Source organism: Glycine soja, chromosome 5, assembly GCF_004193775.1.
Source record: "Glycine soja cultivar W05 chromosome 5, ASM419377v2, whole genome shotgun sequence".
Taxonomy (NCBI): domain Eukaryota; kingdom Viridiplantae; phylum Streptophyta; class Magnoliopsida; order Fabales; family Fabaceae; genus Glycine; species Glycine soja.
In genome coordinates this window covers 5,885,274-6,029,452 of record NC_041006.1, presented here as the reverse complement: position 1 = coordinate 6,029,452, position 144,179 = coordinate 5,885,274, and the positions used below count along the sequence as shown (strand labels likewise).

The 144,179-nt window shown below is 30.6% G+C and overlaps 6 protein-coding genes and 1 pseudogene across 9 annotated transcripts; 4 read left to right on the top strand and 3 right to left on the bottom strand.

Moving 5' to 3' along the window:
* The first annotated feature begins 9,981 nt into the window (after positions 1-9,981).
* LOC114412200 (zinc finger protein 7-like) lies at positions 9,982-11,097 on the top strand. Its single transcript, XM_028376012.1, has one exon. The coding sequence runs from the start codon at positions 10,245-10,247 to the stop codon at positions 10,842-10,844; it is 600 nt and encodes a 199-aa protein (XP_028231813.1). The 5' UTR covers positions 9,982-10,244; the 3' UTR covers positions 10,845-11,097.
* A 38,633-nt stretch (positions 11,098-49,730) lies between these two features.
* On the top strand, positions 49,731-53,620 carry LOC114412199 (nudix hydrolase 8-like). 2 transcript variants are annotated; one of them, XM_028376011.1, is made up of 10 exons: positions 49,731-49,929; positions 50,038-50,219; positions 50,636-50,916; positions 51,224-51,289; positions 51,519-51,656; positions 51,877-51,954; positions 52,102-52,152; positions 52,268-52,302; positions 52,603-52,711; positions 53,173-53,620. In XM_028376011.1, the coding sequence occupies exons 2-10, from the start codon at positions 50,081-50,083 to the stop codon at positions 53,374-53,376; spliced, it is 1,101 nt and encodes a 366-aa protein (XP_028231812.1). In that variant the 5' UTR covers positions 49,731-49,929; positions 50,038-50,080; the 3' UTR covers positions 53,377-53,620. The 2 variants fall into 2 exon arrangements, with proteins under 2 accessions (XP_028231812.1, XP_028231810.1); XM_028376009.1 differs by having other exon boundaries at positions 50,018-50,219.
* A 2,354-nt stretch (positions 53,621-55,974) lies between these two features.
* LOC114412198 (deSI-like protein At4g17486) lies at positions 55,975-62,745 on the top strand. Of its 2 annotated transcripts, none has more exons than XM_028376007.1 (5): positions 55,975-56,108; positions 56,469-56,714; positions 61,250-61,537; positions 61,854-61,934; positions 62,260-62,745. In XM_028376007.1, exons 2-5 carry the CDS (start codon positions 56,561-56,563, stop codon positions 62,406-62,408), a joined length of 672 nt encoding a protein of 223 aa, XP_028231808.1. In that variant the 5' UTR covers positions 55,975-56,108; positions 56,469-56,560; the 3' UTR covers positions 62,409-62,745. The 2 variants fall into 2 exon arrangements, with proteins under 2 accessions (XP_028231808.1, XP_028231809.1); XM_028376008.1 differs by lacking the exon at positions 55,975-56,108 and adding an exon at positions 56,171-56,292.
* Positions 62,746-63,790: 1,045 nt separating this feature from the next.
* LOC114412197 (putative dual specificity protein phosphatase DSP8) lies at positions 63,791-68,822 on the bottom strand. Its single transcript, XM_028376006.1, has 6 exons — positions 68,036-68,822; positions 66,468-66,590; positions 65,595-65,688; positions 65,269-65,351; positions 65,070-65,159; positions 63,791-64,745 (listed from the first exon to the last, which is right to left on the bottom strand). Exons 1-6 carry the CDS (start codon positions 68,228-68,230, stop codon positions 64,344-64,346), a joined length of 987 nt encoding a protein of 328 aa, XP_028231807.1. The 5' UTR covers positions 68,231-68,822; the 3' UTR covers positions 63,791-64,343.
* A 14,645-nt stretch (positions 68,823-83,467) lies between these two features.
* Positions 83,468-85,664, top strand: LOC114412196 (uncharacterized protein DDB_G0284459-like). Its single transcript, XM_028376005.1, has one exon. It carries the CDS (start codon positions 83,778-83,780, stop codon positions 85,461-85,463), a length of 1,686 nt encoding a protein of 561 aa, XP_028231806.1. The 5' UTR covers positions 83,468-83,777; the 3' UTR covers positions 85,464-85,664.
* A 7,668-nt stretch (positions 85,665-93,332) lies between these two features.
* On the bottom strand, positions 93,333-95,560 carry LOC114412195 (annotated as a pseudogene). The gene is made up of 4 exons (XR_003666603.1): positions 95,164-95,560; positions 94,501-94,817; positions 94,147-94,226; positions 93,333-94,043 (listed from the first exon to the last, which is right to left on the bottom strand). The product of XR_003666603.1 is annotated as a homeobox-leucine zipper protein HAT4-like (transcript).
* Positions 95,561-128,279: 32,719 nt separating this feature from the next.
* LOC114412194 (proline-rich receptor-like protein kinase PERK9) lies at positions 128,280-130,265 on the bottom strand. The gene is made up of 4 exons (XM_028376004.1): positions 129,495-130,265; positions 129,333-129,404; positions 129,208-129,245; positions 128,280-128,869 (listed from the first exon to the last, which is right to left on the bottom strand). The coding sequence occupies exons 1-3, from the start codon at positions 130,158-130,160 to the stop codon at positions 129,240-129,242; spliced, it is 744 nt and encodes a 247-aa protein (XP_028231805.1). The 5' UTR covers positions 130,161-130,265; the 3' UTR covers positions 128,280-128,869; positions 129,208-129,239.
* Between the last annotated feature and the right edge of the window lie 13,914 nt (positions 130,266-144,179).

The following is a 144,179-nucleotide window of genomic DNA, read 5'->3' as shown; positions in this document are numbered from 1 at the left end:
AGTTTTTTGTTTTTTTAAACAGCTAAAGATTAAATTATTGCACTGTCCCTTAAATAAATTTAAAATAACAAAAGAATTATTAGATTTTTTGTCCAAAAGTTTGTATTAGATGCTAATACATTCATACTAGGAAAAAAAAGTTTGTGAGTTACCAAACACATGTTACCACACATTACGTGAGTGCCAATAAAATATAAATGGTTTATTAGAGTCTAAAATAATAATTTATTTTAACTAATATCGATTTCAATATTTTGCATCTAATTTAATTATTTATAAATTATAAAATTATTTATTTATAAATATAGTGATAAAATAATTGAGTTATTTTATCATTTCTCATTTTAAAATTAAAAAATTATTTAAAATTAACAAATATTAAATTATTTTAAAAATTTTATTAAGAAATTTTTCATATATTTTATAAATATTTTAAATAAATATAATAAATATATGTGACACTATAATCAAATATATATTATCCGCTTGAATACTATGTTTGTTCAATAAAATATATTTGATTTTTATAAATGGGTGTATTTTAAATATATGTAAAAATAGGAAAGATATATCCGTCTAAATGTGTACCTTGCTAGTTGATGGATAAAATCATCGAATCGTATCTCATTGTGTTTAGGGGTTGTTTAGTTGAAAAGAAAAAATTATTATTCAAGATTTTTTTTAAAAAAAATAAGCGTGAGTTTCATATTTTATTTATTTATTTATTTTAATTTAAATATTACTTCTTAATTATTTTTTTCTCTTCTACACAACCAATCAACCCCTTGAGAAAAAAAAATTACACATTTTAACCGATATAATATAGATAGTGGCACAGACATGCTGCCCTCACATAAAAACATAAACAATCAAATCAACGCTTTATTTAACCGTTACAAGCAAAACTGGTTGTCAAAAGACTCGAAGCACCCTGAAATCTTCATCTTCATTATATGAAAATAAAGATATTTGCAAGCCTTGGGGAGAAAAATCTGGACCCAAATTTATGCACCAAAAAAAAAGGAGGATCACATATGATAAGAATTTCATTCACCATCTTAGGTGTAGTGCAAATTAAGACAGTTGGGGCCACAATAGCTATCATCATTTCAATATATATAAATTATATCTCAAATTGAATTTAATGATATAAAATAATTTAATAAAAATTAACAAACTTACTATACATAATAAATTGTGATTAAACAATAATATAAAATTATTTTACACTATCAACACATAACTTATTTTCTCTTATAAATTTAACTACAAATCAAAAGTGCGTGAAATTTCACTCGTGCATTCAAAATTAACATTAACTGTTAAGAAGGAAAGAAATAGGATGGATAGAAATAAATAAAAAAGTAAAAAAAAAAAAAACAGAAAAAATGAGAAAGAGGATAAAAATGAAATTGAGTAGATTTTTGGATTATTTAGTTTGAGATAAATAAAGTTGAAATGGAGGAGAAATAATATTGAAATTTCTTTTAAACTTGTTTAGTTTACTATGAAAAGAGAATAAAGCAATAATATTAGATATAATAAAACTATATTATCCTTGATAGGCAAACTCACTTACTCACATAATCAACATTTTCAACTACGAAAATCGATTTTTAGCTGACGAAAATCGACTCTTACTCACGGATAAAAATGAAAAATGATTATAAAAAAAGAAGATGAAATAGGAATAATTTTATATCTATTAGACAGTTGGTTCATGATTCTTTTACACTATTAGATAATCCATTATATTTAAAATGGATTATAAGAAAATCAATTTCCATATTATATAAAGATGAGTAGATGACAATGTATCATAAAAAAATTGATTTGCTAAAATAAAATAAAAAGAATCAATTATCACGGGGAAAAAATCGATTATCATAGGTTTGCCAGGCACAATATAAAGTATTGCAGCACTCAGATAAAGTCTTTCAAATTCTATGCCATTCCTCTCTGTCCAACGATGAATTAATTATTTTTTTTTACATCAAACCCACAACTTTTTTTCCTTTGATATTTTGTTAGTATCAAACAACGTGAATTTTAACCATTCATTATTTGTTGATCACTCTCTCCCTTTTAGAAAATTAAAATAAAATAAAATAATACAGAAAAGAACATGTAAAACCTTAACCTAAATAATAATAGCAAAATAACTTCAGAAGACACAACATTAATCAATAATGCAATAGCGTGCAAACATTATTCTTAGAGAAAAAATATTCCACTTTACTTGTACAAAATTCTGATTGCATTGGTTTGATTGTTTACGTTTTTATCTCAGGGCACCATGTCTGTGCCACTATCTCTATCATATCGGTTAAAATGTGTAATTTTTTTTTCCTCAAGGGGTTGATTGGTTGTGTTAGAACACCAATGTTCTTACTCTCAGGAAGAAGATATTTTTTATAAGAAAGAAAGAGAAAAAAAAATTTAAAAAAAGAAAGCAAATTATTTTTTCTGCTTGTGTGTTTTTTGCCAAAGGAGGAGAGATATATATAAGCATAGACTCCGTTATACAACAAAAAAAAATCTTAAAGTAAAACTTTTAAAATTTTAAAATATTTTTAAGAAAATATAATTTCTATAGAAACGTAAAAGAAAGAGCATGTGATATTGTATTTTAGTATAAAGAACCTTTCAGGTTTGAACCTTATACCTAGTGTTTATAAACTTACACCCGAAAAAAATGTAGTGACTTAATTGTCTTGAACTACACTTTCTTTAACCGAACTTTAGTACACAACCCCTGTAATATTGGTGTTCATTTAAGTTCTAATCAGTGGTAGCGCGTTACACAGCATTGCGCATGTATCCTGTTTCGTGAGTGTCACTTAGAGATTAATTCATATCTCACAATGACGGCTCCACCACCACACTCACTAGGTGAATCATCAAAGTGGATTGTGATCTCACCCCTACAATAATTATCATCGGATTCATTAAGAAGTATTTTTTTACCAAAAAATATACATATATAAATACCTCAACTTTAATATTGTCAGCATTTATAATACACCTCGTCAAAGGAATGAGAAATAGAACAACTCCACAAAATTTTATTTTGGTGCACTTTAGTCAACAAGCAATTTTGTTGTTGTCCATTGAACTTCATTCATGGGATCACCAATCACACGGAGACGGGTGTCCATTATTGTAACTAAATAATGGGCTCTAGTCTCATTCCCCTCGACGAATCAAGTACTTGTTAATGTGTCAACCCTTTTGTAAGTGGATCCGCAATATTATTTTCTGACTTGACAAAGTCAAGAGAAATGATACCATGAGAAATCGAATTTCTGATAGACTTGTGTCTCACTCTTAAGTGTCTTCTTTTTTCATTAATTTTTTTGCTAGTAACTTTAGATATAGCAACTTGATTATCACAATGCATTGGAATTAGAGGTATAGGCTATTCAACAAAGACAAATCACATAACAAATTTTTAAGAAACTCAGTCTCACTAGTAATACTTTCATGATAGGTAAAGTAATAATTTCTACTTCCATGGTAGAACATGAAATAATAGTTTGTTTAGCAAATTTTCATGATATTGTACCACCAACTAAAGTAAAGACATAACCACTTATCGATTTTGTTTCATGAGAATCAGAAATCCAATTTGCATCACTAAACACCTCAATTACTACAGGAAAACATGTATAATGAATGTCATAATTAGTGATTCCTTTTAAGTATCTACAAACTCTTTCTATTGCAATCCAGTGAGAATGATGAGAATTATTAGTGTACCTTCCTAATCTACCAATTGCATATGCAATGTCAAGCCTAGAGAAGTTTGTCAAATGCAACAAAGAACCAATAATTTGAGAATATTTATGTGAAGAAATTCCTTTACTCAAATATTTCTTTAACTTAATGGATGAGTCATAAGGAGTTGAAACATGTTTCACATCAAAATAATTAAACTTCTTCAATAGCTTTTCAACATAATGTGATTGGGCTAAAACCATGTCATCATTTTTCTTTATCAACTTAATACCCAAAATCACATCTACAGGACCAAGGTCCTTCATATCAAAATTACTAGATAAGAAAGACTTCACATCATTTATGAAATGCATATTACTACCAAATATCAATATGTCATCCACATATAAACATAAAATGATAGATCCACATCAAATTGTTTCACATACACACATTTATCACTATTATTGATTTGAAAATCATACGAAAGAATAACTTGATCAAACTTTTCGTGTCATTACTTTGGAACTTGTTTCAAACCATATAAAGATTTAACAAGTTTGCAAACTTTCTTTTCCTTACCCGATTCTACAAAGCCTTTAGGTTGGCTCATATAAATTTCTTCTTCTAATTCAACATTTAAAAAAGTATTTTTTACATCCATTTGATGAATTTCTAAATTACAAACATAAGAAAGTGCAATTAAAACTCTGATAGTAGTAACTTTAGAAAGAAGATAATATGTATGAATGAAATCTACACCTTTTATTTGTTTACAACCAATCACAACAAGTCTTGCCTTAAATTTTTCTATAGATCCATCAATTCTTAATTTCTTTCGAAAAATTCACTTACAACCTATACTTTTACAACCAAGGGGAAGATCAGTAAGAAACCAAGTTTTATTAGTTTTAAGAGAACTCATTTCATCATTAATAGTTTCTTTCCAAAAAGGTACATCAATAGACCTCATGGCCTCACCATAAGTCTTAGGATCATCTTCAAGTAGAAAATAGCAAAATTCAGAACCAAAATCCTTAACTTTTTTAAATCTTTTACTCCTCCTAGGTTAAAAAACAATGTCCTTATTAGCATAGCATTACTACAAGATGATAAATTAGAACAAGAAGTATCACAAATAGATTTAGACAATTTATTTTTTTAAAGGAAAAACATTTTCAAAAGAAAGTGGCATCTCTAAATTCTATAAGAAATTTCTGACACTTCTAAATTAACAACCAAGAATCTATAAGTAGTACTATACAAAAAGTATTCAACAAAAACACAATCAATAGTTTTTGGTCCAATTTTCCTTTTCTTATTAATAGTGATGCTAACCTTTGCTAGACACCCCACACTTTAGGATATTTCAAATTCGGTTCTCTTTTTCTTCATAGCTTATAAGGGGGTTTTTTCAAAATTTTTATAAGGTACCATATCAAGACTATGACATGTAAAATATAAAGGTTCACTCAAGTGTTCATTTTATTGATTTGTGTGTTGTATTTTCACATGTTATTTTTTCTAATAAGGAGCTACATATATAGAGGCAACAACCAGTCACGTAACAACAAAATACTTGCAACAATAAAGGATCCCGAATCTTTTTAACATCAATGTTTTTATCTTCAAAAAGATAATTTTTATAAGAAAGGAAAATAAAAAAAAAATTAGAGGAGAAAAAAAAAAGCAAATTGTTTTTTTCGCTTGAGTGTTTTTTTGGCAAAGGAGAAGAGAGATGTGTACATAGGCACAGACCCCTCATACAAAAAAAAAAAAAATCTTAAAATAAGACTACATGAGTGTTGGAAACCACTATATAGAACAAAACAAATTTAACAAACTACATTGGTCCACTAAAAACAAAATCTTTAAAAAATAGGAATTCTAATTTTACATAACAGATTTTAAAACAAATATTTTATTATAAAAATAGAATTAATATGAGTAATATATTTTTATAAATTTTAAACTTTTTTATTTCCACGGCATTTTGGCTCTACTAACCATGTAAAAGACAAGGCAAAAAAGAGGTACAGTGAAGCAGCATGCGAAAGGTGCTAATAACCTTGATGGAAGTATTCCTCGTTTTGACGTGAATAAAAGGCAGAGTCAAAAGTTCTGCATCAAACAAATCTGAGAAATCGGAAAGAAAAGGATGGTGTAGAGAAAATATTACCTCTCTTTCTCTTTTTCTTCTGGTTCCATAGGCATACAATTTTTTCCCTTAATTATTAAAAATAGATAATTAATAATTTTATTTAACTTTTATGATTGTTGATGTTGTTATTATTGAAATTAGTATTTGATGATAGCTTAAGCATGCGCTTGGTGCATGTAAAAGAGAGAAGAATGGATGAAAAGGGAAAGAAAACCCTACCATCTTTACGTTTTTCCTAGCTTGGAATGACAATATTGAAAAAGTAAGAGGAACAAATATATGTGCCCTGCAACGAGTGACAGGAGCTTCAACCAAAAATTTGAAGGAGTCAAAATATGACTAAAGTAAAATTTTGGTCACTTATTTATTTATATTTTAGATTTTAGTTTAATCTCTTTTATTTAAAAAATCTTAGCATAGAATTCACATGTAACTTGGCTAAGTCTCATCCCTTTGATTAAATAAAAAGTTTCATCGTTAGATATAACAAGAAGAGAATCTTCGTAGGCAAAATTAGTCATTTCACTAATTTTTGACACATTGTGAAAAATGTCACGTAACACGAACTTAACACAGTTACCCGAAAACAAAGAGAAGTATTAATTTGGTCTAATATAAATACTATAAGGACTAAAGTAAAAAAATATAAATTTAAGAGAATAAATTGAAATCTAAAATGTAAATAAGAGAAGAAAAAAAATATTTTAACCAATAAATTTTAATACATAGATTTAATATTGATGAATACCACTGAAATTGAGATAACTTTTCAGGAACACATTCCAAACAATTCTTAAGTTTATAGGAACTTTGAAAAAATGTTTCTCATTTCCTTATATCATTGTGTACTCAAGACAATTTTTGGGTACAAATGATGTAGAACTCTTAATTTTGTTTATCCTTTTCACAAGTTTTTCTCTTAAAAAAAGAATAATTTTGTTTACTCTTAAATCAAGTATTATTTTTTATATAGATTTATCAATTACATAGAAAAAAGAAAAAAATCATTTACATAATTATCTTAAATTAAAATAAATATAATCTATAAATGTTTAGTTGAACATGTATGTAAAATCTTTTAACAAAAAGTTTAATAAAATCAGTGCATAAATACACACACACACACATATATATATATATATAATAAATATGAGACTCCTCCTGATCCCTGCCACAATGAAGAGACTCGCTGCTGCCCACAGCTGAGATTCTTCCTTTCAAAATTAGATAGGAAAATAGAGATACGAGTTTTTTTTTTTTTTTTACATTACAAAATTATCTTTTATCTTTTTTATTTATTTAGGATATTTAATTTTTTTTCCTTATAATCACTTTCTACACAACCAAGCGAAAGAAAATATTATTTTTAACTTTCTTTTTTTCTATCAAACTAACAACCTAAAAATCATTTTATTTTCTACTTTTTTCTTATACTTTTATTTCTTTCATTTTCTCTCCTAAATCATATATATCCTTTAAGAAAAAAAAAGGAAAGAGAAGAAAAAATATATATAAAAATTATTTAATTTATTTTTATTTCTAAACACAATTGACTCTAAATATACTTCTAATTTATATATATATATATATATATATATATATATATATATATATATATATATATAACTCACTGCATCTAGATTTTAGACTCAATACATCAAACACGAAAAACTGATTTAAAAACTCAATATAACACTTTTTGCCCTTAACTTTTTCTCACCATTATTGACAGCTAGTGCGGACCCCTTTAACTTCGAGACAATTGGAGTATTACATTATTATCAATAATAAAAATAAAGATTGTGCACATCCACTGACAACTCGATCCACTATCTTTGTGCATTTGGTCTTTTCTAAAATTGTCAATAGGCCATAGCTAGCATACATAGATTTTGCTTTTCCTTTTACTGAAAATGTGCCCCTCTTGGCTCTTTCTATATATATATTGTTACCTACCCATCCGTTATTTGCCGTGCCTTCTTTGAGTAACAACAAAATGAAATCCGTTTTTATATGTCTTGGATGGACCATGCAGTGAACAATCCCACATTTACTGTACCAGTATATATGCCTATGTCTCTGTGTGCACGTAACTTGTGGCGTATACAAACTACATATTTCCCATATGAATGTGCCTCCTAAAACACCAAAATCCAAGATCAATTAATCTAGCACTGCTCCATAGTTTGCAGGATCCAGGGTGTTTAAAATGGAACCAAATTGTGTAAAGTTGTAAAATTGCCTTACAAAATTAAAAATTGAAAAAACAACATATTCTATTGTGATTTGGTTCAATTTTCAGTTCCCATTGTGTGAAAATAAATCAAATCACACATTATACTTATATTATTTTTTTCTTTTATATCCTTACTATAAAATTCCATTATCCTACGACCACAACTAAGTTTTGATAATGATAGTATGTGATTTCATATGTATTGGATATTTTTTTAGTAAGTTATATTATAAGTTTATGGCATTGATTGTGCATGACTAATTAACCATGAATTATCTGTAATGTATTTCATTTTTATAAAAGGTTTGTAATGTATTTATTATCATGTGTAATTTTTTGTTATTCTATTATTTTTAAGGGTTGACCATGATTCAATTCGTTATTATACTCTACTTGGTGCCAATTTGTTTTATTAGTTACCAAATTAAAAAATGAAAATTATATAATTTTTTTTAATAAACTGTTAAAATCATTAAAGATTGATTTAGTTTAATTTTGATTTGATATTACATTTAAATCATACCAAAACACACTCCATATTATTATGATGCTTAGTTTGAATAGTTTTTTTTTTCAAAAATAGAAAGAAATTGAATTGTAGTTTTAGAAACTGGACTGATCCGACTGATCAAATTGGGAACCGGTGGGATCACTGTTGTTTGCTCATTTCAATGAAAATACTGAGAGAAAAAAAGAAAAAAACCATCCTAACAAGAATTGAGCCCATGACTAGCACTGGGAAAAACCACACATTTAACACTGGAAGCTCTCTGTTGGTACATCATTAACAAATATAATATTTATATTATATATACATATCTAATCGCGTAAAACTATAAATAGAAAAAAAAAACACCAAGATTCAAACCCCTGACCAGAACTTGGAAAAATTATTTAACAAATGTAATATTTATAATATATATACATACTATATAAATTATATATAATTAATTATAACAATCTAATATTGTAACATGTGATTTGATTTAATTAGTGACTCATTAGTTTAATAGTTAATTATGTCATCCAATATCGATCGGATATCATCAATTCGATATTTAAAATTATACCATCAACACCCTCATAATGAGTAAAAAGCCTTTTTTTCTCGATTGGAAACATGGACCAAGAACTACAAAGTGTAATAATGATTTTTATAACTGAAGTATTTTCTTTGCCATAATCGGAGAGTTATAGATTATAAAATTAAAAAAATCTTACTTTGGAACTCATTTGATTGAGATTGATCGATTTGATGTGTTTTAGGTTAAGCTAGTTCAAGTCAACAGTGTATGTATCCTAATACAAATAATTTATTGAATTTTAAGCACCTATAACATAAGTTCTTATGATAAATATTTATTTATTTATTTTAAATAAGCTGCTTTTCTAAGCGTGCCCTTATAATAACTCCTAAATAAAATAATTTTATTTTAGACCCAAAACCTTATATCTCGTTTATGTTAGTCATTTTTCATCACATACTCGTTAACATATATTACTTTCTTTCTCTTTTTTTTTTTAAAATTCTTTATTCTCTTAGAAGGTGCATATATTTCGATGCGAAAAAAGCTATTTTTCCACAGTGGAATTCGAATTACTTATTTCATTTATTAGTCTCTTTTTGGTGTGGTTTCAATTAAAAAAATAATAATATTTTTGGTAAAAAAAAGTCTTGCAAATAGTAACACTCTCTTTTAGTTATTAATTCTGTTGTCAATTTTTTAATAATTGAAGGAATAAAAAAATAGAACATACAATTACATAACACTTTTAATAATCAAGGCTCCTTTCAAAATTTCCACCACCTAACACCTATGTATATATAAAGATAGATAGATGCAATAGGTAGTGTAAATCTCAAGAAAGTATGAAGCCATAATAAAATGCCCACACCAACATATTATATTAGCATTGTCCGAATTCTCCCCTCTAAAGTGTATGCAAAACTGGGTGGGAACATAGGACATGGCTTAGTACTGTGATCGACCTTAAAAGATCACACTACACCAAATAGTATCCATCTCCCACTTCCTATCCGTTGCACTCCTCCCCTTAATTTCTTTGTCCTTATTTAAGAGCAAGCTAGCACTTAATTATCCCTCTACCACAACAAAACTATTCTTTACTATGAGCACCAGGGAGGATAAAGTTTATGTCAATGATAATCATGTGGATGGTGGATCACAAGAAAATGCTGCCAAGTCTGAAATTGTGACCCCTGAAGGTGATAACTTAGGAGAATGGTTGAGTCTAGGCATCAAAGGAGACAATATCCCTCTGGAAGCAGCTGAACAAAACCCTGCAGATTCCCAATCAAGACCTCTCCACAATAAGGTATTCTCATGCATATACTGCACGAGAAAGTTTTACAGTTCACAAGCCTTTGGGGGTCACCAGAATGCACACAAGAGGGAAAAACAAGCAGCTAAACGAAGTTACCGATCTCATATGATGTTGACAACAACATCAATGGGCCTTGCTTACTCTTCTTTGGCATCTAGGTCACTGGGAATACAACCTCACTCGCTTGTGCACGAGCCAAGCAGAGAAAGGTCTGCTATGGCGGCTAGCTTCAGTGATGCCGGTTATTGGAATGGAATGGCGTCATGGACACCACCCTCTATGCTTGAACAAGCCGGGCATTTCTCATGGCCAGGTAGCCTTCAGTTGGAGTTGCCCAAGCAAGAATCAGATGTTAGTAAGATTGACTTAGATCTTCGGCTCTGATACATTTTGTCCAACTTCAGAGTCCTGATTTACACTACTGCTGCTTTCTTCTTGATTTCCCTATGCTATATGATGTCACTTGTGCTAATAATTGTTGGGAAATGGTGTATAGATATCAATGAGCTAGCTGGTTGATATATAGAGAAAGAAAAATATATATGAATGGAAATAATATGATGTGACATGATAGGTCAAGATATAAAAATGATAAGTGTTAATAAAATGGTTGTGATGTTAAAGTATCTACGTACAATTATTCTCCATTTGTTTTTTTAGAATGGAAACAAACGTGTTTATGTATATTACACGTCTACAATAATAATTTTATGATTAATTTTTGTCATTGTTAGTGAGATTATTTTCTCTAAATTATATTTATTTTATTAACAAAATTTGAAATGAATGATATTGAATCTAATATTATTCAAACCAATAATTTATTAAAAAATTATGATTTAATTAAACATTTACCATCTAATTAACATCATTTTATATATTTTACGGCATTTTGTTTGTTGACATGACAATTTACATGACGTATTTACTTAATAAATTAATCATACAAAATAATAATAAATTATATGATTATCAAACTCTCAATTTAATTCGTTAATTTTTACAAGTTTACGAGTTTACCAACTCTCTATAAGTTGACTTGTGTATAAATTCTCTCTTTAATAGACTCTGGGTAGACTTGATAAACTCTAAGTAAACTTGGTAGATTCTTGAGTTTACCATCGAATTAACAAGTAAGTCAGTTAAAAAAATTAGACCAAAATATAAGTCATTTTGAGTTGTTTTATGTTTGTTTACTATTTAACACACCTCCATTTGGTATGTTGTTCCTGAATCGAAAAATCCTCACCTTTTATAACATCAAAGTCTTGTTCTCTAATAACATCAAATCCTCGATTTAAATATTGTGAAATTTATTATTTATTATTTTGTTTCATTATGTTGTTAAAATGTTTAATTAATATGTTATTTATAGATATTTTATTATTATTTTTATATGAAATAAACTTTTATGAATTTACGAGTTGAGTCCATAAATTGAGTTTATAAAACTTTCACTATGTAAACTATCGTGTTTAATTGATAACCTTGATAAATATGAGAAAGCAACATACTTAATTTTAAAGTATGCCACTTGTGTTGTGGTTCACTCCATATATAGCCATCCATGTTCCAGCAAAGATGGGTCACACAACTAACAATAAGAGCATGCATTGATAGTTTCCTCATTTTAGAGGCAAAATGACGTAGGAGGGTTCTTTTTACAAACATTTTCCTTAAACGGGTCTGTTTTGAAAGAAATTCTGTGGGGGGGTCTGTTTTTCAGGGTGTTTCGCCAACACCAATGACGAAACACGCTATATCGCCAATACCAGTAGTGGCACAGGAGCATTCCGCCAGTACCACCAGCGACACATAGGTTCCTTCTCCACCCATGCATGCATGGCATGCATCCACATAGGTTCCGCTGGGGCTACTGGCGAAACGTGTTGCCATGGGTTCCGCTGGCGAAACACGTGCCATAGCCCAGTGGTGTAGCATATATAGCCTTGTGCAATGGTACCAGTCAAGCATAGGTTGTAGTGTTGGAGACGTAGCCTTTTCAGAAGTTCAGAAGGTGTAAGTTAGCATGTGGGAGGGAGGACAAAAATTTAAATTTCTTCCCTCACCCACTATCCCCTCCCCTATATGACCCTTGTATTTGCAATTCGAGATACACAAAGTTAAAAAAAAAACTTATTTGGTGGAGAAAAGCTTCAATCATCAGGTAATATAAGTTAAAATTTGATATTATTGCTACTCAACAATAATTTATTTAATAGTAAAATTTATATTTAATTTTTATATTAGGTAAAAGTTTCTTTTAAGTTAAAAGCAGTTACATAGTTATTTTAGTTACTAATTCTATGTGTTTAATTTTTTTATAGTTATTTTAGTTAGTAATTCTATTTAAAATAAAATATAATTGAATTCAGCAGTTAAATCATAGATAGTATATTAGGTAGGTGTGTTTAATTTTTCGTAGTTATTTGTAGTGTAAAAATAAACTAATGTTATTTGTTATAAAAAAATTATAGATAATATTAGTTAGGTATGTTTAAAAAATACGCTTAGAAATTATTAATTATAAATAGTTAAAAGTAGATTGAAATATTTTCTGATGTTATAATTTTTTACATTTTTTAATATTAATACTAATTTTAATTGAGGTGTTGAAATTGTAATCCTGTAAGAGTGCATTCCCACAAGCCTTAGGACGGGTTGATACTAATTGAGTGTTTTAATATTAATACTAATTTTCTTACTACAACATGTTTTCTTGTGTTGCTTTTTAATTAAAAGTGAAATTTGATTTCCAAAATTAATGTTTATATTTAATATAAAATTATTATGTTAATTAATGAGATAAAACATTTAATTAAGAGTTTAATTCTCACATAAATTATCTTATTTATTATAAATGATCAAACTAACTATACAAAATTTATATTTCAAAAAAGCTGAAAACCAGCTTCTGAAAATGGAAGGGACACCCATGGTGGAAATGGAAGGGGCATGCAACGTGTCTGGCATGCATGCATGGACGCGTGGAAAAAAATAAGGAGAAAAGGGAAGGGGGGCACCCATGGTGCATGCATGTATGGAAATGGAAGGAGTATGTTTCGCCAATGGTACTGGTGAAACATACTGAATGCGTGAACCTGACACAGCTACAACTATGTCACTGGTGGTTCTGGCAGAACCCCTCGATGCCGCTGCTGGACCTGGCGAAATAGGGTGTTTCGCCAGTGTCAATGGCGAAACACCCTTAAAAACAGATCCCCCCCCCCCCCCAAGAATTTCTTTACAAATAGACCCGTTTAGGGAAAAAGTTTGTAAAAGTAGCGCTCATATGTCATTTTGTCCATGACAGCTGCTACAATACTCCCTTAAATTATCTGAGCATGGATGACTATAATTTATTTAATTATAAATTTATACAACTTAACAAATAATTTGTATAATTTATAAATTTGTTTAATTAAGAAAAAAAATATTACTAAATAAATTTATCTTCATAACTTTTTAAAAAAATTCATACAATAAATACAGGGCTCTTTTGTTTGTGCTTAAAAGAGTGATTTTTAAAAAATGATTTATTTTTAAGAGGAATAAACATTGTAATTTCATTTTTTTAAAAAGTATATTATTTTAAATTATTTTTATAAGTGATTTATTTTCTTAACCAAATATATTATAAATTCATAAAAAGGTTCATATTTTGGGATATCAAATATGCAATTAACAGTTGTAACAATAGTATATATAAGATTAAATTGATATGCGAGTCTCCATATTTTTACTAAACTTTTAGTTAAATTTTTTATTTTGCCTTTTAATTGGGTTTCTAAATGTTGGAGGTGACAACAGAGATCATGACCACAATTATAGTGATGGTTATGGTGATGATTCTCACGTAGATTTGATTTGATTTTTTATTTGGTAAATCTTATAAAGATTTTATGGTTAAATGTAGTTTTAATTTTGAATTTAAAATATTTTAATTTTGATCTTTCATTTTAATCTAACAGTTGAGATTAATCATTTTTATTCTCCTATAAGATGATGATTCTCACGTCATACATATAATATAATATATGACATATCAAGTTAAAACAATCATTTTATGTGAGAAATAGATATACAAGGGTACCTAAGGATCTACAAAACACAACAGTTTGACACTATAGGCATAAGTAATAATAACCAACAATAAATGGTTGAAATCCAAGGCTCACAACCCATTCCAAAAGGGGAATTATTATTGGCCTCGACCTCATTGCTATTCGTCCCACCAATATTTTCAATTTCCAAAAATATCCTTTCCACATTGTATTGCGGAATCATATTTCCATTAGTGGGGATGAAAAAAAAATTACATAACGGAAGTATGATTCTGTTGTATAAAGGGTTGCAAAAAAAAAAAAAAACAAAACACAATTTTGTTATGTATTTGTCAATGAAATTATGTTTTTGTTGAGTTCAATGGGGGTAAAAAAAATATATACAACAAAAACATGATTCGTGTTTTTGTTGTATATATTTTGTACAATGGAATCATGCTTCTGTTGTATCTATTTTTTTCACCCTTGCTTAATTCAATGGAAATACAATTCTGTGTGACCAAATATCCATGCAAAAATGTTATTTTGTTATGGTAGAGGAGTGCACAACAACACAATAATGGTGGAGAGGAGTTGCACGCAAGAAGCCTTGAAGGTGGAGGTCATACACATGTAAGGGCTCTACACGATGATGCCAGTGATAATTGGGACTGGTGGCGGTACACGATGTGGAGGAGATGAAATAAGGTGGTGGTGCAACACAAAGATGGCTTATGGTGATGATGGTTGCACGATGGTGGTAGGGGGGAGGGTGGAGTCGTGGTTCTAGTTCTAGCCAAGAATTGGGTGAACAAAAATGTGGGGGGGCATGGAGATTGGGTAAGAAGATGAGGAAAAAGGAAGAGAAAAAGGAAGAGGGAAGGACAAAATAAATATTTTTGCAGGGAGGTTAGGGCCAATAGTAAAGTGGGGTGGGACCAATAGCAGCTTCCTTCCAAAAGTCTCTAAGACTCGCTACCATGCAAATACAAACCATGACAACCACCAAAAAACAAAGCCAACAATAAAACTAGTGTCTAAACTACTTTGGTCTCCCCAACACATTTGTCACATGAAAAAAAAATATACTATTTCTATCCTCTAAATCAAATATTCTCTTTGTCCCTAAGGATAAGATATAATAGACTAATTTACGTTTATTATGAAAGTTAATTAACTTAAATATTAGCATTAAATTTATAATACTTTTTTAAATTTATCCTTAATTTTCTTGAGAATACTTATTCATCTTCTTCAATCTTCATAAAAAAAAAATAATTCAAAATATTTTAGTCTAAAAAAAATAATGCACAAAAGAGATAAAATGAAATCTTATAATAAAAGGTAAAAAAATTTATTGATTATGCCTTATAAATAAATAAAAAAAGAAGGTAATACACCATAAGTAATAACCCTACGCCATTATGTGTCAACATCCCCAATCCCCCACATATTTATTCTCTTCCCCATATTTCCCAGCCTGAAATAAATGTCATGTTCCATAATACACCTCCCGAAAATCCACACCCAGTTCCATATATAGAGAAAAACTAGTTCGATCCCAGTGCTGCTTCGCGAATTCAGTCCACCACTCACATGAAACCCAAACCTCTATATAAAATAAACCCAGAACTCCATCTTGATGAAAATGAGAACCATTTACTGTTCGAGAAGACAAACACCAGGGTTTGCTAGCCACTGACCATAGGAAACGCTTAAATTATTGATATAAGCTCTCAGCCAACACCACAATGTGTAGATATACATAATTTAATACAATTCAATAATGAGTTCCCGTCAAAGATAGCACCTCTTAAAACACAATGATTGCGTTGTTTCCAAGTGCACCAAGTAATAGCACTCCAAATTAACAATCCTCCATCTATCAATGTGAGTACATAGTCGAGCCCCCAGGAATCTGATGTGCATAGCCACTGAAACTGGTAAAACAGTCAAAATGTTGAACCAATTACAACATTGTTTCCATATCCCCATCTACCTGAGAACAATTGAAGATGTGATGTATTGTTTCCTCATGTAAACCGCAAAAAGGGCAAATATCACTATTAACAGCCGTGCCGGGATATTCTTAATCTTCAAAAACTTAATATAAGATTCTCGCGGCTGGCTCATGTGAGAACTTTATTATGGATAATATGTAAGTATTTCTATAAGTGTTTTTTGAACCTTAAGGTATCCTAGGTATCCTAGTGAGTCTCTTGAATCTAACTCATCTAAACTTTTTTGAAAAAAAAAAACTTAATCTAAGAAATTTAATTAAGTTACAAGATGATAAGAAGTTGATTAATTACTAGCACACTTAAGGTTCAAAGTTGAAATTAGAAAAAATAAAGGTGTGATTACTCTGATTAGTTGTAACAATTTTTTCTTTTAGTTTTTATAATTTAACATCTCATTTTCGTCTCTATAATTACATTTTTTCATACTTTTGGTCATCATCAAGTTTCGACTAACCTTATTTGAAATGAATTTCTATTTCCCTATACAGGTTTTGTGTATTTCTAATTGTTTTTCGTGTATCCAAAAAATGTCTGCAATGAGAGAAAGTGGTTGCTTAATGAAAATTCAATGTTAGTTGTTATGCGTTATATGCGATGGTTTAAATTAGGAGGGAAAGCAATTTTTAGGACTCTTTATAAATATAAATTTAAGATATGTTTGATTATTTTACATATACGAATTTAGACTTTGCTTTCAGGTGTGAATAAAGGGATTTGTAAATATTGTTAAATTAAATATTAAGAGAAAGAAACCAAAGAAAATATCTAGAAGAAGAGAGAAGCTCTTAGAAAAATCAATTATATAAAACTCAGAAAGATAAAAACTGAATTGCATCTTAGTCCTATTTATAAGGTACATCATAATTTAGCAAAAGTTAAGTTAGTTACACGGTTCTAACAAAAAGGAGACCTATGAACTATTTAACAACTGTTACAAATCTTAACAGAACTATCAACTAACAAAGAATAAAAGAGAATCTTTTATTCTTAGTCTTTTATTCTCATACTCCTAATATTCCCTCCTCAAACTCAAGGTGGTTGATTGGCACGATCTACTACATTGAGTTTGTCACATAAACTTAGGAATCTGCTGCTTGAGAGAGGCTTGGTCATGATATCTACAACCTGCTCCTAAGAAGGAATATGAGAGACAACAAGATCCTTGCTGAGAACTTTTTCTCTAACGAAGAAAATGTCAAGTTCCATGTGCTTAGTAGGAGCATGAAGAACAGGATTGTGAGCTAAAGCTACTGAACTCTGATTGTCACAGAAAATTAGAGGAGTATCAAAAGGAATGTGAAACTCCTTGAGAAGAGATTCAAGCCAGAGAATTTCAGAAGTAACTTGAGTCAAACTTCGATATTCTGCCTCAGTTGTTGATTTAGCAACCAAAACTTGCTTTTTAGCCCACCATGAGACCAAATTAGGCCCAAGAAAAACGCAAGCTCCTGAAGTGGATCTACGATCATCCTGATCTACAGCCCAATCAGCATCATAGAACCCAAAAATCTTGATAGAAGGAGTGGTCTTGGCAGGTTTGATTAGCAAACCATGCGTTATAATTCCTTTAAGGTACCTAAGTATGCGTTTGACAACTCTCCAATGCTCTTCCATGGGTTTGGACATGTACTGGCAGACTTTGTTTACTGAGAAGCTAATTTCTGGTTGTGTGATTGTTGCTTACTGCAAAGCACCAACCACAGATCTGTACAGCGTAGGGTTCTCAAAGCATGTAGTTTCTTGCTTTGACAATTTGAGATTGCTAACCATAGGGGTGGAAATTCCTTTAGCTTTTTCCATATTTACTCTTTCAAGCAAATCTGAGATGTATTTGGTTTGAGAAAGCATGACAGAACCTGCGGAATTATAGTTGACTTCAATCCCAAGGAAGTAGTCCAACTTGCCAAGATGTTTAAGAGAGAAAATAGAGTTTAGCTATGAAATAAGTTGCTGAATTAGAACACTATTATTTCTAGTGCGGATTATGTCATCCACATAGACAAGCGCATAAGTTGTGTTTCCACATGACATACAAATAAGGAAGGGTCACACTTGCTAGCCTTGAACCCAAGAGAGATGAGAGTTGCTGAAAGCTTTTCAAACCATGCACAAGGTGCTTGCTTCAGCCCATAGAGAGCCTTGTTCAGTTTACAAACAAGGTTACTGTCATGTTCGAAACCTGGGGGCTGCTGCATGTAGACAGTTTCTTCAAGCTTGCCATTTAAAAAGGCATTGTTAATATCAATTTGCTTAAGATCCTAATGAAAGGAAGTGGCTAAAGTCAGAATAGTTTGATTGTTATAGGTTTCATAACTGGGAAAAATGTTTCTTTGAAATTAAAATCAGGCTATTGATGGAAGCCTTATGCTACAAGACGTGCCTTGTACTTACTGACAGACCCATCTGAATTATGCTTGACTCTAAAAACCCACTTGCAACCAATTGGTTGCCTAATAGGAGGTTTAGGAACCAGTTCCCATGTATTGTTTTTGCGTAGTGCAGCCATTTCTTCATCCATAGCATCTTTCCACTTAGGATCTTTAAGTAATTCTTCATCCATAGCATCTTTCCACTTAGGATCTTTAAGTGTTGTTTTGACAGTTTTAGACACAACATGAGTTAGAAGCAAGGTTGGTTGGAGTCTAGGCTTGACAATTCCATTTTTTGATCTAGTTGTCATAGGATGAATGTTATGAGGTATGACTGGATTGGTAGAGGAAACTGGTGCAGTATTTGTGGAATTAAACTGATTGGTTGATGAAGGATTTTGACTAGGTGAGGGAAGAGAGAAATTTTCTATGGATGAGGAGGAAGCAATAGGTATAGGAGGATTGGAAGGTGGTAAGATAAAGGATTGTGCATTAGTGAAGGGTACAAGAATGAAATTGCTGCTAGTGTTGGGAGATTTTGGAGAGAAGAGACTGGGAAAGGGGAAGTGAGTTTCATTGAATATCACATCTTTAGAGATGTATATTTTTCCTTGTTTGCTCAAACAGTTGTAGCCCTTGTGATTTTCAGAATAGCCCAAAAATAGACATTCTTCAGACCTTGGCTGTAACTTTGACTGATTATATGGTCTCAGACACGAAAAGCAAGCACAACCAAAAACTCTAACTGCCTTGTAATCAGGAACTCTTTTAAAAAGAGTGTAGTAAGGGGTTTCAAAATTAAGTGATGATGATGGAAGAAGATTAATGAGATAGGTGGCAGTGAGGAAGGCATGATCCCATTATTCCAAAGGCATGGATGCTTGATTTAACATAGCAAGACCCAACTCAACAATCTGCCTGTGCTTTCTTTCTACAGACCCATTTTGATGATGGGTATAAGGACAAGTTAACATGTGAATGATTCCCTGCTGCTGAAGTAAAGGTGTCAGTGGTTTAAATTCTGTTCCTCCATCAGTTTGAATAGATTTAAGCGGTGTTTGAAACTGTTTTTCTGCCATAGCTTTAAAAAGCTGAAACTTGTTAGAAACGTCAGATTTATGATTAAGCAGATAAATCCAGGTGAATTTGGAATAGGCATCAACACAAGTTAGGAAATACAAGAATCCACAAGATGACTCTACTAAAGAGGGCCCCCAAACATCAAAGAATACTAATTCAAGAGGTGCAGTATAAACAGTAGAAGAGGGAGAAGAGGGTAGTTTGTGAGATTTGGCTATAGAGCAAGAATTACAAAAATCACTGCTAGTTTTATTGATAAAGGGTATATTACATTTATTTAGTACAATTGCTAGTGCATCCTTGTTAGGATGGCCTAGTCTTTGATGCCAAAGTTTAGAAGAACTAGATACAACAGTATTATGAATTTCTTTTGGACTAAGGAGATTGTTGTGGACACTAGCAGAAGAGTGTGTGCTGTTGTTATGAGAAGTGGTTCTTGCAAGTGAAGGGTAAAGCTTGTATAAGCCATCTTCTCCAAGAGCTCTTTGAAGAAGAACTTTATGTGAATCCTGAGATTTAACATAGCAATAGGAAGGATGAAACTCAAAGAAACAGTTATTATTGTGAGTGAATTTACTAACACTAAGTAAATTTTTGGTAAGGGAGGGAACTAGCAGTAAATTTTTAAGGGAAAGAGTAGTGTTTGGAAAATAGGGGAACCTAAACAGATTTGAGCCTATGGAAGAGATTCTTGTACCTGTGCCATTAGCCATTAGGATATGTTCATTTCCTGCAGCTTGACTGCTCTAAAGGAGATTATGTGGATCATTGGTTGCATGGTGTGAAGCACCTGAATCTGGAAACCAAGCCTAGGAAATGTTAGCAGTAGGTGGAATTTGTTGTTGCTGAAGGGTGGTGCCATTATTGGGTGGGATAGGGGGTTGATAACCAAAAGGAGGTGCTGGGTTCTGAAAATGTGGACCAGGTAAATATGGCATCCAGGGAGTGGGAGTGGTGCCATTAGCAAAGTGTGGTTGCTGCATATTGCCAAAAACTTGCAGAGCACCAAAGTTGGGTGGTGCAAAACTGTGTTGAAGCTGAAAGCCGTACGAACCAATCTGAGAGAAGGATGGCCCAGAGAAGGATGGTCCAAAGAAAGAGTATGGGGATCCGAAGTTTCCAAACGGAGCCACAGCGGACCTGTGGTAACACGTTGAGGCTTCGTGGCCACGTTTCTTGTAGATCTGACACTGGACTTGGCCGCCGCAACCTTGTGCGCCACGGCCGCAATTCTGTCCACGACCATAGCCATCGCTGTTCACCGGAAAGTTCCCTTGAGAGGAGTACTGGTTTTGATTCAAGGAGAACAGCGTAGAATTTGCAGTAGCAGCTCCTTGAGTAGAAACATAGTTCGCAACTACGTGATTTTCTGGCATGTTGGCTGGAACAGAACATGGCGCTAAAGTAGATTCAGCAAGATTCAATGTTAGAGACTCCTGTAGAGCAGTTTGCTTGGGTTGCTCAAGACGCGCTTCGTACGCAAGAATCATGGTTTCGATATCAAGAATAGTGTCTGTTTGTTCACGATTGGAGATTGCATCACCAGTTGTTGTTAAAGTATCGCACAATTGTTGAATTCTTTGCAGATACTCACTGCAAGATTTGTTGCCATTCTTGATGATTCGCAGTTCTAAGCGTAATTGCGTAGTTCTTGCACACGTAAGACCATGAAAATGGGAGCAAATGGCGTTCCAGACTTGGAATGAATGACAACAAGTCACAACACGACTGAGAATTGAATCAAAAAGCGTAGAAAGAAGCCAAGACATTATTAGAGCATGTTGACAATCCCAATTCATAAATTTTGGATTGATTATCCCTGCTGCACAATCTTCTTCAGAGAGGTTCTTGAGAGGAACAACGGGATTGACGACATATTTTTCTAATTGATGAGCTTGAAGGACAACATTAAATTACTGGTGCCAATTCATGTAATTTTTCTCATCAAGCTTACAAGCTATTGTTTGGGAAAAAGTTGTGGAAGGTGACGCCATTTTCTCACTGGGGAAGGAAAAAGGCTCTATGATACCATATTAAGAGAAAGAAACCAAAGAAAATATCTAGAAGAAGAGAGAAACTCTTAAGAAAATCAATTGTATAAAACTGAGAAAGATAAAAACTGAATTACATAGAGAGATCTTAGTCCTATTTATAAGGTGCAGCATAACTTAGTAAAGGCTAAGTTAGTTACACAGTTCTAACAGAAAGGAGACCTATGAGCTGTTTAACAACTGTTATAAATTTTAACAAAAAATATCAACTAACAAAGAATAAAAGAGAGTTTTTTATTCTCAGTCTTTTATTCTCATACTCCTAATAAAATTAAACTTTATTAACAAAGAAATTAACATATCTCGTTGAAATAAGTTTAAGAGATTAGTATTTGGTATTTTTTTAAACTATCACGTTAAATCATTATTCAGTCTAAAAGTGCTGTTAATATTTAAATTATGTAATTGAAATATTTAGTATATGGAATAAAAAAATTTAATAGATTTCTATATTTAATATAAACGGATGAAGTTAATTAAAAATCATTCATTTGAACAATTGAATTAATATATTTTAAAAAATCAATTTTATTTGAGATTTTATAAGGATAAAAATTAAACTATTTAGTTTTATGATGTATATAAGTCTTCTTTTAAAATATACATAATTTTTTATTTTTTATAGTTAGGTTTTATTTGTGGCAGACTTTTTTGTGTAATATTTATAATATTTTTTTTATTTTTAAAGTTATATGAATAAAGTATTTATTAAGAAATTTTAATATTAATATTATTATTTACAACTAAACAAAATAAAAAATATATAAGAAAAACTCTATTATTATTAGATAATGGAAAAAAAAATACGTATATCTAAAGTATAGCAAGAAATATTTTACTACTACTAAAATGAAGAATATATTAAACAGTTGATATGTTTAATATATTAATGAAGAAAATGTAAGAATATATTGTTTTAATTTATATATTTCACACATGTAAAATAATTACAGAATAGATATATGAAGTAGTTAGGAAATAAAATTTTATTAATATTAAATGTGAATTCATACATGAAATAAAATATTCAAAAAATATCAAAACCTTATTTTTTTTAAAAGAAAATTTAAAATTTTGATTGAAACAATGAACTTTTAAAGTATTATCTTTTAAATATTAATATAATTTATTCTTTGGTTTAATTATTATTTTGTTCTTCAAATTTTTTTTTGGATTTAATTTAGTCCTCTTATTTTTAAAAGATTCAATTTAATCCCTTAATTTATTTATTAAATTCAATTAGTTCCTTTATTTTTTAAAACTTCATTGTTTACTTTTATCTTGATTGGATCATTATTATTATTATGAAAGACAAAATAACTTTATTTACATAAAAGATTCATGTAACAATCACATTTTCACCCAAAAAAGAAATATTGTAACAATCGTATTTAAAAAGTTGCTTTCATTTTAAAGGTTGATTAATACTCATATTCAAGTTGTAACAAAGCTGCTACAAATCTGAAACACATCTTTAAATTATGAACCTAATTTATGAAACACTTAGACAAAGCCTAATTTATACTCATCAATGTCAATTAAGATGTAACAACAAATTGCTTTAAATTTAAGTAATTCAATTTTTTTCTTAACATGAATACAAATGTCATTATGTTATTTAATTTTCCGGATGAATGCTACTATATATTATTGTTTTCATTCTCCATTTCTTCTCACAATATACTTTAACATGAACCTAAGAGATGGCATGGGAGATGGCATGTTATAGTTGATACTTTAACATGTGTAATTATCATTTTTTTTCTATATTTTATAAATAAATATTCAACTCTTATTATATTTTGCAATTTCAAATTTCATTTTTTTAAAAAAATAAAACAATATAACCCACCCACACATAATTTGCCCGTGCATCATATTAGTGCTAATAAAACATTTTAAAAGCACAATAGAATCAATAGCACCAGCAACCTAGTCCGTTCAAGATCACCTAGTTTCAGCATGATGTTATGTTATGCATGCCAAAGCAATTAGCATTTGTCAAGAGTTATCAGCAATTATAGCTCCAAATGTCCCAAGAAACATTAATATCATCACTTATGCATGATTCTAAGACTTAAATGAAGCAACGCAATTACACAATATATTCAACATCACATTTTCCTATAAAACTAACAATTAGGGATGCAAGAAATTGCATTCTGAACATCAAAAAAAAAAAAAAAAAAAAACTACAAAACATGATCATCTCATTTACATTATACATGCAACATCATATCTGACCAACAAGCTATTACAGAAAATGGGATAGTAACCATGCGTACAATCTTTGATATCATAGTGTTGGAGCAAGTCGAAGAAGCTTCAATCCTAAAAGGACTATCCTGAAATAGAAGTTTGTTTGAATTTCGCTCCCAATCAATTTATCAAAGGTAGATGAATTGAAATCTCACATGTGCCCCGCATGTCAATTTAGTGGGACAACATAGATATTGAAAAATTGATTCTAAATAAAACTAGTTTTATAAAATTGATTTGAAAGTTATTTGATTTATATTTGAATATTATATAATCAACTCAATAATAAAATTCAACATAATTTTTTTATCCAATAGAAAAGTTACTTATGATTGTTTTACTTCAAAATTCATTATAGATGCAAAATTAATTTTTTAATTAGGAACTATAGAATCAATTATATGAAAAATTACTTGAATTACATTAACTAATTAATATTTCAATGTGATTTTAGAGATCTATTGTGAAATCAAACATACACTTAATTCATGTTTATCATGACTTTAGACGCAAAGGACTAAAAAATAAAATATTACAATTATAAGAATCAAGATGTTTTAAACTATAAAAAAAATTATTACAACTATAAGCTTAGATGTACAAAAACAACGAAATTACATGATGAATTGAAAGTTAAAAATTTGAAATGAAATTTAGTAAGTTAAAGAAATTTGAATAAATGAAATGATAGTAACATGACATGAAAATTTGCTTCTTTAAGAAAAGCATAAATTGTTTTTTAATTGAGCAAAAATAACTTAAACAAACACACTAAAAACAAAAAATTATTTATTTTAACAAATAAATTTAAATAAATATATAGACCTTAAAATTAACTATATAAATTACTAAGAAAAAAAAACTCTAGAATGGGAGAAATTAATACATATATCATCATGGTAGTCCAAAATATTGAATAACTCACTATTCCTTCTTCTTCTCTCTGTTTAATCTTGTTTCCACCCCAAAATACGATTCTCACTCACAGCAACCTACTCCAAAAGCCTAATACCTCCATTTGACTATTATTTTCAACCATCACCTAAGTCAACATATAATATCCAACCAATGACACACATCCTGAACCAAGACCCCATCTTCAACATCTAAATCTCGAGCATAGAATCTGCCCCATCGACCAGGATCAAGCCAACCTTGCACCATGGCTCACTGATCTTGCAACAGGGCATTCACACACAGTAGCAATTCGCTGACATCAATCATAGTTCCTCGAACCATTGCACTATTCGAATCAAGTCCCTGCATCATCATGATGTAAAATTCTTAAGGGATTTCCTAGACTATCAATGATAGAAAACAACAGGATCTTGAAACCTATGATTCCCACAAACAATCACTAAACAACAATAGATAATGATGTGTACCTTTCTCCAAAGGAAGACTTGTACCTTTCTCCATTAGGAACTTCTCTCCAGTGCACTTTAATTCCTTGGAAGAGGAGAGAAATAAGATTTCACTTCCTTGGACCTTTTTTTTCTGCCTCTCTCCGTTTGTAATGGCTATGGGTGAGAGAGAACACTTTCTGGTCAGGAAGGGGACCTTATTTAACGTTAGTGGGTATTAAACCCCTTTTATAACCACTACTCCCATCAAGTAGCAGTTAGCTCTAGAAACTTTTCCTATTAAGCCCAATTATAATTTAGCCCTTAATCATTAATTATTTATTTATTAGTCCCTACTAAGTCACATGCCTCTCATATGAGACATTAATTCTAACATTCTCCCACTTGGCTCATGTGACATTAATAAACATTATGGACTAAATAAATAAATAGATTAACTAACATAATGCGCATTAAAAATTGACTAAATTGTTCTATACATTGGGTACATCATAATTTCATGATTAAGAATAGGAACCAATTCGAGTCATGGCGGTTGTACATCATCTAATCGACATAGTCCCTTCCATGTACTACAAATTAGTCTTCTCCTTAATATGACCATTAGTTAGGAGTACATAATTGGTCCAACATAATATCTTCATTCAAGACAAAACCTGTTAACATTACTCTAACACAAACATGCATGCAAACATAGAGAATAGGTAATCAGAAACATATCATAATTGAGCTCAGAGTGTCAACAAAATTACACAAGGTAAATTACACTTAATGATCATCAATAACAATAATGCCCATACTTTCAACACGTTCTATAATGTCTTGGGCAATAATCCCTTATTCAAAGGGTCAACTATCATAAGGTTTGTGCTAATATGTTCTATTGACACTCTTTGTTTCAAAACTTCTTCCTTCACGACAAAGTATCTCAATTTCATATGCTTAGCACCCTTAGAGTACTTGTCGTTCTTACAAAAAATATTGTTGCGGAGTTATCACAATACATTTTCAGCGGCCTAGCAATACTGTCGACAATTCCAAGCCCTGAAATAAAGTTCCACAGCCAATTAGCCTGAATTGTAGCCTCAAAACATACTACAAATTCAGCTCTCAGATGCAACAACAAGTGATGCATACAAAATTACTTTCATTTGTTTTCATTCCATATCATTTCTAGGACATTGTGCGAGACTAACTCTGTCTCATTTCTAAATTAGATCTTGAATCTCTCTAACACTTTATCGATATATATACTTTCTGAGATAAGCCTAACAATCCTTGTGATCTATTATGGAATATTTCTATCCCCATCACATAGCTTACCTCACCCATATCTTTCACTTCAAAGTTTCTAGAGAGAAATTTCTTAGTTTCATGAAGAAGACCAAGATCGTTAGCTGCAAGCAAGATATCATCAATATACAGAATTAGAAAATAACCTTACTCCCACTGACCTTCAGATACATACACCGATAAACAGTATTTTCCTTAAATCTAAAGGAAATAATGGTATCATTAAACCTCAAATACCATTGGCGGGAAGCTTGCTTTAAGACTGTATATTGATTTCTTTAGTTGGCACACCATGTGTTCCTTTCCTTCAACTGAGAACCCCATTGGTTGGTCCATACAAACATTCTCCTCTAAATCTCCATTCAGAAAGGCGGTTTTCACATCTATTTGATGTAGCTCCAAGTCATAATGGGCTACTAATGCCATGATAATCCTGAAAGAATCCTTTCGTGAGACCAGTAAAATGTCTCTTTATAATCAATGTCATCTTTCTGAGTAAATTCCTTAGCAACAAGTCTAGCCTTGTAACGTTCAAGGTTGCCATGAGAGTCACGTTTAGTCTTGAAGACCCACTTACAACCAACTCTCTTACAACCATTTGGTAATTCTACAAGGTCCTAAACATCATTATGTTCCATGGAATTTATCTCTTCTTTCATGGCATTTAACCACTTCTCAGAATTATCACAACTTATAGCTTGTGAAAACGAAACTGGATCATTATCATTAATGCTTAAGTTTGTTTCTGTTTCATGTAAGTATACCATATAGTCATTCAAAATAGCTGGTCTTCTTTCTCTTTGAGACCTCCTTAATGCTACTTCTTGTGGTTCTTCCATAATGGGTTCATTATGTATCATGGGCTCATCATTGTGTTGTACTTGTTCATTACTGTTTGTAGCAATAACTGAAGTAGTAATCACCTTACTGCTAGAGGAAAAAGTTAAAGGGACTTACACTCTAACTTCTTTAATTTCCACTTCTCGTGGAACTGTACTCCCACTGATTTCACTGTTTTCAATGAACCTTGCATTTCCAGTTTCGACAATTCTCATACTATGATTAGGACAATAAAACATATACCCCTTTGACTTTTCTGGATAACCAATGAAATATCCACTGATTGTTCTTGCATCCAATTTTCTTTCTTGTTGATTGTAAATTCTTATTTTTTCCGGGCAACCCCAAACATACAGGTGCATTATACTAGGTGTCTTATTTGTCCACAGTTCAAAAGATGTCTTTGGAACTACCTTACTAGGAACCCTATTCAACAAATACATGGCAGTTTTCAAGGCATACATCCACAAAGATATGGGTAAAGTCTAATTGATTAACATACTCCTAACCATATCCATTAAAGTTCTATCACGCCTTTCTGATACACCATTTTGTTGTGATGTACCGGGAATTGTGTATTGCACACAAATGCATGTTTCTGGACAAGCTTAGCAAATGGACCTGGGTGTTGCCTTGTTTCATCATATCTTCCGTAATACTCATCACCTCTATCATATCTAATAATTTTCACATTTATGTCTAATTGTCATTTTACTTCATTGTAGTAAATTTCTAAGGCATCCATTGCCTAAGAAATCTCGGACAGTAAGTAGACATAACCGTAATGTGAATAATCATCAATAATGGTGATAAAGTATCATTCCTTTCCGAAAGAACTAACATCAAAAGATCCACAAATATCAGTATGCACAATTTCAAGAAGCTGAGTGCTTCTTGTAGCTCCTTTCTTTGTATGTTTTGCTTGTTTTCCCTTAATACAACCCACACAAATATTCAGATCCGTAAAATCTAGATAAGGAAGAATTTCATTCTTTATTAATCTTTCCATCCTTTCTCTAGAAATGTGACCTAAACGTTTATGCCACAAGAAAGCAGATCGTTCATTCACTAAACTATGTTTAGTGCCAACATTATGATGTTGAGTTAAAACAGTTTCAGCATACAAACTGTTTATTTCCAATTTATATAAACCATCACAAGAATACCAGTACCAATGAGATGATTATGCTTAAATAAATTGAAACATCCATTACCAAAATTAAAAGAGTATGCATTAACATCAAGTTTAGATAATGAAACTAAATTCCTAGATAAACTAGGTACTTAAGGAGTTTCCAGTAAATCTAAACGATGCCCAGTGTTGCGTTTTAAACAATAAGTCTCAACTATTTCCACTGGAGCTTTCACTTCATTCCCCATGAAAATGAACTTCTCATTTGGGCTTATGGTTTGGATTGTAAAGAATCTCTGCATAATGTTAGAAACATGAGTCATCCATCATGTATCATGGGAAACTACAGTTAAGTTTGATTCAAAACATACATGAGCATTAAGCACACCATTCTTTTCGAACCAAGACTTACAGTTTAGGCAATCCTTTTTTGGAAATGTCTTAATTTCACAAAATTGACAATTATTGCCCTTTGATACCTTTCTTCTGGATTTGCAAAGAGTCATCATTGTTCTTTAATGACCCTTTGCCTTTATCATGCTTCTTCATAATTTTTTTTTCAAGCTCCTTGATTCCCTTGGTGGCTAACATAATGGACTAAGTGACTTCCTTGATTCTTAAGCCTCGTTTCTTCCTGAACTAACATACTGTGCAATTTATGCACATTCTATTTATCTTTCATGGTATTATAGTTCATTTAGAACAGACCAAACTCAGACGGTAATGAGTTTAGAATAAACTGAACAAGAAAGTTCTCATTCACAGCCATTATATTCCCAAGGTCTTAAGTCTTGCTACAATGTTTGTCATCTCAATGACATGTTCATACATAGTAGGTGAACCATCAAACTTCATGGTGGTCAATGTACTCATTAATGTCCCAACAACAGACTTTTCAGCTGTTTGAGAATACTCTCCCACTAATCCCATAAACTTTTTAGCACTTTCGATTTTAGGGAGAGTTGTCTTAATACTGTCTGCAACAGTCATTCTCATCAACATTAGGCTGAGTCTGTTAGATCTTTCCCAAGTTTTATTATAAACTTTCTCTTCATTGCTACTAACATCAATAATAGTAACAAACTTCTCTTCCAACATAGCAAGATCATGATCCAAAAACACTGAGGTGAAATTGGACTTGCTCATTTCAGTCAGAGAAGTTAAGCCCATTAAAATTGGTACAAATGATACATAAGAATCCAATGAATTCAAAACATGTATTACATAATAAAATTCACATAAGTGCTTTGAGACATAAAATACATGTCATGCATATGATTCATTCAGATAACGGTCAATGTATATTGATGTTCTCCTTTGGGTGATACACCAACACACAACATACAAACATAATGATGCTAATAAAATTTTAACATTATTTGGCAATTAAATATGCACCAATTAGTAGTATCTATTTCCTTTGGGCATATAAATAAAACTAATGATACACACAAATTGCCTACAATTATATTCATTAATTATAAGAACAACTAATCAACCTTTGGGCGATCCATAAATGCCTTATAACAATGAATTTCAATTATCCATAAACCAATAATCATATAATTTAGCATCCATTATTCTATGAGTAATTGAAATAATCATTAAGTTGAAATTAAATAACCTCACAAATTTGGCCACTTTGGTGACTAACAAATTCAACATACATTTAATTCCAACCAAATATTATTGAAATAATCATTAATTTGGAATTAAATAACCTTACAAATTTGGCCACTTTGGTGACTAACAAATTCAACATACATTTAATTCCAACCAAATATATATGGTCTGCACATACTTATTGCTATTAACAATTCATAGCCATTCTATTAATTTCTTTCCAGACCATAAAATAATATTTGTATTTATTTATGTTTTTGCATTCAAACACGTTCAAGCAAATATGTAGCATATACATATATTTACTGCTACCAATAATTTTAAAGCATTCACGTTAATTTAATTACAGGAAATAAACTTTCAATCCTTTAATTACGTTTAATAATAATTTCCAAAAAAAAAAGACAAGTGGGACTGAAAATAGCAAAATGGGTTGCAAATAGCAATATTCAAAATTTCTTATTCTCCCTACAAGGAAGGTACGCTCGCAACGGCTTTTCAATTGGAATTGAAAGAAAGCTAGCAGCCGCACAACTTTACAAAACCAATTCACAACATAGCGCGTCATTCTTTCTCCATAATTTAATATATAAATAACGTTAATGGAAAGACAACTTCCTCCATTATAAATAAAATTGGCAGCAGAAGTTTTCTCTTTGAAGTTTTGTATAATGTTTCTTTCATACAAATTTTCATACTTTGCAGTGGAAAAACATAATTAATGCCAAAAACATACTATCCAAACATGTATTCTAATTGAAAATACATGTAATAGAAATTAAAATTCCTAAATTTCATAATTAGGTTTGATGCATAATTTGGAGAAATTAAATTATCCCTAAATTTCATAATTAGGGTTCATGCATAATTGGGAGAAATTAAATCATTCTTGGAGAATCATAAATTTCATAACACATGCTCTGATACCATATGTAAAATTCTTAAGGGGTTTCCTAGACTATCAATGATAGAAAACAACAGGATCTTGAAACCTATGATTCTCACAAACAATCAATAAACAACAATAGATAATGATGTGTACCTTTTTTCATAGGAAGACTTGTACCTTTCTCCATTAGGAACTTCTCTCTAATGCACTTTAATTCCTTGGAAGAGGAGAGAAATAAGATTTCACTTCCTTGGGTCTTTCTTTTCTGCCTCTCTCCGTTCGTGATGGCTATGGGTGAGAGAGAACACTTTCTGGTCAGGAAGGGGACCTTATTTAACGTTAGTGGGTATTAAGCCCCTTTTATAACCACTACTCCCATCAAGTAGCAGTTAGCTCTAGAAACTTCTCCTATTAAGCTCAATTACAATTTAGCCTTTAATCGTTAATTATTTATTTATCAGTCCCTACTAAGTCACATGCCTCTCACATGAGACATTAATTCTAACACATGATTAACCGAACACAAGAACAATGATCAGTCAGACCCTCGCACACCCTTGGTAATCTAGACACGTACACCATCCAAACCACCAAGGGCAGACCAAGAACCAACCATTTAGACGCACCCCTCCATTTTGCATGTTCATGTGATTTAGGTTGTTACTTCCTACACTCAAAATATTTCACCTTGCACTCCCTTTTAATTTTATTACTATTTTCAAAATCTCCATATTACCCTCTCTCTTTTATAAGATCGTCATTTTTTCTGATTTCATAATATTACCCATCACAGAATCCGAAATGTAATAGGGTGTGAATTTACGGATTTGCGTAATTCATAACATAAAATTCATTATTCCAAATTAAGTTTTTCATAATACAATAATCATGTTCCAGTTAAAGTAAAAAAAAGACTTAAATATTTTGTATCCCTAATATATATCCGAATTTTATATTTGGTCCCTAATATATTTTTCCTTTATGATAGATCCTTAATATTTGAAAAGTTTTATGTGAGATCTCTCTTGTTAGAGGGGATATGATAAGTGCTGATGTGACTATTAACTCGATACATCGGCAAATTACTTGTGATGTCACATCAGATTAAATGTGACATGTAAGCTACCCACGTGTCGTCTAATATGTCATCATATTTTAATTAAATTAAAACGAAAAAAATAAAAGATTAGGGTTCCTTATATGAAAACCTTGTTGTTTGAAAATAGAAAGAGGCTTGTGTCTTTTGTGTCTTCTTCCCACACTGGTTATCGATCGCGATAGAGAAGAAGGATATGACGGTCTAAGATTCACAGTGGTGCACCTCTGTATAGTGTTGGGTTGGCTTCATTGAGGGGTGTTGGTGTGACAAGGTGACAATTCAACAAACATCTCAAACCAAGAAGCATCCAGACAATATATTTTAGTGATTTGCTGAGTGGAATGTAAGAAAATTTTACTTTTGACATAATTGATTTTTGGTGTGTTTTAGTTTCTATTGTGTTCTATTTTAGGATTCTTAGTGGTTGTTGTATAATGTGCAGGAAGATAGGAGGTGTAAATTTTGGGTATGGGATGGTGATCTGGCAAAACATTTAAACCAAGGTTCTCATTATAGTGATTAGGGTTTTCTAGTTTCTCTTCAAAGTTGGTTCCTTTTTCCCAAAGGGGTTTCTAAAATGCCAATGTTTGAGCCTTCTTATAAGAGGAATGGTGTCGAAGGCCAGATTCTAGATCTAGACACTGTGGTGAAAGATGGGGTTTTGGGTGGTGGTGTTGATTTTGGGGTTGTAAGAAATAAGGTTGGTGAAAAATTGGATCTTGCGAAAATGATTGAAGAGTTGGACTTGTGTGAAGTTCTCTCTGTGTTCATTTGCCCAGTTTCCCTTGAGACAATGCATAATCTTGTGACCCTTTGCACTTGCCAAACATATTTGCTAATTATTTTAAAAAAAAAAATCTATTTCCTATGTGAAATCCCAACTCAAACATAGAGTACGTGTGACATCATAAGTAGCTTTCTGACGTGTTGAGTTAACAGTCACATCACCGAAAAAAATGTGTTAGCTCTCAACACCAAATGTATTTATTAAAAAAAAATATGTTTCTCAAAATTTAATTTAAAGATATTAACATACTTTATCATTTGATTTTAAAAAAAAATTCTCCTATCTTTTTTCCACATTTTACTCCCGTTTCTCATCTGTCAATTGCAACTTCTCTCACTATGTCACTCTTCTTTTTTTTCAAGATTATCGTTAATGCATTATCATCATCACCACCTACACCATGATCGTTGTCACCTCCATCATCTTGATTGTCATCATTGCTACCACCACCATTGTCGATGGTGGTAGCGATGACAATCATGAGGATGGAGGTGACACAGTTATGGTGGTGATAATAATGAGTTAATTTAGATATTTTAATAATTGATCGTTGAGATCTCTTATTGATTTGATTTCTGTTTAGTGAATCTTTTTTATATTTGATTGTTATATTATATTTTACTTTTAAATGATAAAATATGATAATATTTTTAAATTAAATTTTGAAAAATAATAGAATTAATGAATCTTTAATTCAATTTTTTTTTGTTGAGTGTTACTGCACACCAACTAAAGTGAATATTAGCACACACGCACACACACTCAAACCAAACTATTAAAATCTAATTTAAAGATAAAAGACATATAAATTGAAAGAGATAGACAATTAAGAATTATCCTATACATAAAAATGAAAGATAGTTGAGTGAGTGAGGAAAATAATACTCTTAGATATATATTCTAATTTATAATATAAGAATGAATATATGTAAACCAATAATAAGGCTTCATAATTGTTTTGCAAATGTTTTACTAGGAAGGAACTCAATAAATGTTAAGAACCAAAGAGCTTATGTTATTTGTTGTGTAATAGGCTTACATTGATGACTTTGGGTGGTATTGTTGGAATATAGTATAGGAATGACAATGGGTAGGTCAAACACAATTAGGGGTTACCTGCAGAAAATTTGTGTCCCTTGCTTGCCCATTTACGTGTCGAGTATTTGTTTGGAAAATATTCATGGATTTTTTTATACTCGCTGGTATCCACGGATACTTCAATATTTTTTTTCTAAAAAATGTGATTTTCAACATCAAGCAAAAATAATGAATTAAAAACCAAGAGAATAAAACAAATAACACAAAAGAATTAAACATGAAATAAACATCTCTTTAAGCATAAGTAAACATAAATTCAAAGTACAAGTATGAATAAAATTATAATATCTCGAAAGCATAAGTTCAAACAAAAACATAGGTCCAAATAAATTGAGAAGGTGAGGGCCTCAGACAATATTCAATATATATATATATATATATATATATATATATATATATATATATATATATATATATATATATATATATATATAAAATAATATAATACCCACACCTTACCATTAACGAGCGGATAAAAAATTATCTACACCCATGGGTAGTGGGTATCCATCATCTATGCATGGCAGATTTTATTTCCGAGTGCGAATTTTTTTGTCATCCTAACAAGGATAGAACTAGAAAAAACTGTTTGGGGGCAAAAATTTACCATATAATAAGTACTAGAGCCCGAAAGTGTTTATATATAGGAGATACAAATTTACCTTTAAAATATTTTTTTCCAATGATCTATCTCATTCACATGCCATTTGGCTTGAAAGTGTGTTTAGTTGCAAACTCTTAAAATTTGATTGATTTAAAAAATGGTTATTTTAAATAATTGATAATTAAGGAGCATGAGTATATAAATATGAATATCAGTAACTCCATCGAACAATCAAATTTTTTATGCCATGTTCAAACTCATGCTTTGAAAAAACCCAAATATTATTGATAAGTACATGAAAAATAAAACGTGACATGTTTTATTACTATTTTGTTTACTATTTAATTATTGTTATCAAAACCATTTTGCTAATTTTATTATACTCAAATATCATTGCATTAGATCAACATATGTTTTAGACATAAGAATAATACATGATGAATACTATAAAAATATATAGACTAAATTGTAATTATGACCCCCTATAATTTCAAATCCGTGATTTTAGTTCTTTTATTTCTCCATAAAAATATTTAGTATTTTTATTTTTCAAAACAAATAATTTTAGTTCATCCGTCAATTAAATGTTAATCAAGCATTCATTGAATTTGATGTGACATATTAATGTTGACGTGATGCTTATGTGATGAGAGATTAAAAAAAGAAAAATATATATAAATTAAAAATAAAAACAATTTTAATAGAAGTTGAACTCATAATCTCTTATATTCAAAGATAAGGTAATAATAAACTATAAAGACACTTATTTTTTTAGTTAATTTTATAAACTGTTATTTTATATTCATCATTATTTAAGAGTTATTAATTTTTTTCGAATTATAAAAATTTATAAATTAAAAAATATTTAATATATAATTTTATTAATTTTATTTTATATCATTTTATATATTATTTTGAAGTTTACATATTTTTATTTTTATTTTACCAATTTATAATAAGTTTCATAAATTAATATATAAATTATTTACATAAATTATTTTGTAAATTTATTTTAATATATAAATTATTTGTATTCTAATTATATAAATTAATAAAATTTTAATATTTAATTTTTAGGAAACTTACATGTTAATATTTTCGTTTTAACTATAAAAATTATTTAGTAAATAATTTTTTTAATGCCAATTATATAAATCAAGAAAATTACATAAATTAATATGTTAATTACTTTATATAATTTATAAAATTGTGTACATTTATTTTTATATATAAATAATAGAAATTTTTATTTTAATTAATAAAGTAATAAATTTTAATTTTTTAGATTATTTTAATATTATTTTAAATTTACTAATTTGTGTAAATTACATAAAATATTTTTTAAAATCTATATATTAGTTTATGTATATTTTTAAAATTATAAAAAAATAAGAACATTTTTTGTTAATTTCTATTAAAATAAAATTTTATGATAAAATTCAATACATGTAAAATTAAATATTAAATATATTTAAATACTAATATTTTATTTTAATTTATAAATGTTAATAATTTTAAAAAAATTAATAACTCCTAACTAATGATATATGTAAAATAGTGCTTATAATGCTAATTAAACAAAGCAAATATTTTTCAAGTGTCATGTTAACAATTTACATTAGCATCACATTCATGTAATTTAAAAATAAGAAAATCAAAATTACAGATTTAAAATTATAAAAGATTAAAATTACATCTTTGCCAAATATATAATTAAGTGTTATTAAAATTTCAATAGATGTGGTAAAGTACCCTAAAAGAAGTTGTTGTCATTGGAAAAAAAATATTAAGCACTTAGAAGCGGTTCTTTAAAAGATTTCATCTGTTGCATAATATTTCTTGGTTTAAAACGTATTTAATTGTAATAACTTGAATAATGTCAAAAGGAGGAAATCATATTCAATAATCATAAATAATCTAAATAATGCTAAATCTGAATTTTACATGCTTATTTAACTAAATGACAAATCGCCATATCATTACATTCATTCGTGTAAGTAAGCAAGACTTCATAACTTGAAAAACTATTACTAAGCTCGAGGCTCGAGCTCCGATGCAAATTTATGCAGCATTGTCAGATTAAAGGGGAAAGGTACTAAACCTATTTTAATGTAAATAAATTAAGGCATGCATTTGGTAGTGTTAGTGGAGTACACCACTATCAACAAACATATATACTTTTTTATTAAAAAAATTCTAATATTTTAAGTGGAGACATTATTGTTAATTCATGAAAAGTTTAACGGATTCCAGTAGGAATGTCATGTCATATGTTTACCTGAGATTTATAGTATTTTTTTTTACTAATACATTTACACCTTGAGACTGTGAAACATGAATGAACAAGTACTCTCACCAAATTGAAAATTTTAAATTTGCAATCAAAATTTGATTTTTCACTGGATTAAAATTTAAAAGCAAAAAATTGGTGGTTTAATATTTTTAAAAGCGCATAAGGTAACCATAAATAAAAATCTGCAAATCAATATTATTAACTGAATGTGAAACCCACCTCTACCTGTTGTACAGACCAAATCTGAAATATTTTACATGGAGTAATGATTTAAAAGTCACCCCCCTATTCATATAATGAGGATGAAGACAACCAATTGGATGAACCAGTTTTTCATCTTGATGTATCGATTCAAAAAATGACAACAATGTAGAATCAGAAACAATTGTTGATATTGCAAGTATTCCATTTATAAACCTTATTTATTCTCTTTCACTATATTTACGTTCTAAGGTTTTTTTAACTTTTTTTTGTATCAATTGTATATGAATAGAACAAACGAGTGAATGGGGTTTGGAAAGCATTCAAGTAGAATCAGAAACAAGTGATGAAGGGGGCTCAGAAAATAACATCGAAGTAGAATTTGAAACAAGTGAATGGGATTCAAAATACAACACAGAAGAATCTGAAACAATTGCAAATATAGCAGGTACTTCATTTATACATCTTGTTCATTCTTCTTTACTATACTTGTTTTGTTCTGGATTTTTATTTATTTTTGTTTAACAGAGCAATTAAGCGATGCATCAACTCATGAAAATCGCAAGTAGACATGGCAATGGGACAGGGCGAGGATGGGTATTGCTTCCCCAGTTCCTGACCCTGACTTTCCAACATATACTCGTACCCGTCCCCAATACCTGACGAGTTAAAATTTATTACCCCGTCCCCGGTTTAGATTTGTAAAAAAAAATTATAAAAAAATTATATTGAAAATCTGATTTTTAAAAAAATTATAAAAAAATTATATTGAAAATCTGATTTTAAAAAAAAATTGATTATTACACATTTATTAACTACTTGTATTTACAGCACATTTGTCTACAAAAATCATCAAGAAAAGAATCTTAAATTATGTAAAAATTATAAAAAAAAATTAACAAGTAATTAATAAAATTTTAATAATTTCATCATCAGGACAAATACGAGAATGAATATGAGACGGGTAGTGACATTCTCATCCCCGACCCCGACCCTGATTTAAAAAGTCAGATAATCCCCGAACCTGAACCCGTATCTGGTCAACTCGGGTATTTCCCGTCAAAATCGGGACGAGTTTGGGTGGATACCCACGGATACGGATTTCATTGTCATGCCTAATCGCAAGTGTCGTAAGTTCCTCAACAATGAGCAACATGCATCAAGATGTCGTATTTTGTTGCAGTCCGCACATCATGGAAGATTGAAAAAAGGCACATAAAAAATGGTGGCTTCATTATACTCAATGTCAACTAGGGTAGTTCAGCAAATATGGCAACAAGTAAGGCAAGAAGGAAATGTGCTTCATAAAAAGACCAAGAATTATGGACGAAAAAGAATTCAGTTTGACCTTGCTTGCTTTCGTGAGATTCCATTATCAAAGCGGACTTGCCTTCGAATATTAGCATGTGCAATGAACATAAACAAGACATCACTTATTAGACTTAAAAAGGATGGAGCCATACGTTACCACTCAAGTATCGTTAAGCCATTTTTGAAAGAAGAAAACAAATTGGCTCGATTGAAGTTTTACTTGTCAATGCTTGAAATAGCTAGCATTCCTAACTATCCAACTTTTTAAACTATGCATAACATAGTTTATATTGATGAAAAGTAGTTCTACATATCTAAGAAATCTGTCTGGTATTACATTTTACCTGATGAGAAAGAGTCATATCGCACTTGTAAGAACAACAATTATATTACAAAGGTAATGTTTCTAACTGCTCAAGCATAACATAGTTTATATTGATGAAAAGTGGTTCTACATATCTAAGAAATCTGTCTGGTATTACATTTTACCTGATGAGAAAGAGTCATATCGCACTTGTAAGAACAACAATTATATTACAAAGGTAATGTTTCTAACTGCTCAAGCATGCCCAAGATTTGATGCCCAAGGGAATGAAATCTTTTTTGGAAAAATTAGCATATTTTCATTTGTGATTAAAGAACCGACAAAAAGAAACAACAAAAATTCGAGTTGCAGGAGCATTACGAACAAAATCTGTCACTTCAATTAACAAGAAGTTGGTTAGAGAATTTCTCATTGAAATTTTTATATCAGCCATTAAAGCAAAATGGCCAAGAGATGAGTTACAAGATGTAATTTACATTCAACAAGATAACGCAAAAACTCACAGTGATCCTAATGATGTCAAGTTTTGTCGAGTGGCTAGAGAAGATGGGTTTGACATCCGTTTGATCTGTCAACCTGGCTAACTCTCCAAATTTAAATGTGTTGGACCTTGGGTTTTTCAATGCCATTTAAGCACTGCAACACAAAGAAGCACCTAAGACTATTGATGACCTTCTTGGAGTTGTGGTTAAAGCATTCAAAGAATTTCCAACTTCTAAATGTAACAAAGTTTTCTTGACACTATAATCATGCATGGTGGAAATCATGAAGGCAAAAGGCTGCAACGATTATAAAATTCCACATATTAAAAAAGAAGTGATGCAAAGGAAAGGTATATTGCCAACTCAACTAACATGTGATCATTCATTAGTGGAAGAAGTCATTCACTATTTGAGAGATGTTCATGGCTCAAGTTCATTTTGAGTTTCATGTTATTCTCTATTTCTAGTTTATCATGGGTAAAACTTTTGTATTGACATGTCCGTTCATTTAGTTTTTCCATTCTTATGCTTTTATATGAGTAACTTTTTAAAATTGTTTGTGGTATTGTTGTAGTATGGAGGACTAATTTTTATGTTATGTTCACTGTGGGGACTATCTAGGTGTCTCAGGGAACTTTTTCGTTGAAATTTGGTATAAATGATTTTCTGTTAAACTTAATTTAGTTGAATGGCCCCAAATATTTGAGTATAAAGTTCAAGATAGGAAAAAAAATGACAACAAAACTAAATTGTTTAATTTTAAAACTTTAGAACATGTCAACATATGTAGTCTCTATGGATATATAGGATAATAACTTGGGTAACCTATTATCTAGACTTGGAGAATTTTCAACACTTCAGAGCATTTGTGTGCACTGTGACTCAGATTTTCCACTAGCTCTAGAATTAAGAATGATTCTGGATGACTTATGCAATATAAATTTTTTTGAATGGGAAACAACATACACATCACAAATTTTAGAAAAATCTATGTATATTGTTTGATTGGAATAGGAAGTTACCACCAAGTCAATAACACTAGCTTATAAGAGGTTCCTTGCAAAATAATGTTTTTCTACTCGTATCTTTACCTTGCAAAAATAATCTTTTTACTCATCAAGTATAGGAATTGAAATGTAAGGAAGGGGTTTATAATTTGAATATAATAAAAAAAAGAAGAAAAAAATCATTTTCTAGATTGGAATTAGGATCACGACTCCTATTTTGGAGTAAAATTCAATACACAACCATTGTTTAAAACAAATTTATGGTTAGACATGATCAAGTTTTTTTGTAAGTGGAGATCATATAGAGCATGTAAAAGATGGAAAGAATTGCAAAGAGTGTGTAACAGGGCATGAACTAACTTTGGAAAATGGCCATTATCTCATTACAAGTCTACAACTTTTTCTTTTGGTGAGTTTGACTACTGTGAGTGTGCAACCGTTACTTGATATGGAAATGGATTCATCTTTTAATGTCCTAATAGAGTCATTTAAAGAAGCCAAAGAAAAATATCCTCGGTCAAGCTAAGTAACGTCAGAATAGGGAAAATAATTTTTATAATAAAAAATTACATTAAAATTACTCCTTTCATGTTTTGTCAAATTATCACTATGCTTCCCAAAAAAACATCAAAACACCCTACAATAAACCAATCACTTATCAAACAAAGTCTAGTCCCAAACAAACCATGTTCCTAATAAAATTTACCAAAATAAATCTGTAACATACTCCTAAAAAATTCTTTCTTTCCTTGATCCTCATCATCATCGTCTTCAAAAGGAAAGGAAAACTTGTTGAGATCAAAATTTACAATCTTATTGTTTTCTAATACAGTTGTAGGAGCCTAAGCATTCAGATCTTTATGTTCTGCAAATTGTATTTCCTTATTTTCAATTGTAGATTTTCTTCAACACCTTCATATGCATTATCAACAACTTCTCTTTCATCATTCTCATAATTTTCATTTTCTATAGGAAACTTGTTGAGATCAAATTTTGCAATCCCTTTGTTCTTGAATACAATTGCATAAGCCTGGGCATTCAAGTCTTCATGTTTTACAGATTGTACTTCTCCATCTTTAAGATCTCTATTTGAATCATTTGTATAATTGATTCATCACCTTCACATGAATCTTCAATAACTTGATTTTTTTGAACACTTTCGTACGAATCTTCGACAACTTCAAATGAATCTTTGGCAATTATTTCCATTGATAGTGAACTGGGCAGTGTTGTAAAACATGAGTGGGATATGGCTTTTGTCAGTGAGTTGAATGACCTATAAAGGATTGTTAGTTTAATGAATAGGTGAAATATGGCTTTGTCAACGAGTGGAATGTTTGGGAGTTGAAAAGGTCCAAAAAGAACATGCATTTCATTGGAAATTTGTAAATGGCTCAACATTTTATCTCTCCTCATTAAAGAACAACCCCAAACCAAATACACTAAAAACATTTGGTAAGGGCAAATAAGTAAAAAAAAAAGTGACATGAAAAGCATAAAATGTCTTATAAAAAGGACCAACAAGGTCTTCTAGAAGGTGCCTTATAATAAGGACCAGAAGGAGTAGTATTTATATATTATAGTAGTTTAATGAGGTTCAAAGACAATAAATACCAATACTTTTATGATTTATATTATTTATTATTTTTATTGCATTTGCTTTCTCATATTTCCACAATATTGTGCATTTTATTCCTATATTTTCATAATGTTGCATATTTTGTCCCCTAATAACATGTTATTGTTGGAAAATAATTTAAATTTATAATTTCAAATCACTAGAATATTGTTTAAATTTAAGAAGATATTATCTTGTTTCTAGAATGTTGTTGAGAATTAGAAATATTACCTTTAAATTAGATATTTGTTTCCTTGTTTAAGATTAGGAATTTAGGATGCTAGGTCTATAAATAGAAAATAAATAGAAAGTTTTGAGATAAGAAAAAATACTCAGCCTAAAGAAGGGGTCAACACCCTAAGTGAGATGGGGTCACGTGGAGGGAAGTTTTACAAGTTTGTCTAACTTGTCCTAAAAAATTGTTCTGAGATTGTGGATGAGAGCCTAAATCACATTAACAAAATACACTATGTGGATGTAGAGATGAGAGCATGAACCGCATTAAACAAATTTGTATGATTTTTCCATATTTTTTTGTTATGGTATTGTCTTTTTCCCCCCTTCAATTATGTGTTTTCTCATCAATATGAATAAAGAGATGGTGTATTTTTTTTGCAATAGTCATCACATTAGTGTCATGTCATTGTTACATCATTGATTCATGCCAACACCACATTAGTATCGAAATGCCACGTTAGTCGTTAATATTGAAGCTAGCAGTCAATTGATGAATGAGCAAAAATTGTTATTTTAAAAAGTGAGAGACAAAATGTACCAAGAAAATTTTGTATTTGTGGTGGGTAGGATAATTAACCAATGTTGTATATATTTGTGATTGATTTTAGAAGATTTGATTAGGGGTAGGATAATGGATTCACTTGTGGATGAATTGGGGTGTTGAATAAATGATTTTATGAGATTTTGGAAGATTTGAAATTAGTTTATTGAAATGAAAATTTACTTTGTGGTGGGTAGGGTTGGCAAATCAATCCATTTATTTGTGATCCATCCAATCTATCTACAAGTGAATTCATTCGATCCATTCATTACACACAAAAAATGATTAACGATCCATTCATTATTTTTCAAAATCCAATTGATTTTTCAAACAATACTTAACGAATCAAACTTGATTCAAGATACTTATTTCATATTTAAATTGTTATTAAATATATTTTTAAAAAAATTGTTCAAAAAATATATTTTGACCAATCTTGGTTGGGACAGTTTTAGACCGACCTTGACCCATGCTAACTTTTTGCCAATGTCGGTCGGGGCTAATTTCAACCGACCTCAGTTGAGACTATTTTATGGCTAATCTTGGTTAAGATTGTTTATCAGCCAACATTGGTAAGGTTATTTTCAATTGACGTTTCGACCAACATCGGCCAAACAAATTTTCAATTGATCTTCAACTAGTTTTTTTTCGACCGACTCAGCCAGGATTTTTTTTTTATTGACCTCAGCCAAAGTTTCTCAACTGACGTAAGTTAGAACAATTTTCAACCAACATAGCTAATGTAAGTTAGGGCAATTTTTGACCAATATCAATCAAAACAATTTTCAAGCGACCTTGGCAAGAGTTGTTATTATTTTAAATAACAATATTATTTCTTTAAAATGTATTTTTTAAATTAAAAATAATTAATTTTTAAAATATATTATTTTTATAGATGGATTAGATGTCTATCCATAACAAAATTTGTTAATAGATGAATTGGAGGAGTTTTTACAAATAAATCAAAATGAATCAAATTTTTTAAATAAATTTTTAATGGATTAAAATAAATTATTTTAATTCAATTGATTACCATCCAAACTAAAAATTATCTAATCCATCTATTTTGTCACCCCTCGTAGTGGGGTGATTGCTGTCTTCAAGAAAGAAGAAGACTTAACGATGGCGGAAATAAAATTTGGTAAGTAGGGTGAAGGGTACTTTGTGGTGGTTAAACGTCACGAATTACAAATCTATTATTTATGTTTTCTGTCAGTCAAAAACTACCACAATTGCATCATTATTATTTTTTTTTCCGACCTTAGTCGCTGAAATCAAATGTGACACATTTTAAAAATGAAAAACAAACTTTTCAATATTCATAAACATGTTTAACCCTTCATACTTTATACCCTCCGACAATGAGAAGAAAACGGATATAATCCCATATCAAATCATGTGTCATTGAGAGTAGATGTATGAAATCACACCCAACAAAAAATTAAGTATAATGAAATCATGTGAGAATGTTGTTCCCTGTAATTTTCTTTTTTTTTTTTTTTTCTGTTGGTTTATGTCCTTCTTCAGTTTTCTTACCCATCACGCCCAGCAACTTCCCTGCCAAACGGCTAACACAAAATGCGCTCCTTTCCTTTTTTTTTTTTTTTTTTTTTTAAGTAAAAGCAAACTTCTTTCCTTCTCTATAATCACATGAAAGAAAAAAAAAATATACATTTACAATTTAAATTTTTTTACACAAATATTCAATCACATGTGTGATAAATTTAATACTTTTTAAAATAATTATCTTAAAATAATTCAAATAATAATATCTTATTAGATAATAATATAAAATTCTTTGTTCATAAACATTAAACTTAAATAGAATCATAAAAATCACATAAAAAATAATTATAGATATTTACTCACTTTTTCTTTTATATCAATCTCACCTCATTTTTCTTTGACAAAACAAAAAATTTCAACGCTCAAATAATTACCTAATAATCAATTATCTAACCAAAAGAAAAAAAATATATCAATCTGCAAGCAGAGTGCATAAGTAGTAAAAAAAAAAACGTAATTCCATTGTCGAAAATAGGTTTTATGAAATAGAGGTAATTCTGTCGAAAAAAAATTAAAGGTAATAAATTAATATAACCCTCCGACAATAAAGGACAAGAGGTAGTTCGACTAAGAATAAAAATCCTATAAGCTGAAGAATTATTATCTTGATATATTGTTTTATTTTTTTATTTTATTTCTATTCTAGTTTTTTTATCATATTATTTAAATATGCTATACACATACAACAAATTATATAATATTATTTTTTCATTCTATTGCTCTCTATTATTCTATCATCTACTACGTTTTAATTTTTTTCTTTTCTCTCTCTTGTACAAATATGAAATATCATTTCGATTTAAATATAATTTTAGTCCATCAATTTTACTCGATTCGTAATTTTAATTTCTTTATTTTAAAATTGAAACATTTCATCCTCGTATCTTTTGATTCTTATATTTTAGAAAATCTATAATTTTGATTTAATCTTTATAATACCTTAAATAAATATTTTATCTATAATTTTGATTTAATCTTTATAATACCTTAAATAAATATTTTATCTATAATACCTTAAATAAATATTTTATCTATATTTTAGAAAATCTATAATTTTGATTCTTATATTTTAGAAAATCTATAATTTTGATTTAATCTTTATCCTCGTATCTCTATAATTTTGTCTATATTTTATCTTCTATTTTTTATTTTATAATTAATTAAGTTATTTCTTTATAATACCTTAAATAAATATGCAAGATTTAGGATTCCCTTAAATCAAAAGAAAATAAATAAAATACAAACAAAATTAAAAATTTAATCAAAATTATAATTTTTCTAAAATAAAAAGACTAAATGAGTCTTTTAAAATAAAAAGACTAAAATCACGTATTTTTTAAAATAAAAGAACTTAATAAAAAAACTAAAATTATCGAACAAAATAAAAAATCCTAATTACACTTAAGATTTTTTTATTATCTCTCTATTTCCTCTCCTTACGTATATTTTTATTTTTTATTTATCTCTCTATCCTCTTAAGTACATTTTAAAATGGAGTATATACCTTTATAACAACTCTAAGTTGATTTGAATATCATATAAATGGTCCAGCTGTAACTATATCTTCAGGTTTCTTGTTGAATTGCACATTTGAAACATGCCACATTGATTTAGCATTGGCTTTTAAATTTAAAATTAATTTCGTATCAGCGGGGAATGGAATTATTTTGTGATTTTTTGTCTGATATATAAAACAACAACAAAATGCCCGACGGAATTTGGTTATTCTCATCTATTTATTCTAAAAATAATTGGAAATTCCGGGCCCATCTAAGCACCATGATCATTACACCTTTTAATCATTATTTTAAAACATAATTTTATGGATAAAGAGATAGGGGAAATGATTCTATTCTGTTCATGAATATTTACTCTAATTTATATAAAAAGGGATTTGTTAATAACTCTAAATACAAGTTTAAATATTTATTTTATTTAATCATTTTTAATAGAACATAAATTTAACAAATTTAATGGTTGAATGATATGATACTAAGCATTTATACGAAATTTTATGTAAATCAAACATTTATAGGTATATTATCATGTTGTTGACATTTACTTATGTTTACAAATATTTTGTACAATAGCATTTTCTGAAAATGTGTAGGTAAGATATATAAAAAAATATTTGAACAATTTAATATTTTTTTCTATTTCACATGTGAAAATTTTGGTACGTGCAACTACCACTTTTCTTTATAATAATTCCCCACGTGGTACAATTTAAAAATGTGAAAATCAAGGCATATTCTTCTTTTCTTGTAAAAATACTCCCCGACCAGACCTATTTTGACGCGGTATAATAATAATAATAATAGCTTAATTTTCTATTAAAATTAACAATAATGAAAGTATTAGCTTAATTTTTCATGTCTTACATGATTATTAAATTCATATTTTATCATTTATAGGAGTAATTTTTTATATTATTTGAATTTTTAGTATATTTTATTTAGTTTAAATTTTAATAAATACATGTTAATACATATGTTAATAAATATTTAAATATATTTTACATACACACTTATGATGAATTTTTAAAACTTTTTAAATTATAATATATAATATTATATAAATATATAAAATAAATTAATATTGATTTAAATTATTTTATTGGACAATTAATTAAAATTATGCACATGTATGTTTCAATATAATAAAATATTTTATTTAGTTTAAATTTTAATAAATGCGTAAATATGTTAATAAATATTTAAATATATTTTATATACACACTTGTGATGAATTTTTAAAACTTTTTAAATTATAATATATAATATTATATAAATATATAAAATAAATTAATGTTGATTTAAATTATTTTATTTGAAAATCAATTTAAATTGTGCACATATATGTTTCACAATAATAAAAATGTATGTTTAATATCATAATATTATAACTTATGCAATTATAATATTTTAAAAATTACACTGCTAATGAAATTAGCATTGGGTTTAATGATTAAAATTTAATTTAATATATATATATATATATATATATATATATATATATATATTATTAAGAGGATTATCATTTATTTGAATTTCATATAGGAAAATATTGATTATGTGAATTTGAATAATATCTTATTCTCTGTAGAGTAATATCTCTGATAACTTCTTGATTTGTTTTCTAATAATATTTTGAATCTTGAACATTTGTTTTCTATTAATTAATATTTTATACTTAAAAATTTTATTTAATTTAGTCCCCTACTAATATCTTTTTTTTCTTTTACAAAAGTCCTTTACTAATATTTCCTTTAATTTAAACCAAATTGATCATTTTAATAGTTTTTTACACCAACAATGCCAATTACCTTAATTTTTTTTTTTAAAAAAAGAAATACATTAGTTTGCAACAAATTTATTAGTTTTTTTAATTAATTAATTAAATTGGTTCATCTTGTTGCTGATTAAGTTGTTGCTAAATAAGATATTAAGATTTTTGTATTGATATTCGAATCAAAGATTTTTTATTTTTAAATTATTTATTTTAAAATATTTTCCTTTTTTACGGTTATTCAGATTACAGGTCAATCAAACGAAAAACTTTCAAACTCATTACACACTATCATAAAACATTACAATCACTTGCCTAAAACCTCTCATGAGATAAATCGCAGGATCATCTCCACTGCACCAGCCAACTCGGTGTAGAGCACTATGCAATCAGGTCTCAAACAAACAAATCGCATCTACTCTTTCCATTATAATTTATAAACATAACTAATTATTATAGAATTAGTTATAATAATGGAAGATTGACAGAATAATTGCAATCAGATTACTTGTTGAAAATGTAACTTATTAATGGTAATAAAATATTATGTGAATAATATACGATTAATCATAATACATATATATGTTTTATAAATTAATTAATTATATCATCATTAAATTATTCTAATCAATCTAACAATTAGTGATTTTAATTGGCGTCAATTAATTATGAAATTTCTTTTAAGACAAAAATTAATTATTATTTAAAATTATAATTATAAAAAAGTTTGATTGCAATCAATTAATCATAACAATCAATATAATTACAAAAAAATACCTATATATATATATATATATATATATATATATATATATATATATATATATATATATATATATATATGGGGGACCGGACTCTTTGACCGCAGAAAAAGCCAGAAGGAAACTGAAAAATAAAAGAATATAGAATATGATAATGAATCAAAATCAAATAAAAAAAAGAAGATAAAATCAGTCCTCTCTGGGTTCTACACTTGTTCTGGACTCTTTATTTTGTCTTTCAACTAATATATTACAAATCATCCTACTATTATATTTCAACTTCCTACTCCAGTTAGTACTTTTTTTCTCCCACTTAACTACTTTTTTTTACCTCTCTTACTGAACTTCTTAATATATAGAGTATATATGGAAAAAAAAAAAAAAAAAAAAACACACACACACACACAGTAACTAGCAACTACGTATAAAGTGAAATATAAAAAATTAAAAGCCGTGGGCAGTTAGTGCAATAATATTTTCTCCTATCTTTGTTATAATATTCAAATTAGAAGTAATTTTTGTATTTTTTATAAGAATAAATCTAAAATATCTTTCGTATTAATTACTTTTTAAGAAAATATTCTTTATTAAACTTCTTTCTCTTAATTCAATAAGCAGTCAGTAGAATATTAGGAGTAATACATAAATAAATTTAAGATATATTTAATTTCATATTATTAATTAAATTAATCAATTTCTTTAATTGTGATAAATTAGTTAACTAGGTGTTATAAAAATGACGAGAGAGAGACAGGGACTACAAATACTAACAGTACCTCCACAGCTCCACTGCTATAATTAACAAATAACTTACCTCCTTTTCTCAATTTATTACTTTATTATATAATTCATCAATAATATTAGATTCATTCTTCTTAAATTAAATTTTAGTTTAAATGGAGAAAACGTGTTCACTTAGTCAGTGAATTTTTTTGACGAAGATTAATAAAAATAAATTGTTATAATTCGTGAAGAAAAAAAAGAAATTAACAAATTTTGAATTTTGTTCTGCTTCTGCTTCTGGTTGATTTTTTGTCATTATATGACAGATAATCACGCATGGCTCAATATGCACCACCAGTTTAATCCTTAAGTGTTGTCAAAACTAGCTTTGTCCCAATGTGGATTATGCTGAATTATATCTTCTATAATTTGTTGGAAGCCACTTGGATTATCAAGCTTCTTAACTCAAGCATTGGAAGGGAAGCTATAGCACACTCAGAAAATCGATGAGTCCCATGACCATGATCACGACCACGACCACGATGTTTCTTTAGACATGTCAAGGTTCGATACCTGCTAAGGTTGCCTAGATTTCTGTGAAGATTCTCGCATATACGTGCTTACCCTTCATATTATGTTAACAATTGGTCAGTGATTCCCTGTGGCTACCAGTGTGAGATTTGTCTTGTGAGTTGAGTTTCGACCACTGATTTTGATGGAGCTGAAATCGTTCTCTTCTTGTTCTGCGTCCACATCTGAGGTTGTCCATGTTGGAAGATCCTACTCCACTTTGTTCTCCAGTTTCAGGCACAAAGTTGGAGTTAGATTTTCTACCCACTTCAAGTGCCGCAGAGGTAACTAACAATTACCCAAATACATCATTCTTTGAGGCTTTTTTTGTTGTATTCTTTTTTTCTCTTTGATTTGTTGTTTTTTTATTTTAATTTCATGAAACAGAACCTTTTTGTTAGTTTTGAGCTTCTTTTTTTATTTTTTTCTTTAACCAGTAAGACAGAATACCTGAATTAATTTTGGCTCACGAGTTATAAGCCATGGTTGATTTCGCTTACACGTTTCTAAAGTTGACATTTTTGCTAATAATCGATGTCACCCCCCCCCCCCCCCCCCCCCCCCTCCCTTTTTTTATCTACCACCAAGAATGTGGGAAGAGTTTGGTATTTCATTTGGTAGAAAAAAATTGGATTTTATTTTATTTTTGCAGGGGTCCAATTGGAATGTGGGTTTAATACTCTCTAATGTTCAATTTCAGGGTTGTTTTTGAGGACTTATTGTGCCTCGGATAACACTTATTTGACAGATAAAGCATTCATTAGTTCAGTTGGTCAAGATAATTTTGCAGCAGAAACGAGTTCCCATCGAATTAATGGAACAAATGGCTCAATTTCAAGATTCTATTCCACAAATCTGAAATTACTTGATGCCTTTGATGATGAGTATGGGGGAGTTGTTGTTCATCCGGATAGGTTACCATCCAACCCATATACCTTTGCATCTGTGTTGCGTTTGTCTCTTTCTCAGTGGAAAAAGATGGTAAATCCTTTGTCCATGTTCTTATCCTCTCTATTCTCTAACATGAACTAACTATGTTCACATGGAAACTTGTCACCTCTAAATGATTCTGATGTTTCTTCCTTTGAAAATAAATTTTATAATAACTATCCGTAAGGCAAGCATAGCATAAGTATCTTTTTAAGGTTTCTATGATATGCATGTTTGAGAAATGAAAAGACACCATCAGTACTTTCTGTGTGCTTTTATTTTGTGATTGCATCTGTTTCCTCTTGAAGGCATCATCTAGCACAAAGTTATATATATTAAGTTATCTGATAATTTGCAGGGAAAGAAGGGAATTTGGCTTAAGTTGCCCTTAGAACAATCTGATCTTGTTCCAATTGCTGTGAAGGTAATTTAACTTCTCACAAGTCTACCAATTAAGAAATAAAGAAAATAACATGTGCATATGAGAGATTTCAGTATGTGTCATGTTCATTATTAAGTTCACAAAATTAAATGAATTAACATTGCAAAAAGACCAATAAATTCATCCACTTATCTGTCTCTATTCAGTTAAGCCTTTGTTTTTACTCATTGAGGAGTTGTTGACCCTATGAGGTAACTCATTTTGGTCTCAGGAAGGCTTCCAATACCACCATGCAGAGCCAGGATATGTGATGTTAACTTACTGGATTCCTGCCGGACCTAGCATGCTTCCAGCGAATGCATCACATCAAGTTGGAGTTGGGGGATTTGTCATCAATGACAACAATGAAGTATGATTGCTTCTAACGTAATTAACATAAGAAAGAAGAAACTTCATCCCAATTATTAAATAAGAAAGCAGGACATTCTGCACTTAGGATTTGCAAAGAACTTTTTTCAAGCTACTAAACATTCTGCATTTTTTTATATGATGTCAAGACAGTTTTTTTATCTAATTTGAATTTTGCAAGCGCTAACATTTGTATAATTTTCTGTTAAAAATTCGTAAAGGTGCTTGTAGTACAAGAGAGACATTGTTCTCCAGCAACTCTTGGTCTTTGGAAGATACCAACCGGATTCATTCTTGAGGTATTTAATTTTGCAGCTTCACTTAATTTTCTTTAATGCTTTAGAAACAAAATAGAAGACCAAATTAGAGACAGTGTTGAATTGTAGTCTCATTTATGCAATTATTTTGCAACTTGAATTCTTTATCACTTGTGTGAATTATCTCAGGCAGAGGAAATATATACAGGAGCTGTAAGAGAAGTGAAGGAGGAAACTGGGGTAAGTTTGGTGTAGTTGGATATATTCCTCTGGTGTTGAATGCATTCATGAGTTTGTATTATAAGCATCAATTGCGTAAGGGCTTTCTTCTGATGCTAGCTGCTTTATGTTGCAGATCGATACAGATTTCATTGAAGTCATAGCATTCAGGTAACAGCACTGTTCATACTCAACCATGTGATCATGAAATTAAAAAATTTCTTTAATAAAATAAATCTGAAACAGTAACTATTGATTTTGTGTATATACTTGATCCATTTTAAATAATTTGTCACCATCTAATTATGATGTCTAAGTTAAAACTGGAAGGGTTTATCTTGTAATCAACTACTTAGTTACAGAATCTACTGTGATCACAGAATGCTGCATAATTTAGCTTTTAATTCCATTACTGCCACACTTTTCTTGTATTTTTCTTCAAGATCTGAAGAGTTTTATCATAAATTCTAGGCATGCACATAATGTGGCCTTCGAGAAGTCAGATTTGTTCTTCATCTGCATGCTAAGACCCCTGTCATCTAAGGTCATTGTTGATGATCTTGAAATTGCAGCAGCAAAGGTAAGATATTCTGACTCATGAAGACAATTAAAGGAATTTTTTCTTGGAGATGATTAACTTATTTCCTTGCAGTTCCTTATGTTTAATGTTCTGTATTCGTGTAGAATACTATAGTCACCAAATTAATAATATGTTCCTTTTTTTAATTTTCCTTTCATTTTCTTTGTTTTGTAACCATTCCTAAATCCATATCTAGTGAGTGATGAGTATAGAATATCAAGGGACGTGGAATTATAGATAAACTAAGAAACCACAGGGTTATATTATATCCCAAAAACCAAGTTGAAGATCGATCAATTTGACTTCAGTACCACTTGCATAAACTTCCCTTGATCAACATTTAGTGATTAAGGTAGCATAACAGTTACTTTGTGAAACAAACATTGAAGTGAGGTATCTTGTTACATGCAAACTTTTACTTATCTGAATTTCCAATGTAACTCTTAAGTGATGTGATGCAGTGGATGCCCCTGGTTGAGTTTGTAGAGCAACCACTCATCCAAGAAGACTCCATGTTCAAGAAAATCGTAGATATCTTCATTGCTCGTCTTGGGAAGCGATATTGCGGCTTATCAACTCATCAAGTAGTTTCAAAGTTTGACGGCATGGTGTCTTCCTTATACTACAATGTCATCGACAATGAAGATAACTGTGTTGGAAAATGAGGACTCGAACACGCACCACTCTTGGCTTCTCAAATGTCAGCAACAAGCTGAAAGCTGGGCTAACCACTAGTGCAGATATCCATTGTGATATGTAAACATGCAAATGACAATTTATCCCTATAGTTATAATGTATATAAATATCTCTGATAACGTTCGTGTGGAACATGCTTGATCATCACAGTTGTTCCACATTTTGACATTTACTAATGAGTAATGATTCTTGCAAATAGAACATTAACTATATTAACTGGTCTCTATCTTATAATTTATAGAACTGAATCAACATCTATATTTGAAGGTTAACCATTAAAAGATCGATATAAGATTGATCCAATGATTAGAAAAGAATGAAGGAAAGGAGAGAGATTACAGGTTTGAATTCTTCCGATAAACACTTTTATTAAAACTAATAAATTAATATTTGTCAATAAAAAAAAGGATACCATGACATGTTAGAGACAAATTGATAGGTGATTTTCTTAGAATATAGTGGGGGTGGTGTTTGAAGTCAAAAGAGTAATAGTGTTGAATTGATGACCTTGATCTGTAGTATATTTCATGCCTGATTGGTGGAAACTTTTCTTTATTATAAATCAAGGTGTCAAACCTTTATGTATTCAGGTGATTAAGATGAATCAGTTGAGTGTTAAATAAAAAGTCCCAAATGCCATATTCCTATTAATGCAAGTAATGTTTTTCCAACAACCCAAAATTATTAAATTTATTATTCAACAATACTTAAAGTGATCTAAATTTATATCTGTTAGAGTATTCAATTTAATATTATTATCTTAAAAACTATAAATTTGTAGTTAAAAATGTTATATCTTTCTTAACTTCTTCACCATCATCATAAAGAGCTAAGTGAAGCCTAAAAGGAGAGAATATTTATTTTACTAGTTACAGGTAATAAAACAAAATAATTGATGTGCCTGAACAAACCCACTTCCAGTTTGATGCAGATATTCCAAAAACAATTATTGAGATTTTTCCGTGAATATCACGTTCGCTATCCATTAGCAAATTTACTAGCAAATGAAAGGAACAGGGAAGCGCAAAATGCCAAGATTTGTTTTCAATCGACATGTGCGAAATTGCAACAATATGAGATTTCAATTAAAAAACAATACAACAAGTTATAGATTTTTTTTTAATTGTTTATAAGTAATTATTCTGTTTATGTTTGAGATTTTGTATTTCCAGCCGCTCCTATTTGTTTTTCTCGTCATCTTGGTGAATATTATGTACTTAACTAATTAGCAGTTTGATGATGTAGTTGAACTTTTTTTATTTGGATTGGAAATATATGAGATTTCTTATTTAGTATTGAAAATAATTATTGGTTTTTGTAAAAAATTATGAACATACATAAAAATAAATATTTTTCTCTCAAAATGATTATAGGAGGATTGAAACCCACAAATGGCGTTTGTAAAAGAAATTGTGAATAAGTTAGGGGTCAAAATATCACAATCGGATAAAGGCAAACCCACGTGAATTTTCAGAGCTCAATGCATAATTATTTATTTTCAAAAACCAAATTGTGGTGGTCCATTCAATCAGAACGGTTTCCATTTTGGTCTTGGATGGGCATACTCATTACTCACTGTTCTAAATTTTTGACAAGCTGCAGTTTTTATGTTCTTCATTTAGGTTATATATTAAATAATTCTTTCTCCAATGATGACATCCACTTGCTTAAATAGTATTTTTCTTCTTCTTTGAAAGATCATAATCAGTGGATTTGACAATTATGTTTATTATAAGAAGCATTAATATGATCCAAGTTGTATTTGGCTTCCTAACTAAATTACTTTCTTTTGAGAATGAGATTCTTATAATCTTCTTATATATATTTGTTAATTTTTATAATAATTATATTAAAAATCACACTATTAATAATTGTGTACAAAAATAAACTCTAAAAACCTGCAATATTATAATTCATTAATATAAATGAATATTAAAGTTTAAAGAAAAAAATATATTATTTTCATTTTTAAAATCGATATCATGGATTAGTTTGACTCTTGATTATACCTAAAAAAAGGGAGCAAATTTAATCTCTAACTTTCATAATCATAAGTTAATTTAGTCTTTAAAATTAATTTTTATTTCATTAACTTCTTGAACTATCCATAAACCAATTTTCGGTTCAATCAGTCTCCACAGCAATTTTTAAAATAACCAAAGTTTTACATTACACAGGTGTATTACACTAACCTAACTGTTTTATTTCGCTATTAAATTATACTAGTCATAAACCTTTCTAATTCCTATATATATATATATATAAAGTTTTTAATTCAGTTAAAATTCAGTTAAAGGTGGTTAATGCCAACTCTAGGTCATATGCGTTATTCTACCCCTAATAGCGAATAATTTGATGGGACTCATTAATTAAAGACTTAAAAAATATGAGAATAATAAATTACTAGAAAAAAGTAATTTCGTATGCGAATGAGTAGGAAATAACCTGAGTTTGATGGTCCAGAATAATAAATTACTTTTATAAACACAAACAAACTTGGTATAATTTTTTAAAAATACCTCCAAAAAATTACTTACTTGTTTCCCTGCTTTGGCGGCCAAGGCAAGCCTCTCTAATTTAACTTTTTTAATTTAGGCTTCATGGTTAAGTACTTGCTACCTCACATTTCTTCTCCAATTTGTTGTTGATTTTTCAAGCTCTACCCTCCCTTCCCTCCACTTTCCTCCCTCTTCTTCTTTTGTAAGTTTCTCTTTTTTTCTTTCATTCCCCATATGCGCTCATTCCACTTTTTTTTTTTTTTCATTTTTGGGATCTACGCTCTCTATTCTTCAGATTTATGCCTTTCCCATTTTTTTCCTTAACATAATAACAATTCAATCACACGAACTCTGAACCTTACCTGCATTTTCTTTGTCTGATAAAGGCAAGGATTTCAACCAAGCTCCTCTTTCTTTTTCCATCTTTCCAATTTTTTAGACAAAACCCTGATGAAAAAAAATCAATTTTTTCCCTGCCCTTTTGTTGTATGTTAATTTTTGTAAAAGGGTTTTCTTGCGCATTTAAAAAAGATAATATTTTCTTTTTGTGGCAATTTCATAGGCTTCTGTTTTTGAGGCGAAGAAGGATGGAATTGTAATGCTGGGAATATAATTGGAGAATTGGGGGAGGAGTAAGGGAGGAAATCATACACAATGCCCGAGTTCCCCTTGAGCTCGAGGTTGGAAAGGGTGCAAAATAGCTTGAGAGAGAATGGTTCTCTGGTGTATCTCAATGTGTATGATCTTACACCTGCCAACAATTATCTTTACGCCTTTGGGGTTGGAATCTTTCATTCGGGCATAGAAGGTTTGTTTCTGTGATCCTTGTATCGTATTGTATTGTACTTCCTCCACTGTCAAGTTTTAATTTTGAGTTCAGCTTGTGATGAGAGAATTAAATTTTGCAAGTTGTTTTGGGATTGCAAAATGATGTTATGGCGCGACATTTTGATTATTGAACAGTGGTAGAGAATAGAAAAACTGAACTGGTAGTTGAATAGGAGCTGATTATAATCCGCAGTGTGAATCAAGTTGCTGTGTGTATTGATCAACCAAGAAGAAAGACATGTGAATGCATTACTTGACAGTAGGTTGTCCTCTCATTCATCGGTTTAGGTTTCTTGTATTAGTTTTTGATCGGTAACAGCTTTAGTTTTTAACTTAGCCGAATGGTCCATGTAGCCCACCTCACATAGTAGGATTAAGCTTTGTTGTTCTTGTTGCTGCTTGTAGTGATATGCCTTTAGAAAATGCTGCATGATGGTTAAAATAGGAGACATTCATTATAATGGTTGGTATATGGGATTCTGCTTTGAATATTATTTGGCTAGTAGGAACTTCCCATTCATGATAACACTTCATATCAAACATGACTGAAGTACATAACCAATATGCAAGTGCATTAAATTGGGATGGTAAAGTTAGTACAAAATTGTTGTTGCATATGACTCTAGATTTCCTGAAGGGTGGGACTTTACTCTTTTTTTTTTGCATCTGGTAATGTGGGAATTAAGATATGGTTTTCTATTATTTTAAACTTCAAGTGTAATTATTTGGGCCTTTATTATGGATTAATATACCTATTGGATCTAAGGTTTGACATTTCATTCCTAAAAACTCTTAAATATATTTGGATTACTATAGTAGGAAATAGTTTGTTTGGCACTTTGGCTCCTTGTTTTTAATGATTGAGTTACTATTTTGCCTTTCCCTTTACAGTGTCTCCTTTTTCTGCTCTACCTTTTCTCTTTTCTATCTTTTTTTGCCTTCTCTTTTTTTTCCCATGATGCTCTTGAGAAAAACTCCCATTTATGCTTCGTGATATGTTAGATTTTGGGATAAATTATGTTCTTAATGCAGTTTAATGCTCTGATTTTATGATTCAAAGGGTAACTCAGTAGTACATTTTGACAATCAAACGTAGCATTCTGTTGAGCTTGAGCATTGATGTGTCATTTTGGGTATATACCATTGCATCATGGTAAAGGCTTTAAACACGTGCATACATGCATATGTGATTACAAGTTCTTCCTCATCTAATGAAATCTATTGTCTTGCCAAAAGATCTATATATGTTTTGTCATTGAAGAACTATGGTTTCTCCATTCATGGTTAATGAATTAGTTCTATCTCGAGAGTCGAGTGACATTGAGATTTTAAAATGCAATAATGCTTCATTATTTTTGTTTTTTGTGATCATGCTTCTAGAAGTTCTAGTTAAGGTTGTGATGCTTATACCTGGTGATTAAGTAATTGTTCGGAAATCGAGGGAATAAATACCGGAGAGATTTATACCAATGAGATGTGAACAATGATATAAGTGAACCTAACAGTTCACCTTAACCCAAAATTTTAAAGTTCAAGTTTATGGATCTTTCCTTTACTCATATGGTGTTCAACCTTTTCATTCCTACACGATATGAGACTTCATCTCATACTTATACTTCAATAGGAAGTCATTTTTATCCACTAGTGTTTTTCATGGTGGTCATTAGAGCCCACATGCTCTAGATACTTATTCCACCACTCCATCCATAGGACACGTCGCCTAGACCCATTACCAGAAAGACTTTCGATACAAAGAATCCCCAGGCCAAGGATCTACTACCGCCATCTTACTCATCCGAGCCGATCACTAAGTCAAATCAGGCTTTGATACCAATTGTTGGAAAATTAAGGGGGTAAATATCGGAAAGATTTACACCAATGGGCCATGAACAACCATATAAGTGAATCTAACACCATACTTTAATCCAAAACCTTACAGTTTAGGTTTATGGATCTTTCCTTCACTTATATGGTGTTCAATCTTCCAATTCCTACATGGGACTTTACTTCACACTTGTACTTCAACAATAACTCCTTTCTCACTCTAGTCGGATACAAATCTTTTAGATATATACACTGCTGAGATTGTTTTAAGAAAGATAATGGTTATTTTAGGCATATCTTTATATGGTCTCTTGTGAGTTGTTTTAATTATTGTCAGTGTGACCCTTCATCCCACCTCTATGTTGTCTTAAGCTAATCAATGATATGGCAACCTTGTGTGCTTGCTACATTTGGGTCATAACCCATGCAATATCTTTCATCTTTGATTCCTTCACTTTGAGCCTTTAATTATCAATTTAAATAAACTAAAGTTTTTAATTACATGGAAACTTTCATTTCTATTGCTCTTGTCTGAGATTCTAGAATTTTTACCGTTGCACTATATTGCGTTGCTGCTGGTAGGGGTGGGCATTGATTGAATTTTTAAGAATCTAATCCATATCCAATCCATATCTACTTAAATGGATTGGATCTTAAATCTATATTCATATTTTTTTTAAAACAATTTGGATTCAAGATCCAATCCATTTAAGTGGATATGGATTTGGTCATATCCAATTTATATCCACTTAAATGTTATAAGGATTTTTTTTTTACAAATTTTAGTAATTAAACGCTAAAAAGTGAAAACTTAGCACTTGTTCATTTAAGAGTTATTTTCAACCGATCTTGGTCAAGACTATTTTCAATCGATCTTGGTTTCAGCCTATCTCAACTAGGGCAATTTGGGCTGACATCGGCCCAGACATTTTTAGACCAACTTCAACCAGGAATTTTTTTTGACTGACGTCGGTCAATGCATTTTTGGTAGACGTCAGTCAAGGATGTTTTTGATTGATCTTAGTAGGGTTATTTTATGGTCGAGGTCGACTAAGGTTTTTAGTCAATGTCGGTCAGTAATATTTTTTGGCCGACATCGAGTAGGGGTTTTCGATCAGCGGTTATCGTGATTGGTTTTTTTGTCAACGTTAGGGTTTTTTTGCTAGCATCGGTACGATTTTTTTGGCCGATGACGAACATCGATATTTTTTGGCCAACATCAGCCGATACTATACTTTGGTCAACGTTGGCTAGGTTTTTTTGTTGACGCTAGTTGAAACTATTTTTTTGTTGGTGTCAGCTAGGTTTTGTTTGCCAACATTGACCATGACTATTTCTTTTGGCCAGTGCTGACTAACGATATTTTTTGTTGACATCAACTAGGATTTTTTTTATCGGCGTTAATTGGGGGAATATTTTGGCCAACGTTAGCGAGTTTTTTTTACCAATGTTAGTCGATGATGTTTTTCGGTTGATGTCGGCCAAAAAATTCCAAGCCAACGTCGGCAAAAAAAAGTCGTCTGATGTTGACCAAAAAAATCATGACCGATATCGGTTGAAAAACCTACCTGACGTCGACCAAAAAATAATCTTGACAGACATCACAAAAGAAAACCCTAACTGATGTTAACCAAAAAATAATCTCGACCAATGTTGGCTGAAAAAACCCTTATTGACGTTAACCAAAAAATAGTTTCAACCGATGATGGTTTAAAAACATCATCAGTTGATGTTGTCCAAAATAACTCTTGGCAAGATCGACCAAAAAATAATTCCTACCAAAGTTAGCCAAAAAAATCTAGCAATCATCATCCCAAAAATTGTATTGGATTTGAAAATCCAAACAAATATTCAATCCATATCCAATTAATTGGATTGGATTTAAAATCCAAAAAATTGGATTTGGATATAAACCAAACCATTTAAATGGATATAAAGTGGATTAGATTGAATTGGATATGGATTGATTTTATATATTTGGATTATTTTGCACAGCCCTAGCTACTAGTATGCATCTTGTGCTATCAAGTCCTGGATGGTTGGCTTATATTTGTGAGTTCTGAATAACAATAGCTCCGACAAACTAGTTTTAGGGTTTTTATTTAACTTAGTATTTGTTATTCATCAATTTTTTTATTCATTTGAGTGTTTTGCTGCAGCCATAAACCATTTTGTTACTACATTTTTGTAGTGGCTCATTTTGTTATTCCAAAATAATTTTAGTTTTTATCTTTTTCTTCCTAAGCAATACGCTCCCAGTAAAAGAAGCAACTTACTTGGATAATACTGTTTGAAATTCACTGCACTGCTTTTGATTCTATATATTTATCATCAAAATTTACCATATTTGGATGGTGATTATTTGTTTTGTTAGTTTATTAAAGTGAAATGTTGTAAAAGAAAATCCCACATGCCCATATTGAGCTTCAGTAGTAATAAATTAGAGTATAACCAAAGGATGCGTCGAATATTCTGGGGGCTATCATAAATTATGCTTAGCAGGTCCAACTTGGGGGCTTATTTAATGTTTGTGTTCAAGTCATTAGTTGAGTTCCTCTTCACCAAATCCAATTCAACATTTGCTCTGACATTTGTTTTTGACAGAAATCTCATTTCTGGTTTAAAAGTTTTGGATATTGTTACTAATTGCAACATCATGAACTGACTTTAGCTTATTGTTTTCATGAACAGTGCATGGTATGGAATATGGCTTTGGAGCACATGAATACCCAACAAGTGGTATATTTGAGGTCGAACCCAGAAGCTGTCCTGGCTTCATCTTCAGATGTTCAGTATTGTTAGGCAGGAATGATATGTCTTATTCAGAATTTCGTTCTTTCATGGAGCGCCTTTCTGTAAAATTTCATGGAGACAGCTACCATCTGATTGCTAAGAATTGCAACCATTTTACTGATGAAGTTTGCCAACAGCTAACTGGAAAGCCTATTCCTGCATGGGTAAATCGGCTGGCTCGTGTTGGTGAGGATTCTCTTTGCTTGATTATTCTGATACCAGATAAGCTGTATTTTGTCTTTACTATGAATTCAACTTGCCCGTGTAATGTGCATAACTATGTTCCGTTCCGTTGTGTCCCTACTCCCTTGTTCATGTTTTAAATGATATGCTGCCATGAATGTGAAAAATAAATTTTTATATTATTGTGGAAATAAGTCTCAAAGGCTGATGGGAAGTGAGAGCGAGTAATCACAGTTGCTTACAACTGACCATTGATTTTCTGAACACATGCATCAACTAGTGTAGTTGTGATATGACCACATCCCATTTGGAATTTCAGGTTCTTTCTGCAATTGTCTTCTGCCAGAAAGCCTTCAGGTTGCTGCTGTTAGACATCTCCCTGAACATCTTGCACTTTCTGGTAAGATATGAAGACAACAGTATTAGCCTTGTTTTACACTTTATGGCGTCTTTTAGATTAATTTTATTAGTGGTAAATATCTATTATGGCTGGCACATAGCATTTTACATATCTACTATCTTTTCTATATGTAAGTACATTTTATTACTTTCTAACAAAAAATGAAAAACAAAAAGTGCACTCCTATGTGATTCATGAAAACCAGAAAAAGTTGGAGTGGCCTATTCTTTTGTCAATACCATATCTAGACAAAACATTTGACATTATAAAGCAGTTTGGTTAATCAACCCACGAGGGTAAGGTTCTAAACATATGTCAATTGCAGACGATGAAGGACTGGAATCTGATGGCCTCTCGGATTCAGATGAGAGTGAAGACGAGGATTCCAATCACCATCTGCTAACTACACCAAGTGGCGGTGAACTCACCATTATAAAGGAAAAACCAATGACTCTAGCACGAGACCTCCTATGATTTTCATTAATTACTTGCCATTCTTATTCTTTCTTCCTTTTACTGTATGTGTGATATTAGCTTTCAAGATGTAACAAGCTTTCTCAACAGCCATGTTATGTATTACAAAGACGATAGTCTGTTTATGTGGTCCTGTATGTTTCAAAATGGAGTGGCTGTCTTGTAGATGTAATATTAAGGTACAAACAAAAATGTTCAGCCATACCGTTAATCTCATTGTGTGTAGTGATATTTGATGGATGATGGGTGTCATTAAGTACTGGACAAATACGCTCCAAAAATAACTGTTCCATGTAAAATTCGCCATATTCTCTATTTTTAAGATTATACTGCATCAGTTTCCCTTGGTTGCTTTTTGTATTGGTTAAAAAGGATTATTTTAGGGAAAAATTATTATTTTGTTGACTTAAATATGTTTTTAGTCCTTTAAATTTAAAAATATTTTGTCTTTTAAATTTGTGAAATATTTTTAGTCTTTTGATTTTTGACAGGTTAAATGTATAATTTGTGACAGTTTTTTAATTTAAGAGGATTAAAAAAACATTTTCAAAATTTAAAGACTAAAAGAACAACTTTTAATTGGAGAGACTAAAAAAAGCCGAACCCCTAAATTTGAGGGACAACATATTTAAGCCTTATTTGTTCTTAGTTTTCAACAAACCTACTGCACTGTTAATATTGTAACTCAAACGTGACAGTGGCAATTCACTTGTAAGAAACACCATCAGTGTTCACAGATTACTTTTACTAAATAAAACGATCTAGGGGGAAATATACCATAAGAAGTGCAAAACAATTCGTAGTTGAAGAGTTTGGTGCATTATGGGAAATGAATCGGTATATTGATAAATGCATAACAAACAATGCTTGATATTTGCTAGCATGCATTCAAAGTCATACATGATACATTACATTGATGGTGTAGAAAACAATAGCCACCATTTTTAATGAGAATAAGCACCTCAACAAACCGTAGAATGTCGACGTTATCTACTTCATTAGTGTTCCGGAAGGCCATCTGAAATTATCCGAGAAAAACTATGATACAGAAGATGTAACCAACCGATAACGTATGTTTAGATTGATGGTAAGAGATAGAATGTAAGGTAAGTTACATTATGATGCTCATTAGAAAAAGATAGAATGAGAATCATTCCACTTTATAGATTCCATTTAAACGTAACGTTAATCTTGATTCAAACACCGCAAACCAAGTTGTCTCCAACCAAGTAAGAATCATACAACTACTCAGTATAATTGTCATTTGTTGCCTTGATCATTATCATAAAGTGTTTAATAAATAGGCATGGATAAGAAAAAGGAATCCCCAAAACTATATCAATGAATAAACAAGATAAAATGAGGGCTAAAACGCAGGAATGGCCTGGGGGGAAGAATTTTTTTTATTAACCTATACATTGATGGTTGCATGTCACCATGTGCAAAATTCCATGCTTAAACTGAGGAAAGTTATACAATGTCAATTTTTAATTAAAACGTACGGGGCAGGATTTCTTTTAGAGGGGGCTAATTATACATATACTATCTTATCTTAGGATTGGGCAATGGTAGTCATTAAACTAAGTTAGAGATTCCCACACATGTAAAAATTTCATTGGCTCAGAACATTCCAACCCCCACTCTTTTCTTCTCGAATCAGCAGTGTGTAGGACTGCATCCATCGCAAGATAAGTTTGCAACGATGAGACTTTCTCCACATTTGAAACTATTGCCCTGTCATAATCATTAGATCAATATTAACATAAATGAGACACATTGATGGACTGACCCGAACAACACTCATCATTTGAACTCAAATGAGAAAACAGCAGAATATACAGAGGAAAACGAGTTATAGATTCAGGCACGCCAAATATGTACGATTATTGGGCAGAAAATGAAAAACACGACTTGTAGGCAACTTAACGTGCTTTTTCAGTACACGTGGATATCAACACTAATTTCTCCCAAGTGATTAGCCCTGATTGAGCAACTGCTTTCCCTGCTGCTCAGTTTCTCCGTAGAAATCTTCTGGTCGGTAGTACCATATCGCAGCCAAAGGCATGATATTCTCGCCAGTGCTGCCTGTCCAGCAACTCGTACACGGTATACAACACTTAAATCTGCCCATATTTCACTTGCCATGGCTCCTGATTGACTACTTGGGTTGTAACCTTCTAGATCTGACTCTGTTACCATGACTACAGAATTGTCATCAAACATCACAAGATCTCGTGAACCTGCTGCCACCTGAGAAGTTTTTACAAATAGATTGGCTGTAGGAGCACATCCAACGGTCCTCCTCACCATAAGATGGTAGTAGTATTCTTGGACAGCCTGAAATTGCAACAATTAAATTATGAGGATCAACAATTACTATTAATCATTTTTGTAACACAAATCGAGAAATTTTTGGTCCAAAAATTGGATCAAGAAATTAAAATTGAACGAGATTCAACTTTTGAAAGTTAAGGCAATGCTATTCAAAAGCATTCACACTTTCACAGAAAGCTCAAAATCATTGAAAATATAAAATTCTATTTCACATTTTTATAGATAAACTTACCCCAAAACATGTTATGTAAATTGAAGATACAAGTGAAGTCTGTAAAACTTCAAAATTAACAATGACAATAACCGAAAGATAAACTGCACACTTACTTGCCACTGAGAGGAAGCTAGAAGCACCCTTGGTCGAATTGATTTCACATAAGAATATGCAGCATCAGGTGTCATCATTTTGTGGTGCACCTACAAAAAAGCCCGAAACATAAGAACAATCTACCCAATCACAGTACCAACCTCTCTTCTTTTTCTATTTTGATCTTTTCTACCCTTGTTTTTAAATTGAGGCACCAACCAGATAACAAATAACAATAGTCGTGCTACGACCACGTCCAGCTTTGCAATGGACATATGTAGTTCGTCCAGACAATGCATTTTCTTCATAAAAAAACATAAATGGAAAAAGTCAAAATAACTTCAAATAAGTGTAATAAGTCAAGAAACAATGTTACATGCCAATTTGCTGACATTAATTCATGATGCTCCCATTCTGTTGGCCACTCTATGCAAAATATTACAATTAGTTTAAAAAGAACAGTCAATTTTGTACCACGAAGAAACTTGTATATGCCACTAACCAGTTGGATACCATTATAGTTAACCAATTTTTGTAATACTCACCATGTATGAAATCCACAGCACGGAAAATGTCATTCAATGAAGGAGCAAAACAGTAATCTCTAGTAGGAATCACCAGATGATCAATTCCATGAGCCTGCCAAATTTAACAAATTAAGAGGAAATTGAGCATGTTTTGAAGTCATGAAAACAGTCAGGATGCTATAATAACCCAATGTAATTAAGATATTCTAAAATGCCTATGGAACACAAATATTCACAAAGAACTAGAGAAACCCAGTGTTACTATTATGCTGTACAGATAGTGTTGTTCACCCCAGTTTTCCTGAAGCAGAAGTGCATACCAGAACATGCACACACGCACAGCACAATTCACAGTACTAATCTTTTCGAAATAATATTAATCCCACTCATAAAAATGTTATTTCTTGTCATTATAAAAACCAAGAACCAAGATGTTACACTTACATCAGATATACAAGCAAGCACTAAACAACAAAATGCATGGGTATAGTTAACAGTAACAATGTTCCCTTGATTTTATGATTCATAAGAAGCCTTGCAGTTTATTAGCCTAAACTATTTCACAGTCAAAGTTTAAATACTTCCTGGAAGTTGCACAGCCACCAAAGCAAATTAATCATAATCAAAATTTTATGACAAGAAAACATGACTAACAGAAACTAGCCAGTCACTGCAACAAAGCAACTCTCTTCATACACACAAGGCCAGAAGGGGCATAAATTTCAACTTAACTCCCAAATTTCACAAGTTATATTCAACATCATTCTTATATTCTTATATAAAAGTCTAGTAGTCAAAAATCAAAAGGATTCATCTAGAAAAGCAGGTGCAAAACAATAATAAAAGCCAACCCACTGATAACAAGTAAACAGAAATTAAGAAAATACTCACATAATATAATGTCGTTGGAACCAAAGTCTCATATGATTCATTCAATGTGATGACCCCACGGACACCAAGCTCCTTTAAGCGGGGAACATCAATAGGAAATGGAACAGCACCTAACAATATGAACTGAAAATTAAGTGCATCAGATTTAGGAGCAACCTTGTGTCCCACAAACAACATAAGACAATTTTCTTATGCAGCCAAGTTACAAATGTCATCTCAGATTACATATACAGTGAATTAAGAAAAGTTTATATATCAAAGTAATCCTGTAAACCACAACAGCCCGACCCCACAAATGGAGATGTTATCAGAAGCAGAAAACAACCATGTGAGGACACATGGGTGAGAAACAGATGATAATAACAAATTGTACCAAAAGTATGGTATGTGTCCCTTGTTGATTTTAATAAATAAAAATAAATTATTAGAAAATCACACAGAGCAATGTTAATGGTAACAACAAGCAACGACAACCGAAGTCTTAACATACTAGGTCAGGTTGGCTACATGAATCTTATGACACCATTGGGCTATTATTAAAGGTCAAATTCTCAGAGATAATAACAACCAGCCAAAAGGTAAAAAATAACATGCCAGCTTTTGAATCAGAAAACAGAAATCAATACATACTGATTTAGCAGACAAATTTCCTAGGTGCAAATTATAATTGCCTTTTCCATTTGAAACCCAAGTAAGAAAATTAAGAATTTCAAAATAAAAAAAAAATCCATTTCATTTACAAATGAGTTTGTTTGGGAAACTTATTTGGAAATTATAGTATTAACATAAGAAGCCAATTCATTTAGAGGTAGTAGTTCAATTACCTACGGTGCAAATTAGAATTGTTTTTCCATTTGAAACCCAAATAAATCCCATTTTACTTACTGCATGTTAGAAAATTCCAAAACTAGAAGAATTCATTTCATTTACAACTGTATTAAGTAAAGAATTAAATTCATCCAGCACCTTTTGATATATTTAAGATTGGTAATGGGGGATTTTCAAATCCTCTCATCTTGAGAAATTCCTTTCAATTCTATAAACCAGTAACTACTGTTCCAAACTGGAACAGGTCGGATCTGGCAGTTAAAGCCTTTGGTCAACAGTGAACCAATTTTAATTTTTTCTTTAAAAAAAGCTATTTGGATAGGAAAAAAATTAAATAAAATACATAAATTAGTAATTGGAGCATACCACAAATGTTGAGATCAATACACTCATCAAACATAAAAAATTAACTGTATGAAAGATTTTATCCTTCATAATCTTCCTTCTTTAGTTCTCCAGTCCATATGAGTTGAATCATCATCTCAATACAGTCATAGCATGATAGAGGGATAAACCACAGCAGGCAAATTCAATCAATGCTATAAAAAGGAACAACATTTTTACTCACAAGCAATCTTCCCTCTGTAATGTTGATAATCACACCCACCTACCCACCCCACCCCCACACACACTGAATTTGTTGCATTGCATGTAAACTGTAAATCCAATGTGCCATAACACACAAAAAACAACTTAACATCATTCAATACATAGTCAAGCTGAAGCGCAAGAAATCATACCTCATCAACCTTATCCCACCATCGAAACTCGGCCTGAATCTTATTCCTAACGACATTGTAAAACAGGGTTGGATAGAAAAGCGCACGAGCGCCTGCTCCAACCAGCACCCTTTTCGCATCATAACCCACAAACCTCGATCCTCCTTCCTCCCCACCTTCTACCACCTCACCTCCCTTCAATTCCTCTATATGCATAACTAACTTTCAAATCGCAAAACAATTACAGTAATAATATCCAGATATTTACAAAAACCCTAATCAACAAATTACCTATCGTATGAACCACACTTTTTTTTACAACCTACAACCCCTCGCGTATACTATCCACGAAGCTATCACAATTTACAACCACCAAAACAATCACAAGAAAATATTTACAGAACAAACGGGAAAACAAAAATTAAAATCTAATTACCCCAAATTGAAATTGGCGGATCAATAGATCGATCGAGAAAACCTAGGAAATTGGAATTCTACAACAAATCGAAGAAGGAATGATATATAGGACAGAAGGTTGGCCGAGAAAACTGGGAGGAGAATTTTCCCGGGAAAATAAAACCATGTTTCTTTCGGAAAAGGGTAGATCGAGGAAAAGTGATTATCGTAATCTGCAAGAGAGAGAAAGAGAGAGAGGGAAAATTTGTCGGAGGAAGGAAAAGAATAGGAAGAGAGAGAGAGAGAGAGGAAGTTGGTAAATTGAATCCCTAACCCTAGATTTGGTAGAATCAGAAAATGGCTCTTTCGCTCAACAAACTCTGCACCCGAAAGTAAAAGGATACGAATACAAGAAAATGGATGAAGAGGAAAAAAAAGAGAGAATGGGGTGCGGCAAAGTTGGGTTACTCGACTGTGACGCACGTAAGGTGAAAGTCTCGGAGAGATTGACACGTAAGTCACCGCTTGTGGGCTTGGCCTTTTGGGTGAGGTTTGCTATTCTTAGTGATTGCCTTAAATTAATTTTTAGAGTTATTTCAATATTCCTTACATATTAACACGAATTTGTTTGAAATTATTTTTATAACATATTTATTTATTTATTAAAATAAAAAAGTAAGTAATTACTTTTATAAAATAATATCAACCAAACATATATTTATGTTATTTATTTTTCCCATTGAGATAATGTGTTTTAGTTAAAATAGTGTTTGTCGGCATAGTATTTTTTATTTGCAATATGTTAAGCCTCACGTTTGCTGCAATAAGTGAGTTTAGTTATTTTCAACGTGTTTGGTTTTGTGTTAGGTATATATATTTTTTTTTGGGTGGAGATTGTGTTAGGTATATATTTCAAAGAGGGTTTTAATTCTAAAATGAATTCTAAAACGAGGTAAGTATTAAGTAGCTTTTATGTTAGTTGAAAATTTATATTAATTTTTTCAACAAACTTATTTCCAATAAAAAATAATCTAATATAAAATCACTTAATTTTAAACTCACTTTTAATTAAAATTAATTATCTAAAATTAAGTTTACAATGAAATAATGTGGTTCTATTCATTTTATATAATTAATTTTTTTAACCTTATATTTTATTTCATTTGATTTGTGTGTGTGTGTATATATATATATATTAAATATAAAATAAAGTTTATATATTATATCTCATTTATTATATTACTTCTGCTAAATATTTAAAAAATAATACAAATAGCATGAGCAAACTAATCTCAAATGTAATGATCTTAATGCAGAGGTCCAAAGAAGTGATAGCTAAGAATGAATACTTTAATTTCTCAACAAAGAAGAAGTAATACTTTAATTTAAAAATGTTATGAGAACGCAACATCGAATCCTTTAATTATTAATTTTAAACGAATGTTCCCTCAAAATATAAATTTAAACGAATTTTTTTTGTTGTATTTTATGAGATTATTATAAATATATATGTCTAATACTTTTAATCAAAGATTTTAAAATAAATTAATTCAAATATACATAAAACTCACGGTTATAAATATTTAGTTACATAATTTGTGCAAGCCTGGGCTACGGTGGACCTCATTTTATTTGGTCTTTGGTGGACAAGGAAAAATGTCACCTGTGGTAGAAAGTGTTCCGTTAAATGTAATAAAATAATAGTATGGTTATTTTATTCTTTTAAATGTGTATGACTATTTTATCAATAATAAAACAAATGATTAAGTTGTTGTTAAACTCTTGTGTTTAGGATGATACTATCAGTTATATTCCATATGAGAGAAAAAAATGATTTTTCAGAGTATTGAAGTTCGATGTGTCTACTGGTGCGTTTCTTTTGATTTTTATTAATCATTGTTATGTTAGACTAAACCTTTAACATGTGATATTACAAACTACAAAAGAAACACAGATTATTAACAAAATGTGGAAAATAAAATCAAAATCATACCTTCAGCGATTGCCATGAAGAATTTCTTGTTTTGGTTTTTCCAAGCTCTCTTTCTTTCTTTCTCTAGATGGTATATCAGACTGAATTCAAAAGGGATGAGCTCAGGGACCAAATTCATATGCTTATATAGGCATTCTACCATCAAGAATGCATTTAGTAGTCATTACTACTCATTATTGGCTGTTACAATTCATTAGTGGTCATTACCACCCATTAACAGCCATTCAATTTGGCTTCCAAAACTGACAAGCGTTTTCAAAATGTTAGGACCAGAAATTATTACATTCTCCCACTTGTCCAAACATTTTGACTTAATGCTCAATCTTCTTAAGAAATGAATATACGAATCATAGTGATAGTTCCTCTTATAACGAGTAATATCATCCATGTATTACAATATGTTCAATTTCCCAAGCAGTATACTCAAAGCGATAATAAAACTTAATGAATAAACCCAATGTTTATTCTTGGTCCAAAACATAATTTTTCTCAAATAAATCAATATGCACCCAAATATGAGAAAATATCATAATATAAAAGTTTCAATTTTAACATATAAGTATACAATCATAAAGTGTAACCAAGTCTCATTCTTTCTACATGATCCTTAAATTTAAACGGTGGCATGCCCTTAGTTAAAGGATCAGCAATCATCAACTCAGTGCTTATATGTTCAATGACCACTTTCTTGTCTTTTACTCTTTCTCTAATGGCTAAGTACTTAATGTCGATGTGCTTAATTCGACTTCCACTTTTGTTATTCTTAGCCATAAAGACAGCAGCTGGGTTATCGCAAAAAATTCTTAAAGGCCTTGAAATAGTATCAACTATCTTCAGCCCATAAATGAAACTTTTAAGCCACACACCATGTGATGTAACCTCAAAACAAGAGACAAACTCAGCTTCCATGGTAGAAGTAACAGTCATAGACTGCTTAACACTCCTCCATGAAATAGCTCCACCAGCCATCATGAAAATGTACCCAGATGTTGATCTCCGAGAGTCAACACAACCAGCAAAGTCTGAGTCTGAATAACCAATCACATCTAGATTGTCTGTCTGTCTATACATAAGCATGTAATCTTTGGTCCCTTGAAGGTACCTCAGCACTTTCTTAGCAGCTCTCCAGTGGTCAATACTTGGATTACTCTGATATCTTCCTAACATTCCAACTGCAAAAGCAATGTCAGGCCTTGTGCATACTTGAGCATACATGAGGCTTCCAACAACTGAAGCATAAAGAATGTTTTTCATTTGTTCCCTCTCAAAGTCATTCTTTGGACATTGATTCAAATTAAACCTATCACCCTTCACAATGGGAGCAACACTTGGTGAACTATCTTTCATCCGAAATCTCTCTAGAATTTTGTTAATATAGGTTTCCTGTGATAGACCCAAAATACCTCGAGATCTATCTCTATGAATCTTAATGTCGATGACATAAGATGCATCACCCATATCCTTCATGTCAAAATTCTTAGAGGGAAATTGTTTCACCTCATGTAGCAAACCCCGATCGTTGGCTGCAAGTAAAATATCATCTACATATAAAACAAGAAAACATATTTTACTCCCACTGACCTTGTGGTATATGCATTGATCCATGGGGTTTTCATCAAAACCAAATGAAGAAATTATCCCATGAAACTTAAGGTACCACTGACGGGAAGCTTGTTTTAAACCATATATAGATTTATTAAGCTTGCAAACCAAATGCTCACCACTATTAGAGGAGAAACCTTCAGGTTGTTTCATATAAACCTCCTCCTCTAAATCACCATTAAGAAAAGTTGTTTTCACATCCATTTGTTGCAACTCAAGGTCAAAATGAGCAACTAATGCCAAGATTATACGAAGAGAATCTTTCTTAGATACTGGAGAAAAAGTCTCTTTGTAATCTATTCCTTCCTTTTGAGTAAATTCCTTAGCAACAAGTCTTGCCTTGTATCTCTCAATGTTGCCTAATGAATCCCTTTTTGTCCTAAAGACCCATTTACATCCAATGGCCTTTGCCCCATTAGGCAACTCTAAAAGGTTCCAAACTTTGTTACTCTGCATGGAATTCATCTCATCCTTCATGGCATCATACCATAAATTTGACTCTTTACAACTCATGGCTTGATCAAAAGTTTCAGGATCATTTTCAACTCCAATACTATAATCAGATTCTTGCAAATATACAATATAATCACTAGGAATAGTTGATTTTCTTACTCTAGTAGACTTCCTTAATGTTGCATCAACATTTTCTTGGGGATCATGTTGTTCAACTGGTTGTTCATCATTTTCATGAATTTAATGATCAACTTGATCTATTGGATTATCAACAACAGTTTGTGGAATGCCAATCATGTGTTGTTCATCATCCCTTTGAACTTGAGGGGTATGAATTACAACCAATCTTTCATTTGACGTGGAAGGTTGAGATTCTATATAATCAATTTCAGAACTTAAGTCCCTCAATTGATTACTCCCACTGATCAAATCATTTTCAATAAATTTGGCATTTCTTGATTCCACAATCCTAGTAATATGATGTGGACAATAAAACCTATAACCTTTAGACCTTTCGGCATATCCAATGAAATACCCACTAATGGTCCTCGGGTCAAGTTTCTTCTCTTGTGGGTTATATATTCTTACCTCAGACGGACAACCCCAAACGCACATATGTTTCAAACTCGGTTTCCAACCTTTAAACAACTCAAAAGGTGTCTTTGGGACAGCCTTGGTTGGAACACGATTTAATATATACACTGTTGTCTTTAGTGCTTCGGCCCACAAGGATTTAGGAAGATTGGAGTTGCTAAGCATACTCCGCACCATGTCCAATAATGTTCGGTTCCTTCTTTCTGCCACATCATTCTGATTTGGAGAACCAGGCATAGTGTATTGGGCAACAATCCCATGTTCTTGAAGAAACTTTTCAAAGGGACCAAGTGCTTGTCCATTCTCAGTATATCTGCCATAGTATTCTCCACCTCTATCTGATCTCACTATTTTTATTTGCTTGCCACATTGGTTCTCAACTTCAGCCTTAAAGACTTTGAAGGCATCCAATGCTTCGTATTTGTTATGAAGCACATAAACATTCATATATCGTGAATAATCATCTATAAAGGTGATAAAATATTTCTGACCATGTGCATCCATATCTGGACAACAAATATCAGTATGAATTATTTCTAATATGCTTGAACTCCTGTTAGCACCTTTCTTAGACATGTTGGTCTGCTTACCCTTAATGCACTCCACACAAGTCTTAAAGTCAGCAAAATCTAGAGTATTAAGTACCCCATCTTTCACTAACCTTTTAATCCTCTCAATGGAGATATGTCCTAATCTCCTGTGCCATAACATAGAGAAATTCTCATTAATATTACACCTTTTAATACCAGTTTGAACATGCATAGAATTATATGTGGCATTATTTTGTAAACCAAGAAGATAAAGACCATCAGACAAGATACCATTCCCAACACATTCAGAATTATAAAATAACTCAAATGATGTGTCTTTGAAATTAAAGGAATATCCAAACGGTACAAGTCTTGAAATAGAAATCAAGTTTCGGGAAAAACTTGGTACATAAAAAGTCCTTTCTAATTTTAAAATAAAGTCACTACTTAAAGTCAAAATGCAAGTTCCAAGGGCCTCCACATGTGAGCCTAGCTTATTGCCTGATAAAATGTTTTGCTCACTTCCCACTGGTTTCCTTAGGTTTTGCATACCCTGTAAAGAATTTGCAATATGAATAGTAGATCCAGAATCAATCCACCGGGTTTTAATATTAACACTAACCATATTAGATTCATAACATACTAATGAGATTGATTCATCAATGGCCTTAAGCAAGTCTTGGACCTTTTCATGCTGGTCAACAGAACCACGTATCCCAACCGAGATTTTGGTCTTAATGAACATCACGCTGAGCCGGTTGGATCGCTCCCACCGCTCATATAGCGCAACGTCAGCTGGACTACTTTCATCAGTGATTGTAGGTGGTTCGTCTTTCCTTATAGCATAGTCTATGTCCGTCCACCCCAATTGTAGAAGAATTCTCTCCTTCCATATCTTATAGTTATCTCCTTTGAGTTCGGGAACATCACATTGAATATCAGAAAAACTAATAGTTTGAGAAGCTACAAAATCCAAAGGCTTATGTCAAAATTTGAGACATATTAATCTTAATTGTATCTTTTACCAATGTAAACATACCATAAAATTGAATCTTGTGACATAAAAATTGCCTCTGGGCTAAATTTTTGATTCAATAAGAAACAATTAAACCTTATGATAGAATAATCAAATTACTTGCTCAATATTCATGCTTTACGGGTACAACATGAAAATAATTTAATTTCTATCGTAAATATTTACTTTATGATAAAATCGACAAATTATACATACATCATGATGCCTGTGGGTAAATCATGAAAAATAATACGTCATTTTATCCCAATTAATTATACATATATAATAAAAATTTATGTGAGATAAAATTCATTATATAAATATAATTAATTACAATATTATGTCTAATTCCTTATATGATCTTTAACCAACTTAATATATAATTTTAATCAAATATAGATGTTGTGGTTAATCCATAATTAATCAAAATTATAAAGATCACTTAGACATAAAAACTTTATTATATGAGAATAAATGGTATTTTGCATTTCAAAATCAAGATACAATATAATTATGAATAAGATTCTCATATAATTTTATAATTGAAACATAATATTATGCATTTGATTTCATATATATATGCATAGAATAAAATTTTCCAGAATATATTCATGCATAAAATAAATCAAAATTCTGAAAACTGTAAAGCAGAATAAGTATACATAACATGAAAAACGATTACTTATTAGGAAGATTTTACTGGTTTAGTGGTCTGCACATACTACAGCATTTGAGGGAGTCAAGGGTTTGACACCCAACTAGCACAAAACGTAGGAGTTTTCGTTTTTTAAACACTATTCATCATCTTCAACCTCTAGCGGGTCAAACTCGACCCATACGCAGACCCGATCGTTTTTAAGTCATTTGGACACCATTTTTCACGATTCAAAAGCCAAAATTAAAGAAATCGAACAAAATAAAGATTTCTAATCTTATTTTTAAGAAACAAGGCCCTTCATACCATAAACGAAATCAAATCAAAAAAATACCGAAAATGGACAAGGCAAAGGCAATTGTGGCTCTGATACCAAATGTTATAGGTTTTATTGTCCACATCATATTACAAGGATTGTGGAATCAAGAAATGCCAAATTTATTGAAAATGATTTGATCAGTGGGAGTGATCAATTGAGGGACTTAAGTTCTGAAATTGATTATATAGAATCTCAACCTTCCACGTCAAATGAAAGATTGGTTGTAATTCATACCCCTCAAGTTTAAAGAGATATGTTGTCTTTATCTTAGCGCTACTCAGAATGGTTTGACTCTTCCACCGTACCTATTGACCACAAGGTTGGTTGCAGCGTTTGTTTTGAAGTATTGTAATAACGGCATATGCTATTGCGGTTTGGCCGAAATGTTGTTGAGACCTTGTATTGTTGGATATGACAGCTTCCAAGTCGCCAACCAAAAACTTGTGTCACAACCAAATGTTTTATTGTGTCAAACAAATCTTCAACGAAGACAATACATCTTCAATTCTATTCCTCTTATATACAATTTTTGAATAACTACAACTTTTACCTGCAGATCTAGAAAAGGAACACAAAGGTAAAACACTTGGATGAAAGTATATTTGTCTTTCTAGAGTAATAAGTGCATAAAGGTCATCAAAACATAATTTATTTAAATAAATTATTTAATCAAAATTCATATATACCTACACTACATGGTCATATTTACTGGTCCACCAAAGTCACGAAAAAAACTGAACCACCCTAGCATTGCCCATTTGTGTAATATACAAGTAGAATAAGTTGAGGCACATTGTCCTAAATGATTTATTTAGGACATGGAACATTTGTAATTAAAGTTCTTAGTACACAGTTTATTAATCGTATAGGTCATGTGGAAGTTAAGCGAGTGTTTTAATGATAATAGTTAACGATAGTGTAAATTAAATCAAGATCATCCAATATGTACGGAGAGCATATTGGAAAATATATTAAATTTTGTGCGGCACCAAAGCATGACAAAACATTCATGATGATTGAAGATAAAATTTAAAAAAAAAATTGAGGAAGGGATTGTCGATAAATAATTCAAATTTATAATTCTAAATCTTTGTAATATTGTTTAAATTAAAAAAATTATTATCTTATTGTTAGGATATTTGTAAATTAGAAATTTGTTCTCTTGTGTTAAGATTCTAGGTCTATAAATAGATATTTGTGGAATGAGAAAAATTACTTTAAATGTTAATTGTTAATTTGTGTGCATAAGAAGTGTGTGTTTTTTTCCAATAGTTTTAGCTAATATAACAAAAGTGTGTTAAAAATAATTTGTGTCACATTACTTAAAATAATTTTTCTCAAAGTATTTACATATAATTTTGTGTTCAAGACTTTTAAAGTGACTAACAAGAGATAAAAATTTGTCCAGTTTCATGACCATCCCGTCCTACTATCAATAAATATTTCTATTTGAACTAGTCCCAAATAAAAAATGGCTCAAGCAAAAGCAACTCAAGCAGCCACATGAATTGTGTTCGTTTTCTCTTCTTCTCTCAAAATTGTTTTGGTATCTAGCTATATGTTTCAATCAATATTCCTGATTGAGTTTTCTTGGTTTCGCGGTGAAGAGCATCTAACTCAAGCCATCAGAATTAGAAATATTCAAAACGCAGATGGGTAGGAATCAGATTCGTTGCCAACAAGTGATCCAAATGTACCCCTCTTCCCACCACCTCACCTTTACCCTCCCATAGAATTAACGATGCTTCATTCATTTTCAATTCATTTGACGTCTTTTTATTAATTAGCGATGCTTCATTCATCCTTTGTAACTAAGCAACATCGTCCTTTTGCTACTACTCACTTTCTCCCCAACTACGCCTCTTATAGAAATAAATAAGTCAGCACTTGAAGTACTACAAATAGAGATTCCTGCAGGTCATGCTGTCTTAACATTGGTACTTAAACCTAGTCTATTATTTAGTAGTATTTAGACTAAAAACAATTGATAATTAAATAATATGATCCACAACATTTTATCGTCATTCCCAACTTTCTTTGTTCTCTTTCACACACAAAAAAAGATTAACCAAAATATTTAAAAGGCAAAGGCACATGGCAGCTTTGATAGATTATAGATAAAGTGAGCAATTGCACTAATGGGATAAGTCATCATTGTTGAATCATCTAACGTTGATAAGTAAAATTGGACCTAGAACTAGAAGCCCTAGAATTTTCTCACTCATCACATTCCTGCGTCAAGAGATTTCTCTCTTTAAACAAATCACTAACCGAAATCACAGCTTATTATTCCATCTACTTTTGCATCCATATTGAGTCACTGCGTAACCTTTAAGAGAACATTTTGAGTCTCTGCGTAACCTTTAAGAGAATCCAACAGCAGCCAAAAAAGGAGGATTTGAAGTATTAGTAAACAAAAGTAATAGATGAGTATAACACAAAACTTTGTGTAATAAAAATCTATACTGTGTATTACTTATTCCTTCTTTAATTATAAAACTCTTTTTATAAATTTATTTGTATCTTTTTTATAAGATATTTTTTAATGTCCAGATGTATTAATTATTTTTTTCTTATATACACTTAAATAACTATTCCTTTTCCAAACATTAATAAAAAATAATTAAGTTAATAGACAAATAAAAAAGAATAATTTTAAAATGATAATACAAATAATTGATATATTTAATAGGATTAATAACTTTGTTTAAGAAACATGAATTAGTTAAAATAATTTTATAATTAGAATAGGGAGAGTAAAAGAAGGTTTTGTCTTATCACATATCACTCTCATAAAAAAAAAATCTTCCAAAACTTCTCTTTCCTTCTAACTTTTTTCTCTCCTTTTTTATTTCTCTTTTTCTCTTTCTTAACAAAAAAATATTTATAATTCTATTAACAAAAAATATCTATTATTATTATTATTATTTCTTCATATGTAATAATATTATATATTATATATTATTTGTATACTATATTAAATGTTTCTTTTTGTGTACTATTATATTATTATTTTTTTATTTTTTAAAAAATAATTAGTGATTTAGTAATCTATTACATCTATTATCTATTATATATATATATATATATATATATATATATATATATATATATATATATAGATATAGATATATATAAAAAAGAAAATTTGGTCCTTCCTAGGACGCATGTCCCTCTCTACTAATTTCTTTTCCTCCAATTTTTTTCTATCTTTTCTTTCTCTTATTTTTAATTTTTAATCAAATAATATGAATCAATGATTTATTAATATATATTTTTATTGATCCAACAACATCTTTGATTATTTTACTCTTTAAAATGTCATGTTTTATATAAATTTGAATCTCTCTTTAGAATTAATTTATTAAATATATTTATTACAAAATGATTTTAAACCACTTTATCAATAATATCAAATTTTAAATTAGTTTTAATTTTATGATAGAAATTTCTAATATCATTCATGGAAGACAATTTTGCTTGAGATTATTATGAATGACTCTCTTTGATATTTCTCAGAAATATGTCAAAGACTCAATAATATATTAAATTAAAATAATTCTATTTTTTATGATAAAGACCACAAATATTATTTACAAGAACTAATCTTACTTAAGATCATTGTGAGCGACAATTTTTTTCCTATATGAGCATTTAACATGATTGCATACCAAAAACTCAACAATATTTTTATGTATTTTGAAATTATATATATATATATATAATTATTTTTTCTTATAAATTTTATAAAATAGTTTTAAATAATTTTATAAATAAATTTTTTCCTTCAATAATATTCATACTATGAGGTTCAAATTTTTATACTAAAAAGAAATTTAAATATAATGAGTTAATATAATTATTACAAAATAATATTTATAATCTATGTTTATAAAATAATGTTAAATTTGTGGAAGCAAAGCTTCCAAGCTTATTTTGATGATGTCAAAGACTCAAGTCAAGAATCAAGATTCAAGCAAGTTTCAAGAATCAAAGAGTCATTCAATCAAGAATCAAGATTCAAGTGAAGATTCAAGAGAAGACTCAAGATATACAAGAACCTCAAGAAAAGCATCAAGATAAGTATAAAAAGAATTTTTCAAGGAAAAGATTGAATAGCACAATTTGTCCAAAAGAATATTTCAAAGAAAAATCTTTTACCAGAGTTTTTACTCTCTGGTAATTGTTTACTAGAAGGTCGTAATCGATTATCAGAAGCCCAAAACAATTTTATAACTGATTTACAAAGTAGTAATTGATTACCATGGGCATGTAATTGATTACAAATATTTTTGAATGTTAAATTTCAAATTTCAAGAGTCACAACTTGTGATAAAACATTTTCAAACTTGTGTAATCGATTACCAGTATTTCTAAACGTTGGTTTTCAAATATAAACACGAAGAGTCACAACTGTTGATGTGTAATCGATTACACTATAATAGTAATCGATTACCAGTGACTAGTTTTGAAAAATAAATTGTCAAGAGTCACAATTTTTAAAGTGACTGATTTTTGAAGAATTTGCCAAGAGTCACAACTTTTAAAGTGACTAGTTTTGAAGAAATTGTCAAGAGTCACATCTTTTAACATGATTTCTTCAAGAGCCATCAAATGGTTATAAATATGTGACCATGGCACGAATTTCAATATGAGATTTCTCAACTTTTTTCTAAGAGTTTTTGTTCAACACTTGCTTTGTTAAGAAAAGTTTATTGGGCAAAAACTTGTGCTATTCTATTTTCTTCCTCTCCTTCAATCTTACAAAAAGCTTTTCAAGAGACCTACTCTTGGTCACTGTTTTCAAGAGAAGGTTTTTTTGGTTGCAAACACTGAACACAAGGGACCAACGTTCCTTAGGTTAATTGCAAGAAGCAGGATTTGCTTCTTGGTTGATCACTGGACACAAAAGACCAACGTCTTTTGAGTTCATTGTAAGAAGTGAGTACAACTTCTTGGTTGTTATCACTGGATACAAGGGACCAACGTTCCTTGGGATTCAATTCAAGAAGTGAGAATAACTTCTTGGTTGTATCACTGAACACAAAGTAAGGAAGTCCTTTGTGGTTCATTGCTTATAAAGGATTTTACAAGGATAGTGGAAATCTCAAGCGGGTTACTTGGGGACTAGACGTAGACATGGGTTGTAACCGAACCAGTATAAATTCAATTTTGCATTCTCTCTTCCCTTATCTCTTTTACTTTCTGTTGTCTTTACATTTCCTTAACATATTTTCCTTCATTTATTATTTCAGTAACTTGTTAACAAAGAAATAATTGAATCTAGAGAATAATTAAGAAAGCGAAAATTTCAATTAGGAATAGTCAACCAAATCTTAATTTAACCTCTCTTCTTAAAATTTCTGAGACCACTTGTCCAACAAAATTTTCATAAATACATAAAAAATGTATTAGAACTAATTTACTAAATATACTTTTGATGAAAAATAGTTTTAAATTACTTATTAAATAATATTTTAAATTAAATTAAATTAATTTTAATTATAATTATAGTTTAGAAAATATAAATATTACAAAACTAATATCTTTTTTAGAGTATATATAATTATAAAATAGTTGAATGTCATTTTTAGTAAAAAATGACCCGAAATGGATATACCCAACCTCAAATGGGGACGAGGGTAAGTGCAAAAATTTATTCCGATAGAGATTAGGGATTGGAACTCGGAATGAGAATAATGACAAGGACAGAAAACAACTTATTCATCCTTGTACTACGTCATTGTTATGTCTATTTATGATCATCACTTATACATTTTTTAGTTTTAAATAATTAAAAATTTAGATAAGATTGAAATATCTTTTAGTCTTTTAATTATTTTATTTTTTGTTTTAATTTTTTTTCTAAATTAAACAAAAAAAATGCTTTGATCCATTCATATGTCTTTATTAGATTAATTTATCATATAACATTATATTATTATATATAAAATAATTTATCATGTCTCTCTTTTTCTTATATATTTAATAACTTGTTTTAATCGATAATGTTATATTATTATATACCAAACAATTTGAACTGCATATACGGTTACTTCTATTTTGCATTGTATCATATATTTTAATAATTAAATTTGGATTGTATTTGCTTCTAACCAAACATTTTCATCTTATTGTTAAGTTCTTACTAACCACAAAAAATATATACATTTTAGACTTTTGTAAAAAATATATTCACCATATAAACATTGATTTCTTAAACATGGATTCTTTTAACAATAATGACTTTAATAAATTGAATATGTGTTACATTATTTACTTGCCTAAAAAATATGTTAAAACAAGTGAATGACTCATGCCTAGGCACAGGTATTGTGCTAGATAAAAACTCTTACCACTAAGGATTGGAGTCCATTGGTGTGAAATTGTTTTAGCCTACTCAAATTCTAAATCTTGAATTTGTAGTTACATTAAATTTTTCGGGAAAAAGTTTTATCATTTATAATAATTCTATACAACTTAAAGTAAATTAAATTGTTTTCAGTAAAAAATGTGTTACCTTAAGGATTGACATCTTAGTTTTGTGGTACGAGTAAACAAATGCTCGAATTTGTCTTTTCTTTTCACATAAATCCAACAGCTTCCATCCAAATGAACTCCATGGCAGGAGTACAAAAGGGGAATCATGACTGATTCCAACGCTAAATATTTGCACCTTGCATTTTTTTTTTCTGTTCCAAAGTTGTCCCTTTTCTCTATCTGAAATTCCCAAGCTCAATATATAGCTGGTCATCAATATGAGTTTTGCAACTGTTACTATAGATGTAGGCAAATCGATTCGATGCATATGTTCCTCCAACTATGCTTTAGCGTCATGGACCAATAGATCATCACCTGAACAGTGTACACTTCGGCATTGATCACAAGCTGTTGCTTTCATTTCACTCTCTTTACGTGTAGTTTTATTCGATCAATCTGTAGCACCACTGGGGGGAAAATAATGGTGATAAACAATTAAACGTCACTTGAGCTGAGCATATATATAGGTCCATGTGCCAATTTTTCACTTTGTCTTTGTGTTGATGTAAAATTGATACGATGCATGCATGTCCATGAAAATAAAAGTTTCTAGAACCAAAGGGAAGTTAAGAAAGGTATCGAGTGAGATATATATATATATATATATATATATATATATATATATATATATATATATATATATATATATATATATATATATATATATATATATATATATATAGTTAATTAACAGCTAGCACTAAGAGAAAAAAGTATCAACAAAATCAAGTTGGAGCATAGAGACACACACCCTCTAGGAGGTGACTCAATATAAGGCAAACCCAAATCCGTCTTAAGGTATGTGATTTTGAGAAGACTGAAAAAATGAAAGTAAACAAAAAGATTGGAATCAATCCAAAAATTGAAGACATGGCAAAATTTTGAAGATAAGGAAATTTTCAAGAAAAAAAAAATCAACTAAGTGTAGATTTTTTTTAATTTAAATGTACAAGTTGTGAAATATTAAATTGTTTTCAAACTCTGTTATTAAAACTTAGGGTTCTATACTAATGAAGAAAAAAGACGTTGCCAACGTTTGTCACAATATATAGCATATGTTTGCTTTTGACTTCACGGATTCACCTTAATACTCAAATCCGCGTCAAAATGTAAAAAATTGACGCAAAAGCAAGATCTTATAGTCAATCCTTGATTAAGTGATAATTTCATTTGTCACTTAGATGCTTAATGTGATACATATATTATTATCTTTATTTTCGTTGAGTGAAAGGAGGCCGAGAGAAATACTAATTTAATTGTTTTCTACTATTTTTTTTTTCATCCAACAGACCTCTTAATAAAGCAGGTTTTAAATCTCTCAAGTCTCAACAAATATTTTCCATTCACTCTCATATAATAATAATAATTCCATAGATACAGCAACTTGGGTATTGGCTTAAAGAAACTATAATTGTCAACGTTGGAACATGTACAACTTTGATATTACTGTGTGAGATTGCAGGCAAAGCATCTTGGTGTTGGAACCGAAAGGACGAAAAAGGTAACATGGCAAATGGAATAAAGGCAAGGCTAGGCTTGACATTTTGTCTTTGACGGTGCTTAGAGAACAGAACAAAGGCAAAACCTTCACTTGATATTATTTTCCTCTACTTCCAGGTTTCTTCTTCCCCCCATTCAATCATCAAAACATTCTCCTTTAGCAACAATGGCAGGTGCAATCCAAAAACTACCCCTTGAACAAATCCAAGAGGACCCAAATAAGTTCTATTACCATTTCCTCTACAAAGCCACACTAGTCCTCATCTTCTTCGTTATCATCCCATTGTTTCCCTCACAGGCTCCTGAATTCATCAACCAATCGCTCCTCACCAGAAACTGGGAACTCCTCCACCTTCTCCTCGTCGGTGTCGCCATCTCCTACGGCCTCTTCAGTCGCCGAAACGAAGAAACAGACAAAGAGCATAACAACTCAAAGTTTGACACTGCACAAACTCTTGTGTCAAGGTTCCTTCAGGTTTCTTCTTTTTTCGAGGACGAGGGTGAGAGCCCCGTCGAGTCTGATGAAACAAAAGTCCAAACTTGGAGCAGCCAACACTACAGGAACGAACCTGTGGTTGTTGTTGCTGCTCCACAGTTACAAAAGTATTCTAGTTTTGATGACCAGAGTGGGGAGAAGCCTCTGCTTTTGCCCATTCGAAGCTTGAAATCTCGCTTATCTGAAGAAGATATTGATGTTCAATCTCTGAACATGTCAATGAGTTCTAAAAGATTTTCAAGCTATTCGAATAGAAAAGCAGAAGTTGAAGCTGTTGATGTTGATGTTCAATATCTAAATAGCTCAACAACCTTCAAAAGGTTTTCAAGCAATTCAAATAGAAATGCTGAAGTTGAAGTTGATGGTGTTGATACTGATGTTCAATCTCTAAATAGGTCAACAATTTCTCAAGGATTTTCAAGCAATTCCAATAGAAAAGCTGAAGTTGAAGCTGATGATGTCGATGCTGAAGTTCAATCTCAAAAGAGGTCAACATCTTCCAAAAGATTTTCAAGCAATTCAAACAGAAACACAGAAGTTGAAGGTTCTAGAGCTGAGAACAAGAAGAAAGAGAGTGTGGTGCTTCCTTCTCCCATTCCATGGCGTTCAAGATCAGGAAGATTGGAACATAAGCAAGAAGAATTTGATGAAGCCTCTAACATGATGTTTCCTTCTTCAAAGGAGGAATCTCGCCCTGTGAAGTCTCAACCTTCTCGCGCTTCTTCGCGAGACAATTCCGTGTCTCCTTCGCCTTCTTTCTCATCGGAATCTCCTGCGAAGAACACAGAGGATTCGGTGAGGAAGAAGGGCTTCTACAAGTCTTGTCCTCCACCACCTCCGCCACCGCCACCAACAATGTTTCAGAAATCAGTGTTCATGAAGCCAAGGTTCGGTGGTTCATCCAACGAAGCACCTTGCTTCAATAAAGAGTTGAAGAGAAGCTTCACAAGTGAGAGAACCACACCAGTGGGAAAGAAAAGTGATGAAGAAAATAAATCCATGCAACCCACATTGTTTAGAAGTAACAAGTTCATAGGGCATGCAAGCGTGCCTCTTGTGTCACAGCCAGCTGAGAAAGAAAGCCTTCTTGTGGAATCTGACGATGATGATGACGACGATGACACAGAAATCGAGGACCAAGACGTTGAAGGAGGAAGAACCGTTGCTAAGAACAATGACAGTGGAAAGAGTCCACCTGTTATTGGTGGAGAAAGTTCAAAAACAGATGGTGATGAAGGACCAGATGTGGATAAGAAGGCTGATGAGTTCATTGCTAAGTTTAGAGAGCAAATAAGGCTTCAGAGAATTGAGTCAATCAAGAGGAGTACACGCAGTGCAAGAAACGCTTCAAGGTAATAATATTGAAGATGGATACATATCATATCCTTCTATTTACTACATTAGTTAAATGGAATGTAATTAAATTGACGTGGATGTTTCTTTCCACAGCTTAAGGTTGTAATTGGATTGATGTCCTCTTCCCCTCCCCATAAATATCTATGGTATAGACAAATTTACTTACCTGTGCTTTGCTATAACTTCAAGTTTTTTTGTGTATTTTCAACTTTCTACAGTTGTTTTGAATGGGAAATTGTGATTAGATCACGGTTTTGGCCATTTGTTGTTGAAAAATGTCAAACGGAATTCCCATATACTAATATACACCTAGAAAGAGAAAGAAAGAATAGAGAAAAGTAATAGATGTAATAGGAATTTAATGTAACAAGGAGGGAGAAATAGATACATATAGAGAGTGTCAATAGGTGTCCAAGTATCGCTGCTATTTGTTGTTTGTTTGAATCTAATAGTAGTAATCACCAATTACAACTTACAGAGTCGGGAGAAGGGCTATGAGTATATTTTCTAATACATTTTTTAAACTTGTTCTATTATTGATTAAATTTATTAAAAATTATAATGTTTTATGGGTTCATTTTTCATTTAAAACGTAAAAGCTTCACTCATGATCGTATAGTTTTCAATAAATGTTAATTAATAATTGAAAGTAGTATCAAAATATTAAAAGAAGTGTATTGGATAAATGTATGGGTAGGACTACGCACTAGCTAGTGAGTCCTGATTTTCAAAAATTAAAATATATCCGCAGCATGAACATTGAAGTACTTGATAGTGTCGGGAGCTGAACATATTTTCTTGGTGTTCTGTGAGATGTTAATCCACTAATGTGTGAAAACCATATAAGCTCTGTGTATTGATTTGTAGTTCAACTGACATCAATATGGATTACTGAGATTGGAGAAATGTGATGCACTTAGGGGACTGATTATTTACTCAATGATGTATAAATGTCGCACAAATATCAAATGAGTGGCGAAAGGTTATTGGACTGTGTAACATGGTGGAGTTGCCTCTCATACGAAAAGAAGCTATGTTTAGTTAAATACACTGAAATTTTAGTTCACTATACAAAAAATGACAACATTCTTCCTTCCTGCTTTCTAAAAATTTCCCGAATTTTTTAGTTAACTGGGATCTAGGACAAATAATTCTAATAATTTTCCCTTTTCTTGAGACGCATGAAAAATTGCTTAACAAAACAATCAACAGAGAACTATTCTCCTTTTTTTTCCAGCTAACACTAGTGGCTATGGTGTAGTGTAGCATGAGCATGAGGTATCAGCTGATAAAAAAAGATGAGCATGAGGTTTCAACTTACGCGTGTACAATAGTGATATCTGAGTGTATATGAGGCCCTCCAAAAAATGAACAAGGTTTCGGCCTTGATTGTTCTAATGGAATATCCTTCACAAGTGATGAGTGGGTGACATGCAAAAATTCACTGGTTGCTCAATTGCAAATTGCTAGAGACGAAGCGTATAAGAAGATTATCGTATTTTTCAGCTTTCCGTGGCACTAAATTTCCTTCACTGTTTTTGTCGATAAATTTCCTTTAGTCTTTTATTAGTAAGTATACTTATATAAGTCTAAAGTACCCATTTTATTATTGGATTTTCCATCTCTTACTACTGGGCTTAATTAACGTAACTACTATTACTTAATGCACCCTATTTTTGTTTGGTGCACCTCCAAATTTTCACATATCCCATTTTTATCCTTTTTCTCCCAAGAAAAACCCTTGTCACCTCTTTCCCAAATCCCTATTTAGTCCATTACCACCGCACTCCACCTCCACCCAAAAGTCACCATTGTCGCACTCAATGCCTCCACACCACACCAAACCCACCACTGCACCGCCACCCAACCACCTATCACCACCACACACATTGTTGTGAGTCACAAACCCTCACGCAACTCTAAACGCATCATCGTGCACCACCACCATAGTATAATTATGAATTGAACAATTCGTAATACAATTGTTTATAGATTACTCAAATCCATTATGCATTTGTATGTATTACAGATTGCTCAATTTGTAATACAGAAAAATACATTGCAGATTGAGTAATTTGTAATACATTTGTATTATGGATTACTCAATCTAAATGTATTACGAATTACTTAATTCATAATACGCAAAACTTCCTACTTCGGCATTGTTCTCGACCCCGACCACTACCTCTCCAAGCTCCTCAGACTCAAGTCGATGGTCAACTGCTTCATGCTCTTCATCCGTGGCTACCACACTAGCAACACCATTATACACAAAGCCAAGGACATTTCCAAGAAGAACCCTGAGGCACATGTTTTTGTTGTGTGCTTAAACCATGCTCTCCTCCTTTTGTGCTCCTATTGTTCGGTGATGGTGCTGTCCACAATGAAAAGGAAGATGGAGAGAAGAAGAGTGTGGTTGAGGTGAGGAGGATAAGATGGGGACTTTACAAATTTAGGAGGTGTACCAAGCAAAAAATGGAGTACATTAGTAATTGTCCAAGATCAAGCTAGTTACAACTAGTACATTTGAGCATGGCTTTCATATAATCCTACTTATCAAATTAGAAAATGGAAGTAAGGAGATATGATAATGACTATGCAAATAATTTACATGCTACGTAAGCATTATTAAAAATTCAAAAGTACATTAAAGAACTAAAATGATAGCAAGTTGTTAAGTTTAGAGATTAAATTAAAAAAATTAAAAATTTTCAAAACTAGGAGATTAGTCCATCAACAATATGCTAACAAAGTAGTCTCATTGAGTGAGCAACACACATGATATTCTTTTCGATAACAATTAGGTCCAAAGGTTCTACGTAGGCACGAATGTTTGAATTAACGAAGGAGACTTAACGTTAGGATGAATTTGTTGCATTTTTTACACATTCGCTAAATAAATTTTAATTTTTCATCTTTTAGGTATCAAACTATCACCGCCTTGCACTTTCACATACTATGGGTATTTACCCTTTCTACTTTTAAAAACCAAAATCAAAGAATAGTTTTACAAAATAGTTTAATAAAACTTACCTAAAAATAAGTTTTTTAATTTTTAAATTTTCAAAAACTAAAATCTATTTTCTAAAAGTGTAATCAAACACACCCTTAGTTTTGTTTGGTTCTCATTTAAATAAGGAAGGACAAAATACTTTAGAGGTGTAAAAAAAAAATTATTACTAATTTGAAAATAATAGGGAAGAAAAGTTTAAATTTAGTGGTGTTAAAAATTTTTATTTCTAATTTTTTATTACATAATTGTCCTTCAACAGAAATTATTTTTTATTTTTGTTTTTTATTTTTATTTTAAGTGGTAAAAATATTATTTAGTTTGTTTTTTTTTTTGCATCTTAACTAGGTATTTCATTTGGGTTATTGAGAATATATTTTATATTTTTTATTCTTTTTATTATATTTTTCATTAAGGATATTTATGTCATTGTACAAATATATTTTTCTTATTATTATTTCTTTTTTCTTCTACTTTTTTTCTCTCATTTTTCATTATCAACCAAACATAGTGTAAGTGTATACTAGCATGTGAAGTTTCATGAATATTATTCCATCAGATTTCTCACATGCAAAAATAGAAGTGATTACTATTACTATTGTCTTGTGTGATTGCAGAGTAATTATTGATTAACGATATAATACGGTAACAGTGAGCAAGAGATAGTGCATAGTTAGTTATTTATCTTTGATCAAATAGAGAAAGAAAGAGAAGAATGTGTCTTTATAATGTGGGATGACACCAATCACAAAGAACAATAAAGTTATAAAAGTGTACAACACCCTATTCTCATTTCCCATAATACATTAAGAGTTATATGATATTTAGACATTCCAACCGTACCAATATCTAGTTGATATTCTTTATCTTTATTTCTCTCTTCTTGTCAAATCATGTTATCAATCTCTTATATTTCCCTTATTTTGTATCTGTTTCAAGGTGTATGCACCCTTTGAGGTGTCCAAATATAATTTTTCATCCTCTCTACCAGTTTCTGAATGATGTTTGCTAGACCAATGTTGAATATTTTTTTCAAATCCTATCCTTGAAATAGTTGAAAATAGTAGTGTTCTCCATGCCAATGATTGAAGGCACTGCAAGATGTTCTTGTTCCCTGACATTGAAGGGATTGAGAATGATATGAATAAACTTAGCCTTTTCATAACTCCCATGCAAAAAATAAAAATAGCCAACAAATAAATAAGTGTGTAAGAAAAGGAGCTCCCCTACTCACTTTGATGTCATGAATATTATCTATTCTTCTTCCTTTCATGTTAAGGGGAGTAGAGATAACCTTTGGACGTAATATGAAAAGAGGAGTTGACTAAGTCATTTTCCCATCAAGCTAGATCCAAGGCTTTTCCAATCAAAACATTATAATCAATTGACTCAACCCACATCTTCATCCAACCAACCCATTCAACATCAAACTCCATTTTCAGCAAAAATGTATTCAAGCAACTCCAACAAACTTTATCAAGGATTTTACTAATATCAATTTTTAAGGAAAACTCTCCAAATATACCTCTTTCTTTATATTTCATGAGATGAATAGTCTCAATAGCGACCACAACATTATCAAGAATTGTTCAACCTTAGACAAAAAGTTAATTGTTACTATGAAACACACCTTGGGATGAGGATTTTGAGTCTATCATAAGGCATGAAGAAAGGTTGGTCGAAGACACCGGGATCCTTCTATATCATGTGTTTTGTTGACACACAAGGGTAATATCAATACTATTCAAGTGGGTAAGAAAAAAAAAACTTGCTCCAACCAATCAATGCTAAAATTAAGAATTTCATCTCCTAGAAATCCCAAAAGTTGGATTGAAGTTAGGATCTGAAAAATAACATTCTTAAAGCTTCTCTCAAAAGGTGCCAAAAGCATGAAATTATCTTGAGAATCAATTTGTTGGTGAATACGAGGGATCATACCATCAACCTCCATTCCACTGGAATGAACTTTAAATGCAACCAAATTAAACTTATTTTAAAATAATAAAGGAGCTAAAAATAAAATAGAAGACTAAAAAAATCTTAAAAATTTTCAACATAACTTCTTTTCAAGTTCTCCAAACCAATTTGTGATAAGATTGTGACTAAATCTTCCCACTGTAAAAGAAATATAAACAGTGATGGATAGTCCCCATCCCTCAAGACTCTCCCCCCTTCTTTATGTACTAGAAATAACAAAAAAAATAAAAAATATATATTTATAAAAGAAATTAGGGTATTAAGTTAACATTGCTGACTTTTTTTTATAGTAACGTGTCTACTTCTAGTTTTACATATAAAATTTTAAAAAATTATAAATCTTATTATTTATTAGAAATTAAATATTTAAACTATTGTGGAAAAAATTTCCAATCCCCCATTGACAAAAATATTATTAACTTTAAATTGGGTTTAAGGGTGAAATGACATTCTATGTGACTTTGTAAAGTGAAAAGGTAGGAGATCATGCAATTATACGATTGTATGTGCGTGAAGAAAGGAGAGACATATAAATTTGAAAATTTTGGCTAACGAGGTCATATTCCTAAGGTTGGATTTTATTTCAAGTAAGTTAGAATCAATTTAATCCAATAATTCAATCCAAACAAAAATCATTTAGTTGGTTTGATTTGGTTTTTCAAATTCATCAAGTTCCCGTAATTCAACAAAGTAATATGTTACTTCTGGTTCTATTTATAAGAACAAGTTGTAGTGTAAAATACATTTCAACTTGTTTATTATAAACAGGACCACAAATAGTATTTAGCATAGTCTAACATATTGAACGAGAAATTCATATAATTGTATTTTAAAAGTTATGTGCCAACAACAGTTAATACAAATGATGATATTTTTTGTCTCTTGATCAAGTTGTCTATGGTTTAAATCCCAACATTAAATATGAAATAAATCATGTTGAGAGAAGAATATTCATCTTTGTTTGTGCTCAAAGCTTGGTGAATATTCCGTGTCAACATCGTCATCAGAAAAAAAATTCTAAAAATTATATTATATTTTAAATATTGCGTGACTTTCATCCATCTTTAGGGAGCATTTATTTTACGGATATCGACATGGGAATGTTATTCCCAACTATTTAAAAAAAATGTGTGATATATCTTACAATAATTATTTTATTATCTCATAACAAACATGAAAATAAAAATTTCCAACCACATATTTTTTAGAGTAAATAAGTAATTCGTGAAACAAACACTATAGGTTTAAGTATATCCATATTAATTTGATCAATGGAACATAACCCAAGAAAACAGGAACCTGTTATGCACAACCATTGTTGTTTGGGCCGACAATGACCCAAATTTGTTAAATTATTAATTGGTCTTTCGGACATTTGAACCCATTAGACCAAGAGTGGTACTCTGTAGTGTACATTGACCCATAAAATAAGAAACGATTAAATTTTCCATGCAAACCCATCTTCCGCTCTTCCCCCACCTATGGGGGCCCACCCGACCCAAATTTGAAAAGAGTATTGCTAGGTGCACCCAACATTTAATTAAAATACCAAAACTGTCCCTGCGCTTTTTTCACATTTGTGATGGGTGTGTGTGAGGGTGATCCGTAAATCGTACGGATCAAGTTGATCCATAAGATTGATACTGATCAACTTGATCCGTAAGCCTTTTACAGAACAATACGGATCAACATGATCCGTAAAAGTCTTACGGATCAAGTTGATCCGTAAAAAGCTTACGGATCATGTTGATCCGTATTGTTCCGTAAAAGGCTTATGGATCAAGTTGATCCGTAAGGTTTCTACGGATCAACTTTAATGGCTTACGGATCAAGAGTATTTTTGTCATTTTACCTTAAGTGCTAGGTGCACCAGCAATAATGCTGGGTGCACCTAGCAACACCCATTTGAAAATCACAATTATTTCATTTCACAATGAGCATATGATCGATCCATAATGCAATTCATGTTTTCCTGTTTTTGGCTACAAAGTTTTTTCGACCACTTGTTCTAACCCAAAACTTAAAAGTAATCCATCTCAAATCTTCAAAACCAAACAAAGATTTTGTCAGCATTGATGAATTACTTTATGTTCCAAACAATACATAAAAAAATCGACTTAACATCAAAGAACAAACATGAAACTAAATATAATTGAATGTCAAGAATTAAGAAGGCCCATCACCGGAGTAGCGTTTAACAATTTCCCATTAGTGGAACAAGAAAAGAAAATAGGGAGAGATAAGCTATGATGCACAGACTAATATGATAGTATTCATTTATGATAATATAATGCAGCTTTATTTTTTGGTTACAAACAGATTCTTGGAGGAGTAAAATGAAGTTTGTAAAAACATTCAAATTCTTTCTTTTGTAAAACTAAATTTATAGACCATTAAATTTACTTCGAAATTATACACTGCATTTTGAATTGAAATCCAAAACATAAAAGTATATATAATAAAATACGTGTAAAATACATATCTAAATATGTAAAAAAAATCATTAAATGTAATAAATATATAATTACAATTTTGTAAAGCTAAATTCTAAACAATGAACATTACAAATTATTACCATACCAATTTCATTTCTTTATTGCAATAATACATATGATGCAATGCATAGAGAGGACAGTTTCCATTTTTGGTCCATCAAAAGATAATTTTTTAATATATTTTTGGAAATCGTGAACAATAATTTCATGCTTTTATGTTGTATATATAGCTACCTATATTAGATTTTCATAACTTTTTATAAAAACTTCATATTTCGCCAATACGTATTCAAGTGTATCAATATAAAATAGATAAGAAATATAAATACTTAAAGCAAATTGTTTCAATGGGTGTGATAATATTTTCGCAAAAAACTAACTAATAAATAATTATCCCAAACCCAATTAAGTGAAATTTAACTAGAAAATTGCACTTTACACAAAGTCTCTGTTGAGGAGAAAATTTAAGTAATACTAAAAACTGAAAAACTCCTAACTAATATAGGTCATACCCAACAAAACAAAAGTTGATGGGTCAAACTGGTACAAAACATTGGAGACCCACCAAATCCCTTCTTCTAATGACCATATCCTTAGACCGCACCGCACTTTGGAACACGCACAATTCCACAGCATGCTGTTTCAACCGCTCCCTCACTGTTTCTCCCAATATTTTCTCTCTTTTGGGGTACACACATTCACGGTGGTACAAGTAGGCCCATAATTGTAAATAATAATAATTCACAATGACCAAAACACCCTCAAGATCATTGGTGGAAAGCATCAAACGGCCGGTGTGGAATGGGAGCTGCGGAAGCCCACGGGCCATTGGGCATGGGCCGAGCATGGGCATGGGCATGGGCCATGGGATGATGACGCGTGGCAGAACCAACGGCGGAGGACGAAACAGCCACACGCTCGCAAGAGGGGCACAGAGTGAGCGTCGTGGGTGGGCTCATTTGCATGTAAAACTGGGGGGAAAGTTTCAGTGCTCTAAGCTCCTGAACCTCCTTCTGTAACCTTCTATTTTCCTCCGTCAGATTCTCACAGCACCTTTTCAATACTTCGCAGTCCACCTCAGTTTGCTTCAGCTTAGTCCTGAAAATTAATTTCACAAAAACCACGCTTAATAAAAAATTCACAATAAACCTTATATTAAATCGAATTATTTCATATTATAATATTGTAACTTGTATCTAACCTTGCCCTTCTGTTCTGGAACCACACCTCCACTTGTCTAGGTCGAAGCCCTAGCTGTTTTGCCAGTGCCAATTTTTGCTTCTGCAAAACATTAAAATTAAATAAATCAAATTAGTAATTTTTTTAATTTGTTACATATAAAAATATTTTCAACCGAAATAATCTTGTTCCAGTGGATAGGACCACTATTTAGTACTACCAAAAATATGAGAACTAGTATTATTAAGGTTGTGTTATTGGAAAAAAAAAAATTATTGGTGCAAGTGATATTGAACTAGATCACCCAAAAGCAAGTTGTTAAGTTTTGTTTTGTTTATGAAAAAAACGTGATCGAAAGCCGATGGTAACAACTTACGGGGTTGAGGGTGTTGTGTTCTTTGAAGCTTTCTTCGAGGATAGCGGATTGGTCTTTGGAGAGTCTAAGTTTTTTCCTTGAGGTTTCAGCGTCTTCTTCGTCGCTGATTCCGCGGGAACAGGCTCTGTCCATGTCGTGTTCTTCGCCGTTGGGTTCTCTCTCGCTTCGTTTTCCGCTCACGCACGAGACGGTGCTGTTTGGAGACGAAACTCCCGCTTCCTCCTCGGCGTCCACGGCGGAAGGTAACCGGTTCACGTCGATTCCCCGCAGGAACGACCGTGTTTCGCCTCTGCATGTGTCGGAGTTTCGATCTGGATCTAAAAATAAATAAAAACCATTAATTTTTTTAATAATTCATGCATGTTAGTGTTGATTAATGAAATCATTAAGGATTTGGAGTATTTGGTTTGGCATAAATAAAGAGGGCGGTGCAAAAGATACTGAAAATAAAGGGTGAGAATATTAAACAAGGGTAAAAATAAGAATTTTTTTCTGGAAAAAAAAAACACTCAGTAAGCTGAATCAAAGTGATTGAGAGAATGGAGGGGGAATATGAAATAAAGAGAGAAACTTGAACAGATCTGGAACAATAGCATGCAAATAAAAAACGGGAATTTTTTATATTTTTTGAAAATAGAGTAATTTTAGATTTTTAGTACATACCCGAAGAAGCGAAAGCCTCGTTCCAAGAGGGTTTTTGAGGGTTGAAACCAGAAGGGGAAGAGGAATGAGTAGAGGATGACATGAGACTCAGATGTTGAGGATTTGGGGTACTGTGATGAGGGAAATTGAGACTTAAACTCAAACCCAAATCTTCCTTTTGAACCATCATCTCCGGCTAGCTTTATAAAAATTAGCAATTGAAGTTGAGTTTGAGGGTATTGGGTGCAAAGGGTTTTGGTGAGAGAGAATTGAGGGAGAAGAAGAATAGCAGGGGAGTTTGAGTTTTGGTTTTGGAGTGGTAGGAGGGGCCATGTGGGTGGAGATTATATAGAAAGGAGAGAGAATGGGTGAGAGTGGTGTGTAAGTTCAATGATGACTTTATGTCAGTAAGGTCAGTTATCTCAATCATGACATTTGCCCCCTAAATAATACAACCTGCTTCCTCTGTCTTCCCCCTCATTTACTAGTACTTCATTCATATCTTGGCTATTTATTCTCACCCTTTGACCATTTGGTAAAACAAAATATATCAAATTTTTATATTTCTTTTGGGTTACTAATTCTAAGATATTTTTTTAGAAATTTATTTATTTTTACAAGATTTTTTTAATTAATTTTTAGTTGTATTAATTAACTTTTTATATACATTTATTTAATTATTTTTTCTTTAAATATTAATAAGAAATAATTAAGTAAATAAAATAATAAGAATAATATAAATAATTAATAAATTTAATATAATTAATTAAACTAACTATTTTTTTAGAGACATAAATTAGTTTTAAAAAAATCTTATAATGAAATAATTTTACTTTCACACTGATTTTTTTTGGTAACTTTCACGGGACGATTTTTGCAATTGCACCATTGGATAAGTCCCACTCCCCAACCCAACTAACTCCGATGACATGATATTATCGCCTTTAAAATTTGAATTTACATAAAGGTGTTTGTTAGTATTTCACACATATAAGTTATAAGCCATCGAGCAATCTAAGATTTGTGAAAGGTTTTCTGATAAGACGATAACTATATACATCACATCATTGTTCATGTCACAATTTTTTGGCTGATTAGACTGGTTTTTCCTTTTCTAAAGTTTTGCTAACAAGGCTGATAAGACTAGTTATTCAACTAACATGTGCAATTTAATTAAATTTATATCAATTAATAATATTATTATAGAATCTCTTGATCATCCGTTTAAGACTCTCCCGGCACATTTTGAAAGTACACAAGACAATGATGATTGTTGTAATAGGGAGTTTAAGGTTACCAAAGCAAATAGACATATACAGTAACTTAAAAAAAGTATTTGAATTTTTGTTTTTATATATAATGGAGGGAAAAAAATGTAGTAGCAAGTAAAACCCAAATCACGGATTAATCAAGTAAAATAAGATAAGATCTCATATATAACAAATTATAAGTTCAAATCTTACTTCATTTCTTTGAAGTAAAATAAATATAAATATTTTTTAAATTAGAATATTTTTCCTATCTTAAACTAAAAGGTCATTCCTTCCTCCTAAATTCTTATTTTTATCTACCACAAAAGCATGTAAAACTCAAAACAAATGCAGTTAGGTTTAGGTGGTGGCAAATCGCAAGAAATCTTGAGCATTTAACTTGGTGGGCCAGTTCGCACCTGAAGATTTGCCCCAGGAGTGAATCAGTTCTCTACATCAACGGCTGAGGTCAAATGTGGTATCCATCAAAATCAGCACAGCCAATGGTCATGATTGGAACCAAACAGATAACCTTTTCATTATATTTGGCTTGTCCCTGAGTGGGGCCCCATTATCCCTTATCCTACGCGACACATAAATTTCCACCCATGCGATCACCACGAGGGTCTTCCCCACAGCCAACAACGTCGCTTTCTCTAACTTTTTTTTTTTTTTCTTTTCTTCTATTTGTCCTTTTCCTGTGACTGTTAGTAAAAATTAAAAGTTTTTTACATGGTATTCTTAGAATATTAGTTAAATTTAAAAAATATATATTTACTGAAAAAATCATATAAGAGCAAAAAAAATTATAAATAATATAATTTTATATATTTTAATAAAAAAAAATTTACTTTTAATTCCTTAACTCATACATATTCTAAGACACTCAACAGCATTTGGAAAAAAAAAAAAAAAACCTGTTTGTTTCTTCCTCGTGTCCTGGTAAGAATCGCGCATGGGAGGAAAACGGGTTTTGCTTTACCACGCGTGTTTTCACCGTTACAGCGTTTTCGTACCAATGCCCGTCAATAATTGTTGTCTTGGTTAGGTAAATCAACAATATTACAAAGGACGTAGGTTATCACTTATCAACTGTATCGTACTGCAATATGAACCAAAACAATTCACAACGGCTAATAAGCTTGTAGCCACACTTTCATAATTATGTGCAATAACAGGAAAAGAGAGCAAAGATCATGAGAGAAAATTATTGTGTACTAGGATGGCAATATCATTTGAATTAATATTAAGATCATAAGAGAATAGATTAAATGGGTGAGTTCATTTTTTTATATTATAACGATAAAAAAAATTTAATATAATCAATTCACTAAAAATCATTTGAATATTAATTTTAAAGTAAATAATATAGAAGTTCAGATTAGATATTAATATATATACATAACAAACTATAGATGCATTAGAATATTAATAATTAATTTTTTTTATTAACAATTGAGATTACTTATTATAAAGAAAATAAATTGTACATCTTATTTTATTATTTTGCGCATCTGGTTTTTGAGAGATTATTTCTGCATTATAAGAGTACAGTACTTTTTTTTTTTTTCCTTCTTAGCCATTGATAAGTTTTGGACTTGCGAGTCATGGCTCTAGCCGTTTATGAGCGTAGCCAAATCTAAGCTTTTCTTTTTCCTTGTCTTTTTATTTTTTATTAAGGAGTTAAGAAAAAAGGCAAGGAATTGAATAGAAAAGGGAGACAAGTGTGATTGGTGTTCACGTGGTGCGAAATGAAGAAAGCGTGGAAGAAAAACCTTCCCCCAACACACAATCACATGAACCAACATGCCTCTGCAGGACACGTGCTACAACACCCCCATACGTCTCTTCACACGTGGGTCCTTCTTTTTAATCAGTCTTTTTAACTTTCTTCGCAAATAAAAAAAATGTTTTTCCCATCTTTAAAGTTTCTAAGATATTTACTGTAATCTCAGTCTCTTGACTAAGATTATTTTATAACAGTTCATTCAGAGAATGCATATTTATATATTTGTACATTAGACAGAGATGTTCTCCTTATTTGATAGGAGAAAATTGATAAAAACGACATAGGAAAGTGTGAGGTCTACTGGTATTTTTTTTTTTTTCCTGTGAGAGAAAAGATTTTTTTAAAATACCCTTCTATCCATTTATAATTTTATATTTTTAACAAGGACATAATTGTCTATTTAATAATAATAATAATAAATATTATACAATATATTAAATAATAAACTAATTTTAATTATAAGAAAATTAAGTAAAGGTAAAATTTTAAATTAACATAAAAGAATTACGTTCCATGTTCTATATAATATAATTTTTTTACAACAAATGGTTAAATAATAACAATTTATCTATAATTCTATATGCGATATTAAATACGAGTTTTTTCTTTAAAAATTAAAAAATTATTTTGAAAAGATTAGTTAAAAACACTTTTCTATATACATTTTTACTCAATTTTGACTAATTTTCTTACTTGTTCATACTAGTGACTTGACTGCTTTCATCAAACTAATAAATAGGTTTTATCCGATTTTAATAATCCTAGTTTTTTTGAAAAGATTAGTTAAAAACACTTTTCTATATACATTTTTACTCAATTTTGACTAATTTTCTTACTTGTTCATACTAGTGACTTGACTGCTTTCATCAAACTAATAAATAGGTTTTATCCGATTTTAATAATCCTAGTTTTTTTTTAAATGTGTTCTTTACAGTTTTGTTTTAGTTCTTTATCACCTTTTTAATCACTTAATAAACATTTCGTTAAATATCTTCAGAAAAAAAATCGTTAAATGTCTTTAAAATATGAAAAATATTCCTCCAAACAGTCTTGAGTTTCTATAAGTTGAGAGGAAAAGATGAAATAATAAGCAATTGATAATATAATATGAGGGGAAGAAAAGGATAAAAAAATTCTTAATTAAGTATTTAAAATTTTTTATTATCAAAATAGAATCACTCTTAAAATATCAATATCTTTTTATCAACAAAAGCTTATAACTTTTAATTATATTTGTGCCATGAACTAGTATTTTCTACATAAAATATGTAATTCAACTAACATCATTTACCAATTTAAAACTATGCTCTAAAGAGTAAAGAGAGATGGAGAGTAAACAAAATCGTGGGTGTCATCCTGTCCCTTCACGCACCGACACCTTCCTTATCACAATCATTTGAACACCCCTTGCCTCTTTGCAAAATTTCCACCACCCTCTCTCAAGGCGCGTGTTCTCCACCACCCTCGTTTCCCCTACCTACATTCACACTTGATATCGTATAGGCATGTGTTTGAATTTAAGTTAGAAATGCATTTCATTTAATTCTATCTAAATTTAACAATAAAAATAAAGATAGTGATATTTTTGGAAATTTAAGTTAGAAATGCATTTCATTTAATTCAATCTAAATTTAACAATAAAAATAAAGATGGTGATATTTTTGGAAACATAGGTTATCTCAAACATACTTTCTAACCTTCTATTCAAATATATATTAATTGATCCAGAGAAGTCACAACAACATGCTATTTGATACCTTTTCTATCTTATTATAATTATTGTTTTAGATTATTTTATATAAATTAAAAAGTTAATAAAAAATAGTAATTTTTTAACATGTATTTAATTATTAGTTAAAATTTATTAAAAATTATATAATTATGAGAATCATTAAACATTATGATTTTCAAAAAAATTAAAAAACATATATAAAAGAATATGTTTAAAAATATATTAGTAGCATTTTTCAATCTGGCCATGGCACGTGTGAGTTCACATTTCTTTCTACGTAAATAAAAGGGGGTATTTTAGGTTTGAATTTTGAAACAGCGTCTTCACCATTGTATGGTATCAGTTAGCACATCGCGATCCTATGGTCTGCAATTATTCAAATTGTGACTTTAATCAGTCGTCCATTTGGCATGGTTCACGATTCACTAATAGAATTGAGTTTGCAACTTACAAGTAAGACCCTCCTCCACAGGGAGCGGAAAGCTTTCCCACACAATGGCCCAATGATTGAAAACGGCTTATCCATCACAAACTTTATCAAATTGACTAATCACTGATTCAACCACAAACTTTGTACAACATAATTGTCTTTAAGGAATTAATTAAAAATAAAAGCATAATATATTTACTGCCACCCTTTCAAAATTAATGATATTTTTGTCATTTTCTAATTTTATGTACTGATAATATTTTTTTTTACATTATCAAATAATTAAAAATTAAAATAAGTATAATTTTTAAGATAATCATTATTTAAGTTAACATAGTTATATACATTTCAATTTATTTTATGATTAAATTTTACAGGATAGTTTTTCAATTATAAAATTATTGGTGTTTTATAAATTTAAGTCTAATTAATTTTTTTCACGTATATCCCTATTTTTAATAAAAGTAGATTTGATCTTTACAAGAAATATTATAGTCAGAACATATTTAATAAAACACTTCAACAAACAACAAATAAAATTTACATCTTACAATAAATAAAATCATTTTGACAACATACATTAATATTTAACACGTATTAAATACTTTTTGTCTATATCTACTAACCTTAAACATCAACAAGATAAAAGTAATAATAAAAAATATATATTTATTCTATTAAAATACATGTTCGAAACATGACTCACACTTGATTATACAAACACTCAATCTCAACTACATTTTTTATCATGTTAAAATCACTCAAGTACCTCTCACAAACAAGCATGAGTAGTCTTGCATGTAAGAGACACTAAACATAAGATTCTCCTTACTAATTCCTCTAACGATAAGCACATTATTTATGTCAATTGATCACTTAATTTGTTGTATGTCTCTCAAACCCATATATGTCTTCATTCTCTCTCCTCTAGATACGTTTTGTTCTTCTTAACTAGTCATTAACCTGTCAACTCACTAACTTGAGTGTTCGAATTTTTGTAAATGGTGACCACCTCTCTACTCAACTTAGATGAAACTCTTAGTGTTAGTTAGTTAGTTAGTTTAGTTGGTTGGAAGTTAGTTGTTGTTGTAACTGATTATATATATATATATATATAACCATTTGTACAACTTTGAGAACTAATTTTGCAATACATAGAATTCCATTCACTCTTCCTATTTTTCTTTCTAACTTTTTTGGCAAGCTTTCTTGGTTAGCTTTGCATTCAACAATGGCAGGCACAAGGTTTATGATGGAATCAGAGCACTAGTGCTCTGTTGTGCAACTCCTTGATCTTGAACTTAAATCTTTTCTTTTCTTTCGTTTTCTTCATCATAACCAACGAGACTTCTTTACAAGACCAATCCCTGAATGTCCATAGCCCATACTACCTTCATCTAGGTGAAAATCCTACAACTGCATTCATTTCTCCAGTTCTTGATTCGACAAACTACAACTCATGAAGTCATTCGATGCTTACTGCATTAAGCGCGAAAAATAAAATTGAATTCATAGATGGATAAGTTCAGAAATGTGCGTCAAATCATCCTCTTCATGCAGCTTGGAGGAGATGCAACAATATAGTGGTTTCTTGGCTTGTCCACTCGGTTTCACCCTCGATAAGGCAGAATATCTTATGGATGGATAATGCTAGAGACATTTGGAAGGACTTAAAGTCAAGATACTCACAAGGAGATCTGTTGAGAATTTCAGAGTTGCAACAAGAAATGGCCTCTATCAAACAAGGTAATCAAAGCATTACCGATTACTTCACAAAATTGAAAATTATTTGGGATGAATTGGAAAGTTACAGGTCTGATTCAATATGTTCATGTGATCCAAAGTGTGTATGTGATGCTCTTACTAATGTGATGGAAAGAAAGCAACAAGATCGTATAATGCAGTTCCTTAAAGGTTTAAATGATCAATTTAATACTTTGAGATCCAATGTATTGATGATGGACCCATTACCAAACATAGCCAAGGTTTTCTCATATATTGTTCAATAGGAAAGACAAATCAATAGCAATGAATTAACAAGAAGCATGAGTCTGATCAATGCAGCAGGCAACAATTCATCGAATTCTAGGCCTTCATGTACCTATTGTGGGAAAGATAATCACATTATTGATAAATGCTATAGAAAGAATGGTTTTTCTCAGAATTATGCTTCCAAAGGAGGAAAGGGAACTCAAAGCAATCCTGGCAGAGGAAATTCAGGAGTAAAAGGAAACAAGGTCTAAACGTATTGTGGTTTTTCTAACCATACCATACATGATTGTTACAAGAAGCATAAGTACCCACCTGGACACAAACTTTACAAGGTTTAAAATCCAAACATCAATAATGTCAGTACTATAAGAGAAGAAAGTGATGGTTCACCCTTAGATCGAAATCAAGAGACACAAAATGAAAATGTAAGATTAACTACTAAACAATATAAAGCCTTGATGTCATTACTACAACAACAAGCTCCAGTCCAAAACAATTCACAAATAAATTAGATTGGTACATCTACTAACAAAGGTAGTATATTATCTGTTACTTGTAGTGTTATCAAGACTAGTCAAGATGAGTGGATTCTTGATTCTAGAGCCACAGATCATGTCACAACCTTCCCACATTTATTTTCTTTATGAAAGAAAATAAAACCTATAATGGTTAAGCTTCCTAATGGCCATATAGTTACTGCAACCCTTGCAGGTAGAATCCAGATTACTCATTTTTATACTTGGAAGAAGTTTTATACATTCCTAGCTTTTAATATAACTTGATTTCAGTGTCTATACTGGTTTCCTCTTTACCTTGCAAACTAACATTTATGAATGATAAATGTTTTATCCAGGACATGAACCAGCAGAAGATTGGCACAGTTGAGATGGTAGAAGGACTTTATATACTCAAGATGTTTCCATTCAAGTCTAAGTGCAAGTCTAATTTTGTTAGTTCTAGCATTTCCAATGTTTCTACCTTTTCATGTAATAGAATACCTATAGATCTATGACACTGTAGACTTGGTCATCCATCTTTAGAAAGATTGTTGTTATTAAAACAATTTCATCCTATACTTACATCATATAAGCAATTTATGTGTGAAACCTGTCATCATTCAAAACAGAAAAGATTATCATTTCCTAGTAGTGAATCACATTCTTCTTGTGCTTTTACTCTTATACATGTTTATATATGGGTCCTTGCAATGTAACTTCATTAAATGGTTACAAGTATTTCCTTACTATAATAGATGATTACTCAAGGTTTGTTTGGGTTTTTCTCATGCATTCAAAGGCTGAGACATAGTGTTATTTAAAGAATTTTTTTGTCAATGTTGAAAGGCAGTTTGAGACAAAAGTAAAAGTGATTAGGTCAGATAATGGACCAAAGTTTATCATGAGACAATTTTATGATGATATTGGTATTGTGCATCAAACTACTTGTATTGAAACACCCCAACAAAATGGCATTGTTGAAAGAAAACATCAACATTTGCTCAATATGACTCGATCTTTGTTATTTCAATCAAATCTTCCAACTGTGTTGTGATCATATGCATTGATTCACTCTACTATTCTTATCAATTGCATGCCCTCTCCCTTTCTTAATAATCATACTCCCTATGAAAAATTACATGGAAGAATCTATGATATTGAGTCTTTAAGAGTGTTTGGGTGTTTATGTTTTTCTAGTACTCTAGTAGCTAATAGAAAGAAAATAGATCATAAGGCTGCCACTTCTGTATTTTTTGGGTTTTAAGCCAAACACCAAAGGATTCATTATGTTTGATCTTAAAACCAAGGCCATATCTATCTCTAGGAATGTGATCTTCTATGAGGATTTTTTTCCATTCATTGGCCAAGACAAACCTGATCCTGTCACTGTCCTTCCTATTCCTCCTTCCCATTTCATTGATTAATCTGATGGTGTCTCATCAAAATTACCAGTTTATCATATCATGCCTGTGCCAAATAATATTGATTCTGATCCCTTGAATTTAGAGCAGTCCCCTAATATAACCAAAAGATCTCTGAGACAGACACACAGACCAAGCAAGTTTAAGGACTTCCATGTTTCATACCCAACTTCAACTGTAGCTAGTTATTCTACAGGTACTTGTCTCTATCCTTATAATTTTGTTCTTTCCTATTGCAAATTGTCTCATTCTTATCACAATATCATTTTATCCATTACACAAAGTCTTGAACCTCAATCCTATAATGAAGCTTCTAAGGATCCTATCTAGATAGAAGCACTGAATGCAGAGATTAAGGCTTTAGAAATTAATGATACTTGGGTTTTAACTGACATGCCTCAACATAAGAATGTTATTGGCTGTAAGTGGGTGTATAAGATCAAGCACATATCAGATGGGTCAGTGGAGAGACATAAAGCCATATTAGTGGTCAAGGGCTACACTCAAGTGGAAGGGCAAGATTACCTAGACACCTTTTCTCCAGTTGCCAAGCTAACCACAGTGAGACTTCTATTGGGCTTAGCTGCTACCAATAAATGGTATCTTAAGAAATTAGATGTGAATAATGCTTTCTTACATGGTGATTTAAATGAAGAGGTGTACATGATGCTTCCTCAAGGTATACAAGTAGCCAAGCCTGAGCAAGTTTGTAAGTTGCAAAGGTCCCTATATGGACTGAAACAAGCCAGCAGGCAAAGGTATGCCAGGTTGTCTTCCTTTCTGATATCACATGGGTACAAGCAGTGTGCTTCAAATCATTCTTTGTTTCTCAAGCATGGATTCAACATTATCACTACTCTGTTAGTTTATGTGGATGATATTGTTTTGTCAGGCAATGATTTGATTGAAATACAAGGTATTACACAATTGCTTGACAATGCTTTTAAGATAAAGGATTTAGGTGACCTGAGATACTTCTTAGGTTTTGAAGTAGGTAGAAAACCTACTAGTATCAATCTGTCAAAGGAAGTATGTCTTAGACATTCTCAGTGATGTTGGTATGCTTGGATCTAAGCTAGTATCTACTCCATCAGATTATGCTACTAAACTGCATCAACAATCAGGAACTCCTCTTTCATTGGAAGATGCTTCCTCTTTTAGAAGGTTAATTGGTAGGTTGGTCTACTTGACTAATACAAGGCCAAATATCACTTATGTTGTGCAACAACTGAGCCAATTTGTTGCTACTCCCACCTTAGCTCATCAACAGGCTGTTGTTTGAATTCTCAGGTATATTAAGGGATCCCAGGAGTAAGGATTTTCCTTTTTACTGCAAGTAAAGTTCATTTAAAAGGGTTTAGTGATTCTGACTGGACTGGTTGCATTGACACTAAAAGGTCCATCACTGGTTATGCTATGTGCATTGGTGACTCATTGATTTCATGGAAATCCAAGAAGCAAGCCAATGTATCTAGAAGCTCATCAAAAGCCGAATATAAAGCACTTGCCAACACCATTTGTGAACTACAATGGCTTACCTATCTGCTGGAAGAATTCAAAGTAGACTTTCAGAAACCTGCCACTTTGTATTGTGACAACAAATCTTCTCTTCACATAGTTGTGAATCCAGTGTTTCATGAAAGAATAAAGCATATTGAGATTGACTGCCACATAGTTGGAGAGAAGGTGTTAAGTGGTCTTGTGAAGTTGCTTCCCATTCCTTCTACACATCAATTAGTTGGTGTTTACACTAAAGCCCTAATGTCTGGTGCTTTTAAATTTCTGCATTCCAAACTATGAATGTCTGATATCCATTCCTAGTTTGAGGGGGACTCTTATTGTTAGTTAGTTAGTTAGTTGGAATTTAGTTTAGTTGATTAGAAGTTAGTTGTTGTTGTAACTTATTATATATATATATATATATATATATATATATATATATATATATATATATATATATATATATATATATATATATATATATATATATATATATATATAATTTGTACAACTTTAAAAACTAATTTTTCACTACATAGAATTTCATTAATTTTTTGTTTCCTATTTTTCTTTCTAACTTTTCTTGTAAGCTTTCTTGGTTAGCTCTGCATTCAACCATGACAGACACAAGATTTATGAGGAACAATACCATGCAACTCTCAATCTCTCTTTAGCTTTCGTCAGTACTTGGTAGAAGCAAGTGTAGAACAATATAATATACAATGTTTTTTTTAAGTAACTATTATTAGTAAATTTTATTAAGTATTTTAATAAGGTTCTTAAAACATAAGTTAAAACTCATTGTTTAGAGATTTCTTCACTAGTGCGTACATGCAAAGAGTACAAGTATTAACTGCAAATCACATTTACGGGAGAATTAATTATGAAATACAGGATGATAACTATAATTCTCTTGTGAATTGAACCTATATGTAACATGTTTGGCTTATAATTGTAAAATTATGTTTGATAAAAAAAGTAACTTTACCAATGAATCAAAACTCTTTTTTTATGGTTGAACTTGTCTTTGAATGCATGTCACACGATTTTTAATTGCAAACTAAATATGCACATTGTTTAGTAGCCATAAAATCTCATTCATTTAAGAGTGAAGATTACATATCTTCTAAATCTATTAAGATGTTTTTTTTTATCAAGAATAAAAATGTGACTATCGATGAAACACCTAAACAAATAATACTTCAAATACAAGCAACCTAATTATATGTGCAAATTTAGGGTCGGAACACACACATTATGGTACAATCTAGGGTGATAATAAAGGAGGCAAATTTCCCCATTTGGGGTCCTTTTGCAAACTTATTCCCCAAATGGGGTCGTTTTGAAAGAATTTCCGCCATGGTGCTATTTTGTACGTGGTTTGCATGGATTTTGCATGGAAACCGCAAGCTTCAATGGCGAGTTCATGAGCACAGGACACGTGGATATAGCAACCCGCTACTGGTGCTGGCGATATCAGGGGAAGGCGCGTCCCACCAGCGGTGCTGGCGATTTCAAGGCTGTGCTGAAATCACAGCATTGACTGGCGATTTCCAAGGGCTACGAGTAGGGTGCAGAGAGAGAGGCACATAAGCCATTTCCGAGGCTCTGCACGGAGCTGCAACTGCAGAGCAGGGAGTCGCCAACAGGAACTGCGACTTGGAGAGGAAACCGCCAGTAGTGTTGGCGATTTGCATTCGTTAAATCCCCCCCTTTCCCCGTAGACCCATCACGCGAAAAAAAAGCAGAAAGAACGTGAGTATTGTTGCTATTCGTGTGTTGCTGTTCGTGTGTGTTAGAGGATCCAGCAGAAAAAAAAAAAAAAAAAGCTAGAACGTGAGTGTTTGTTGCTGTTGGTGTGTCTTAGAGCATTCAGCAGAAAAGAAAAAGAAAGGTAGAGGAAGCTGTTGGTTCTTAAGTTTCAAAAACTTTCTCCCAAAATAAATTCAATTGTAGTAAGTTTGTTTAATTAAAATTTTATTTTATTTATATTCTGATTATAATTAGTAATATATGTTATTAGTTTTGTATCTTAAGTTAGTTTTAGTTAGAAATAGTTTTGTGCAATAAATTTATTTTTAGTTTTAAATAATATTAGGTTTAGTTAAATATATTTATTTTATTTGTATTCTGATTATAATTAATAATGTATGTTATTAGTTTCCTATTATTTTAAGTTAGTTTTAGTTAGAAATGATAAATTAAGTTTAGTTTGATAATTATAGTTTTGTACAATAGATTTATTTTTAGTTTTAAATAATATTAGGTTTAGGTTTAGGTTTAGTTAAAAATATTTAAATTTTGTATGCTAATTTAGGTTTAGTTTGATAAAAAAATTTTATGTTAGATTACGTTACATTAGTGGTATGTTTAGTTTTAGTGAAATATATTTAAATTTTGTATGATAATTTAGGTTTATATGATACATTGTATAAATTTTTTATGATAGATTAGTTTTCTATATGAGATTTATATGATATTAGGTTTAGTTTTAATTTTGTATATATATTATGTTAATTTTTTTTTGTAAATATATATATTACGTTATATATTACATTACATTAAATATATATATTATGTGAAGTTATAGTTAGTTAGTTTTTGTAGGTAAATATATATGTTACGTTATATATTACATGATATTAAATATATATATATATATATATATATATATATATATATATATATATATATTACGTTATATATTTATATTTAGTTAGTTTTATTTTTAAATGGTAATCTATGTTATTTATTTAAATTTATGTTTATTTAGTTTTAATTAAAAATGATAAATGATGTTATTTAAAAAAAATTGTGTTAGTTATTTTTAGTTTGAAATGGTAAATTAGGTTTAATTTGTTAATTTAAATTATTTAGTGTAGGTTTAGTTTTAATTACATATATTTAAATTTGCTATGCTAGGTTAGTTATATAATTTTGTATATATATTATATAAATTTATGGCTATATATATATGATGTTATTTTTTTAAAAAAAAATTTGCATGTAATTTATTTTATTTACGGAATAGATTTAAATAAATTTTTTATATATTTAAATTTTGTTATATATTTAAAAAAATTCTTTATATATTTTGTTATTTGTTAAAATTTAAATTGTGTGGGATATATAATTAATTATTTTATTGTAAATGTAGTTAGTTTTATTTCTTTATAACTAATGTATAAATTATTATGTGAATTTATTGTATTTCTTTTTTTGCAGTATCAATGGCATCTTCGTCATCATCTTCATCAAATATTAAAATTAAGTCTGGTCCGATTGATGGAGACGTACTATGGATGCAAGCTAAACATGTTTCAGAACATGTTTGGAACGGGGAAGAAGACCGCAAATTACACATAAGACGAGCTGTCCCCACGTATCAAGGGGAAGAAGAAATTCCAGAGGAAATTATTCCTCTTCTTCGGCAATGCGGTTTTTATTGGATAATCAAGATGGACTATTTAAAAATAAACGCTTCATTAATTACTGCTTTGATTGAAAGATGGAGGCCCGAAACACATACCTTTCACATGAGATGTGGGGAGTGTACGATTACTTTTCAAGATGTCTCAGTATTATTAGGTATGCGTGTTGACGGGGCACCATTAATTGGTCAAACGAATCTTGATTGGGCTGAATTGTGTGAAGAATTATTGGGAGTCAGACCACAGGAAGGTGAACTCCAAGGCAGTGTCGTTAGATTAAGCTGGCTGGCTCATCATTTTTCACACATCAATAACCATGACGGGAACGTAGAACAATTACAAAGGTTTACCCGTGCATGAATTCTTAGGTTCATAGGAGGAGTCATATTTGTTGATAAAAGCAGCAGCAAAGTTTCCCTACGGTACCTACAATTTTTACGGGACTTTGACCAGTGCAGCACTTATGCATGGGGACCTGCCGTGCTTGCCTATTTATATAGAGAGATGTGCAGCGCCACCGATTACAAAATAAAATCAATCGGAGGCATGTGCATCTTAATCCAAATCTGGGCATGGGAACGATGCACGACTTTGGCTCCAAAGAGGACTCCTCCCGTGATCCAAAATAAGCCACTCGAACACAGGTTAGTTGTTTTAAAATTAAGATTTCATTTAAATAGGTCTAATAATGTAACGCGTGTCCATTGATGATTTCATATTTTTGTTAGGTGGTTGCGACGTGGAAATCAACATATTGGGAATGATGATCTGATTGTATTTCGTCGCAAGTTGGATATCATGAAAAGACATGAGGTAAGAAGATCATAATGAATTCGTTAAACAATTAATACAATGTCATGTTTAAGTGAAAATTAACAATTTTGTTATTGTATGCAGTTTCTGTGGGAGCCTTACACAACAACTGTTATGTCATCGTTGCCTCCGATATGTTTGGTTGGTAGCGTAGCGTGGTGCGCGGTGGTGCCACTAATTTGTTTCCATGTTGTTGAGTGGCACCAACCCGATAGAGTGTTGCGACAATTTGGGATGCAACAACCTATTCCCGAATGTCCTTCGCAACCACTAAATATCCATGGGCTAACGCTGAAAGGCAAACAATCTGAAAATTGGTTCCAGTTGTTAGCCCCAATGATCAGCCAATGGAATAATCGAGCTGAGTTTAGGGTTGACGTGTATCCTCGACAGGAGGGCCTATTGAGTTTTAACTCTGATTACATGGTGTGGTATAGGCGAAAAACAAAGATGTTTGTCGACCCAAACAATGCTAACACAGCTACATTGGTATTAATTTATTTTTCAATTTTTAACTTCAATTTATTTTTCAAAGCATGGGAATTAATGTGTGAACCCTAATATAATTAACTTAATATATTTTTCTCCTTAAAAATTTTCAACTTGGAGGAACTTAAATATATATAAGAAAGGATTTAATAAAAGTCTCAATTTACTGATCTCCCATATTTTTCTAAAAGTCCTTGCCAAAGATTATACTAATTAGGACTTACAAGGTGCTAAGAAATAAATTATAATATTAAACAATTTTTATTAAGAAATAAATTATTACAACTTCATATTAAGAAATAAATTACACTCAAAATACTTACTTCAAATAAATATGATGCTATAAATATTTTTAATTTTAAACACAGTTAAAAGTATAATATTAAACAATTTTTATTTTACATACACAAATTTTTAATATTGATAAAAAAAATTTAATTTTCCATACACAATTTTTAACATACATAATATTTATCAATTTACTTAAACTCATAAACAAAGTTTCAACACACACGAATAGGCATATATAAAACTAATTTATAAAAAAATTAATTCAACAAAATACTGATCAAATTTAAACGAAGCTAACAGTGCTTGGACTTTCAACAAAATGCTTGCTAACAGTGCTTGCTAACAGTGCTTGGTTGAGACTTTCAAACCTTGAAATAAACTTTGAAGATTGATAAAATTAAATGAAGCAAATTTGGACAATTTTGAAAACCTCTGAAGAACGCACTAAAATTCGAAGCACTCAGATGGTAAGTTTTATAAACACTGAGCAGTATATAAAGTCCCAGGAGGTGCAAATCGCCATTGGAATGGGCGATTTCCATGTGTGCAAATCGCCAAACCAAATGGCAACTCTCCCCTAAGCCCAAAAAGTCAAAAAACCAGCTGCAACTGCGTCCTGCACGTCCTGCAAAGTCTGCAACCCTAGACTCTAGCCTGTCTGAAATCGCCAGTCAAAGCTGCGATTTCAGCACAGCCTTGAAATCGCCAACACCGCTGGCGGGACGCGCCTTCCCCTGATATCGCCAGCACCAGTAGCGGGTTGCTATATCCACGTGTCCTGTGCTCACGAACTCGCCATTGAAGCTTGCGGTTTCCATGCAAAATCCATGCAAACCACGTACAAGACAGCACCATGACGGAAATTCTTTCAAAACGACCCCATTTGGGGAATAAGTTTGCAAAAGGACCACAAATGGAAAAATTTGCCTAATAAAGGAAAGAAAGAACGATGCTTCCGAAGCCCTATGGCTATGATATTCTGAGCATATGGGGGTTTCAATATGATAATAATTAGGAAGGAGATTAGTAGGAGTATTATTAATTGTTAAGTGAATGGGATGACAGACAAGATGTCGGGTGATGATTATGAGTGTCTCCACGAGTGCGTGCTAGCTGTCCCACGTGTTCCCTTGCATTGGGCTGGGTTTTTCCACACACCCCAATGATGGATCTCTCCCTAACTTATAAAATCATAACACTCGTTAACCTACTATCATGCCTTTTTCTACCCCCACAAACCTCAAGTATATTTTCATTGTAAAAAACACAATTAAAAAATGCTTTGCTCTTCCTCTTTTTTAAATAAACTTACTCAAATCATTTTTTAATTAATAAACTAATTTTATTACAAAAAAAGAAATAAACCATTAATTAAAAATTAAAAGTAAAAAATCATATTTTGATTACTGTTTTTATTCTTGAAACTAAATCTCACCATATGATTACTGTTTTGATTGCAAAATCATATGATTGTTTTGTAATGACATTTCTTTAATGATTATTATGACCTCATAAAAGGTCACCAAAGGTGTGGAAGCAGAAGAAATATTGTAATAGAGTTATAGAATCATATAAGTCGGTATCCAATCTATAAATGTGGGTTGGTTGGTGGATGACTATAACGATGTAATTACTGTAATGTTCAGAATTAAATTAGATTAAATTGAACCACAAACATATTAAAATTAGATTAACCTTTTCTGTTTTCAAATAAATTCGAGATTGCCTTAACTTATAATTTGTAATTTATAATGTAAAATTTGATATTTGAACAACTTATAAAAATTTATAGTCAAATGATAATATAAAATTTTCTTATACTCTTAATTTATATACTATTTATTCATATTTTTTCTCAAAACTAATTGAACCCGAATCGGTAATATCTTTACCATGTCACATGCACGTGAATTTAGGTAGCTTTCCACTTCCTTTTCGAGTTACGTCCTATTTTCCCTGTCTTAACTGATTCTTAATTGGTAAAACAAATCTTACTCTATTACTCAGAAAAGGTAAACGTATCAAAAATATGCCAAAGCAAAAAACTTTATTGTAACTCAGACCTCTTTCTTTATAAAAGAAAAACATCATACGAACGTATGTTTTCGGACGGTGAAATATATATGTATAAAAAAGGAATCTTTATTGCGTCCTAAAATAGGAGTAGTTTAATCTGTTTTAACTTTTTTATGTATATAATATTCGTTTTTTTAAGAAAAAGAAAGTCTTTTCGGCTGAAATACCAATAATTGGAACAATCGATTACACAACAACACGAGTAAGGGCCCTATCTTTCCTTCTTGGGTCCGTACAGTGTTCCATCATATGTGATTCGCACGTGAACTCCGGACCCTGGTGTTTCACTCATTGGCATTGCCATTTCAAGGCATGTCGAATGACCATGTTGCCCCTCTTTTTGGATTGCCTCTATTATTCAATGATTGATGATGCTTGGCAAACAATATTACATTGGTCTTGGATACTTGTTTCCTTGTGTGATTCTTTGTTTTTAACAATCCATCACAACTTTCAAAGGACCAAAGCCTATGTCGGTTTTACAAGCAGGGGTGATAGTGCATGTTTGGATTTACGTTTGAGTGACGATAATACATGTTTCAAGACACATCGGTGATGCCCTCCCAAATTGCAGTTTGGAGGCTCCCCACCAAATACTCAAACATGCTCATAATGAGAGAGGGGTGAGTCATTAGGTTGGAAAGTTATTAGATTATTTGGAATTGTTACATTTTTATGGCCTCAATTCATCTTTATGTGACATTCTTGAATTTTTTTAATATATGAAAAAGAATTAATAAAACTCTACTACTTATCTTGAGAAAACTAGTGAAAAAGAATTAATAAAATTTCACTGCATATCATGTGGAAATTACTTAAGACTATAATGATACCTAATCATGTAATGATTTCTTCGTGAGATAGGAATTATTAGTTATTCCCTTCGTGCCTATGTCTTGTCTCCGTAAAGTTATCCCTAACCTATTTTTTTATTTATTTTTTAACTTTTAGGAGTCCAAGAAATTTGATCTCTTTTATTCTATGTGTTCATTTTTAACTTTAAATAAATTATACACTAAGCTCGTTTTAAATTAAATAATACAGAAAAATGAACTTTAAAAAAACTCAGATCAAGGAATTTAATAACTAAGTCATATGTATATAACATAAACATATAAATTTCAATTGATAATTTAATTATTGGATTTATTAATGTACACATTTATTTTTTAGTATAAGAGTCTTAACAAGTTATATCATTTATGTATGTTTTTTAAAAAATATCTAATTATAATTTGTTAATATACTCATATTAAAAAAATTATAAGTATATATGCCTTAGTGAATCCTTTGCTGATGTACTATACTTTTTTTTTGGTATGAATGTATTAGTAAATTACATCATTAAAATATTTTAGGACAATATCTAGCTATAGTTTATTAAAACACTCATATTAAAAAATAAATGTGTTATGTGAACAACTTCTGTTAATTATTATCGTTTTAGAATTATGTTTAGGATTGTGACAAGTATATTCATATCTTTAAGTATATTCATATCCTTAAATCAAGTATCAACATAATGTGTCATGGTTGATAAGAAACTTTTTTCCTTAAATATTACTTACGACTTCAATCCTTAGTCTTTGTGTATGAAAAAATATCTATTAAAAGAGGTCAATACTATACACTCATATTTGTCATGAGAGATACCTCACTTGAAAAAAAAATGTTCAACTCATGAGAGATACCTCATTTTATAACACAGGGCAAGTTGAGGTAGCTATCTGTCAGGTGGGTGACTCATTATTTCACAATGGTAGCAAGTTGCACCATAAGCTTGAGAAAATAATTTTATCATTCCTTTAATCAGACTTGCCTTAATTAAGAGGATTGACACTCCTTTTCCTATATTTGTAACGCGATGCATGATGACTTAACTTTTCAAAAACATGGTAAGTTCCTTTCAGTTTAAAGTTGGGATTAGTAGCTTTATGCACTCGATCATGCTTTTTGTCTGTGTATATCTTTTTCGTGAGAGTTGTGCACTAATTAAGTTTCCCTTTGAGATCATTACTTTTGCTTTGGCATCCCTGACGATGCTATGGGTTATCAGGTCTCCAAATGACAGTTCTTTACGCTAGCTTGTACTTGAGTTATTGCTTGAAGTCCTTTCATATTTCTTGAGACATTTATTTCTTCAGGATTATTTCGATAGAGTTGCTATCATCAAAGTCTCCAATAATTTAACAGACTCGTTTTTAAGAACTGAAACTCCCAGTAATGTGAAACAACAAAAGTTAAATATGTTAACCCAAAAATTTAAGAAAATATAGAACAAATAAAAAAAAAGAGAGAGAAGAGAAGAATAACATTGGGCATGGAAATCTGCAAACCAGATATATTATTTTAATTTGTAGAATTGTATCATTCAATAAGTATCAGTATTGTATCGAAAAATAATTAATAAGCATCAATATTTTTTTAAAAAAATATTTATAGAAAACTGTAGCATGAGTATATATTCATATATAGATTGATTGCTTAAAATTAATGAGATCTTAGTTGTTTTAGTATAAAAAAAACTCAGTTGATTGATTAAGATTTATGATTGTTGTAAATCTTGTAATAATTATTTTCAATTCATTTAGATAAAAAAAGATTTGATTACTAAAATAATTTTTAATTAAATTTATAGAATTAATCAATTGGTTCTTTTAAAGTAACTAAATCAATTAAAAAGAAACCAATATAATTTTTTAATTTATACTTATAAAGAATACTATATGAGTATTTTTTTAAAAAAAAATTAATGATCAGAGAATTAAAAATTCAAGCAATTTTTCTGAAAAAAATAGAAGTTTCTGGATAAGTTAACTTTGAATTTAAAAATAAATAAAATCGATTATTGTAGGAATAAAATGTCTTAAGGCTCAATTATATCGTGAAGCTAGCAGGAGATAAATCCACAAATTTGAACTGTCATCATGCATTCCCTTCTTAGGTTTTCTTACAAACACAAAGTGAAAGATGATATATGAATTCTAAAATGGTTCGTTGGAGAAATAAATGTTAATTGGTTACATAATTATACACAAATTAATATGTGTGTTATCAATCTTTATATATATATATATTTACTGTTTTTTATATATTTTTTAAATACCGACACTATTTATAAACTGAGTATAATTAATACTATGATTAAAATTTAAATAATGTAGTTTTTTTGATAACGAGAAAATATAAATTTATACATCACATATATTAGTGATATGTCGACATTAATGTGTTAAATTAAGAAATAAGAGTCCATCCAATCTGTCTTCTTATTCTGTCACTCCTGGATTTGTCATTCTCACCTATACCATGATTGATTGTCTCACAGTCATGTCTTCCACGTAAGGTATGTTTTATTCTTGACAATGATAGAAAACTAATTTTACTTCTTTCAAGGAAATAAACACTCACGAATTTAGCCAACTAACTCATAATTTTTAACAAATCATATTAACTATTATTAAAAAAATGTCATATATTAATAAAAATAATAATCATTAAGCATATTTTATCTTGCCAATAAAAAAATTAAACATATTTTATCAATAATTTTTTATTTAAAATAATTTACTGATATAAACATTTTTAGCCTATATTAATGCTATAATATATTGATAAAATGCATTTTCATATCTTCGTAAATAAGCATAATTATTAATAAATACTATTTTCTTATAGGAAAAGATTTCTTTGACACCCCACGTGCTAATCTACACCCAAGAGAAAAAAAAAAAGAAAAAACATAGATATAATAAGTATTTGATGTAAGAAGAGAAAGATAAAAAAAAAAGAGTATAAAAAATATTAGTATCACTATCTTTTTTATATATGAAATTGAATTATAACTATTGACTTACACTCGTTCACAATGTTAATAGCCCATATTTGAAGGCTCAAATTTATGTTTAACTCACTACTACTAAAATAATACGTAACATGATGACATTTTTGTAATATTAGAATGAATATTATAGTTTGGATTTTGACAATCAATATAAAATGTTAATGCTTCACAAATAATAAAAAAAATCTGTAAAAAAGAAAAAAAGAAGTAATAATACTATTCTTTACAAATAATATTACTTCTTTTTCTTCTTGACCAAAAAAAAATATCATTTGTGAAGATTCTTTTATGGATCTGATCAATTTTTATGTTTTGGGCTTATTATCTTTTTTATTTGGATTTTTTAATTTTATTTTAGCCTCTAATATAAATTTTAATCAGTCAAAATATCTAAATTCTTTATTTGTTACAATTTTTAGTCACTATTATCAATTAAGAGCATAAATTTTTTTAATCAAATTTTGTCATTTTATTTAATTTTAATATTTAATCATATTTTTAGGTGCATGTATATTAACTTGATTCCATTATAAACACTTAAATTTATTTTATTTAAGATAGTTGGAATAAAAAAAAAGATAAATAAATTTAGAGGAATATTTAGAATACACACACTCTTTCAAACACACTCATTCTAATAATTAAAATTTATTAAAAAATATAAAATCAGAAAAAAAAACATTAAATACGATAAAACACTCAAAATTTTATCTTTTTTTAGTAAATTTTAATCATTAAAATATTTTAGAAAATATGTTGTTAATAAAACTTATGCCACACTTGTCGTCCAAGAAAGGCCGTACACTAATATACAGTTATATTTGAAGAAAAAAACAGATTTCAAGATGATAATTATAGTAGATCTTACATATATTTCTTTCATTTTATGCTATATTGACTAAAATCAACGATGGAAATATTCTCAATATACATATAAATTTATTTTTATAAGGGTGTAATAAGAATTATAAGATTCTCTTTCACCGTCTCAGCTCATGGTGTGGCAAACCCACGTGAATCCTACTTGGCGCTTCTATTCATTGACAGACAGCAAAGTACACGTGTATATGTTCGTCTACCCCACGTGCAAACTTGGTCAAAGTTACTTTGTTTTTATTTTGCTGAATCTGGTCCACGGTCAAACCTCACTTTTCCTAAATCAGTATCCTCATTGTAATTGTTTTGTTAACAAATAATTATAACTAGGCTTTTTAGGCATATATTATGCAGAATGAGTTGTGTAGTCTATTAACAATTATATGCATCACTAGTGACTTATCACTTTTGTCTTATCCAAGAATTATTTGCTTATCAGAAAACTTTCAATTTTATTTTTAAAGTTATATATATGTTAATCATATTTTTTTAAAAAAATTAATCACTAAATTAACCTGTTAAATATTTAAATCATTTTTATATTATTCTTTTTTTAAAAAAATCTAAGATATGAGTTGTGATAAAATTAGTTCATTAAATATATAAAACATCACTATATTTATGTTTATCAATGGTTAAATTGTGATAAAAATATTTTTAAAAAAAACTAATTTGATGGTAGTTAAAACTTTGAATGATTAATTTCATGAAAATTTTGGAAGATTAAAGAGAGACGAAAAAATCTCTAAAACCTAATTTAGTGATGAAATACCATAGTGATGCATATAATTATAAAATACCATGCTGAGAATTTTCAGATAATAATGGAAATTCTTATGTAAGTATGTTATTAGGATCGTGCACTTAATACCATATGATATTTTGGATTCGACTTTTTATAATAAAAGTCTTATTTAGAAGATAAAGTAAGAAAGCTTAATAATTAATTTAAAAAGATCAATGGTATTAAAATATCCACTGTTGATTTTTCACTAAGATCGATTAATGTACTACTCCTACCCACTTTAAAAAATCAAGGTATTTTACATAAGAATTTGATTCTTTAAAGAGATGTTAGAAAGTTTTTTTTTTAAAAAAAAAAAAAGAAGAGAAAGTAAAGGTGTATCTGACATTGAAATTTTTATCAGAATGAAGCATCAAGCACATATACCATTTGATGCATGACATTTTACTTATGAATTTGAATACTTTAAAGTGAGGTGATGTCATAAAGTGAGCAAATGAGGGTGCATATATTATTGATTTCTAGTGGAATAAGTATGAGTTATGTCAGTTCAAATTAGTAGTAAACACAATTTTCTTACTTTACACACGTATATTTATTTACTTTGAAGAAATTAAATCCCTTAGATAAATATGTTATTGATATCTTATACCTCAATTATTCTATTTAGTTTTTTTATTGTTACCTATAGTTAAATTATAAATAAAAAATAAAAAATACTAAATTCCAATGAAAAACTATAATAATCAAAACACTTGACGTGATAATTTTAAACTAGTACATATAACTTGGTGATCCAAAAAACTAGCAAACATGAAAGTTATTTTCCAAAATAAATTAGAGCAACGAAATTATCCAAAGAAAATTTTGGTATTAATTGAGATAAAACTTAACCAAATACTCTACAATAAGAAATTTTGTGTAGGATGAATAATAAGAAAAAAGACTTACGATAAGAAAATATTTCATATATCAAATGCATGATGATATATGCCAAAGTATTATATGGCGAGTAATATATAGAACACGATTTTGTATAGGTTTGCTTGCTTTTTTAGTAGTAATACCTTAATTTAGGATTGTGTGACATTTTATTTTTTAAATTTTCCTTTGAATTAATAAGTTATTTACAAAAAAATTAAATTTAGTTTCCTTGTCTATTTTCTTTTACTATGAACTCTCAATCATAATTTTATCCAAATATGTGAGATTTTGTGATGAAATTGAAATATAAATAATATTAGCAGTTTAGAAGAAATTTAGTGAAAAATTAGTAAAATATTATAAGATATAAGATTAGAGTTTAAGTTGGGGGGGGGGGGGGTTAACTTTTAAATAAAATTCAATATTATAAAAATGAATTTTGAATATTTTTTTAATTTATTCAATATATAAACCTTTTTTGAGAGAGTGAAAAAAAATAAGAATTTGAATTTTTTAAATAAAAGATAATTGACAAAGATGTAGTAATAAATTTACTTGATTGGAAATCAAGAAAACCTTACAAAAAATTTAAATAACCTGCAATCTAAATTAGACTGAAAAAAATATAATCAATACTTTTGGTATAAGAGAAAAATTAATGGTTATGCACATTATAAAAATTTGTATCTAATTATTCAATCATATTTTATGTATGATATATTTATCGACTTTTAAAATAATTATTTTAAAATATGTAAAATTATTTTATATTATTGGTACATAAATATTAAATTATTTATATAATACCCATTATTGTATAATTCATTTTTCTCCCTGAGCTTCCTCTCACCTTCTTAACCGGTTTAGTCGGTGATCCCCTAGTCGTCTGAGTCTGATTAATTAATCATTAAACAACTAGAGACAGTGGGATTGCGGGATTCTCCACACGTGCACATGCAACCATCTTCTAGGAACAGTTGCAAAGCCCACTTGGCTTAAGATATTCGTAATGTAGGCATTATTATTAAAATATATGGCCATGTGACCGGCTTAGCTGCTAATCATGTGATTAACGGTTTCACGGATCGTTTACGTGGATGTGTAACATCGATGATTAAATTCCTCTTTGCACGTACGATTATTGCTTTTTATAACAAAAGACTCCAAGTTGGTTAGACCTTTACTCACAAGTTGTATGAGATTAGTTTTCCACGATAAAGGTTCCAATTTTTAATTAGAAAAGTATTTATGTTTATGCTTCGACCTTAAGTTTGTAAATATTGTTAGAATTTTTGTATTTAAAGTATTATCCGCTTAGGTATTTAATTGATCATCATTATTTTATTCTTAATAAAAGATGCATTGATAATGGATTGAAAAAAATTAATATTTATAAATGACTCTGATTCTTAAGTAATGTAGGATTTTATGGTTGCCACACCAAGTCTCTCCCCCTTTCGTCAAGGCTAAAGAGTAAGAATGGCCTAAGCCCTTCTTCTAATAAGAATGTTTCAGCTTAAAGTTCACAATCATTAGAATCCTTAAATTTAAAGTATTATCTGCTTAGATAATTAGTCAATTGTCACGGTTTTGTTCTTAGTAAAAGACATATGTCTCAATGGATTGAGAGAAAAATGTGTTTATAAACAGTTTTTGACATCAATTCTTAAATGATATGGAACTTTATGATGATTTAAACAATTATAAAAACTTTACATTTTAATTCTTATAATTTTAAATATTGATTTTTACTCCTTAGTTTTTTTAATACTATTTTTTTTATCTCTTTTAGTCTTTATCCATATCATTTCATTTCCTTTTAGTCCTTATGACAATGACTAAATGAGATTAAAAATGATATATAAATGAACTAATATGAGATAATTTTTAAGTACAGAAAATAATATAAAAAGGTTTTACAATTATGAGAATCAAATGAATAATCAAATCTGTTTAATTCATATTTTTTTAGATGTCGCCTATATATAAAACTATAAAACCGGTGCACTAATGGACATCAATGCCTGCTAATTAAATAATCTTGAAGACCATGACTGATCTAGGAATGAAGGGTATGGTTGGAACTAAAAGAGAACGATCTAATAGATTTGGCAGATGATGTTCTGGTTGAAAGCATGTTTCCATTAATTGGTAAAGATTTTATATGCAACATAATAGGGGAATGACAGAGTATCTATTAAGGCACATGATGGTGCAATGATTTATTTATAAATAAATAAATACCAGGATATGGGTAGTGTCTCCTGTATGCTTCTTTTAATTTATTGTTATTATTTATATAGTACTATTGGTGGCTTACACTAACCCAATTATTTCCTTTCTCGATTCTTCAAATGATGAAAGGTTCCTATACAATTATATCAAAGATAGGGTAATGATTATTAGCTTATTATAGATAAATTATATATTCTGTTCAAAGTTTATTTTCTTCTTTGAAGTTCCATTCAAATTTAACGAGGATTTATAAAAACTAAGCACACGCTTAGGACCAAAATTGAAAATGACTTAGGATTATAAATGATTTTTTTTTTCACAATTATATTGATATGAAATATTTACTAGTTTTACTAATGACTAATTTCTATTAAAAAATTTAACTGACTACCTTTAATAAAATATTCCCTTCTAATCAATTTTTTTCATCCACAAAATTAACATAAAATCTTACTAAAAAAACACTAAAAATTGAGGTCAAAATCACAAGACCACCAACTTATTGGTATTATTACAAATGATTTGGGTAACAAGGCTATATATGTGTAGGTGCCTTGCTGTGAGCATGAGAGGGTCATCTGGTTGGAATAAATAATGCAAAAACGGCAAGAGTGTCCCCTACTATCCAGATTTAGTGAGCAATTAAGGAGGCTTTTTGTTGGAGTAAAGCATGGTCCACTTGCATTATTATATTGTAGATTATAGATTGGAGATTAGGGTTCTAATTTTTATGGCTTATTTTCTTTGGAATAACTTAAGATTGAAAGTGAGAAATGAGTTTTTTTATGGATTCATCGGATTGCTTGCAATCAATCCCACGCGAAGTTTCGGACCATTTGCCTACTTGATATCTAGGATTATAGGTCATCGCGCGCTTAAATAATGATTGCTTACCTAATATCACTAATATTATTATTAGTACAACAATATAATAATGATGAGAAATTATATTAATCACCTTCGTATCTAATGTTCTTAACTGGTTAATTGGTCGTTAGAAGTAAATATAAAAAAGACATAATAATGCAAATTATGATTCAAGCCTGCAGTTTCAACTGTTATTAAATATAGAAACTTTATTTAGAATTTCTCTTTAGCATTTTCCTATACAAGAATGTGAATTGTTAAGTTTTGTTTGAATATATTTTCCTATAAATAATTGTAAGAGAATAAAATAAGAAACTAAAATGAATTGAGTTTTTCTATAACTCACGACAACATTAAAAGTTTTTTACAGTGATATTTGCCATTGACAAATCGCAAATGTTCGGAAAATAGTTTTTGTTAGCAAAAAATTATTGTAGCATGGCAATACAAGAAGTGTTGTTGTGAAAAGTACTGTAGTGATATTTGATGTCACTGTTATACTTATGTTTTAACATCAATAATTGTTGTCATTATGAGACATTTGTTTTTGCCACAACTGATATGTGATAATCATCAAAGTCGTTGTCATATCTTACATGACTTAATGATCATTTTTGCAATGAAAAATATTCTTTCTCATCAACCCAAATGGCCACAATAAGATGGTTTTTCTTAACAAATGGTATTCTTCCAATTAAATATCTTTTCTTAACAACTAAAGTTTTTACAGTAAAGTATCTTTTCTCAGAAATATTGATTATTGTTATATCTTGAATTTTCTTAATAACAAAAGTTTGCGACCATAAATTACTATTTCTCAACAACTTACAACATTGCAAAATTTTATATCAATATTAGATTTTATTTTGATAATCATTTAATAAAAATAATATTAACGAGAACAATTGAATTATCATAAATATTTTAAATTATTAAGGTATATACACCTTTAAACACAAACGACAACTTATGTATAACTGTATGAATAATTTATAACCTTGCAAAATATTTTTAATTTATTTTAATAAATTTTAGGGAAAATATTAAAATATATTGTATTCCTTTTCTGTAGGTTTTAGAATTAATTTATTGATAAATTTTAATGTAATAAGCTATTGTTGAACTAATGCATAATTATATGTTTAACAAAGTGTCCCGTTACCAAGTTTTACATTTTCTTTTGAAATCAAAACATAGGCTACATCTGCATCTTTCTCATTTTTTACTTTTGGATCGAAATCCCTTGTTTTCTTTTGGTCCAAAATCCTTGTACTGTTTTGTATTGGGTCCAGCTCTGTCTCTAACGGAGTGATCTAATGGTGTTTTTTTTTTTTTTTCTGAACTTCCCATATTATTTTCAGAATGATCACTCGGAAAGAAATATGAAAAATGCTGGAAACAATTGGGGAAGTGTAGGAGGACGATAACCATACGAAGTTGAAGAAGGGAGGAACAATGCAACATAGACCCACCATTGGAGGATTCGGCAAATTGTAAAGATACAATTGCTTCCTGCACACTATTTTTTACTACCTGCACCTCCTTTGTTCAAATATCCCAAGCCTGCCCTCCATGGAACCTCCGTCAGAAACTGCCACCATCATTCCTCCATCATCACCATGGTTGCTCCTTTTTCATCCATCTGAAACCTCTGACACTAGTTGCCCTCCATAGATCACTGTTTGTTGCTCTACGTCAAAGAGGTAAGTTCCTAGGGTCTATTTTATGTGATTATATTTCTGGATAGGAGAATGCAAAATATACACAAAATAATCGAGCACTTCCAGATTTTCCATTCCAGAATTATGCAGGAATGGACAATCCAAAAAACAACATATTTTCTGAATTGTAGACAGGGTGCAAGAAGCAAAACATGGGGAGCAGGAAGCAAATGCCTAATAAAATCTGCTCGTAACTTAAATCAAGAATGAGTATTAGGCTTTAGCGCCAGTCGAGTCATATGGGCTGACAAGGGACAATTTGTATTTTTTGAGAAGGGACTCAGTTTTTAGAGTTTAATTTAGGGCTTAAAAAATTTTCGCTCCTTATAAAATAAATGTTTTTTTTTCTTTTCATTTTAGTATTGTAAGTGCTTTTGTTTTGATTTTAGCCTTTTAAAGATTTTTTTTAATGTGTTGTCAAGAAACAACATTAAATGATGATGTAATACTGACTTTATCAACCCATTAACTTGTTGTGTCAACAAAAACAAAAAATTCTGATAGGATTATCAGGTATAAATTTTTTGGTGATTTATCCTTTTAAATTTTCATATGTTTAAAATAGTTGATGATATCATCTTAATTGATAATGAATTTAAAAATATAATTTACTAAAAAAATATTACATGTCACTACAATCTAAGATTCTTTGACGATGTGACAAATCAATAAAGGTTAGTATCACTATTTTGTCATCAACTATTATTGTTAATTGATAACATAGATAAAAATAAAAATAAAAACAAATCTTTAAAGGACTAATCTACTCCCCCAATAAAAATAAACTTGGACAAACAGGTATTTAAGTCAATCATTTCAAAGTGTAAAGAGCTCCTTAGTATGATTCACAATTCTTGAAGTTTACATGTAGACAAGCCAACCAAGTTGTTTACTCTTTGTCCAAAATGTTTTGGTTTTATGATAGTCCACGGGTTTTTAAGTATATGTAATTCTGATTGAATTCATGATCTTATAAATAAGCATATTGTAGAAAAAAATGTCTTAAGTCTTAATATAAATACACTTTTATATTATCATTCAATCATAGATGATATAATTGTTTATATCTTTAATAATTATTTAGAAGTTATATTTAAAATAATTTCTAACTAGATAACTGTAAAAAAGACTTAAAACAACAGTGCATAGAAAAATATAAATCAAATTGTATTTTTTATACATTTTTTAAAAATTGTACACCTCAACATTTTATTTTTTAAAATACCCACTATTTTTTAAAAACTAAGTCAGTCTTTTTTTGAATTTAGAGATTTTACAATTTCATCTAAATCTTTCTTCTCTTTCCTTTCAACGATTTATCTCAAAACATTTTGACATTTTCTCATTGCCCGTCTTCTCACACGGGCACTGTCTCCTTCAACTTCCATCTTTCCAAATACGAGTTACTCTGAATGTTTGAGAATTTTAGACAAATGACAAGCGAGATTTGGGCTTTAGTTTAGGTCCATTTGCACCCCATATTTGAGTCCAAGTTGGATTTCTTATTTTTGGTGAAATGGGAAAGGGAATTACTGTTGCACCTCCTAGATTATTATTGCACTCCCATTTTCTTAAATTTTTTTGTAAAGGAACAAAATTACCCCTCTTACCTTTGCTGAACCCCTTCCCTTTGCCCTCTTCCCTCACATGGTTGCAATGGAACCATGATTTTGTTGTATTTAGAACACAACTGTATTACGATTTTGTTTTGCATTTGGCACAAACAAAAACGGAATCACATTTTTATCGTAGTATAAGAGTTGCAAAAAATAAAATGAAAATACATATCCATTGTATAAAATATACAATAAAAATGTATTTTTGTTGTAGTATATTAAAGTGAAAAAAAATCAAAATGAAATTACTTTTTTGTAACAATAGAAACGTGTTTGCTCTGATTTTTTTCATATCCCAAATACTACAATGAAAATATGTTTTCATTGTATAAAATATGAGATTTTATTAGGCATTTGCTTTAGATTTTGAGAGTAATTCCTGGGATTCCTTCTATCTTTAAACACTAAATCATTGACATTAAGTGGGATTGAATCGGTGGAATAAATAGCCACTACCTTAGCTACTTGCGAAGTCTTTTGCACATTATTTAATCCTATATCATTTTGTCTTCCGTTACTTTTTTCCTTTCTTTGTACAAATAACCATTCTCCATGTAATTGAATACTTTTCATATTCCCATTATTATCCTCACAATCACTCAGCAAAAACAAAAAGTTATTATCCTCACAATTAATTTCAGGAATATTAGAAACATTTGTTACCTTATTCTGTTATGTATTGCTTTGGAATCTCCAGGTTGAGGCGTCGTCACTTGTGTTGCAACTTGTGATGGTTTAGATAACAAAACTTCTAACGCATTCAACTAAATCTACAACTATCTTTATGTTGTGTATTCATATTCACATTTATAATTATAAATGTCTTTCATGTGATACAAATGGTCTTTAACATTAACCATTCCCACAACCGAATTTTGAAGGTTAACTTTCGCGCACACCCAACTAAATCTGCCATGATCTTTATACAATGTATTCATATCCACCTTTATGATTACATATGTCTTCCATATGATTATAATGATCTTTAACGTTAACCATTTAGACAACCAAATTATGAAGGTTAACTTTCGCACACATCCAACCAAGTCTTCCATGATCTTCATGCAACAGATTCATATCCACCTTTATGATTACAAATGCCTTCCATGTGATACCAATGGTCTTTAACGTTAACCATTCAGACAATCGAACGATAAAGGTTAACTTTCACTCACACCCAACCATATCTACCATGATCTTTATGCAACGTATTCATATTCACCTTTATGATTATAGATGTCTTCCATGTGATGCCAATGGTCTTTAACGTTAATCGTCCCCACAACCGAATTATATATGAAGGTTAAGTTCCACGCACGTCCAACCAAATCTACCATGATCTTCATGCAACGTATTCATATCCACCTTTATGCGCTTACTAATTACAGATGCCAAACGCAGAAGGAAGCTTTCATAAAAAAAAAAAACACCATATTTAAATTGGGGAAGCAAACCCACTCCAATGTACTATTAATCGTATCTACTTCTGCCATGATTTCCGATGACCATGTTTTCACAATTAAGTAGTGGCCAAGATCAGCCGCGGGTCTCCATTCATAACCTTTTTCTCATTTGAGGAATCAAACTTAACCATGAAATATCCATGGTCAACATCCTTGAAATCAAATCCTTGTTGAAGTTTCTACAACGACTTCAACTTTGAGAGTTTAGTACTTTAGTTGGATATCCAATATTTTTACGAAGAAGTTTAATGACAAGGGCCTCAGTTCACATCTCGCATAATTCGTTAAAATAATCCTCAACAATGATCTTCAAAAGTTAAGGGTTTCCATCTTCAAACTCCATTTTGAGAAAGTTGCTTTGTCTCAAAGGACACATTTTCGCACCATGGTTGTCTAGAGGAATTGCCGCCGGTCATACTCCATGGAAAGAACTAACAGAGATAAACTCGAGAGCAGTCCATCTTTGCATTTAAATCACAATAAATATTTACATAGTATTAGAAAAAACAATTATATCAAAATTTATTAATATCAAAATCACCTGGATTAATCAAATCAATTTCATTTAAAAATATACATTTCGTATTTTTTTTTCTTTGAAAGCCTCCACACATGGTAAGAGAGTAAAACGAAACACACGGAATCTGGGTGAATCTGTCCTTCACACCGACATACATGAATCTTTACGTTACAATTCAGTACTGTTCACTCAAACTTTCTTTAAAAAAAATGCCCATGGAATGGAAACATGTACAAAAGGCTAAATCAAACATTCATATGATCAAGTCAAAAATTGAACTGAAACCCTGAGCAAGAAAGGGAAACCCTTGCTGTATCAGTGTATCCCGAGCAGTGTTACTAAAAAGTAAATTTGCCCAAGTGCACAAGACAATAAATTAATATGTAAAATAGATTCTTTGGCAACCACTTAAGACACAAACGACACAAATACCTGACTCTATCCTGAATCATGATCCCCCAGGTCTTTCACAAAATAGAAATGTATATTCCAAGGACACAAACTATTTATGTGCAGCATACATGCCGAACATTGCCATGTAAAATAGAGTATGCATCGATCATACAGTTTGACAAAAAAACAAAAAAACATTGAAAAAAAAAAAGCAAAATTAAATTGGGGGCGAAAAAAATTGAAATTCTTATTGAGATTGATGTAGAACACATCGGAGAAAACAACAGCATTGTATCTTTCAATCCACAATGGTGTTGAATTTCAAGTGAGAGGGCACACTACACCTGTCGTCTTCCTCTTCCATCCAGGGTGCAAAAGTTCGTTGCAGTGTCAATTCAAACAAATAATAATAACTCAAAAAAGACAAAACTTTACAAACAAACCAATGCACTAAAATGACTCTTTCATATTATAATGCTTGATTATCCCCAACTACAGGCTCGGGTTAGGTTATGTTACAATCAGATTTAACAAATTTCAATCTATTTTTAAAGCCTCTCCCAATAGATGGTTAGGATTAAGATCATCATGCAAAAACCAAAAGGAAGTGTGAATCAAACCAATTAACAATATGAAATCAAAATATACATATGGAAAGGCATCAAAAGCATGCAACCAGTGCAGTGAATTTCAACCTCAAACAGGGTTATTTCCGCTTCGGGAGCTAGGGAGTAAGAATGCAGAAGCAGTGCGCCTCCAACGAATTGAACCGATGATTTGGCTAATTAACTACAAGCTTTGCTACCCTAAGCCTGTCAAACATCAAAAACCATTTGATGCATCAGAAAATTAACTTAAGAAAACCAACCAAAAGCTCTGAACTGAAAAGAAAAGATTATCACTGCATTGCATTCAACTCTATTAATTAATCTATATATATATATATATTTCCTTTCCTTATAGCAATATATAAACTACTACTACTACTACTAAAAATCAACTAAAGCTGCCCCTTGCATCTAAAACCCTAGTGTGCCGCAAAACAACACAAGCAAGGAAATGAGCATCATCATCATGGTTCGTTTCTAAATTCCAAATTTCCAATCCAACATTTTCGGTTTCCTCTTTACAAAATTCCACGCCTCTGTACCTCCAATCTCCCAAGACCTTCCTAAATTCTCTTCACCTCTGCAAGAAATCAAACCATAAACGGTGTATCAGTTTCCTCGTCAAAATCCAAAAAAGAAAAAACAAACATTGGAAAAAAGAGAGAACCTTGGTGGGTGTATCAGCGACTCTGTAAGCATCAGCAGTTATCCCCACTAACCATAAGCCAGGGAAAACACTCTAAAATAAAATATAAATAAAAATTAGAAAAAACAAAAGCATGAAAAAGTTGAAAGGAGTTGAGAAAGTGAAGAGATGCGGCGGGCTTACATCCATTTGTTTCTGGACATTCTTGGGCCGTTTCCTGGGCCTGCGAGCGGGCCTGGAGCCCGTCATGACGAAGATGTCTTCTTCGATCTCTTCACGGGAGAGAGCGATCCAGAACTTCCTCTTCTCCTTCTTCTCACTGCACTGCGTGTCCGAGAACCCGCGGAGCCGGAGCGACTTCGGCGCCGGGTTGTTGTCGCCGCCGTCGAGGAATTCTCCGTTGTTGGTGGCGTGATGGTGGTGGTGGTGGTGGTTTCGGGAAGGTCCGGTGCCGATCTCGAGGGCGGTCTTGTTGGGGAGGAGCGCGGGTTTGCGGGGGCGTAGCTTCCACGGCTTCTGCACGGAGTCGTCGGCGTCGTCGTCGTGCGGTGGTTGTGGTGGAGGCGGCGGCGGTGGTGGTTTGAGGGGGAGTGAGAATCGGTTGCGCGCGGTTCTGGATCCGAGGCGGTGGGGGCGGGAGTCGGGGTCGGAGGAGTCGGGCTCGGAGGCGTGATCGGAGGGACGGCGGAAGCGGTGGTGGTGGGCGGCGTTGGTGGTGTTGTTCTTGCCGCTGGCGCCCCATTTCAAGAAGGGGAGGGCAAAGTTGTGCAGAGGCTGCGACTTCACCGGAGCCGGAGCCGGAGCCGGAGCCGGAGCCGGAGCCGGAGCCGGAGCCGGTGCGGTGGCCATTGAGAAAGCACAAAACAATATCTCTCTCTCTGAGTAGCTTCGGAAGGAGTGTGGTTTGGTTCTTTCATTCTTTCTTTCATTGTGTTGTGCTGCTACTTAAATTCTTATGAGTCTTGTTCGCATTTTTACCCTTTATCTTTCTCTTTATTACCCTTCATTCTTCCATCCATTGTCCCATTTTGGATTTTAGGGTCCCAATCCCAATTCCACGGCCCACTCTCCCACTCTTATATAAACCATTTGCTCCTAACCGCAACGTTCCTGTGACCTAAAGAAAATAAAATAAAACAAGATTAATGGCTGTAGAAATGAACCAATTTGATCTTTTGATCAAATTTTATCCAAATATTAATAAATACCTTATTTGTTATATTTTACTAAAATATCTATTCTTTTTTACTAAAAATTTGATTAATCACACTGAGAATTTTTTTATATTCACAAAATTTAAATCCAATATTTGCTTAAGAGATTCACTCAAATATTTTTTTTACCCTCTCAATTTGAGACATTTTGTTTTTAGTCTCTTAATCAAATTCACAAAATTTTAATTTTGGTCCCTCAACTTCATTTTATAGGACTATGCTTTTTTTTTTTTAGTTTCTGAAATTCACTCAAGGGAACTAAAAACGACATTATGTAATTTGGAAGGACTAAAAAATTAATTTTTTAATTGAGAAACCAAAACAAAAAGAATCTTAAATTTAAAAAACTAAAAACATATTTACTAAAAATTTGACCTAATTCTGCTAGAACATAATATTAATTAGTAACACATTGTTTAGTAATTATAAAAATTCTAAAAAAAAATATAAAATAAGAGAGATAATCATTAGTCATTAAATAAGACAACAACTATAAATTTTTGTAATTTCAATAAATATCAATTAGTAATAAAAATATGTTAAAAAATACGCTAAATGATTATTTAATTATAATATTTCAGTAATGATTATAATATTTCCATAAATATGTTTAATTATGATAATTAAATTTTTATTTTTTAATTGTTATAACAAAATTTACCTATATTTTGTTATCTGTATAATTTTCATTTCTCATCTTGTTCTCAAAATTTTCATGGATTCAACCCGTTAAATGATTCTAAAGTTATCTCATTTAGCCAACAAGAGTTTTTTTTTTATTATTTATTTTATGCTCTTCTATCGGATTCGAACTTGACACCCTATGGAATTGGAATTGTCCTGGCGACAACAAGAGTTGACCTCAACGCTAAAACAAATCATTCATTGAGTCAAAATATCATACTCTTCTTAGAAATAAAAAAATTAAAAATATTCGAATCTTTGAAACAGTTATCTCTCACTTACAAAATCTTTTAAAATTTATTAATATTTTACTTTTAACTTTTAAGCCTTTTTAAATCATTTTATATCGCAAATTCACTCAGCACCTTTACTTATTCAAGGGAAAAGCAAAATTTTAAGAATTTTAAGTAAAAAAAAAAAAGCTTGATTGTAATAATTAAAAATTGAAAAACTAAATTTTATCACAAATTTATTCAGGAACCAAAATACACATGCATCATAATAAAATGACAAAAAATAACTAACGTTGAACATGATATATTGATATTGTTGGAAAAAAATGCATTCCTTTACATATAATGATAAGAAAATACACCATAAAATTAGAAAGGTAACACCATCAAAAAAATAAGAAAATACAAACTCCTCATGCTACATCCATAACACAAATTTATTTATTTTAACTTGATTTGGACACTTCACTTAAGGTGATATTCTCTCAAGAGGTTAGAGATTTTTCTCATCTCATGAAAATCTATCTATTTATAAATCTATCATCCTAATCTTAAAAGAGTAAATAAATTCTTAATTTTTAGATAATATCTTTAAATATAACTAATATCTTAAAGATAAGATAATAGTTTTTTTAATCTAATCAATATCTTATATATTTGAAATTGGAAATTTAAATTGTTTTTTTAACAGATATTCAATATATACACAGTCGAACTATGCATTACAAACTCGGATTTTTCGGTTTCTTAAAACAAAATCTGTTTAATTAAGTCATTTGTATAAGCCTGAGTATTTAAAAAATGTTTGTTTCCCCTAACTCGCTAACTTATTTTATGCAAATTTCAAAAACTATGATATGTTGTGTCAAAGACAATTACACGTTCTTTCAAAAAAGAAGACAATTACACATGTTTATATGTTTTTGGAATTGTCATTCTTGTTGATTGGTCTTGTTTGTGCTTTTGGAGGTCCTATTTATTGGGGTTTTGATGTTTTGTACAGTTATGAGTTGGTACGCGATTAATGTGAAGGCATGGCTACTAGTTGAGTTTGATTTAAGGTAATGGTGTGTATTTCGAAGTGTTAATTTAGTTGGAATTAACATTTATAAACCTCCTCCTTATGGCATACTTTCATGCCTAACTTAGGCTTCAAAGGCTGTTCCTTTTTTTTTTCTTTTGAGTAATTTCCAGTAAGACTACATTAATCTTGTTCAATTATATTATTGCTTTTCTTCGACAGCATTCAGTAACTTAGTTTCGTTTATTTTTTGTGTTTTTTTTTCTGTTCCTCCATGTACCAAAGAAAGATAACAAATTGATTGATTTTTATTTTATCACTAAATGCATAAATCAATTGACGTAGAATTGTTTTTAAATAAATAGATATTTTAAATATGAGTTTTGAATATGTTAAGTATTTGGAAAAAAAAAAATTGTTACCCATAGTGTTCTTTCTCGGCTCCATGAGCATTGTCTCCAATGAAGAATATTGATGGTTTAAATAAATAAAAACTGTTATTTTTGGATTTTAAAGTCTTAAGTGTAAGTATTTTTTTTCCTGTGTGACTATGAGGTATTTGATATTTCTTGTTTGACACTCAATTAATTATTTTTTGTTGGATCGATCTATTTTGGGAGTTAAATGGTACTTCCACTTCTTATTTGCCTCACAGTTAATTCACTCCCATCATGTTAGTCAATTTTGAAGCAAAGTGGTATCTCCATTTGTGACTTCATGTACAAGTCAGGTAGTAGTGGAACTAGAGATATTCAAAACTATTGGTTTTTATTGTCGGTAATAAGTATTAAATCATTTTTTTATTTTATAATTAAGATATATATATTTTACTTTTATATATTAAAAAATGGTGTATTAATAATGTTAAATATCAAGTGACATACAAATTATTATTATTATGTTATAAGAAGAGTTGATAATATCATTTTATATTAATGTTAAATAAAAGTAAAAATAATAATTTTTAATTAAAATAATATATTAAAAAATTTAATAAAAAATAATATAGCATAATAATTATGAAAGTTTAATTAATAAATTATAAATTATGATAGTATATTAAAATATATAAAAAATCGTTGAACGAATTGAATAAAATTACAAATGATTTAGTTTAGTTCAGATTTAACACTATATTAAAATCTAACCTCATTTTTATTTTATATTTGATTTGAATAATTTTTTATTTAAAAATTAAATCAAATCATATCACAACCACAATTTTTTTTATCTAAAAATTAAATCAAATCGTATATTGCAACCACCCACCCAATCACAACCGTGTTTCTCTAAACAGTGATAGCAAGTCCGAATGCACAAAAATAAACAAATTCAAAAATCAGAACTAAGAAATTGAGATAAGAAGCAAAGGCTGAGAGATTAAGAGAGAATGAGAGATTCACAAACGTTCGTACACTTGATTTGCATTTCTCCTCCGAAACATGGAATTTTTGACCCCCAATAATTAAAAAAAATTAAAAAACTATTTCAAATAATACAACCCAAAAATTATTTTTTTTATTTGAAACACATGTCAGAATATGTTTTTTTTTCGTTTTTAAATTTTTTTGTTACTTATTTGAGGTTTTTTTCTATTTTTTAAAATTGTTTTCAATTTTCTGTCATAGTTTTTTTTTAAAAAAAATAACTGTTTTTTTTTGTTTTAATTTGTTTAAATATTTTGGTTTGCTAATTTATATAAATTAATTTATAAAAAAATATAATTTATTTAAAATTATGTAAAAACTTGAATATAAAATAGATCTTTAAATAAATTAATAGACCAAATTAAACTTTTCAAATAAATTAAATCAAAGCTAAAAATAAAATCTATAATTAATAATAGACCAAACTCAACTCTTACATTTTTTAACATACTTAGTATAGTATTTTCTTTTTTTACATGTTTCTTTTGTATCATATCATAAATCCTATAAATTAGAAAAATATTTAAGTTAATGATAAAATAAATTTTATTTTATTTTAAATTTTTTATTAAAGAAAAAACATTTAGTTTATCAAAAATAAGTGGAAAAAATAGAAATAACAATAAAAGAAAAGGAGAATGTAGCAAACGAGCAAAAGATGATTAAAAATATAGCAACAAGTTGAATTGAACTAAAATATTTAAATTTGAAGTAATACAATAAAATTTTAAAAATACAAACAATATGATATACATTTAATGTTGTCGGCTTGAGCCTACACCGCGAGGATAGTTTTTCTTTGAATGACCTGGGATGTGACACACAGAACATCGCTTTGGTTGATCTAGTTCTCAAATATTCATTTCGATGTGGATACAAAAGGAGATAGAATGACCCTTAATATTTCTTTTCTTTTCTAGGTTGGGGTAGATCATTGACTCGTGATACAATGATCAATAGGCTTCATTGCACAATTTTCCAAACAATCATTTGTATACGTTGGAGACACTTTCCAACGTATACATGATATGTATGTACTTTCTGTATTCATAATGAGCATGCTTACAAGCAGCAACAACATGAGAACAAGGCATGTGTAATTTCTGGAATTTGTCACATTCACACCATCTTTCATTCACTCTGATCGTGAAATCTCCAACGAGTCGAACCTCTCTCGAGTTTATTATCTCCTAGACCAAGAATCGTGTGTCACGTCGGTCGAACTCAAGAATAGTGTGAGCGTTTGCCTTTCTCTGTGTGTCTCTGATGGCCTTGTTAAGTACTTTCGTATAAACTTGGTCAGATGCAAACATTGTTGTAGATTCTCTCCCTCCTTTGTTGAATAATGCATTACACCTTACATATGTTAATTTTATTAGCGCACCTATTGACAAATTTCTTGATTTCTTGAGTATCGAATTAATTGAATCAACAGGATTGGTGGTCATGTGCCCCATCATCGACCATCATTTCATGCGAGAGTCCATTTTTCTCGTAAAATCTCGCAGAGCCAATTAATTGCTCAGTTAGCATCTACTTCCTCCCTCAGAATTTTGTATTGATTAAATGTAAGTTTCGTTCTTGCATATGCTTAGTAGTTATAAAAATATAATTTAAATATTATGAATAATACAAAATAAAGTGATATTTAGTATGAAGAGAAAGAAGTTTGACACTCACCCATATTGATAATTAATTATTTGATGGGGTTGTTCTTGTACCTCTTCATGTAATTTTGTGCAATATGTCGAATATAAAACACATGCACAAATTTTGTGTCGTCCACCCACTATCATGTCTTGAGTAGACACTTTTGATTGACTCATGTCTGTTTGAAATCAAATAGAGACCATGTTGTAAGGATTAATTATTTTTTTAAAAAAATATTATTTAAGTAAAATTAGTTTTACATAAATTAATGCATACTATTAAAATTGACCATGTTCTATTTGTTTAGGTAAAAGAATTATATCACTTAAATATATTTATTTTTGATAAATATTTAACTAAACTACATTTATATTGAGTATTCAAATATATGTATTTTTCTTAAATATTATTCGAGATAAATTGTACTTTGTTATAAATTAATATATATCAATCGGTAAAATAATAAATTTAAAACAAATTAAAACAAAAACAAAATAGTTCATTTTTTAATAAAAAAGTGTAAGAAAAAAATATAAAACAATTTTAGAAAAACAAAGTGTCCAAAAACAAGATAAAATTAGTGTTCAAAAAAGGAGTGTCGAAGATAGCACCGACGATAATCGACAACCCATAATGCATTGACGTAAACAAGGTTATTGTTTACACGTCAAGAATCATGCAGAGCTTTGTCCTCTATGCCAGAAAAGGAGTGGCTAGGATAGCACTGACGACAATCAACGTCTCATAACGCATTAGTTTACCGATCAGGGATCCTGCAAAGCTTTTTTCTCTGTGCCAAAAAAAGGAACGATCGAGATAGCACCAGCAATAATCAACGACCCATAACACATAGACGAAAATGAGGTTCTTGTTCACCCATTATGAATCTTGCAGAGCTTCGTCCTTTGTGCCAGAAAAAGGATGCGATCCTATGTTGTTTTTTCCTATACGATTTTTACCTCACATTACTTGTTTCAAGACAATGAAACTGAACAATGTTTTATACGAGATGATTTAACTAAACATTGATTTTTTGAATAGTGCAAACCAAATGTAATTAATTAAGACCCAATCTAAATCATTTATATTGTCGGTGCAATCTCAGTTGTTGGTATGAGTCACGTGAAAACAATAGATCACCTATTATATATAGAGTGTAGGGGGGTTAGATGCAACTCAACCCTTTTGTCTACTACTCACCCTATCTCATCATCTTCAAACCATTTATTTTTCTCACAAAGTCTTATTCATCATAGACAATAATCCATGGGAGCTTCTTGACATTAATAACTTAGACCTCTTATCCATTGTTCGCTCTTCTAATTTGTCATCCTCCAGTTCAACAACACTTATTCCTGGTCCGGATGGAGTTGTACAAGCTGTCATGATGAATCAACAATCTAGGTAGTCACTCCCAACTCAAGAATTCATAATGTGCGTCCACCAAGTAACCCAAAGTGAATTTAATAGAAATACATGGTTATATGCTTTAGATTTCGTTCGATCACAAGGTCAGCTATCGTAAAACATTTATTGTATTTGATATACCTAAACATTCAATTGATTGTTAAATTTGTATATTTGTAGGATTGACAAATGTCGATGACACACCTCACGAGACACCGTTAGGATCCATTGATTATACTTTTGATCATGTACCTTTAACGATCATCATTGTCAAAAGTTGTACCCCAAACAATTTTAGCGACATGAGAGTTACGCTCAAGGTAGTCAACTTTATTTCGCTTTCTAACGATTTTACATTGCTATTTTTTGAATATTCATTTATGAGAGTTTTAATTTCAGGAACCTACATGGACTATTGATGTCACTATGAAAGGACAATCATAGAAGGTTAAAATTTTAGTCCATATATAATGGACATTCACATTGATTTTATCTTAGATCTACAAGACGTAAGTTTTTTTACTCTTGTTTATTTTTTACTTTCTGTGTCATATAAAGTTTATTTTTTATTGAACTAAATGGTTTACTCTACATCAGGTTGTGTTTTATTCCTTTACTCATCACTCAAAATGTTATTTGAATATTACAATACACAATTTTGTCAAGGTAATATTTTTACATTTTAGGTTACCAATAATTTTGGTATTCACAAATTTGCATTGTATACATATATGTTGTTAACATTTGATGCAAGTGTTTTTGAAGGAGAATTGACCTCTTGTCAAGCAATATGTGTTTCGTGTGTGCAACATATCATCAAGTGTGTTTCACCAATGGTTTTATCGTTTATGTTTGTTTTTTATGGTATTGATTATTTATGTTTTAGGATTTTATGTGTAATGTTGTTTTATTTTATGGATTATTGTTTATGTACTAAGGATTTGGAAAAATAAATGTTGAGAGAAATGACATATTAGTAAAATTGTCTGGTTTTATTTAAGGATTAATTATTTTTAAAATACTATTATAGATTAATTCATATTTAAGTATTCATAGTTTTACACCAATGCAAACTATCAAAATTGAACATGTTTGATTTATTTAATTTGTTTTGGTTAAATAATTAGATCACTTAAATATATGCATTTATCATAAATATTTAACTAATTTATATTTATATTAAGTATTTAAATATATATTTTTCTTACATTCTATTCTAGATAAATTCTATTTTTTTTATAATTTTATGTATATAAATTAGTGAACTTAAAAAATTAAAACAAATAAAAACAAAAAAAATAGTTAATTTTAGATAACAAAAAAAAAAACTCAAATAAATAAATAAAAAAACCTTTCTAAACTATCTTTAAAAAAAAACATCTTACGAATATTGTGAGAAACCGATAGAGTGAGGTGCTTTCGAAAAAAAAAAAGACATTGCGATGGAAATGCTGAAATTAATAAAATAGAGGTAATTTTTCACCTTGAATAGTAATTTATATTATTTGTGTAAATATTTTTTAGATTATATTATGTAGGTAAATATTTTTTGCATTTTTTGGGTGAAAAATTCCCGAAACATGCTTGCGACGACGCTTGACAATAACTATAGCCACAATTTTTTTTTTTTGCTTGCTATGACTTACGAGCACTGAAAATGATTTTTTAGATTATATTAGGACTAAAATGCAATATTTAAAAATCACACTTCAGGTATCCGAACATTAATCTCAACCGTGCAATATTTATTTATTATATACGACAGTGAATTTTTAATTGTGGTTGGTTGTGTCTAAAGAGGAATGAAAAAAAGTAAAATACAGTAGAAAGAGAATAGAAAAGAGAAAAAAGTAATTAAATTAAAGTGATGTGATAGGTAAGGGAAAAAAAGAGAGAAATTATTAATATTATCGCTATTATTATTAATTTTATTATTATTATTGGTTTAAAAAGAGAAAAAAAAAATAGTGATTATGTGAGAAAAAATATTGCGATAACTGGAATTGTCATGGTTGCGGTGGTTCGCGGGGAACGGGTTGCTAAGCGTGGGCATTGGATTGGATCGTACCTATTGAACGCCACAGATACGAGGAACATGAACCAACAGTGATGGCACGTGTGGTGTATTGGGGTGGCTCGAGAAGTAAGAGGCTCTTTCTTTTTCTGTTTTGTATACACCTATAATGGATTATGCTACACACATAATCCATTATGTGGGTGTGTAAATCAATTATCGATGCAAAAATGAGACGTGACAAAAAATAACTTTTCTTTGTCTTTCTTTGCATATCAGCACAGAAATGTTTTTCTGTTAGGACTCACGTTAATTTTAAAACTTTCCACAATATTTTTTCACAACCAAATGGATGGAGATTTCACCTTTTTCTTTTTTTCCTTATCTTTCTCTTTCTTTCAGCAACAAATCAATTCAACCAAATACACTTAAATAGATACTTTATCATAGGCTTCTTCTTCTCTAACAACTTTTTAAAGTTCTTTCTTGCCAAAATGATAACTTGAAGGTAGTTGCATAAGTATATGATAAAAAAAAAAGATTTTGTCTTAGATGGCTTCCATTGTGTTAGGAGTTGTTTGATTATGAGAAAGAAATAGGAAAGTAGTGAAAAAAAAGTAAGAAATAGAAAATAATTTAATTCAAGAGAAATAAATGAGAATAGAAGGAAATTTTTTGAATTAAAGTTAGTTAGTAATTATTAAAATAATGGAAAAGAAATATTGAAGTTGAGTAAATGACCATTTTAACCTTTTTAAAATAGAATATTTACACCACATAACACTATAAGCCATTTTAACCATTCTAAATCTGTGTCCTGTGCCATGAGGAGCAAATCTTAAATCATTGACTATTATTATTACAATAATAGAGCAAACGTACACTTAATTACTATTTACTGAACTATTGTGATCCAACCCAATAAACAAGTGACCTTGAAACTTAAACTAGCAGAATTAAACACACACGTGCATAATAAATGGCTCTAGTCATTGTAGTCACTATTTGAGGTAATATTTTTTTTCTCTGCTATGATTTTTAGTCTTAATGCAATTTTCTTGCACCATGCACGATGAATCTGGTTTGGAGAACAACATAGAATTAAGGCTCTGTAGCTTCAATATTTCAAGAAAGACAAATATATTAGATGGGTCCATAGTTTCTTAACCAAAAATTGACAATTGAAAATCTGACGTCGAAATTAGTGTGATTTAGTAAACTTTCTAACCAAAGGGAAACTTGTATCAAATATCAAATTCCAAAAGTGGCAATAGCCAAATAATAAAGAAAGCATTGGTCATCAAAATTGATATCATGATCTCCTGTATAATAGATTTTGAAACTGAGATAATGACAAGATATCATTTATCCCTCCATATTAGACAAACAGTTGTCTATAACTGTATAATAGCAAAATCAGGAAATTTAGCTTTGATCCAAAAGTGACATAAAGTACATAACATAGCAACCAAATTAATTGTCAATATTACAACCCATCACTGAAAATTTGCCTTAATTATAGATACATACGAACCAAAGGAGTTGTCTTAACACAAAATACATTACACATCACTAGAGCTCATAACAACAAAAACAAAAATATGACCTACACATAGGCCTTCAACAAGTTCAAAACACATTAATGGAGCTCATAAGCTAATAGTGTCATGGATATCAAAGTTCATTACATAAGATAACTATCACTAAGCAATGAGGCCAGCATCCCTCATCAATTTGATCAGATGATTGTATTGCAAATGGGAAGGCATACCAAACAATCTTCGAGTCTGCGATTGGTTGTTGCATAAATAGTCAAAACATTGTTCCTTTAAAGGCTGATAAGTGAAACCCACTCCTTCCGATAATTCCCAAATGTCCCCCTCTGAATATTGAAATGCATTGGTCCTCCTCAAAAGCTCATTTCTCTTCTAAATTGCAATAACTTGACATTTAGAAATATTGACTTGTTTCTTGGCTGCATTTGATAGTTTTTTAGCATACACACTACCACTCCCAATCGCTTCAGCCATCTTATCAAGGCCGGTGTTGAGCTTATCAAATTGTGTATCAATGACATCAATCATAACAGCTTTACGCTTTGCCCCATGGGATGTAGAAGTCCCAGTTGAATCTGATGCCATTGACCGAGGGGTCGTGACTCAGGGAATTGAAGCACAGGGAACATATTCAACATCCAGTGGAGCAAAAAAGCCAACATTTCCAAAGAGATCCAAAATATCAGCAAAGCTTCCAAATTCTGCATCATTCATTATGTAATTACACACATCATTAAGATCAATGCATGCGTTCTCCCTCTCTAGATCTTGGTCAAATTGTCGTGCAGTATATCCCATGCTTCCTGTGGCGCGATTTGAACCATTGAGTTCCTCAAGAAGATTAAAGTTCTTGACTTGAGAAAGTCTCCATTTTGCAGCCACGGGTTAGCCTACGGGATTGATATTATATTACAATTGCCCAATTATATTATGAGTTTATGACCAACCAGACCACATGAAGAGACTTTTCTTCGGCCATCCCCACACCAACAAGTAAAAGTAATTATTTTCAAATCAAAAAATGAAGAAATTAAAAAAAGGACCATATTTGCATAAGCTTGACTTGTCCAACTACCATCTATCCTATTGCCTAGTCTTACTTCATCCATCATTGCATGAAGTAGACGATTGTGTTGTTCCTCCGTCCACCTCATCATGTCTCTAGTAGGTTGACTATTATCGCCCACGCGTTCCTTTCCTTTGTTCATTTTTCAGCCAATAAAAATTAATAAAGATTTGTCCATACAACAATAAACATGATGACGCTTATAATAAAAATACACATCTCAAAAAAGGAAATATTGTTCATTCACAACAAAAAGACAGATTGCAAAAGGTTCATATGTCATCCAAATACAAATTACACATGATTAAAAAAAAAAACAAAGATTAGTGTTCATATTCATTCCAAATTTCATTTGCAATGCTATCTCTAAAATTTGCTCCAAGTCTATAATCATCATCATGTTGTTGCATTTGGGATCTATCCGCTTGCCCTGATCCAATTCATGGTCAACTTCTTCAAGTAAGGATTCGTCGTTATCTATGCTCCGTAAAAAATTGCGTAGTATACAACATGCCAGTACAATATTTCTCATTGTTTCAAATCCATAGTGTGGTTCCGAGCCACTAGCTATGATGGGAAGTCTCTTCTTTATAACACCAAATGTTCTCTCAATTGCATCCCTAAGAGATGAATGTCTCAAGTTGAATAACTCTTTGGGATTTTGGGGCCCTCTAGCTGAGTATTCCTTTAAGTGGTAATGAACACCGCGATGTATGTCAGAATTTGACATTTAAGCATGAAACCCACATCCCCTCTATAAAACGTGCCTACATACACAAGGGAATCATATAACTTACGATAGCACAAATGGATAAGTCATCTGAATTGAAAAGGAATTTGTACTCACCTTCAAGTATTCTTAGTGGTTCTTCCCTAGTTAATGCATCCTTTAATATCCTAGAGTCAGATGCAGTTCCTTCCCAACTAGCTAAGACATATGTGAATTTCATGTCAAAATCATAAGCAACAAATACATTTTGTGTCGGGTAATCTTTTCTCCCACGAAACTGAGGGGTTTCTGCCCTTGGAACCTTAACTCAGACATGGGTACCATCTATGGCTCTAAGGCAATCCTATGTGAAAAATATATTTTAATTATTACTTTATGACTAACACAACATAGTAACATAACCCAACATAATCTAAAATTGTACCTTGAAAAATGGATAAAATCTTGTGTGGCCATCAATTTGTGATGACACATCCCTACCTGATGGTTGTACTAAAATTTCCCCCTCTAACACAATTACAGCTTGTAAGACATTGTGGAAGTGGCAATTGACAGTCTCACCGGATCGATGGAAGTAGAATTTTGTAAGTCAATTTTTGAATTGTTGACCTAAGATATGTAAAAACTTGGCCACTTGCTCCTCTACTGTCGACTTAAGGTTATCCTTCACTGAACCAATGCCTCTTAATCTATGACATAATTGGATAAATGTTGCAGGTCCCATCCTAACAATGTCACAACAACTAGTCTCGATATGAATCAGATAGTACATTAACTCACGACGCCTGCACTCTTTGTGATAAGCAAACTCACTTACATTCCGGTGTCTTTTAGACAACACATTGACCAAATGCAGTGCATGTTTGACACAATACAATAAAACCACGGAAGTTGCTTGCAAATCTTGTTGGCACTAGCTTATTATTTGACTGTTTAATCCCATTCCATTACAAACCATTTCCTTTTTCTCTAACAATAGCTTATTATTTGACTGTTTAATCCCATTCCATTACAAACCATTTGCTCTTTCTCTAGATTGTCAAGAACTACGATTGTCATAGGCTCAGAAGACACATTTTCCTAAAAAAATATATTATCTGAATTTCAAACATGAGGTTGGAGAACTAAAGTCAGCAAGGAAAAAATTTAAAATAAACAAGGCAAGCAACCTCATAACTATGATTAGTGTTTAATTGCGTTGACCCATAACAGAAAATAAAGATTCGAATACATCAGACAAGCTGAAATAATCAACATACTAATTATACTAATAACTAAAAAGTGTGTAATGTGGTAAACTTTTCAGCACAAGTATGGAATGACACAATGTTTCTAATATAATGAGAGCTCTCTTTTTTTATAATAACCTTTTTTTGGAGAAAATAATTTATTTTTTATTTTTTATTTCTTAAACAGTGTCCAAAAAATATATATTTGAATTGAGCACGTCCAATTAACAGCTTCTTAATAGAATTTCAAGAGTTATCGATATTGAGTATCAGAGTCCTCAAAAACCAAAGCAGGAGAACCCACCTGTTGCTGGTATCTTGAACACACTACCATAATAACTTAACAAAAGAAAATGATTATAATTTTAATGATGGAAACATGTCTTCCATGAAATGATATGATTTACTAACAAAATCACATTCCAATTGAAACAAAGTGGTAAAAATCCAAAATACTATATTAATTTGGAGTGATCCAAATTCCACTCCAAATCAAGAGTCATAATAATCCTTACAGCTATTGAGAAAAAGGAGATTATCAAAGTAAATAAGAAGGAACAACAACACAACATGTTATTGAAAATTTTCAAACAATTTGTATGAGCGTTGTCCTCGATCCACTATAACAAACCGTAAC

Coding starts and splice junctions, on each gene's coding strand:
- LOC114412196 (XM_028376005.1), top strand. CDS start 83,778: ATGGCAGGTGCAATCCAAAAACTACCCCTTGAACAAATCCAAGAGGAC.
- LOC114412194 (XM_028376004.1), bottom strand. CDS start 130,160: ATGGCCACCGCACCGGCTCCGGCTCCGGCTCCGGCTCCGGCTCCGGCT. Junction 129,405..129,494: donor ATGTCCAGAAACAAATGGAT/GTAAGCCCGCCG, acceptor ATTTTATTTTAG/AGTGTTTTCCCTGGCTTATG.
- LOC114412200 (XM_028376012.1), top strand. CDS start 10,245: ATGAGCACCAGGGAGGATAAAGTTTATGTCAATGATAATCATGTGGAT.
- LOC114412198 (XM_028376007.1), top strand. CDS start 56,561: ATGCCCGAGTTCCCCTTGAGCTCGAGGTTGGAAAGGGTGCAAAATAGC. Junction 56,715..61,249: donor CTTTCATTCGGGCATAGAAG/GTTTGTTTCTGT, acceptor TTTCATGAACAG/TGCATGGTATGGAATATGGC. Junction 61,538..61,853: donor AAATCGGCTGGCTCGTGTTG/GTGAGGATTCTC, acceptor TTGGAATTTCAG/GTTCTTTCTGCAATTGTCTT.
- LOC114412199 (XM_028376011.1), top strand. CDS start 50,081: ATGGAGCTGAAATCGTTCTCTTCTTGTTCTGCGTCCACATCTGAGGTT. Junction 50,917..51,223: donor TTTCTCAGTGGAAAAAGATG/GTAAATCCTTTG, acceptor GATAATTTGCAG/GGAAAGAAGGGAATTTGGCT. Junction 52,153..52,267: donor AAGTGAAGGAGGAAACTGGG/GTAAGTTTGGTG, acceptor TTTATGTTGCAG/ATCGATACAGATTTCATTGA.
- LOC114412197 (XM_028376006.1), bottom strand. CDS start 68,230: ATGCATATAGAGGAATTGAAGGGAGGTGAGGTGGTAGAAGGTGGGGAG. Junction 65,160..65,268: donor CTATTGTTATTTGTTATCTG/GTTGGTGCCTCA, acceptor GCTTTTTTGTAG/GTGCACCACAAAATGATGAC. Junction 64,746..65,069: donor TAGCTTCCTCTCAGTGGCAA/GTAAGTGTGCAG, acceptor TTGCAATTTCAG/GCTGTCCAAGAATACTACTA.